The 121,935-nt window shown below is 55.0% G+C and overlaps 1 protein-coding gene and 1 pseudogene across 1 annotated transcript; one reads left to right on the top strand and one right to left on the bottom strand.

Annotated features, from left to right (window-relative positions):
- Positions 1-8,091: 8,091 nt before the first annotated feature.
- On the bottom strand, positions 8,092-67,772 carry UMODL1 (uromodulin like 1). Its single transcript, XM_072969643.1, has 22 exons — positions 67,697-67,772; positions 63,964-64,206; positions 58,376-58,537; positions 57,471-57,592; positions 55,062-55,248; positions 53,321-53,461; positions 43,851-44,105; positions 42,350-42,462; positions 40,713-40,932; positions 36,204-36,341; positions 34,526-35,122; positions 33,137-33,394; positions 31,343-31,455; positions 28,357-28,570; positions 26,105-26,242; positions 24,964-25,265; positions 17,097-17,242; positions 16,337-16,573; positions 15,901-16,060; positions 14,138-14,222; positions 12,516-12,713; positions 8,092-9,274 (listed from the first exon to the last, which is right to left on the bottom strand). The coding sequence occupies exons 1-21, from the start codon at positions 67,770-67,772 to the stop codon at positions 12,532-12,534; spliced, it is 4,089 nt and encodes a 1,362-aa protein (XP_072825744.1). The 3' UTR covers positions 8,092-9,274; positions 12,516-12,531.
- Positions 17,489-18,940, top strand: LOC140686817 (ubiquitin carboxyl-terminal hydrolase 1 pseudogene; annotated as a pseudogene).
- Positions 67,773-121,935: the final 54,163 nt, after the last annotated feature.

The following is a 121,935-nucleotide window of genomic DNA, read 5'->3' as shown; positions in this document are numbered from 1 at the left end:
CCTCACCTAGGAGACCGGGAACACACCGCTGCCACCCGGCCCTCGTGAGGACCGCGGGGCAAAACACACGTAACAGTCTGAAGAGCCCGCAGGCCCGCACGCTTCCCGTGTTCACGTGGGGCTGAGGGCTCGAGCTTTCATGTAGAACAGGCCAGGGTTCTTTCCAGAAGCAGAGATTGGCCCAGGGTGACAGCGGGACAGACGCAAAGACAGGGGAGGACCAGGCAGCCTTGTTCACCCGATGCTCACGCAGGGACCGCGGAGCCAGGCGGAGACCCGGGACCACAGAGAGACCGGCTGCGGGAGCTGTGGCCCCTCCAGACGGGACAGCTTGAAACGGATTGAGAATTGGGTCAGGGAAGAAGCAGAGAGTTGAATCTGATCATTGACGGAGCCCCCGGAGGGGAGCACAGACTGACCAGACGGGAGGATGGAAGATGATCCGGGTGAACCCAGGGCTCAGCCTGGGAGACCGGCTCCTCCGCAGGTGTCAGGGCAGCTCTTAGCAAAGGTCTCGTCAGTGGCCTGATAGAACCGTCCAAACGTCACAATCCCCGGCCTCAAATCTAGACCACCCCCCCCAATTTGAGAGGCTCCCCTGTTCTTGCTGGGGGAACTGAAGCTGTTTCTGAAGCAGAGGAGACTCTGAGCTCCAGCAATGCTCAGACTCACATGCAGATGACAGAATAAATCAGACTCACTCTATTCATCCTTCCCTGTCATGTTCAGGAAGAGTCTGTGTGCTTCCAGGTTTACAGCGTTGAAGACAGTGAGGCATATTTAAGGCTCCCACAACATAGCTTTTCCCGGTTTATCCCAAAGAATTGATGATACTGGTTTAAAACCTACTGCTCCTTCCGGACTCGCGCATCAAAGCTGAGAGGTAAGAGAAATGGACTGAGTGTGTGAACAGGATCGCAGCGTTCGTTAGACCCCGAGTCCCTCCAAGTTTCTAGACTCAGTTACCAACTGAGGTTTGAGTCACTGCTGGATAAACGGGAAAGGTCGGGGAGTAAGGCCCTGAGGTCTGTGAGCTGAGACAGGTGTCCTGTGTGGGACCTGCCCACGCGGGCAGGAATCTGGGGATGGTGGGAGGGTAGCTGGGGGGCCGCTGAGTTTTCTAAAAAAACTGGAATCTTTTTAAAGCACATGGGCCTCACGGTTGAAGCTTCCTAGAAAGAAAATCAAAATACATTCAATTTGTAAGTACAGTTTTAAATGCCCAGGGGGATTTAATGGACAGGATTGGTTACAAGAACTTCTGTCACTTGAGTTACTCAGTCTCCAGGTTCCACATGAAAGCGATTGTTAGAACTCCCCAGATAAATGCAAAATAAATTAAAAAGAGTTGTAAGTGGAATTTAGTTAGGGGAAATAATTGTCTCTAAGTAATGCAACCTCAATAAATGATAAGGTCACATTTTCAGTAGTTGTGAAGGGGCTTTCCGTGCACAGCAGCCTCCAGGACATCCGAGCCCCCAGCGGGGCATCCGTCAGCGCCAGGCGGGTACAGCGCTCAGACCCTCTGAGGACGGAGGTCCGGAAGCCCCAGGGCCAGAGCGGGACAGAGAACACGCCTGGGGCGGCCACCTGGATCCTGAGGCCGCACCCCATCCCCTCCTCAGAGCAGGAGCCAGCAGCAGGCCAGCCGGTAAGGGAGGCCACCCTGCAGGCCGGGAGCACCGCTCCTGCACCCAGCACCCGCCCACTTCCGGGCGGAGGGGGGGAGTGGGTGAGAGGTCCGTGCAGACCTGAAGAGCGGGTCACCCGGGCTCCTGGGCTGCCAGCGCGGTCCCCGCCCCGCCGCTCCGAGGAAGAATCAAGGGTCAGCTTGGTGGCAACACTGCCGTTGAGGAACGCACTGCTGCGAGGTCTCCTGGAGGACACGGCTCCTGTCTGCACCTCGGGAGCACGTGGCCAGACCTCTGTCATGAGCAGGCCAGGCCCCTGAGAGGGTAGAAACCAGATTCGGGCACAGCGAGGGCTGCGGGACAGGGACACGAAGGGAGGACGTAAGGTCGCTGTGGCCCCAAAGCAATGAAAGTGAGAACAAAGCCCGCGAGCGGCCCGAACGTGGGCCAAGAGCTGACCTGCTCCCAGCCAGGCCCGCATGCTCCGTGGGGCTGGGCTGGCCAGCCCCCTCCCCAGAGGGGTCCACTGGCTGGTCCTGGGCTGTGGGGCTCTCCCCAGCACGGGGCACAGCGGGAGACAGAGGCCACGCCAGCCTCCACGGGGATGAGGCTCCCTGGACGCTGGGCGCACTGGGGGCCCCTCCATCTGCGGCCAGGGCTCCATGGCAGGCTTCCTCCCTCGCATCCCGCCTCCTCCCCAGGGCTCCCCACTGTGGCCAGGTGACCAGGGATCCTGGAGAAACGGGGTTCCAGCAGGGATGGGCTCGGACAACCCTCTCAGAGAGAGACCTGCCCCACAGTCCCAGCTCCTGCAGGGTCATGCCGTGTGGCGACCACCCCCCGCCCCTCCCCAGGCCCCCCTGGCGGGGAGGGTCCTGGAGCAGGGCAGGCAGGGACCGAGCTTCACCCTGCCCACCTGGGGCCAGGGCTTGTGTTCCCCGCGGGGTTGTGTTTTTAATGTTCTGTTCTGCTGTCCTGAGTCATTGAAAATTCTCTCTCCAGAAACAGAGAGGAAGGTCAAGTTTACAGCTTGGCCTGGGATGGAGGCCCCGCTACCCGGTGGTCAGGGTGTGAGGTCCCATCATAAGACCCTGGAGCGGCCTTGCTTAGCAGCCTTTCTCACATTTGTTTGCACACAAACCCTCTTCTCCCCGCGGGACTCGAGTCCTGCAGCCCCCGCTGTGGAACATGGTGTGGTGGCCGTGACCAGGGACAGCCCAGGGCTGACGTCCAGGCCCTGCACTTACTGCTTCGCTGGGGGAGGTCCCTGAGGTCTCAGGGCTTCTGCTGTCCCTCTGTGGTCTGACGCTTGTCTCCCAAGACCACAGCACGAGTGGGCGATGTGTGCCTGGCCCCAGCTCTCAGGCTTTGAGGTGAGTGTTCTGCAAACAACATTGCCGCCCGACGGGCTGGGAGGATGAGCAGGGGCCTGGCCCTAAAGGATAAGTGGCTTCCTCGGCATCTCTCTCGGCGGCCAGGGCAGACTCAGGAGAGAGCTCACATAACCCGCCCCAGGCTCCGCCAGGGCCCCGGAGTGCACTCCCCTCACCACTGCCAGAGGTCCTGCCGCCCTCCCTGGGGAGGGTATCTAAGTGGGAACTGGGCCCTTCCTGTAGGAACTATCCAATCAGAAGCCATCGCTCATCCACGAAGAACATTCTGGAAGCACGGCTTGACAAGGTTGGGTTATTCCTCCTGGAACGTGTGTGTGGCTTTCCTGTGGCCGTGGACTGGCTGAAACTGACCAGCACGATGTCAGCCCCGTCCACCCATGGAAGCGGCTCTGAGCCTCAGCAGTCAGCATGGGACGTCCTCCTGGCCAGAGCTGGGGACACGATCCCAGACGTTTCAATTGAGATAACCCAAGCCCCTTTGTTCAATAGCTGGGGAGACACTGCCTTCCTTCTGCTGGACACAAATGAGGGAGCACTGCTGCTCACAGGTATCTGGGGGACTCGGGGGAGTTCTGGCATAAGCTAGAACCCTGGAAGGAGAGCAAAAGGAGGGACAAAGCCTGGGTCCCTGAGAGCTGCAGGAGAGAGCCTTGCCTGAAGGCCACCCTGCCCTGCACTTTTCATCTGCAAGGGGTCATGAATTGTCTCTATCATTAAAGCCCTTTGGAGTTGAGTTTCTATTACTTGTGGCTCCAAAATCCCTGATGCTAGTATCTTCCCACTTCACAGGTGAGAAAATTGAGGCTCAGAGACATCACATGATGTGTCCCACACAGCAGAGCCAGTGCCTTTAACCTCGACCCCACCCTGACTCCCACCATCACACGGCACAAGCTCTGAGTATACTGTGGGCGAACGAGCCCGCCCCCTCCCAGGAGCAGTCCCTACTGTGGAGTTCCTCTCACCAGAGTCTGGGATCTTGAAAAGCGAGAACCCACAGTCCCTGATGATGGAATGACCCTGCCCTGCCCACGCCAGACCGGAAGCACGTCCTCTAGGTGACACAGATGCTTCCCGCTCTGGCCACCAGATCCCCAGCTTTGCTCGAGCCCTGAGAGCCTGTGGCCAGCAGTCCCCGCTGTGCCCCACACCCCAGCCCTCGTCCAGGGAAGCTCGCTCGCTCAGCCCAGGCTCCATGACACAGAGACGCCATTTCCTGCTGTGGCCGCCCTATTCCCCCCAGGAACGGAGAGGGAGGGGAAGGAAGGCGTCCCCATCCCCTGGAAAGTCTGGGCAGGGAAGCAGAATCCACACGGGTTCGGCCCCCACCGGCCGGCGCCTCTGATACCCCTGCTTTGAAGGCACCAGTTCTCAGCACCCTGCAAGGCCAGTGATGAAGTAAAAATTCACATTTTAAGACAAGACAAAAAAAATTATACCTAAACCTTTCTCTCTGCTGTTTGGGCTGTTCCCTCCCCTCCAGTGTGCACTGTGCATCTGCACTGGGTGTGAACCAGACCTCCCCAAAGCAGAAACACCTGCTCAACCATACGATTGCTTTTTCTTCTTCTGACACCAGCCATGTAGCGCCTTAGAAGGCAGCATTCCTTTCTCCACCCTGTAAGGGGTCGCGATGACCCACCACTCGCCTGGTATGTGCAGAATCTTTGGTGAACTTTATGTGTGAGGCCAGTGTACCATTTCCCTTAAAGGCAGTGATTACAGCAGACTGGTCAGACTTCCACTTAATGGAAGCTCTTAGCTTAAATACTTACTGATGACCTTATTACTGTTACTAGCCATATTCTGTGTCTCTTACAAGAGTATTGTTCCTTGCATTACCAAATGTGTGCCTGAGATTCAGATAAAGTTAGTGATGATGAGGCAACTGGAAGTGACTGAGCATTGTCACCTTTTCTTCGCTGTGAGCTACCACTAGGTCTTGTATATATTTACACAACATTGTAAAATGACTGTAATGCAATAAAAAAAGTTTAAAAAAAGGAAAAGATTGATCAAAAATGTAGTTTTATATGAAAGAATGCTATTTGCAGCAACATGGCTGGACCTGGAGGTGATCATGCTCAGTGAAGGAAGTCAGACAGAGAAAGACAAACACCATATGACATCACTTACATGTGGAATCTAGAATATGACCCCAATGAACTTACTTATGGCACAGAAACAGATTCACAGACAGAGAAAACAAACTTATCAAAGGGGAAGGGAGGTCGGGAGGACAAACTAGGAATCTGGGATCAGCAGATGCAAACTATTATATATAGAATAAACAACCAGGTCCTAGTGTCCAGCACAGGGAACTGTATCCAATAGCTTGTAATAAATCATAGTGGAAAAGAACATGGAAAAGAATGTACACACATATACATGTACAACTGAATCACTTTTCTGTACATCAGAAACTAACACATCGTCAATCAACTTTATGTCAAACAATATGTGTATGGTTCCATAAGATCAATGGTTGTGACAGTGTGACTCTAGATACGGGCAGAGGCAACAAGAGGGAACTGCTTCCAGGACCACCACAGACCAGTAAGACAGGCGGTCCAGAGGCTGCTGGCTACTGGGCAGAGGCTCTAGTCCAGTAACAGCACGCGGAGTGTTCTACCAGTGAGATCCTCGCCTGAGCTGGGAGTGGGCATTCCTAGCGCCGTGGGACAAACTGGTCACGATATGCCTCCCAAACTTCAGTTGAAATTAAGACCGAAAGGTGTGAAATAAGGAATGTTGCCCATCTTCCCAATCTGCAAGAATCAAGCCTTTAGCCGTCGCAGTCCCCGGCCCACCAGGAACGCAGAGGGAAGATCAGGACAGACACTCTCCCTCGGGGAAAACTGACAAAACCGGCCCTCAGACAGCTAGGTGTTTTCGGGAGAAATTTTTTATGAAGCTGAATTCTTGCATCTCCCCTTACTCGGAAAAGCACTGAAACCGTAGGCTTGTTCCTGGTGAGCAGCAGCACGTGCTGGACTGCACGGGCCCCTTGGCCAAATCACACACACACCGGCCTCCCTGTTACCTCTTCAGGGCAGTTCTCAGACCTTCTGCAAGACTGGGTTGGCTGGAATAAAATGTTTTTCTTTCTTTCTTAGATTGACCGTTGATTAATATTTTCTTTGACACAGCATGGTTGTCTGAGCCCTGCCCCAGCAGACACGTGCCCAGGACCCGAAGCCCCGTGGAGTGTTCCAGCCTCGCTTAGTCTGCAGGCAAGAGGCTCAAAGCGGGTGGAAGAGAGCAAACCAGAGAAGCAGGGCTCTGGCGGCTGCGGGAGCAGCGGGACTTCCGCCCTGGTCTGCAGCGCCATCTCGTGGTGGCGCCGGGGCAGAGCGGCCTGGGCCGGGGGGTGCGAGGCTGGCACCTGTGCGTCTCCGCTCCTCCCACCTTCGGTTTCCGTCACACCCTCCACCACAGAGCAGATCACTGGACTTGACAGCCCGCAGGCCTGGTTTCAATTCCAGCTCCTCCACTGACTAGCTGTTTGACTCTGGGAAAGTTGCATAGCGTCTCCACGCCCTCCATTTCAGAGTGAGAAAAGTCACACACGGGAGGCCTGTGACGAGGACTGAGCTAGGTGACACCTGCAGGGCACGCACAGTCCCTCCCCTCGCAGGCGCGAGAGCCCACTCTGTCCGTGAACAGGCCTTCTGGGGCGTCTCCAAGGCCCCAGCGTCTGGCCTCACAGGTCTGGCCTTGCACAAGCCTGGTGGTAATAACCTCTACATCAGAGAGCAGTGAACAATGTCTACAGATGTCCAGGGCCACCCTGGGTCCCTCCTTTCCTCCTTCCGTTCCAACATGCTTTGAAATTAATTCCTGAGCCGTGGCAGCAGGAGGAGTCTGGGATTGGAGGGTTTAAGCTACAAGCAGTAGGCAGACTGAGGCTGCTCCTACACAGAAGCCTTGATAGAGCAACACTTCAGGAACCCCGGAAGGAGTAACGCGAGCACACGTGCACACACGTGCATTATTTTGTCTCCCCCTCCCCTGGCCTCCCTGATTTTCCTGTGAGCAGTATTCACAGGGGCTTTCCTTTAGATGGATTTTGAGTTCCTAAGGGCAAGAACTCTACCTCATTCTTTTTGTCTTCCTAATGTCAGCATAAGAACTGGAATAAACTAACATTCCTTAGTTAGATAGATGGATGAATGGATGAGTGGATAAATGGAGAGATACATGGGTGGATGGATGGAAGGACAGATGTGTGGATGAATGGGTGGATGGATGGGTAGATGGTTGAGTGGATGGATGGATGGGTAGATGGATGAATGGATGGATGGTTGAGTGGATGGGTGGATGAATGGATGGAAGGAAAGACAGATGGGTGGATGGATGGATGGATGGATGGATGACTGAGTGGATGGGAGGATGGGCAGGTGGACAGACAGATAGTTGTGTGGATGGGTTGATGGGTACAGAGGATAATGGGTGGATGGTTAGATGAGTGGATGGAGGGACCAGGTCAGGGCACCTCACAGCACACATGCACTTGTTCCTCTCAGCACTTACCACGACTCCCACCATCTATTGATTTCAGCATCTGTCTCTCTCCCACAAGACCACTGCTCTAGGAGGGCAGAACTAAGTCTGTCTCTCACAATTAACCGCTGCACTGAGCCCAGGGCCTGGTGCATGGTGTGCACTCAGGAAATACTTGTCAAAAAAAAATAGACTGGGGCAGCAGACGGGAAAAGGGGAGACCAGGTTTGTATTATTACAGGAAACACGAATGAATGGGCACAGTAGTTACTAAGGTTACATGAAAACTGCAGATGAAGTTTTAAATGCACATCAGCTACTTTATCTGAAATCCAAAACGCCACATGGTCATGGGACTCAAACCAGTTGACTGAATGCTTACTGTCTCCTTTTCTAGAAAACTAAGTGAGAGGCGCCGAGCTGGTGTCAGACGTGGATGCAGCTCAAGAGGAGCCACAGACGCTCCCTGGCCCCCAGGACGCGCAGCGCAGCAGCCCCTCAGGGATGCCGGGTGAGCGCATGACGTGGGTGGAACCAGACAGAGCAGACAGCACGGGCGGGTGTCAACGGCACAAGCAATTTATTCTACTCGTCCAGAGCTGCTCGTCCACAGCATTGCCTGTTGTGACTCTACAGCGACTCTTACTTGTAAATCAAAATACACCTCCCAGGTGCTCCGTACTGGTGGCTGCTGATTACGTTCAACAAAATTAATCTCATGAATTAAAAACTATGACCATGTTATGACTCAAAGTTCATCGAGGAAAAACACTATACTTTCAGGTGCTGGCTATCAAATACAATTCAGTCTGCTTTGAACAAAGTAAAACATGTTACCTGTCAGCATGGCGTAATGAAGAAAACTCTACATGAGGCTACTTAGATTCTGCACCCATTTCCTCATTAACTCACTTATTAACTCATGAGTTAACGTAAATAACTCACCCATCCTTCTCTGGTTACTCACTGTGTCACGGGTACACAGTGCCTCAGCCCTGAAAAAATTATTTATTTTAATATCTGTGAAAACTTATGGAACAATATAAAATAGTGGTTATATATAGTGTTAATTCTACTTACTATAAAGATGTTCATATTACTAGGGTGCCTTTGAGTCACTGCTGTGTAAATAAAAGCTACATCCTGGTGATGCAAGAGCAAAGTTAAAGAGCACAGACGTCTGCTCAGAAGGACGTCACAGCATGTGTGTGGCTGACCGGCTTTTAAAAGAACTTCAAGTGCACTGCCAAATATTTTTGAAGGTGTGAAATATTATGCATCTGACAGAGCGTCAAACGGATGAATGGATGGATGGATGGATGGGTGGGTGGGTGGATGCATGGAAGGATGGGCAGGTGGTCGGTGACAGATGCCAACAGTGAGCCAAGCCAGGAGGGCACCTGGACCACTTAGGACAGTGAGAGTCTGGGAGCTCTGGGGGGTGATTTGGGTGATGGCAGAGCTGCATCTAAGCCTGGCTGGAAGATCCCTGTGCCTGTGGCTCCAGGCACCCCACTCCCTGCCCACATCTCCACCCTCCTCTCCCCCGCCCGGCGGTGCTTCTTGTCTGGAACCCACACAGACGATGAGCTTCCTGCGGGTAGGCAGAGGCTGGGTTTTCACCGTCTCTGGGGCTCATCCAACCTCAGACTTGGGGTGGAGCCAGCTCGCATCAGTGCTTGAGTGAAGACTGGAGCTTGGTTCACAGCCACCTGCGAGGGGAGGGGGTCGCCTGGGTCAGTGTGCCTGCAGGAGAGGAGAGGTTCATGTGGAAAGCCCCGGAAGCATGGGCAGTGGAGGGGTACCACCACCCCAAGGGTATGACCTCTGTGCTTGCTGGATGGTGAGAGACCGGGCCCAAATCACACAGCAGCGACTCCCAGGAGGCACAGAGCAACGGGGACCGCGGGGCTGGGCTCTGGGCCTTGGTGAGTGTGGCGCCCACAGGTCAGCAGGGCGGCCGCGCCCTGGGGCCTGCTGTCCTTGCACCCACCCGGACAGGGGCTCGTCCCACGCGGGGCCAACCTTGGGGATGTTTGTTTGTTTCACGTTTTCCAAAAAGGAAAATTCTGCAGAAACTTGAGAACTAGTTCTAAATGTTCTTCACGTTGGAAAACAGAAACCTCAGGAGAAAAAGAAAAGACAAGGGGCCAGTTTTCCGTCTGATGTTTTAATTCCCAGGAGGGGGTCTTCTGGCCTGGTCACGGCGCCCGCACACCAGGTCTCCTCAGAAGGTTCGCGGGACGAGTGTTGGCCTCCCTGCTGGGACTCACATTTTAAATATTAAGTAAAACCCACTGGAAGTTCCCTGTGATTCTATGCGGGGCAGTGACTGGCCTCACGTGCTGGCCCTGGCCCAGCCCTTCCCATGCCGCCTGTGAGGGCCCCGAGGCCCCGGAACCAGGCACACGGGCGCCCTCGTGTCCTCAGGGCCAAGGGGCGGAGGCAAGGTGAAGGCACCGTGTCTCCAGGTCCACAGGACCAGCTCCTCGGGCAGCTGGCGTTTTCTCCGGTGACGACGAAATCACCCAGAAAGGGCGCTGCCGCGTGGAGAAGTGTGCTGTGACCCTGCCCTGCTGTGCGACTGGGATGGTTCACTGGAGCTCTCTGGGCCCAACTTCCTCATTTCAAGGATGAGGCCAGGGCTGACCACACTTTGTTGAGTTGTATCAAAGGTCTGTTATCTCGAGAGAATGCAGACGTGAACATGGGAGGGTGGTCTGGCTGGGGAAGCTGCCGGCCCAGGGAGGAGACGGGGACCTGGGCCAGCCGCTGCGGGCCGTGTCCACGTGACAGTGCCCCGACGGGGACAGGGCTGAACAGGGTCAGTGAGTAGAAGGGTTTTCATGACCAAACCTTGTGGGCCCCCAGCTGGACTAGAAGGCACCCCCCAGAGGCAGCTGGTAACATTACTACTAAAGTTGAACTGAAGTTACCACTGCTCGCCCCCTATTTGGAGCCCCAAGTGTGGCAGGGGACCCCAACGGTAAGCAGCACCTGCCTCCCGGGAAGGCTCTTTCCTTCCGACCCCAACAGCCACTCCCTCCGCTGCTGGATGCCTGGTGCCCCACAGAGAGATCTGTGCACCCCTTTGCTAATTATCAAAATACAAATTCTCCCGTAAACAGAAAGGCCAAGGGGCAGCGCTCCCAATACCTGCCGGTCACGCGCACACCAGCACGAGGGAGGCCCGGCAGGTGCACATGCACCAGCACGAGAGAGGCCCGGCGGTCACCTGTGCGCCAGCACGAGGGAGGCACTGTAGCTCGGCAGCTAAGAGAACAGACCCCAGATCCAAATCCCAACTCTGCCACTTCCCAGTCACATGCCCAGGGCTACATCTTCACCTCCCTGCCCAGATCCCCATCTGAGAAATAGGGACAATAAAAACATGACGTCATGGGGTTGTCGGGGCCCTGAACAAGGAAACGTTGGTGTGGTGCTTAGAGCAGGTCACGTGAGGCTAATGTTAGTAGGATCACAGTTCCTCCCCTGAGAATCGGCTTTGAGCGGGAGGCGAGGGAGACTCCAATGAGACCAAGGGGTCAGGAAGGACATGGGGAGAGATCAGCTCAAGCCTGGGGGACAAGCCACCGGAATCTGGGGGCATTCCAGCTCTTCCGAGAGAGCGGGGCTCCAGCTCTACAGGGCAGAGAAGAGCACGCAGCCTCCGGGGTCCCAGGCTCCGCACAGAGGGCTGCAGGCGCCATGTGGGGGGGGCGAGCGGGGGGCAGCCGTGGGAACGCGCCCCAGGGCCTGCCTCTCCCCACGTGGCCTGCCCGAGTCAGCTCTGCGGGGTGCTGGCCCTTTTCCATCTGGAACGGCTGTGAAGCGGGCCCTCCCGAGGATGGGCTTGTGCAGGGGGGCGAGAACAAAAGAAAGCACACACCTAAACCCAGTCGCCCACGGAGGAGACAGTCAGCAATGCGATCCTTGTTCGGCTGTGCCTCCTGAGATGATGCGGAGAAAGAACCCACAAGGTGAGGGCGCAGGTGAGGGCGCAGGTGAGGGCCAGAGCCAGTCTCAGGCTGCCGCCCACCCCCCAGCCGGCATCACCTCTGACAGCGTTGAGGCAGCATCACTAAAAGCTACCAACCGTGGTCTGTGATCTTTTCTTCTACTTTTTTAAAAATCTCAAAACCTTCTCAGAAACAAGTCTGGCACCACCCCCCCCAGTGTGGTTAGGTCTGTTCCGACAACACTGCAGCCCAAACGGACGTCATCCGTCCTCAGGGAGCTACACTCAGACCCAGAGGAAGGAGGCCCACGTGCTCCTCGACAGCTCAGAGGGTGTCCACACTCTCAAAGGCTCGAAGTGCTGCTTGGAGCCCGTGACGACGTTTGTCCCAGTCACGTCACCGGGGACACGCGGCTGGCCCCCGGCTTGCAGAGCTCGGAGGAGCATTTTACCTGCTAGGTCACCGGTTTACTGTAAAGGGATGTAACTCAGGGACTGGCAGAGAAGACGCAGAGGGCAGGTGTGGGGAGGGACCCTCTCCAGAGTCACTCTCCCCAAATCTCCAGGGGTCCACCAACGTGGACGCTCCCTGAACCCCATTTTGGGGTTTTTTTTATGGAGTTCTCATTACATAAACACAATTGATGAAATCATTGGCAATTGAACTCAGTCTCCAGCCTGTCCCCTCCCTGGCGGCTGGGGAGGGACTGAACACTCCAAGCCTCCAATCACATGGGTTGGTTCCCCCGGCCACCAGCCCCTATCCTGAGGTTTGGCCAAAGGTCACCTCATTAACATTACAGAATCACCCTTAATGCCATCATCATTTAGGAAATTCCAAGGGTTTTAAAAGCCCCTGCCAGGAACAGTGGACGAAAACCAAATACGAATTTCTTACTATAAACTACAATATCACGAGCATGAAACACCAACCCCCGCAACCCACCCTTTGCCCAAACCACCAGGACACGCTGCGCCGTGACCGTCGGGGGTGAGGGCAGGACTCAGCGTCAGACGCATCGCACCCACCTCGGGCGGGGGCGCCTTATTCACGGAACACCTGGTAGCTGAAGCTGTCGGCCTGGGTTCCGAAGCTGTACTTCCCCGTCACTCTCTGGTATCGCGTGATGAGAAGGGCAGCTGCCCCCGCCACCGCGGTGAGGACGGCCACGGCGATGAGGGCCAGGTAACCGGAGCCCAGGCCCGGCTCTGCACCCGGAGGTGGTCCTGCAGAGACAAGACAGGCACAGGTGGGAGGTCTGGTCCCTGGGGGAGCCCAGCATCACCCTTGGAGTGTGGTGGGGCTCGGGATGGAGCCCGCCGTGGGGCAAGCGCTCTCATGTCGGCCACTCTGTAAAGTTATCACAATGTGACTGTGTACCTGCAGGTTCCCAGAAGTGCGGGGGCAGGCGTCCGAAGCCCGAAGGAGCACAGGAGCCAGGACAGCTCAGCCCACCCGTGTTCTTGATGATCCAAGAGGATCTCGCTGCGCGGGAGCAGCAGGGCCTCGGTGGGGGAGGGGAGCAGGCAGCTCAGCGGACCACCGCACAGAGACACCGCACGGGGGGCCTGCCCTCCCCAGACCCAGGGGTCGAGAAAAACACTGGAGCACCTGGACCCACATTTCAGCTATTTTTGCTGAAAACAGTGACTCACATAAATACTTGGACACGCAGGCTCACAGCAGCATCCCCACAACCACAAGAGGGGGCAGCCCGAACATCCATCAAAGGATGAGGGAGAAAACCCAGTGCGGCCCACGGCGCTCGGCCATAAAAGGGGTGAGATGCCGACACACGCCACCACGCGGATCAGCCGTGAGAACGTTCACCGTGGGGCAGTCACCGAGGACCACACGTCCATCATGTGACTCTGTTTCTAGGGACAACCGAGACAGAAAGCCAATCTCGAAGATTTCAGGGACAGGGGAGGGTCTGGGGAGTCTCTCCCAGTGGGCACGGAGCTGCCTTTGGGGAGATGAACAAGTTCTGAAACCAGAGAGCGGTGGTGTTTGCACAACACTGTGAATGTGCTAAGTGCCACCCAAGTGTTGATTTTAAAACAGGGACCTTTCTATTAGGTGACTTTTATCTCAATTTTATCACAGGAGCTTATTAAAAAGTCTGGGTAGGAAAGAGCCTTCCTGGGCGACAAGGGGTAACTGAGGTTCCATTTCCCATTCCCAGGGCTGTTGCCGGGAGTGGTTGCAGCTCTGGGTCTCCCGGTCATGGCTTAGGTGTGTGCAGTCACTCGAGTGCCCAGTAATGGCCTAGAAGAGGCCCCCTCCTGACCGCCTGCTCGGTGACCCTGCTAGAACCCGGGCAACCTCCCATCCAGAGAGAGGGACACACTGGGACAGGGACACTGGTGACGGTTGCTGGAGCAGCTGCAACCTCCAAGGAGCCTGAGGCCCCCAGACTCTGGGGCATCAGCTCCCTGACAACTTTTTCCCAGATGGGCCTTAAATCTAGCCTCCAGTGGGCCCTGCCCCGTGGAAAGTCGAGCCCTCCACAAATGTTGCTGTCACTTGTATTAGTATGAATCTTTAGGAAAATCCAAAGCGTTCCATGTTCCCAAGTGGTTACTTGTTGGTGTCCATGCTGGTGAAATACATGTTTCCATTAATTGTCTAAACCAAGTCACCAACTCACCTTCGGAGCGAATGAGGGGCCCCCAGGACATCTGGTGCATCACAGATGTCTCCCCACTTCTCAGTGACCGCAAGTCATCGCAATTCTGTTGTTTTAAAAGGAGAGAAAGTTCAAATTAGTTGAACAATGTTCATGAGAAATGAACCTGCTCTCAGGAGTGATACTCTGATTCGTACTTTTTTCCTGCTGGAAAGGTCAAGTCATGATGGATGAGTTCAGGCAAGGGAGAAGGAGGCTGGGGGAGGCCGGACCACCTGGGCCGTGGGGCTGTGCCGGGCGTGGTGGCCCAGTGGGATGGGGGCAGGGCTGGGCGGCGGGAGGGTTGGAGGAAGGGAGACGCAGCCCCCAGAGCTGTCTCAGGTACTAGCTCTGGCCCCATAGGCGCAGGGGAGTCTCCTTTGTGTTCTCCACGCCTGCTGCCAACAGCTGCTCCTCTGAAGTCCTTTGCCTTACAAAAAGGTTCAGTGACATGACAGGATCTGCTTACTATAGCCCTGCTATGGGGTGCACCGTGTCCCCCGAAAGATGCTGCAGTCTTAGCCCCAGCCTGTGGAAGTGACCTTAACTGGAAACAGGGTCTTTGCCGATGATCAAGTTAAGATGAGGTCATTACAGTGGCGGTCCTTGTACAAAGAGGAAATTTGAACACAGACTCGGACACGCGCAGACAGACGACGTGTGAAGACTGCCGTCTGCCAGCCAGGAAGAGGGCCCAGGAGAGGACTGTCCCTCACAGCCTCAGAAGGGACAACCCGGCCGACGCCTTGACCTCAGACTTCCGGCCTCCGGAGCTGTGCGAGGATAAACCTCGGTGATCGAAGCCGCCCAGCCTGGGGTACTTCGCAACGGCCGCCCCAGGACGCCAAGCCAACACCACCCTAAAGGTGGTGACACGGAGAGAAATCTGTGAAGCTCATACTGTAGAGAGTCTGAGACCGGCAGCTCCCGGCCGAGGCTGCTGCGGCCTGAGCACTCTCAGGGTCCCAAAGGGGCCGCGGGACCAGGTGCAGGCTCGCAGCCCCCTCGGCTGGCAGGTATCACGGGTCCGTGTTCCTTCCCTCCTGTTGTTCCGGAAGATCTACTGTTTGCGAAAAGGAGACGATAAAATCAGGGGTCACTGGGTATCTTCTCCTGTATCCAGTTGGTCACCCAGGAAAACTGTCCCCCAAAGGAGAGAGAAACACACAGCAGCTAAACCTGAGGCCAGCAGAGCCCTCTCTGCCGTCCTCGGCCCCCGCTGGGACAGTCACCCCACACACTTGTCTGTGGAAGAATAACTCTTCAACCAAGAACGCAAAGCACATTTCAAATTCAAAGGTCTGCGGAAATGAGAATGTGAAATCATTCAGAATCCCAGCATACACGCTGAACGGGAAAGAGAGGGGAAAAAAAAACCCTGATTAAATATCGCAGTGGCTAGAATTCAGTAGTGTTCCATCGATGTTGCTAAAAGTAGCACTAAATTAAAGTCACATTTTTACTCCTAAATATGTGTTAAATCACCTCGAGGAGAAGCATTGCAGCACCATGACAAGGAAGGTCTGGTGTGCAGGCCAGTGGAGCGGTACGGTCTCAGAGGGACTCGGCGACATCAGAACCCCACCCAGGGCTACCCACCAGCGAAACCTCACTTCACGCCTTTTAAGGGCCAAGTCTGCAGGGCCAGCACCTCCTTCCCAAAGGCGGGCCCCGGAGCCGCCCAAGCCCTGGGCTCCCCTTAACAAGGAGCGTGCGTCCAGAGGTCAGAACAGCAAAGCACCTACTATTTTGCACGTGGTTCCAGGGGATTCCAGGCAGATGCGGAGTTTGCAGTGCAGGTAGACTATGGAGTTGTTGATGAAGGAAAAGATTTTCAGCTTAACCTGAGCCTTGTAGGAGTTTCCGTTCTCGATCACGATGGTGTGTGTGTTGGGGATGGGGCAGCTGGGAAGAGAGGAATGTGACTCATTAGTTCTAAACCAGCGGTCTTGTCCTCGTTCCCAGGTGAGTTTCCTTCCAATGCACCTGAGGCACATGGAGCCACCCCCATGAGGCTCTGAGAAGGCAAGGATGGCTAGCTCTCCAGTCCCCAAGTTCCCAAGTGAAGGGTCTCCTGCGGGTACTACCTAAAACCCAGGTCCGCATCCGTGTTGCCTGGAAATTCAGAGTCCAAAGCAGCCTACATTGGGGGACAGGTGCCCTGTGCCCCGGAGCTCCTACCTGTTGTTAATGAAGCCAAACATGACGGGGTCCCTGGCGTTGCTGGACGGCGTCGCCCAGCACTCGGTCAGGACTACCTTGAGGTTGCTTTTCTGTTTATAGAGCCCTACTTCGATCTTGATGTCATCGCTGGCAGACACGCTGTAATTTTGAGGAATAGGAGAGTCTCCAATAAATAACTGCATCTCAGTGACAAAGCTCCCAGAGCCGTGGAGGTCCTCGATGATGGTGTAAACCCTGCAGGAGGGAGCGTTTGCAGGGGTCAGCTTCTGCGACCCACCCTGTTCCCACTCCTCCCCCAAATGCATCTCCAAAGGAGTATGGAACTAGGGAAGCCCCCAAATGAGAGCAAGCATAGAGTGGCTATTTCTTCTGAGCTGGCTAGAGCTCGGGGCAGCCCCATCGCTGGCATTTTGTGGAGACTCAAAGGCAGGCAGAGGAGGGGTGAGCTTCTCAGGGAAATGGGGGGCTCAGGTGTGCCTGATGGGGGTGCCATCATGGGCAGCTCGCTAGGAGGGGCATCCTAGGTGACTGGCTCGGGGGACAGGTCTGGTATCTCCGGTTGGTCCTAAGCTAGAAATGGGGACAAAAATCAGGGAAACTGGCATTATCAGGTCCTGGCCACCATCCATTTTTACCTTCGGTCTCTGAGAAGGATCCTCAAGGGACTGAAACCCTAAAGACCTCCCCACTCCCGCCAGGTGATGGCACTGGGAGGAGCGTGAGCCTCAGACAGCTGCAGGGAGACCGCTGCACTCACCCCCACTCAGGGGTGTAGCCCGATGACATGAGGAGGTCGTTCTGGAAGGCACAGTGGATGGGGCTCAGGATCTTCGGGTGGTGGATGACGCCCTCTGGGGACACGTCGTTCCTCAGCACGATCCTCACCACCATATTCGTCATGTTCTGAACACACACGGGCAGTGCGTGAGGTCTTCGGCCCCAGCACAGCTCCGGGTGCAGGGGGATGTTTAACGCTCACTCCCCCAAATACAGCCCCCGCCCGCTTTCCCCAAGACGAGTCGCCAGACAGAGCACAGCATCAGGACACTTGGTTTAGCCTGTATCGTGTGACCATTTTCTTCAATGGAAGAGAACCAGTGACAAACTAGGTCAGACGAGATCCCAAAAATAAGTCAAATTCCTCCCCAGATGATCCCTAAGTACATTTCTGAAACCAGGGTGCAAAACCCTCACCAAAGAAATCAAGAGTTGGGAATGTACATTGGTGCAGCCATTACGGAGAACAGTATGGAGGTTCCTTAAAAAATTAAAAATAGATTTACCATATGATCCAGCAATCCCACTCCTGGGCATATACCCAGAGAAAACTCTAATTGAAAGGACACCTGCACCCCAATGTTCATAGCAGCACTATTTACAACAGCCAAGACATGGGAACAACCTAAATGTCCATCAGCAGATGACTGGATAAAGAAGATGTGGTACATATACATAATAGAAAATTACTCAGCCATAAAAAGAATGAAACAATGCCAATTGCAGCAACATGGATGGACCTAGAGATTATCATACTAAGTGAAGTAAGTCAGACAAATATCATATGATATCATGTACATGTGGAATCTAAAAAGATGATACAAACGAACTTATTTACAAAACAGAGGTGGATTCACAGACATAGCAAACAAACTATGGTTACCAAAGGGGAAAAGAGGAGAGGGATAAATTAGGAATTAGTATTAACAGATACACAGTACTATACATAAAACAGATAAACAGTAAGTTTATACTGTATAGCACAGGAAGCTATATTCAATATCTTATATTGAAAAGTGGAAAAGAATCTGAAAAAGAATATACCTATATCTGAATCGTTTTGCTGTACACCTGAAACTAACACGACATTGTACTCAGCTATACTGCAACAAAAAAAAAAAAAGGAAAGAAAAAAGAAATCAAGAGTTAAATTGTTTGAAAAGTCTGTGACTTAGCAACCCACATTCTTCCTAATTCTGGGGAGAATAACATAGCACAAGAGTTCAGAGGGCAACCTAAAGAAAATGAATGTGATCTGGAAGAGGACTCTGGGGACGTGAAATGATACCACAGCTCACATCTGCGGACTCTAGTCCCCAGGGAACAATGTGATGTCCATTAGCGTTAATGAGATTTAGCTCATAAATAAAACTATGGAGCAAATCGGTTTTGAGCTAGAGAAATGATCCCAAGGTCACCTGGTATTAAGGACAGATTGCTCAGAATGTGAACGTTTAGCAGAAAGAAGATTTTTCAGATAGTTGTGTACCAGCACAAGTAGATGGGCTTCCCAACATCAAAGAGAGTTCTGAAATTTCTCCAGAGCCCAAAACAGAGATGAAGACCCTGAGGTGCACCGGTTCGCCCATTTGCCCGGTGGAGAGCACTGCAGGAGAAGACACACATTTCTGTGAAAACTGCCGTCGTTATACTGATGCTGAAGTCTTTTGTTTAACAAGATGCCTGAAGCTGTGACTATCCGTCGGAAGCGCTTTACTTGCTAATGGCTTGGAGTCTGACTGTCATGGTGGCGGACTCCCCGAGATCAGCACCCCTTCCCGACGCCTCCGAAAGCACCCCTGCAAGCACAGAGCACAGGGCTGACCGAGGGCCACCGGGGTTTCCCTGCGGTTACAACGGTGTCTCACAGCTGGTAGGGGACATTGCCTGCCCCCGTTACAGTCGCTGGCCTCTACAGTTCAGAACTAGACAAGGGAAATACGTGTGAAATAGATACATCAGAATCATCACATAAAGAGGAAACGGGGGTGTGGCTGAACTTACACCAGTGAAGAAGTGTGGATTAGAGGCAGCGGAAACTCAAAGCCAAGTAAAGCAGGTGCTATTGGAATTCTTGGAGGACAGAAGAGCAGAGTATAAGCCGTATGGCAAAGGGTTCAGTTCTGACAAGGTCACCAGCACAGGGTTGGCTGAAAATAGAAATGTTGAGACTAACAATACCAATGAGGCCTGCGAATCTGACAGACGAGGAACCCGGTGGCCAGACAAGCCTCGGTGGGTCTGAGAACAAAGCATCCGCAAGGAAAGCCTGGACAGGTAGGGAGGGCGTTGTCTGCTCTCTGATGATCGGATGTGAAAGTCCCTGAAGAGGACATTTTGAGGTCCCTTTCCCTTCTGCAGCTCCTGCATCTGCTCCATACTGGCTGTTTTATAAGAAATCATAGAATGGGTGTATTTCCCTTGTGTGCATCTTAAACAGACCTGGACAAACTGATAAAGTTGCTTACATTAAAGAATCTGTAGCTCTTGAACATCATACTTAACAGTGAGAAGCTGAAAGCATTTCCTCTGAGATCAGGAACAAGATAAGGAAGCTCACTCTCACCACTTTTATTCAACATAGTTTTGGAAATCCTAGCCACAGCAACCAGGCAAGAAAAAGGAATCCAGATTGGAAAGGGAGAAGCAAAACCGTCGCTGTTCGCAGAGGACGTGGTCCCACACACAGATGCCACCAAGACACTCACCCACGAATTCAGTGAAGTTTCAGGAACAAAACTAATATACAGAAATCTGCTGCATTTCTGTACACTAAGAGCAAGCTGTCAGAAAGAGAAATTAAGAAAGCAATCTCATTCACAATCACATTAAAAAAAAACACCTAGGAATCAATTTAAGAAAGTAAAAGACCTGTATTTGGAAAACCGAATATAACACAAACAGGTGGACAGGCACAGTGTCTTCATGGATTAGAAGAACTAGTGTTGCTTAAATGGCCGTACTATCCAAAGCAGTCTCCAGATTCAATGCAATCCTTGTCAATATACCAATAGCATTTTTCATGGAACTAGAACAAATAATTCTGAAACTTATATGGAAACACAAAAGACCCTGAACAGCTCAGACAATCTTGAGAAAGGACAAAGCTGTGGTGTCACCCTGCACTACGAAGCTACAGCATTCAAAACAGCATGGCACCGGCACAAAAACAGACAGACCAATGGAACAGGACAGAGAGCCCAGGAATTAAGCTACACGCTTACAGTCAATTCATCTACGAGAAAGGAGGCAAGAATATACAACGGGGAAAAGTCAGCCTCTTCAATAAATGGTGCTGGGAAAACACCAAACTAAGTGAAACTAAAAAGCTGCTGCACAGTGAAGGAAACTTTCAACAAAACCAAAGGGCCACCTACTTAGTGGGAGACGATATAAGCAAGTGATACGTCCAATAAAGGGCCAATATCCAAAGTGTACAAAGAACTCATACAACTTAACATCAAAACAACAAACCACCTGAGCACAGGGTCTAGATAGACAGTTTCCCGAAGACATACAGATGGCCACCAGGCACACGGAGCGATGTTCAACATCAGAACCGCAGTTAGGTATCAGCTCACACCAGTCAGAACAGGCATCATCAAACGTCTGCAGATAAACGCTGGAGAGTGTGTGGGAAACAAGGAACCCTTCCACACCGCCGGTGGGAATGCAACTGGTGCAGCCACTATGGAAAACAGTATGGGTTCCTCAAAAAATTAAAAATAGAGCTACCATATGATCCAGCAATTTTATTCCTGGGTATCTATCTGAAGAAAACAAAAACATTAATTAGAAAAGATATATGCACCCCTGTGTTCATAGCATCATTATTTATAATAGCTAAGATGTGGAAGCAACCCAATGCCCATCAATAGATGAATAAATAAAGAAGATGCATGATATCTGTGTGTGTGTGTGTGTGTGTGTGTGTGTGTATTTAAAGGACTACTATTCAGCCATAAAAAAGAATGAAATTTTTCCATTTGAGACAACATAGACGGACCTGGAGGGTGCTATGCTAAGTGAAATGTCAGACAGAGAAAGACAAAGACTGTATGATTTCCCTTATATGTGGAATCTAAGAAACAAAACAAATGAGCAAACACAACAAAACAGAGTTACAGACACGGAGAACAAACAGGTGGTTGCCAGAGGGGAAGGAGGGAGGAGGAGAGAACTAGGTGAGGGAGATTAAGAGGGACAAACTTTCAGTTGCAAAATAAATGAGTCGCGGGGATGAAATGTGCAGCCTGGGGAATACAGTCGATTACTGTGCGACACCTTTGCGTGGTGACACCTCATGACTAGACTTATCCTGGTGAGCGTTTTGAAATGCAGAGAAACATGGAACGACTGTGTTGTCTAACAGGAATTAACACAGTGTTGCAGGTCAATTATACTTCAAAAAGAAATTCATAGAAAAAGAGATCAGATTTGTGGTTACCAGAGGCAGGGGTGGGCAGAGGGGGAATTGGATGAAGGTGGGTCTAAAGACATAAACTTCCGGTTGTAAGATAAATAAGTACCGGGGATGTAATGTACAACATGAGAAAAATAATTAACACTGCTACCCCTATATATGAAAAGCTGTTAAAAGAGTAAATCCTCAAGGTTCTCATCACAAGGAAAACCCATTTTTTTCTATTTCTTTAATTTTGCATCCATATGAGTTAATGGATGCTCGTTACACTTGCGATAATCATTTCATGATGCAAGTCAGTCAGACCACTTCAACTTTCCACAGTGCTGTATGTCAGTTACAGCTCAAAAAAAACTGGAAGAAAGCATTTTTAAGAAGAATCTTTAGCTCTTGAACATTACTGGTCTCTCTAGGTTTTTATGCAAATAGAGAACTTAGAATGACTGAAAGGCATAATAGTATTTAGAATTCATTTTCCTTGGTAGAGACTGTGATGCATTAGCTTCTGGGAACAAACACATACAGGTTCTTAACTGAATTATCCAACATGGAAACATTTAAACACCTGAATGGAGACCTGCCTCCTGCATCTGCTTCTTGAAGTGCTTGCGCTTCTATCTCCATGTTTTTGGAGCAATTGCCTGCGTGATGTTTACCGTTCCTGCAATTCTTCAGCTAAGAAATAGAATCCCATTCAGCACATCCGCGAAGCCACATCTGGGATGGGCTGTGCCAGAGGCACCGAGTCCAGGACGTGTGTCATCACAGGGTGCGCGCCTTGTACCCTGAATCCCTTTGAGAACTGCCTCAGACCACCTGCGCAGTCCCCTTCTGTCTTCACAAGAATTTTACACATATTTATGGACGTGATTCTGTCCTCCAGTGAATTTTGGGGGCATGGACTAATTTGTGTTTCTTACAGCCATACTTGGCACCATCTGTATACAGTACATCAAACTAAGAGGTGAGACCTTAAATTTAAATTTAAATTTTTTTTAAATTAAAAATTAAAAACAATTTGAATAAAATTTAACAACAACAATGCCGGGAAGCTCAGTCGGCTAACACACGTAATCTGCTGTGTCTGTATATAAGTCAGTCTGGGGGCATCTTAACTTTTTGACAAATTTCAAAACACAGGAGCCCCCGTGGTTTCCAGGGCCCAGATGACTCATGAGAGATGAATTTCCCTTTGCTCTGTACGGCCCTGAATCCTACTGAATTTAATTGCTAAACCAGGTGTTTGTCTAGCTCAGAAAAACAGCGAGCAGGAGAGCCCACGTCGGCGCCTCGCCCCCGGCCCACCCGCCCGTCTGCAGGAGGTGCTGACTCACCGGGGGACAGCCTGGCGCCCCCCGCGCCTGAGCGCCGCGGGCAGGAGCGGCCTTGCCTCCAGCACCTTTCACTTACAGTCTACCAGCCCCGCGTCCGTGCGGGCCTGAGAACTGCGGGGGCAGCTCTGCCCACGCCGCACCCCAGCCCGGCTTGTGCTCAGACGCCAGCTCAGAAGGGAAGCTGCCCCCTCAAGGCTGCCAGCCCCCCTCCCCGTGTGCCCACCTCCAGGTGGCAGGCTTAGAGATCGTTAAGAAAGGGAAGCAAAACCCTGATGGTTTTTTTCCAGCTGTGCTGGTTGGAGGGGTTGGAGTGGGGCCGATGAAGGCTGTGGACACTGGAAACATCCCAGTTGGTCCTTCAACCCAAGGACCGTGTCTGTGGCCTGAGGGCCCCCAAGGGGAAAGTGGATTCACGCTCGAGGGAGGCCAGCCAGGCCCACGTGTCCATCCACGCTGACCCGGTAGCCGCTTGGCCCGCTCTCGGCCCCAGGCCCGGCCTCCACCAGGGAACTCGCCGAGGGCTCCAGCCAGAGGCTCGGAGGGTGAGGGTCTCCCGCCCACCCTGCGCCAAGGAGGCCCCTGCAGAGGCAGTCACAGAGGGCACAGGGCTGCTCCTCAGAGGCAGTGTGACATTGACCTTGCTCCCCACCCCAACCTTTCTGAGCCTCCAGGTCCCATTGGCTAAATGTGGATATTAATTCCTGGTCTGGGGTGACTGGGGGTGCTCAACACCCAGCCAGCAGCTCCTGGGGTCCTCAGGGCCTGATACCCTCCCCACCCCTGTTCCTAAACAAGGTTGAAGGCCCTCGGGCCCTCCCCGCCCAGTGGCACAACATCCTTGATGAGAACAACCTGCCCGCAGCGGCCCGGACCCCCTGCTGAGACCCACCCCCAGCCCACCTCCAACCTAGGACCCCTCCTCCCAGAACCCAGCTGCCCCGCTGGCCCCACCACCTGGACACCCCCTACCTAGCAATTCCTCCCCCATGTCCAGGCTCCCACCACACATTCCCCCAGCCACACTCGCGGTCCCTGCACCGTAAGCCCCTTGGGACGTTTCAGCCTCCTTTCACAGTCGTCTTCCGAAAGCATCCCTGCCCGATGCCGGGCTGTGGGCCCAGCGCTGGCCTGGCCACACCCTGTACTGGCAGGTGATGGCACCTGCTGTCCCAGGACCGCACGTTCCTCCAGGGACAGCCCCACCCGGTGCTGCTTCTGCTGCCCCCAGGGCTGGGTGCCGGCTGAACCCTGGAAGGGGCTGCCCCGCTGCCGGGCATGGCCCTGACAACAGAGGCTTCGTGCCCAGTGGCTGAGTGTGGGGCTGAGGAGGACAGCTGGGAAGCCGGAGTGTAACCAAGGCCTAGAGACAGCCTTTGGAGGAGCAGGATGGACCACCTGTTGGATGCTGCAAATCCGAGATGCTGACAGGGGCCTGGGAGCCCTGGCCCAGAGTCACCACAGCGAGCAGGGGACAAACCAGAGCCCCTCTCTGCACGTGGGGTGTGAGTGCCCCCCCGCCAGGACAGTCCCCCTCGCACCACTGCACGGAGGAGGAAAGACCCTCGAATAAAGAGATTTCTGATGGGGCCACAACCCTGAGGCCAGGTGCTGCGGATGGCACCGCCCACATCCCCACCCCGCACGCGCACACACGGCCCTTCACACATACTTCACAGACACCCACCACATGCACACACACGCTCATACTCGTCCGCGCACGTGCACACAGACACGTTCTTATACACATACACACGTGCACACAAACGCACACTCGGACACACGCAGGCTCCCGGCTTCCCTGCCCTGTCCCCTCCCCCTCTGGCTCCCCATCCTGCCTGTGCACCACTTCTCTGGGAGGATTTTTCAAACCCTGACTTTGCACCAGAATCCCTGCAGCAGGGCAGCCTGGTTCCCGGCGAGAGCTCAGCCCTATCCTGACCCTTTGCTGGGTCCCCCACTTAGAGTCAGAGACCTCAGGGTGCTAAGTCTTCTGGGGCCCCTGGGCTGGACGCGGCCCCTCCCCATGTTGAGATGCAGGCCCCCGGATGCCGCCTCCCCGCGCCCCCACAGCGGTCCGGGCCTGGCCTCACGCTCTGCACGACGGTCCCACACTCGTTCCACGCAGCCACCAGAATCACGTGCGTGCTGTTGCGGTCGCTGACGCCGCAGGATGGGTGGCCCAGGTACAGGGAGGACTCGGGGATGGACTCCTGCTGCAGGAAGCGCTTCTGGATGGCGATGGCCACCTTCTCGATCTCACAGAGCACCTTGACCGCTCCGGTCAGGTTCAGCCGTGGGGGCAGGCCCTGGGGGGTCGGGTGGGGCCCCTGCGCAGAGACAGTCCCAGTTCCTGCCGCGGTAGGGGGCCGGGTCGTGTTGCCAGAGGGGTCGCCTGCAAGGCATGAGGAGAGAAAAGCATAGGGTGGGTCTGTGTTTTGGGACCACCAGGTGAGCCCAGCTGGGGAGGTGGGCACTGAGGGGCCGGTTGGACAGCAGACGTGCACACCTGGGGCTGCACGTGCCAGCACGGCCACACACACGCGTGTTGCATGTTCCTGCCAGCCCAGGCAGCGGGGCCTGGCGTGGCCCCCGTGGCCCCCGTGGCCCCCGTGGCCCCCGTGGGCAGGGGAACTGAGACGCCCTCCGCCCTCCCAGCCTCTCCAGCCCGACACTGGGCAGGCGCCGGACCCACTGACTTGGGATCAGCCATCTGCCCCCGGGGCCCCGAGTCTTAGCTCTAAAATGGGTTAATGAAGTTTACTCTCAGGACCCTCGAGCCTAGATGGCAGGGGTCATCTCAGGGTCAACACTGAATCCCCAAAAGCTCCAATTAATGGAAAAAGTGTGGAGTGGAAAGTGCGGCCGAGTAGAAACATTTCCATGTGTTGTCTGTCACTCGGGCAAGATCATCTTCTAGCATCTGAGAGGACACACCTGAGTTGACGTGTGTGCGTTTTCTCAGCACAGGCGTCAGGAGAAGTGCTTGCGGGCACCACCCGGAAGGCTGGAGGGGTATGGAGGGCTGGGGAGGCACAGGCACGCACAGGCACACGCACCCACATACCCACATGCATGTGAGCGTGCGCGCGCGCGCGCACACACACGCTAGGAGACTTGCCCGGGACACAAAAATATGCTGACCTCATTTGCAAGACACACTTTTGGGGTGAATATCCTTAAAAGAACAGACTACCCGACAGTATTCCGGACAAGGGGTCCTGAGACTCTTACCTTCACAGGGTCTTCCAGAATATTCTACGGGGCCGCCGGGGGCGCCTCCCCCGCAGCTGCAGGTGAACGACCCCAGGGAGTTGCGGCAGGCGGAGCCCGGTCCGCAGTCGTCCTCCCTCCTCTCGCACTCGTCGTAATCTGCGCGGCATTTAGAAAGCTAGTCCGGAGGCCCTCCGCGGCCGCCCGACGGGGCAGGCGCGCCTCGGGGAGCGAAGCTCCGGTGCCCAAACGACAGCCGGACTCCCGGGTTCGGGAGCCAGAGCGGCTCCGACTTTCTGCCGGGGGGGGGTGGGGCCGGGGCGTGGGGCAGCAGCCCCTCAGCTCCCTGGAGGCCAGCAGGCCGGAGGGACCCACCCAGCCCCGGGCTCGGGCAGAGGGACCCCAGCAGCCGCTCTCCGTTCATCTCTACGCTTGGTCACCTGACTGGTAACGCAGGTTTACTGCGGAAAACAGATGAAACCCCGGGCAGCTCAGCAGAGAGCACACGGTCCCCCGGGCGGCCGCCGCCCGGCGTGCGCGTTCGCACGCTGACACACTTCCTTCCGGTCCTTTCACAGGCCGACTGGGGGCAGGTGCCGCTCAGCGGCAGGGCGCGCCCGGCACGCACAGGTCCTGGGCGCGAGCCGCCGCGCCGCCGCCAAAGGAAAACAAGGACAATTTGAGTAAGTAAGTAAGAGGCAGGCTGCAGCGCAGCTGAAACCGCGTTCTACACACGAGCGTGAGCCCTGCGTTCTCCCCTTTCCTTGGGTCAGGAATATTTTCTGTCTCAGCAAACCTCACTTTTAAGAATTGCCTGACGGCCCGTGGCATGAACACAGCATTTAGCTAGTATCTTCCCTGCACGGGATTACGAGTCGTTTCCAGCCTCCTGCTTTTAAAGTAGCACTGACATGAATGTCCTCGTACATAAGCTATGGTCCAGACTGAGATCGGTTTCCTTAGGATGAAGTCCTAGACGCGCTGTTATTCTAAAGCCAAAGTGGACGAACAGTTTTAAAGCTCCTGACACACGCTGTCAAACTGGCTTCCAGGAAGTGCGAGCCACTCCTGTCCCCTGAGGGCGGCCTGCGGGTGCTGGCTCCCTACGCCCCCACCAGGGTCACCTTCTTAATTATTATTACTGCTCCTCGATGGGCATGCCTTGAATCTCCTGTCTTTGTTAGCGGCGTGTTTCTTCTTTCATGGACTGTCTATCCGGGTCCCCTGTGCACGTGTTTATTGGGGTCCTAGTATTTTATCCTCAATGCCTGTGATCACTCTATATTTAGGATGTAATTCTTCATCAGATTTTCGGAATGATTCTCTCTTTTGTTGCCTATGAGAGATGTAATTCATAGAGGCAAATATTCCAGCCTTTTCTCTGCAGAGTTCACCCTTCTCACTCCAAAAATCAGAAAAATATTCATCTACATTGTCTTTGATTTTATCCATACATGTAACTATAAGCCTTTCCTCATTTATTCTCAGCTGTGATGTAAGCTAGAGACTGAATCATGTCCCCTCAAAACTTGTGTGTCGAAGCCCGGACTCCCAGTGTGAGTACATTTGGAGATGGGCCCGTTAGGAGATAATTAAGGTTAAATGAGGTCATAAGGGAGGGGCCCTGACCCAAGAGGACTGACGTCTTTATAAGAAGAGATGCCAGATCCCTCTCTGTCTACACACCCAGAGGAAAAGCCAGGCGAGGACACAGCAGAAAGGGGGCTGCCTACCTGCCAGGAGGGTCCCTCACAAGCATCACCAGGACCCTGATCTTGGACTTAAAGCCTCTCAAACTGTGAGAAAATAAATGTCTGTCGTTGAAGCCGCTCAGTCCATGGTATTTTGTTGCAACAGCTCAAGGTGACTAATACAACATGAGAAAAGACTCTAAATTGCCTCTTCTCCCTGCTTCTTTTTTCACTTGTTTTCACTAGGTCTCCTTGGAAACTGTGCCTGGGAGGAGGTCCGGCTGCGGAGACGGACGTGTCTGCCCTCAACTCGCCCAGACACTGCGGGGGAAGGAGGGGCAGGATGCAGCCGCTGTGGGGATCCTCGCAGGCTCCCCCAAAGAGGTTTCCAACTCTAAAAACTATTTTTAAAAGAACCACAGTAGCAATAAGGGAGCTGAGGGTCCCTTATTTTCACATTTTCATCGAACACAGGGGAAGCCCTTAAGAGGAAGAGCACCTTTTAGAAACAAAGCCAGTGGCTAAGATTTCACTCTCTCGTCGGAACGCAGTGAGTCTCCGTGGGACCCAGCCTCCACGTACCCCAGATGGAGGTGTCCCCTCCGACCACCTCCAGCAGAGACATGTTCTGAAAGGCGGTGAGGAACGCGGCAGACACCTCCCGGACATCCACGTCTGCGACGATCAGCAGGGTAAACTCCACCACGATACTGCCATTGGCGATGCGGGTCACCTCCACCCGCACCCCACCTGTGTCCAGGAGCTGACGCATGGAGGCTGGCAAGGAATCCCGCACCTTTAGAGAAACAGGGCTGGTGAGGAGAGCCGCCCGCAAGAGGGGAAACGGGGCGCTCGTCCTGAGGGGGTCCTCCTGGGGTTCCGGCCAGCAGCCGGCTGGCCTCGGCAAAGAGGTCAAAGCCTCACGTCATCTCGGGCCCCCGCCTGTCTGCCGCATCCCCAGGCCCAGCACAAATGCAGGGGGTTCTGAGACACTGAGCCCCATTCCCCCCCAGCCAGCTGGTGGGCACGTACCCTGTGGGCTTGTAACTTGGGAGGGGGCTGAACGAGTGGTCATAGGAAGGGACACCACCTTCCCCACTGCGTTTTTTCTAGAACAGTCCTGTGAACCTCATGCTGCAGAACATCCCGCCTTCCCTTCTGCCTCCTGCTTTGCTGAGAACCGCTTCCCTGCGGACGTCCTAGGGGGACAGGTGGTTCTCACCTGTAAACGCCTTGTTTACTGCTCTACGTTTGGACAGAATCCTAATCACACACTGTATTATTCCATTCTCTCCTATCAGGGCCGAAATGCCCAGAAAGGCACCCTATCTTAGAATGAGCTGTAAGTAATCCACATAATGCAACGTGCTATGGAAGAGCCCCCCTGCACGGTTTGCCCGCACAGAGAAAACCTCGTCTTCATCTGAACCCGCATGAGGTTCAAGGCCCAGGCAGATGGGTTCCCAGCCTTGGGACAGCCAGCGTGAGCAAGTGTGCTGTCGCCCGTCGGAGGCTGCAGATGCCTGCGAGACCCCAGAGCCACCTGCAGCCACGCGGCCGCCATCATTATCCTCGGAATAGTTTGTCTTCTGTCTCCGTCTCTCTCTCTCTCTCTGGGGTTTCCAGAGTGGGATCTGTCACAGTCGGGTTAAAGTCATTTTTGTCTGCATCTCAAGCCAGTCTCAAAGCAAAGTTCCAGGCCCTTTGGTAGGAAGTGACAAAGAGCAAGGTGACACATTAACCCACAACCTCCCCGAATGTGTCTTAATGTCCTACACACGTGTTAAGGTGCACAGTTGTTTGCTGTCCTGAAATTCTAGACAGATAAAAACTTTGGCCCCATATAGGCAAAAGACGAAATGCTTTAAAAGGGCAAGATTAATCAAGGAACTGGGGTGGCAGGGACGCTGCCTCGTGTGATGCTAGAGACACAGGAACTGATTTCAGTGGTCGTTGCTTAATGTGACGTGTAACTGTGATTTACCCTAAAGAAGATGACGATACTCGTGTGAATCGAGCCATCAACAGCTCTTGAATCCACTCACTGGGCCAGGAGCCGGGACCTCAGAATAAATAGAGCAGGAGCCCAGACCCCAGGGAGCCCGAGGGGACAGTTCCTGGAGGCAGCATGCTGGCTTTATCGGGGAGGAGCGCCTGTGCGTGTGGACAGCCTCACCCAACACTGCAGCCGCCAGCATCACCGACGCGCCATCATGCTACTCCACCAGTAGGTGGCGCTGCCAAGCCCTCTCCAGCCCACGTCCTAACCTCCCAGAACTTGGAAAAGCTAAAATGTAGAGATGTCGTCTGTGCAAACAAGAGCCCTAGATTAAGACAAGTGCATTCTCTATTCGCCAAAGGGCAACCTAACCACCAGCGAAAAGAATGCTGAGGCTGCTACCCTAACTGAATAGCAACAATGGACCTTCCCAAAGAGGGCCAGTGGGACGGCAGAGGGCACTGAAAGAGAGCAGGAAAAAGAATTTTTAGGGCAGGGATCATAGCACTGTTATTCACAGTAGCCAGAAAGCGGAAGCCACCCAAATGTCCATCGAATGACTGGATAAACAGAACGTGGTCTGTCCGCACAATGGAAGCAAGCCCTAAAAGGGATGAAGTCCTGATACTGGTACGAATGGATGAAGCTTGAGGACATCACACTCAGCGAGATAAGCCAGACTCAAAGGGGCCGAACTGTATGATTTCATTTCTATGAAGCATCCAGAATAGACAAACCCATAGAGGCAGAAAGCACATGCCTGGTTCCAGGGGCGCAGAGAAGGGGCGAGGGTGAGCGACTACTGATGGGTATGGGGTTTCTTTTCTGAGACGATGAAAATGTTCTGAAATTAGGTGGTGATGAAGGTTGCACAACTTTGTAAATACAGCCCGAACCACTGAATTGTGCACTTTAAAAGTGTGAGTTTTCACGGACATCAACAACAAACTATGGTTACAGAGGGGAAAGGGGGTGGGGGGCTGCATTAGGAGTCTGGGATTAGCAGATACAAACGACTGTATACAAACTAGATAAACAACAAGGTCCTGCTACACAGCACAGGGGGCTGTATTCCGTATCCTGTAATAACCCATAATGGAAAAGAGTCTGGAAAAGAACCTATATGAAGATGTGTAGCTGAATCACTGCGCTGTACACCAGAAACTAACACAACACAGGAAGCCAAGTACACTTCAGTAATTTTTTTGAAGTGTGAGTTTTCTGGTGTGTGAAACAGATCTCAATGTTCAATTTCTTTCCTTTTAAGGCGGGGGCGGGGAGGCTTTCTGCTCCTCGGGACCCCACGTCAATAAAGAAGTCGCCCTAAGCAGGAAGCGATGCGAGGCAAGGACACAGCAAGAGGAGGAGGTGTGTCTGCCTCCTGCTGCCGTGACTAATGGCAGATCCAGGACACACAGGCACCACGCCAGAGCCAGAGGCGCCAGCTTCCTTCAGAAACGAGGAGCTTGCAGCATCTTCAGGTTTGAGTCCTGGCTGGCCGCGACTAGGATGCTACCACCTCCCTCAATCACGTCCCAAAAGAAAAGGAAGAAGATTCCGCCAACGTACCGCCCTGAAGAGCAGCCGCAGGAAGGCCTGGTACTCCCCGCTGCTCGCGTTGCGGAAGGATTCTGAATACCTGACGTTCGCTATTCTGACCTGTCCGCTGAGCTTCTGGGCCGCTGCAGGACGGAAAACAAACATGTTTGGAAGGGTACGTAACAGGTGCCAGATTATCAGCTCTATCTTAGTAATAGTGTTTCTGTGTTGGCCAGGAGCAGCATCACACTGAGGCTGAGCTGCACTGTGTAAAGAAGGAACGGCACCCGGGACACACAGACACCGCCCACCAGACTCTAGGGGGCGGCAGGACAAAGCCTGGGCACAGAGGGAGAGCCTCCTGGAGGCCACGGAGCTCAGCCACTGCAGCCCTGTCCTGCCTGCCAGGGCGGTGACCTGTGCACGGGGTGCCCACGTAACCCACCGGCCGGCTGGGGCAGCTCTGCGAGTGAAAGGAGGCCCTCTGTGGTGACGGCGCCAGGGCCACGGGCGTGCGCCGGCGGTGCGGGCCAGCACGGCGTAGGATCGCCTTGCCGAGTGCCTGCTCCCGACAGACCGCCCTGGGGTCCTGCCGCAGCCGGCTCTCCTCCCCCGCAGCCCTGCCCCTCTGCGGGTAAGGGCAGCTCCTGCTTTCACGCTGGTCTGTTCCATCTGAATCGTCTCCCTTCCAGTGGGACTTCTGAGAGTACGTGGCCCGGGAGCATCGCCCGGCCGCGTCCTGGCTTCCAGCGTGGCCGCCGTCTCCGGTCCCGCTCAGTGCCTCGCCAGGGATTTGCAAAGCACCCGCTACACGCGGGGCGTTCTGGACAGCGCAGGAGGAGGACCAGGTGGTCCTGTCGGGGGCTGAGAGTCCCTCCCCCAGAAGCTTGCTGCCCAGACGTGAGACAAACCACAAAGCCACCCCATTATGCATTCCTGGGTGAACCCCAACCCCATGTCCTCAGGTTCACGGCTCTCACTGTGCCTGGGAGCCACCGGTCCAGACTCCAGCAACTAGAGTGACTGACCTGACCTGAAATCCACCAGGTGCACAGGTGAGAGCAGGTGCGGACCCGTCTCAGGCCAGGGTCACACGCTCATGGGCAGCTCCGCCCTGTAGGCGCGGGTGAGACCTTCAGAGGCCCAACCTGCCCTGAACGCCCAGCCCCAGCTCCCAGACTCCTCTGGGGCTGCCCTGCCTGCCTGTCTGGCTAGCAGTGACCTCCCCTTCCCCAGCTCGCCACCAGCTTACGTGTGGCGTCGTCACCCACCTTCCCCGCTCTGACTTCCCAGTCCACGGCTAATTCGTACTTCAAAGCATACAAACAAGAGTTCTAAACTTTCCCAGCTGCACCCTAACAGGTCATCTTAGGCATCTCCCGGGGGTGTGCACCCCACCTTGGAGACCACCACTATCAACTCTTGGACAGCTGCCCAAGCTCGGAGGACTTCTCTGCAACATCAGGTCCACCCTGGCTGCTCAGCTAAGTCAGACATTCAGGAAAACACATGGGTGACAGTTTCCCTGCCGTGCACCCGTGAGGACGCAGGTGAGCATCTGTAACCTCTGCAGAGTCTGGAACACTTTGCAACACAGCCTCATGGCCCACCGTCTGCCCAGCACCTGTCCCTGAAATAAGCCACCTGCAGTGTGGCCTTCACACACCAGCTGAGCATACATTGAGCCCAATGTTCCGAGGCGGAGAAGGAAGCAGAAACCCAGACGCCCACAAAGAAGTCCAGCTCCTCTAAACACCCAACCACCCAGGCCCTTTCCTCCGCCCTTTGAGAATCAGTGGTGATGGCGCATCTGAAGCCCCTTACCTGTCCTCACTCTCAGGTGGGCTCTGGAACTTTCTTCCCCACATGCTTTGGCCACGATCTCAACCAGGTGCAAGACGCCAGGCTCCAGGTCGGACAGAGTCAGACTTGCGTTCTGGGTCTCCAGGTGCACTGCAGGGCTCCGAGCAGAAATCAGCGTGAGCTGGAAAGTGGGGTGCAGGGTGAGATCTGTCGCCCACGCCACGTGGAAGCCCGTGCTGGTCACATTGGAAACTGTGACCCTGCCGATGGAGACGGGAGCTGGAAAACAGAATATAAATGCTCTGATTAAAATCAATTCAAGGATCCATTCTGAGGACACAGGCAAAGAGAAGCCTCACCCCACTGCTCGGGGACACGAGTCCTCAGGGACGCCAACCCAGGGGGAGTCAAGTCCCCTGGCTGCTGGCTGCACAGGCCGGTGCACGGTCCCTGACTGCCTCCTGAGCCCTGGGCTCCCGGGGATGGCCCCCGCCCCTCAGTTTTGCCCTGTTTCCCAGCCTGAGGTCCCGGGACTTGGAGAAACCAAGTTTCCTTGAGCAGGTTCTGAGGGGTCCTCCAGAGCAGCTGTCCCCCTCAAGCCCTGGGCAGAGTCAGGAGGAGTCAGCCGGGGGGCCATCTGGCTACAGCCATTCCTACAGGGGACCCGAGGTGGTGTACATGGGCTGAAGGGTTTAGTCTAGGATCTGGCACTGTTCAGCAGAGGAAATGCATCGATGGAGTTACACTTAACAGTTGGTTCCATTTGGATGCAACCCAGGGTCAGGCTGGCTCAGTGCTCTCACACAAGGATGCCAGCACCGCCTTCTCGGTGGGGGCTGCACGGCCAGGCCCTTTCCTGCACAGAGGCTGCCTGTCTCCTGGGACATCACCCAGGGGTCTCAGTGATGGCTAAACACCCTGAAAGTAGTGAGCAATTTGGAACAGCTGGGGGCTGCATCAGGGTACGGGGTTGGTACTCCTGGGGGTCTATACTTGGATGGGGGGCTATAGATGTTGGGGGGCTGCACCAGGCTAGGGGTACAGCACTGCTAGGGAGGTGCAGAAATGTTGGGGGCCCAACACTGCTGCTGAGGGGCCACCTGCTCAATGCGCTTAATGCAACTCATGCCTGACTTCCTGCTCCAACCGCCGGCAACCAGGGAGGTTTTGGAAGGGGGAGGACAGGGTTGGAGGGAAAGTGGGGAGACCAAGGTCCGTCCTAACTAGACTGGACTCCAGCCGCTGAGGGCCGGGGCTGCTCTGCACTGGGTTTGCACAGCCATGAGGTGAGTGCTCCACTTCGGAGCTGCAGAGCAGCCTTCAACCAGACGACGGTGTGAGCTTTGCCAAGGGAAACACACACCACGTGGCTGCACTGGTCCCTCTGGGACGCACATCCCAACCACTCACCGCAGGCCGGGATCTTTGGAGATGCAGGGGCTGGGGCTGAGGGCAGGTCTGGGGAGCTGGAGGGTCCAGGGTCCGAGTTCTGAGGCCACGTGGGGTCCAGAGGTGCTGGCAGTGTGTCCCTTGTTGGGAGGCTGGCATGCCACTCAATGTGGCCCGTGGGTCCTTCAGTAGGAGTGGGCCAAAAGGGCGGCTCCGTAGTGGCGTTTGGAGGCAACCCCCCAAGGGGGTCCAGCAAGATGTCTGCAGCCCGGGGGAGGGAGCTGGGGGTTGGCCCAGGAGCCCTGGGGGAGAAGGCGGTGTTGGCCACCCTGCTGGCTGTCCACTGGCCAGTCTCCAGGCCTGGGGCCGTGCTGGCCTCCTCCTCCACGCCTTGCCCTGTGCTCTTACTACCGTAGCCGACCGTGCCACTGACCCCTCTCCTGGGTGGGGGCCCTGGGGTCCAGGCCTGGCCCACCGCAGGGGTGTCCCATGGGTGCGCGGGGCTGGGTGACCGGGCAGGGGTCTCCAGGCCAAGGGCTGTCGCTTCTGTGCTGGGAGCTGGGGCTGTTTCCCCTGTCACTGGAGTCAGCACAGCTCCCGTGGGGCTCACCACGTCACCTGCCAAGACACAGCCACTCTCAGAAGGGGCATCTGGTCCACATGAGTCTGAGCAAGAGCAACGCCCCCCACAGGTGCACCCCGAGTGGGGACACAAACTGTCCCAGGGGGTGATTAAGAACGTTTCAAGGGACCTGTGTTTGCAGTCTCCCAGGCGCTCTCTTTGGAAGGCCACGGGGCCTGTCCCTGTGGTCAGCAAGGGCGCTCGACCCTGAGAGCAGGGCCCCACTGGGGCGGCTGCAGACCCCCGACACCAGTGCAGGGCTTGGTTCTCGCAGGCCTCAGACTGATCCCTTGGGCCTTCGGGAAAGTTCCCCCAAGTGTGTGCTCTGTGTGGGGCCTGGTGCTGGCCACTCACCAGCTTGCTGGGCATGGCGTGGGTGGACGGGAGAAGGAGGCTGTGTGGCTCTGAGGAAGCAGGACAGTGCGTGTGGCAGGTAAGGACCGGAGGCTCTCTCCCCAGGGAATTGCTCTCTGCTGCTGCTCCAGATAGAGGGCCTTAGCAGGCAGGGCAGGCAGGTGGCTGAGTGCCTCTGCTGCCCACTGTGTCCAGAGCAGACACTGCCAATTGATCACAGCATTTTAAGTCTGGATGGGACCTCCCTCTGTTTCTCAACTCGGCACTCCAGGTGACCCCAGCCAGCCAGTCAGAACTGGCCCCACAAAAAACTTGGGGCCGAGGCATGCCAAGACTGGGGCTCAGGCCCCACATCAAGACCATCTCCATCTCACCTGGGCTCTTCCACCCTCGGGCTCCAGCCACCCAGGGAGGGACCTCGCTCCTGGGTTGTGTCATGACTTTCTCAGACCCTTCCATTCATAAAAATAATGAAAAATCATACTGTAAAATACTGATATGAAGACTGGGTTCATCACTGATGTTTGCTGTCATTATATAGATTTCTTTCTTTTGGTTTTAAGAGAAATTAAATCACTCTCGTGGGCCCCTAACAGTATGGTGGGCCCCGGGCACTGTGCCCACCCTGCTTGATGGAGAAGCTGTCCCTGCTCCGCCCCAGGCCCCCAGGGAGGAGGCACAGCCCGGAGCGGGGGGTGGGGGGTGGGGGGGCAGCGGGCGCACCCTCACAGGCCCGGCCCGGTCTGGAGGGGTCGGCGTCCCTGGCTGTGCGGCACCGGCAAGTGTACGAGCCCTCGAGGTTGATGCACCGGGCGGCCGGCGAGCAGTCATGCTCCAGAGTGTCCGCGCACTCGTCCCAGTCTGCCGGGCGGGAAGGAGACAGGACACAGGCAGTGAGGAGGTGGTCAGAAGCTGCCCAGAGAGCAGACGGGCCACGGAGCGGAGTTCTTCCTGTCTTTGCAGAGAACAGCTGGGGGGACGTGGCGGGGCATCAGTGAGGCCCTTGGCGCCCAGCCCCCAGGGGGAGGCCCTGCCCAGAGCCCTCCCTGGAAGCCTCTGTGTGAACCAAGCTGCCAGGCTGCATGCCTCCTGCGCCCACCTCCCCCGTGGCTGGCTGATCTGGGCAGGGGTTAGGGGCGTCAGTTCCTTTGGGGACATTAGCACCCACAAGGGTGAACACAGTCCCCTCTTGCTCATTCTTTGCTCCCAGGGTGCTTTCTCTTCTCTCTGATGTGCCAACATCCCCTAACACTTAGTGTCTCAAGAAAGAAACAAAAATCGCGGAGCCAGGAGGTGCCCAGTTAGTGGAACATGAACCTTCCGAGACACGGAGAGGAACAGCCCTGCAACTCCTCCCACCTGAGTCCGGGAGGCGACTGTCGGAGCCCGAGGGCCGTGCCCCGGGAAGCCCGGAGCCTTCTGACTGGAGCAGGGAAGTCTGTGAAGGAAGCCCCCCTGCCTGTAAGCCCTTCTTGCTCGACCTCTCATCACGCAATCCAGCCCCCAGTGGCCAATCAGCGAGCAGCCAGGACCAGCTTTAGGCCACATGGAGGCAAAACTCACCAGGAGGACCATACCTCCTCCTCCTCCCAGCCTCTCCTCTCCCACTTCTGCTCCCCCAGGTCACCGCCACCCCCACCCTCGTCCCTTCCCCAGGAAGGAATCTGACCTCCAACCTGCAGGCTGCTTGATGGGGCTGGAGCCAGGCTGGCCAGACAGCAGGGCCCCTAGAAGAGCGGAGGCCCCGGTCGAGACCTGGGCTCAAACCGCAGAACCCCGGGAGGCCACCTTGGGGTGGTGACTCCCCTGGCCTTCGCTCCCCCAGCACATGGCTCGGGAGCAAGGCTGAGTGAGATGCAGGCAGCTCCATCTGGTCTTGCAACAAAGCCCGAGGCCACATGGTTTTCTGATTCTGAAGGAAGAGGCAGGTCTGTGCACCATGAGAGCTGCCAGGTGGCCTCTGCACCTCCTGGGCCATCAGACAAGGACACAGGCAGGAGCCCGGTGCGGGTCTGGGACAGGAATGTGGCCCACCTCCCAGAGGAGTGGGGCAGCCGTGGCAGAGCTGCGCCTCCTGGCACAGGTGAGACCTCAGAACGAGTCGTGGAGGACCCAGGACAGGCCGCCCCTTCCCTGCAAAAGCAGGCTCCTCGGGGGGCCCCAAGCTGTCTCTGAGGCCTGGGCGGCCTTTGGAGGTGAAGCCTCGCCAGAGCCCTCAGCCCTTCCTGGGGCCGGCGTCAGAGTCTCAAGGAGGAAGATGGGCACAGAGAACCTGGTTCTAAGGGCACCACCCACAGAAGCTGGACCAAAGGCAGTGCCACCCAATCTGGATTAAGAAATGCCACACCAGCAGGCCAGGTGGATGGTGACAGCCCCGGGGCCAGGCTCCCCAGCTCACACCCCTTCTCCCGCCGCCCACAGAGACACAGAAAGGGCCACTGCGTCTGAAGTGCTGTTGGGAGCCAGCAGCCGCGGGGAGCTTTGGGGAGCAGTTCGGCCTGTCCTGAGCCTGCCCCCCACTGCTGTGGTGACCCAGGCGGCCTCACACAGAACGGGGCTGCGGTTAGAGCTCGTCTGGCTGGCGTCTGCGCAGACATGGAGGCACAAAGGGGCCACAGAGTGGAGGCCCAGCCGGTCAGCGCGCTTAGAGCAGATGAGCGGGGTGGCCCTTACCGAGCAGATTTCAAGGAAGGGTAGAGGCAGGGGCTGGAGACTCAGGGAGAGTGACGGGGCGGCAGGAGGGAGAGGAGCCCCTGGAGGAGGAGGAACTGCCGTCAGATGTGTGCTAGGCATCACGTCATTCGCCCCCGAGGTGGGCCGCGTCCTAACCTTCCTGCCTCCTGGATAAGCACATGGAGGCCCTTGTGCAGGGCCCAGGGTGAGCGAGCGTCAGAGCTGGGACCCCCGCCCGGCCCATGAAGTACCTGCTGAGTCAAGACTCCTGTCTTGGGGCAGCACGGGTGGGACTGGACCCGGGGTGCTGCCCGCCCTCAGGCCTCCAGCACAGGGCCCACCCCTCGGGGAAGAGCAGGACACGAGGCCACCCGGTGACCCCGGGCGCACTGACCTCCGGGAGAAGATGGGGTCAGAGCATCGTGACCCCCATGCTGCTGGGACACGTCGACCCGCGGGAGGCAAGAGCGCCCAGCTAACCCAGCATGCTCGGGGTGCAACCGCACCGTTCCCGTGGGGGCTGCGGAGGAGAGTTTTCTGTGCCGCGGTTTGTTGACTTTGAGCAGAAGGGCAACGGATGGGCTTCTCCAGTTCCCAGGCTGCGGGGCTGGGGGCTCTTGAGGGGTGGATGGGCGGGTGCGGGGAGAACAGCTTCCCCACACTCGGGTCAGGCCTGCGCGGCCTCCCCAGGTGGGGGCGGCAGCCTGGGGGCTGCTCTCGCGCTCTGGTGTCAGAAGCCAGCGGGAACCGGGTCAGGGGACTCGGAGCGGGGCGGGGTTGCCGCCTCGTCGCTGGGCGAGGACAACTCCCCGGCCCAGGGGGGGCTCCCCAAGACGCCCTCAGCTCCCAGATGTGAAGCAAACCGCCTCCTGCTTGTCAAGGGCACCGCGGTGACAGCCTGCCCAGGGCTCCCAACTTCCCAGGGCGCCTCTAGAACTACATGGGGAGGCTTAAAACGATCTGCTGAGAAGCCTGGGGTGTTAGCAACGCAAGGTACCCCTTCTTCTTTGTGTAAGTTTGCTGAGGCTGCCATGACAAACTGTCGCATGCTGTCAAGCTGGCTTAAAGCAACAGAATGCACTCTCCAGTCCTAGAGGTCAGAGTCCAAAATCAAACTGTCGGCAGGGCCCAGTGCCCTCTGGGGCTCTCAGGGGAGTCCTTCCTGCCTCTTCCAGCTTCTGGTGGCCCCTGGGCTTCCTTGGCTTGTGGCCGCATGCCTCCAGCCTCTGCCTCCATCTTCATGTGCCTCCTCCAGTGGCCCTGGGTCTCCTCCTTTTCTGTTCCTTCTAACGACACTGTCACTGGATTTAGGGCCCACCCTGATCCAGGACGATTTCAGAGCCTTACCTTAATTTCATCTGCAAAGACCTTTCTTCCAAATACGGTCACATTTAAAGTTCTGAGTGTACTGTCTTTTGGGGCCACCACTCAGCACACTGCATCGTTTGACCTACGCCCAGGTGCACGGGGACCTGGCTGGGAAGCATCGCTGGAGGCCTGGGCTGGGCCACCTGATGGCTGCTCAGCTCTGTCTCAGGTGGGCTCTGGGGGCGCACACCAAGGACACACCCACTTGGTGCCTGGTGCCTGCCTGGCTCTTAGCCCCTGAGCCCAGGCAGGCAGGGCCACCCAGGTGCCGAGGGCCACTCAGGGAGACCCCAGGCTACGCAGGCAGGTGCTTCCCAGGTGTGACTTCAGGCGTGACTTTCCCACGGCCTTCCCTGGGTTGGGTCGGGGCGGGGGCGGTTGGGACAGCAAGCCGACACACGATGGAGCTCAAAGGGCACTGCAGGGCTCACTCTGGGACCCAGCTCCACTGCGGGGTCAGAGGGACGCCCATCCCACAGACTGGGCCCCAAACAGGCTCTCTGACGTAGGGACCGCGGTGCCCTCACTGCGCGCAGGACCTGCATCCCGGAGTATGACGGCAAAGCCTTCCCGACACGACAGCGCACCGCCTCTGTCCCTGCTTCTGTCTCTCACCTCCCCTCGTCCCTTCTGCTCCCCCCACATCTCTCTCTGTCTCTCGGTGTCTCCGTCTCTGTCTTATCTCTGACCGTATCCTGCATCTCTCTCTCTGTCTCTGTCCCCTCCCCACTCTTCTGCTGACCTGTGACTTCCTGCCTCAAGGCAACTCCAAGCAGAATTACAGAACGTTCGATCTCCTGAAGTAGATCCATGTGTCAGTGCGAGGTCCAACGGCCGGGCGGTGCTTGGACTTGGACGCAGACACAGTGAGCTCCCCGCCTTCCTGCCCCTTGGGGATCCCCCAGCCCGGTTCCCTCCTCGGTTCTGGGCCCACGGCCCCAGAAGCATCATCCAAGGGAATAAGCTTCCCCGGGCTCCACGGGGTCGCTTCTCCCACCAGGAGGTGCGGGGTGCAGGCGGGCTCACTGGCGGGGGCTGTGGCCTGAGGGCCCCGTGGAGGAACCCAGGGGCAGGGCTCAGGGTTCATTTTCTTTAACTACCTTTCAGAATAAAGTGAACATTGAGCAGAAACAACACTGCCTGGACTCGAGGGCATTGCGGCGGCGCCCAGGTGAGGGGATGAGGACTCACCTTGCACACGTGTCCCCTGCGGGTCGATCCGGAACACGCTGCTCGCCCACAGTGGCGGGAGCATGGGGGCCAGCGTGGACACACCCACTGGGAACTCGGGGTCCCATGCTGTGAGTCTGAGCCTCACGACCACGCTTCCAGCCTGGAGGGACACGATCTGTACCCTCAGCTTCCCTCTTCTGTACAGATCGGAAACCGCTGGCGGGAAGGAGTTTTCAACCTGGCCCAGAAGAGGCAACAGACACTCAGACAGAGCAGACTCTCCCATCACATCTTCAGAATGGTCTAGCGGGGCCCCAGGCGAGACCATCGAAAGGGGCCCAGAGTCTATGTGTCCCCTTTATGGCCAGGAGGCCCCCCAGCTCACGGCACCCCTGGGACAGGAGGCTGGGTCTGTCTGCCTTTGTGAGAACTCAGAGACTACTGCAGTCTGGGCCCCATCATGCACAGCCTGCTCTGGGTGCTCCGGAAACTGGTAGGAAGGTAATTTGTGAGAGACAGACAGACAGTGGGATTGACCTCTAGACTGAGTGGCCAAGAGGGGAGGGGCTGCTGAGGGACAATCCTGTGGCTCTTTGGAGCTGCTCCCCCTCACTGGGCTGTATCCCCTAGGCAGCACCCAGGCACAGCCAGGGGCTTAGGGCCAGCCGTGCCCGAGCAGGGGAGACACCAGCCTTGCCCCACCTTCCTCCCACACCACTCCTGCACATGCAGGTGAACTCCTGCTAAAAAGGAGAGAGAATTCTCCAAGAAAGTTCTAAAAATGACTCCCCCTGCAGGTGCACACTGAGGGGCGACCCTCCTTCCTTCTCTCCCACGTCCATACATCTTGTAAGTAGAAGCCCTAACTGCCCTCTTGCTCCAGAATATCTTTCCAAGTCGTTTGTATGATGAACAGCTTTGGGAGAGAGAGAATGGCCCTGCCCAGAGCAAGGGCAGATCTGCTCACTGTCGGATGTCATAAAGTTCACATCTCTTTCTGGAGCACACATAGGCGAGTTGGCTTGCGGGTCCTCGGCGGTGACACTGGTCCACTGCAGGTGTGCCACCTGCCTGGTTCCCTCTGTGTCACCCCCTAGGGACCTGGCACCAAAGTTGTGCTCGTGCCTGCGGGGCTGTGAGTGATGAAGTCCTTTGTCTCTGACCCAGGCATCTCATGTCCTCTGCCAGCATCCACGGCACAGGCTAACTTACTAGTTTGCAGGAAGGACAAAGTCACAGTTCTGGACAGTTCAGCAAGTCGCTTTTCACTCCAACTCAGCATCCAGGTTCTCCCAGGCTGTGTTCTGATACCTCCCTCCAGCCCCAGGGAGGAATGGATGCCAGAATCAGTGGTAAATGCATCCTTAAAAAGCTGCCCCAGAGCAGCAGGGCAGAGGCCCCAGGTCCCCCAGAAAGCCCAGCTGAGCCACCAAGTGGCACAGCCCGTGTGAATCGGGGTGGTTTGGCCCCAGATCTAGATTAAGCGCCCCATAAAAGGGGGCACTTTGAGTAATCACTGTGGGATTTGGGCACGGCCCCTCCCCAAGCGTGGTGGCGTGTGCTTGTCCCACAAGCGCACAGGGCGTTCAGCGGCACAGGCGGGCTAGCACGGGTTTCTGGCTTGGACCCGGGGGAAGCTCCTCTCCCGGCTTTACCTCGTGCAGCAGCTGTCGGGAGAAGTTCCGGTACTCAGGGCTGCTGCGGTCCAGCAGCCTCTCCGTCACATTGTGGTTTAGGATCCTCACCGTGACTTCAAAGACCCAGGCATCTGAGACAGAAGACAATGCAAATTAGCTGCAATCCGGTGAGCACGAGTCACGTGCCTTCCTGTCAGCATTTTCCAATTTCCTCCACGCAAAGCAGCGGTGACACTACACAACACAGCAGAGGAGTTGGAGTTGGTCAATATTTTTAGGACATTACATCCCCCAAAACATAAAATACACTCTTTTCAAGTGCGCATGGAACATTCTCTAGGGTAGATCACATACTCAGGCTCGGAAGAAGCCTCAACAAATTTAAGAGGATAGAAATTATTTTAAGCATCTTTCTGACCACAATGCCATGAAACTAAAAATCAACTACAGAAAAACAAATGAGAAAAAAACGACAGCCTGGAGACTAAACAGCATGCTTCTAAAACACCAGTGGGTCAGTGATGAACTCAAAGAAGAAATCAAAACACTTTGAGACAAATGACAATGAAAAAACAACACAAAATCTACAGGACGCAGCAAAAGCAGTCCTAAGAGGGAGGCTCACGGCGGTACAGGCCTTCTTCAAAAACCAAGCACAATCTCAAACAAACAGCCTAGCCCACCACCTGAAAGAGCTAGAAAAAGAAGCGCAAGCAAAACCCGGAGGCAGCAGGAGGAAGGAAATAATAAAGACCAGGAGGCAATGAATAAAATAGAGATTAAAAAACAGTAAAAATCGATCACAACAAGAGCTGGTTTTTTGAAAGAGTAAACAGAATTGACAGACCTCTGGCCGGGCTCACCCAGAAGGAAAGAGAGGACACACATAAACAAAATAAGAAAGGAAAATGGAGAAATTACAGCCAGTGCTCCCCCTTTCCCTGCTCTTTGAAGGGGAAATTAAAAAAACAAAAAAAGATTGAGGCATGAGTCTTAGGTTTGGTCGCCAAATCGGGAGAAGGAGCACAAGGAGTGTATGTCTCAGCGCGGGGGAGAAGACCCCCCGGGCACAAACACACACTTCCAGAGCCCGAGCAGAGACACCTGCAGAGTGAGTACCAATGTCACACGCTCACACCCGCGGGAGCCGGGGCTCCCCAGCGCACGTGGCCCCTCCAGCAACTCCTCCCACATCACGACTGCTGCTCTCCTTGGCCCTTTTCACAACCACACACCCCAGCCAGTCCTCAGGCCGCACACCACCCGAGCCCCCAAAATGCGGGTAACAAATTTACCCCAATTTGCCCAAATTTTCCAGTTTTCCCACCCAAATTCCCACCTCTCAGGAGCCTCCTCTGTCCCAGGCAAAATGATAGGGTTGGTCACGCTACCCAGCTGGGCCGGGTCAGTGACCCCCAACCCAGCTCATAGGAAGCACAATGATTTGAATCATCGGCGCCAACAGAACTGAGCCAGAAACAAGCTGACAGGGAACGTGGCTTTGGACGAGCAGCCTTACCGGTCTTGACCGTCAGTGCAGCGGTGATGTTGGCCCCACACGCCTGGTAGCTGGTCTTCACCCCGTACCGCACTCCAGCCTCCAGCCCGGCCACCTCCAGGCTCGTCCCCCGGGTCCTGGAAGTCCTGAGCAGCTCCTCACCCTTGTACACCTGCACCTGGACACTGTGGTTCTGGGTGGAATTTAAACGCCAGGACACTTGAAAGCTGCTGCTGGTGACGTTGAGGGTCACGTGGTCTCTGATGGGCGGGCAATCTAGGACGTGCGGAGGGAGGAAGATGCAGAGAACGTCAGAGAGAAGCAGCGGGAGCAAAAGTCAACGAGCGGCCGACGGCAGACGGAGACGCTCCCGCACAGCGAGGGCGCCGCCCTCAGAAGGAGAAGGCCGCCTGCAGGCCGGGAGGAGGCCTGCTGGTCGTGTCGGGGAGGGCTCAGCGTCCAAAACACACGTGAGAAGCAGACCATGCAACCGCAGAAAGTATCGTCATCATAATCATCCCATTTAAAAATGGGCAAAGGATCTGAATAGACAGTTTTCCAAAGAAGACACACAGATGGTCAGCAGGTAAGCGGAAGGGAGCTCACCGCCGCTAATCCTCAGGGAGACGCACACAAAACCACGATGGGGGGGTCACCTCACACCTGTCAGAATAGCTGCTCTCCGAAGACGACAGATAACAAGTGCTGGGGAGGGTCCAGAGCAAAGGCGACCCTTGTGCCTTGTGGGCAGAGATGTAAGTTGGTGCCACCACCATGGAAAACAGTACGGAAGCTCCTCAAGAAATTAAAAGTAAAACTCCCATGTCCAGCAATTCTGCTCCTGGGCGTTTGTCTGAAGGAAATGAAATCACTGTCTCTGGGAGACACTGCTCCCCCAGGTTCACTGCTCCCCCATTTACAACAGCCAAGACACGGAAACAACTCGAGGTTCCTGTGGTAATGACCACTGTGGTGTGCCTCGGGCTGAGCTGTGCTCCCCTAAAATTCATGTGTTGGGGTCCTAACCCCCAGTACCTCAGAACAGACTGTATTTGGAGGTGGAGTCTTTGAAGAAGTTACTAAGCTAAAGCGAGGTCATTGGCGTGGGCCCTAAGCCAGTAAGGCTAGTGTCCTTACAAGGAGAGGAGACTGGGCCCCAGACTCGCAGAGGGACGACCACGTGGGGACACGGGGAGAAGCCGGCCGTCTTCAGGCCAAGAGGCCTCCAGAGGCGCCAGCTGGCCAGCACCTTGATCCTGGGCACCCAGCACCCGGACCCCGAGAGGGTCTGTTCTGCACTACGCGCCACAGCGGCCTGAGCAGGTGACCACGCGGCATGACGTTTCTGTGCTTCGTTTATAAACAGCCCCCCAGCCCAGATTCAGGGGGCCTGGTCCTCCGATGCACATGTGCCTGATCGCTTGCCCAGGGACTTCTGCTTGGATAATTCGCCGCTGAAACGGTGGCCCCTGGAGAAGCAGGACTCGGGTGTACAGCACGGCGTTTCAGCCACACACACACATACGTATATTCCTTCTCATACCCTTTTTCATTATACGTGACTACGAGATATTGAGTATAGTTCCCTGTTCCTATACAGTAGAAACTTGTTTTAACATCAGAATTTGAGTTCCATGAGAAATAAGTTAAGAAATTTTTTAAAAAAACAATCTTTTGCAAAACCATGGTTAAAAAAAAAAAAGAATTAAAATATGTGCAACATTTCCAAAGCCCTTCATGTAAGGATCTTTAGGCTAAATGCTTTCTAGTATTACCGAAAAAAAAAAGGTCTTTCTAGACAAGTGTGTATGCTTCCTTTCGGTAACAGATAAAAACTGGTACAATTCAATGCGTTTCTTTTTGTCTTGGCTGCTGGGAGACTCAGGATCAAAGTTGGTGCCCCACTCTCGTCCTGCAACTCGGTCCTGCAGTGCCCTCCTCCCCGAGCTGCCAGCATAAACCACAGTGCCCTGTGGATATGTCCCCCCCACCGCCCCCACGAGCCCCTGCAGAACCCCACAAAGCAGGGGGTATAGACTGTTGGATGCTGGAGAGGGAGGGGAACCCAGCCCTCCCTCCATCTAAACTCATGCAGTTTCCGGAAGACTCTCCTTGTGTGGGGAGGCAGTGCACTTTGAAGAAGCAGCATCTGTCCTTTCACTGAATTGTCCAGTATTTATCCACATCTTTGACTCATAAATGTTCATTCTTTATGACACTGTCCTGTGTTACAGCTGAGGACTGGCCAGCAGCTGGGGCCCTGGGACTATGGATCTTGCCCCCAACCCCCAGTCACCGGGACCCTGAAATCAGAACGCCCCTTACTGGAGGTCTAAGCTCTGCAGCCTGTCCCCAGGGACATGTCTCACCAAGAAAGTGAGGAAGGGCTACAATTTTTCTAAAAATCGGCAAAAAGCGCCGAAAATTCTATCTCGTGCAGTCAGACCACAAAACCCCGAGCATTGTTTCAGTCCCACGGTGATGACATGACACCCAGCAAACAGGACAGGGGACGGGGGTGGGCACGAGGCCTGAGGGCCGGCTCCCACTGGGGCTGCGGCCCCGCCTCTCGGTTGCCCTCTGGGCATCAGACTCCTCATGGGACTGAGAAAAAACCCACATCCTGGGCCTGTGTGGAGTAGTCCTTTACAAGCACATTCTTTAGAGAGCACCTCCAGGTCGGGGGGATTAAAACAGAAAGGGCCCCCCAGGTACCGGGAGACCCAGGGACGGTGTTTAGGGAGCGTCTGAGAGGGCATCGGGCTGGCTGGAGACATGCTCACTCTTTGAATTAAGATGCCAGTGTGTTCCTAGATCACTGGGCAGAGGAGTCGCCAACCCGGCCGTTCCGATGGCTCTGAAACCCTCAGAGGCACCTGCAGGAGCTGCCGTCCGGCAGTGGTTTCTGCAGCTGAGAGACTATGAGCATGTGGCTTCTCGTCCCAAGTAACAGACCCTCCCTGGGGAGAGTGCGACCACTGAGTATCTGTGTAGCTCTTTCTCCGTGTTACTTTTAGGGACTTGCCATTGTCCGAATTTAACCATTTTTGAGCAATTGCAGTGGCAATTTCATACAGTTCAGCATTTATTGAGCATCTGCTGTGTACCTAGCACCGTCACAGCCAGTGGTGGAAACGAGGATGGATTCTGGCCCCCAGCGATGCCAGACACACACACGGGACATCTAAGTCAGCGTGGCCCGTGTTGTAGCACCGTGGGGACTTGGGGCTGTGGGGGCACTCCCGGGGTGGTGAGCACCCCGCCCACCACACACGTCACACTGCCATCCAAGCCATCAGTGACACCCTCAGAGCCACCACCGGCTGCGGGCTGTGCGCGCTGGGCGGGTTATTCCTTGCAGTCCTTCCAACAAAACCAGGTAGTGGGTTCTACTATGTTCCCATTTTACAGAGAACGAGACTGAGGTCTAGAAAGGTCAAGCAGAGAATAAATGGCAAAGCCGTCTAATAACCAGTGACAAAGGTCCTGGGCTGCAGTCCTAAACTACCCCACCACAAAAGTAGACTGGATAGTGCCCTCCAAAGACAGCAGCTCCTAATCCCTGGAACTTGTAAATCGGACCTTATTTGGAAAAAGCATCTTTGCAAGTGTGATTAAGGATCTGAAGAAGAGATTATCATGGATTATCCAGGGTGGCCCTAAATGCAATCACACGTGTCCCTGTAAGAGAGCCAGCAGAGAGCGCGCACACACACACACACAAAGGACAAAGCCGTGTGACAAGGGAGCGAGAGAGAATTGAAGACGCTGGCCCTGAGGATGGGAGTGATGTGGCCGCAAGCCAAGGAATTCGCGCGGCCCCCAGGAAGGAGGGGAAGGCAAAGGAGGGGTTCTCCCCAGACCCCTGGAGGGAGCCTGGCCCTGCCGACACCTTGACATGGGCCCCGTGACGACGTTGGCGGGCCTCTGCCCTCCAGACGCTGAGAGGATGTGTTTCCATCATCTTCAACCCCCAAGGTCGTGGTGTTTCATCACAGCAGCCCCAGGAAGCGAATCCACCTCCCAGATCTTCTTTAAGTAGTTTTCAAGGCGGCCATGGGCGGGGCAGCATGACTCGTTGGAAAGTTCTTTGTGTTGCTACAAAATCAGCCAACTTCTGACATCCGAAGGCTCATCCCCCATCTGTAGGGCAGACCTTGAGATGCGGTCAACGGCGCAGTCCTTCTCTCCCGACCCTTCTGTCGTCCCTCTGACTTGGATTTCAGTTCACTGGCAGGACACCCTCTGCTGCTGCCCTTTGGCTTTACAGCGTCCCTCCCTTGTAAAATGTGGCCCCAGGCAATAAACCCAGTTCTCGCCCAGGCGTGATCACAGGGCACCGCTGCCCTGTGGCCTCCCCAGGCCATGGCCGTGAACCTGGATTCAGGAGTTGACATTTATCTCAGGGAGGCACACAGGATTCCCTGGGTCCACGGGTCCAGGCCCTTGTTTTTTCCAGCAGCCTGACCTGTGTCCAAGGGGGCAGGATGGGCGCTCCTGGGGACACCGCCCTTCCATCATCTCCCGTGTCCAGCTCTGATCCTCATGAACCCACGCGCCTGTCAGCAGGACACCTGAACTTTGTCAGGGTAGAAACACTGAGGATTCTAGCCAAGATTGTGAGCATTCGATTGTCGATAACCTGACTGTGGCTGCAGAATACCAGCTCAGCCAGTGTGCCTGGAGATTCTTGGCAGCCCAGGGGCCTCCCCAGCAGCAGCCCTGCCCTCGCCCAGCAGGGGACTCAGGACCCGGTTCTTTATGCAGCGGAAGAGCTCTCAGGCTCCAGCCGGGAAGGGACCATGCCGGAGGGAGCATGGATGCCCCTTGAGTACAGATCCACTCCCTCCTAATGCGTTCCTGGGCCATGAAGCACGAACCGTGGCGTATTTCTTACAGGTTTTGTTGTTTAGTGCAAGAATCTAGCTGCCCCACGTGTCGTTAATCGGGTGACTAATTTCACAAGAAAAGCATCTGAAATTCGTGCTGTATTTTCCACGGGTTTGTACCTCTAACCCGTTCCAGCAGATTGCTCATTTATGATATTAGCTTCTAAATTTAAAACATGTGCTCTTTGCCTGGAGCCATATGCGATTGGAATCCATTTGAAAGCTCTGATCTGGAAACGCTGGCATTGTGTTTTCCGCCCGTCTGGAAGTGGAGTCAAGCCGGTGCACGTCCCCTGCGGGCGCTGAGCTGTCAGGAGGCCCTGGTCTTGAGGGGAACTTGCAACTCGTGACGCCAGCGGCGTGGCAGTTCGGCTGGCAACAGTCCTCTCTGTCAGCGGAGTCTCATGTTTTTTCACATTACTGAGCGGAGTGTTTTCATAGCTGTACTCCAACCGTGCATTCTCATGGCAGGGACTGGATGCTCCCCCGGAGGCCACAGTCTAGGAGATCTGGAACCTCTGCAGGTGTTTCGTGCAAAGCTTTGTGGGCAAATCCGTGCCTGGGAGGGGAACCCAGTTCTCAGCGGACTGAGCCTTGAGACGCAGGAGGGGAGTGTTTTGTTGCCAGAGGGGGTGCTGGCTGGTGCTTTTTTAAAATCCAGAGACTTTAGGAATACCCACCACTCAACCCTCCCACTTCCTTTAAAGGGAAAAGGACATGCAGGTTACATTATTAGTTGATTGAAACTCAGTTATGACAGAATTCTCCGTAACCGTCTCACAATTCTAGTGAAAGTTCCAGTTTTCAGAGCAGGATGTCAGATTCCCCCCTCCCCCCCAGGGAAACAGCACAAGCGTGTGACACCACAGCTACAGGGCACTGCTACTGCTCAAACGCGGGACATCATAATTATGAAGATCGGGTTGCTTCTTGGAAAACTTCAGGTGATATGATGGTAAATGAAGAAAGCAGAATACAAAACTGCATGGGTTACAGAATTTAAATAAGGTTAAAAAAGAAAAACCTGGAAGGGAACAGGGAAAATAAAGACAATTTTCCGAGACACTGAGACTGGGGGCGACCACTCCTTCCACTGCTGTTAGCATGTTGTTAAAGTAATCAGTCAGACTCCGGAAGGGTAAGAGAGCGTTCTAGCAGCCAAACTGAATAAGATGTGTCTGCATCTCGGCTGGACCATCTGAGAGAAGTTACTGAGTCCATCAAAGTCCTCTCCTGCTGTCTCTTGTCCTGCCACCCCCGTCTGCAGTTTGCGGTCAGCTGTCCAGGCAAGGGCTGATGTCCACCTGCCAGATGCACCTCCCCACCAGTGCCAGCTCCCAGCATCAGCGCCGGCTCCCCCTACCAGTTGGAGGATGTTAACTGCATGATGACCATGAGCACAGAGCCCCTGTACTAGATGGAGCCTGAGGATTGATGATGTTAACCTCTGTGACCTCACCCTGTGACCTCACCATTAACCAGTCAGAGAACTGTGCATGAGCTGGTCATGTACTCTGTGACCCTCTCCCTCACTTTGTCTTTAAATCCCCTCCGTGAAACCTATCAGGGAGATCGGTCCTTTGAGCATCAGCCGCCCAGACTCCTTGCCTGGTCCTGCAATACACACTGCACTTCCCTTCACCCCAACCCCGTGTCAGGAGATCGGCTTTGCTGCACAGGGGTGAACGGATCCAAGTCCAGCTCGGTCATAGCCAGGGGTCCAAAATTCAGATGAGAAAAAAAAATCTTGATTTTCATTGACATCTAGCTAAAATGGAGACGTTCCTTCAGTTGTGGCTTTGGGACCCACAGTCATCACTCCCACGTCACCGGACGATGTGGCACTTCTCCAAGTCGCATCTGTGCTCCTCAGCCCTCATCTTCTCCCCTCTCTGCCTCCCTCATCACGTTTGCTCTCCCTGGCTCTGACCCTCCATCTCCCTCTCATAAGGCCCTGTGATGACAGCGGGTCCACCAGATCATCCAGGATAATCTCTTCATCTCAAGGTTCTTAGCCTGATCCCATCTGCAAAGTCTGCTTTGCAGTGTGAGGCAGCCCAGGCACATGCTGGGCACGTGATCCTCTTTAGGGTCATCACTCAGCCTACCACATCCCTCCTCGCCCCTCGTCGGCCTCATGGCTCCCTCCCGCACTCTGGAAAGTCACCCTGTCCAAGAGGTGGCCCCGGCCACAGCGCCTGAGACAGAGCACCCAGGCCCCATCCACCTGCGACTCTCTGACCTCATTTTTCTTCGTAGCAGAACTGTCACCCCATATTTTGTATTCATCCACATCTTTGTCACCTTCCCAATGAAATGTGAGTTCTAAGGGAGTGAGGGCTCTGGGATACTAAAGAATCCCAGTTAGAATGGTGCCTGGGACATAGCAGATGCTCATTAAAATGTGTCCATGAGTGAATGGAGCTCACCTGGCCCTCACCGCCCCATCCACGCAGGCTGAGCCTTCCACCTGCTCGCCACCTGCTCATCCCCTGCTTGCTCTCCAGAGCTCCAGGAATCAACCAGCATCTCTCCCATCACATGCAGATATGCTTTGGCATCACCGTCTTTTTAACAAGCCCCTCCTGGAGGCCTGCATCTTCAGACTCGGCCTCATCTCTCGGCCCCTTCTTAGGAAGCGTCTGTAAGGATCAGGCGCTCGTGACTCCTGGAAGCCGTCTTTCCTGCTGCTCTTCCCGCCTCACTCCGTCTCTGCGAGCCCCTCCTCCCACAATGACGTGTAAATACCGGGACTCCTTCCCTTCTCCCAGCCATGCCCATGGTTCAAGTGTCACTTGCACACCGATGCCCCAGGTTTGCCATAGCCCAGCCCCGCCTCTGAGCTCCAGCACCAGACAGCCAACTCAGCCAGCACCCTGGCGTCTCCACCTGATTTCAACTCCATCTCAATATAAACTGCTACTGTCAAAAATGATTACAATAACCCCTGTCTCCCCCCAGCTCATTCAGGAGTCACCATCTATTCATTGTTCAAGCGGGACTCACTACCTCATTCTCCTCTTTCTCTCCGGCATCTCATCCGTCAGTAAGTTCCAAAGGTTCGCGCTCCAAAATGTTCCCCTCTCACTGCTGCCTTCTATCACCCAGGTTCCAGCTCTCTGCACTTGGCAAGATACACTTATTTCCCACAAGGAGCCACTCACATATACCAAGAATGGCACACACTGGCACCTGTCACCCACTTCTGACCCTACTGGCACAGGGCTAGGTCTTCCTTTTCGGTCTGTCCACCAGCACCCAGGACACTCTGTTACCATCTAGGCTGACCACACAATGCAGGGACGGAGCAGTTTATTCCTGGAGCCCCAGTGTAAGCAGTCATCATGACCTTTCACTCCCTAAAGGGTCCCAATTTAAAAAATGACAGGCTCACAACATAGAAAATGAACTTATGGTTACCGGTGGCGGGAAGGGATAAACTGGGAGTTCGAGATTTGCAGGTACTAACTACTATATATAAATTAGAGAGACCACGTTTCTACTGTATAGCACAGGGTTTCTATTCAACATTTCGTAACTTACAGTGAAAAAGAATATGAGAACGAATACATGTGTGTTCACGTAGGACTGAAGCAGTGCGCTGTGCTCCAGAAATCGACACAACACTGTAAACTGACTTCAATAAAAAGTATATACTAAACGACAAATTACATGGGCATCCAAGTTACACACCAGCCTGGCAAGCATCTGGCTTGTTTTCTACTGAGTTTCCTGAAAGCAAAGATTATGATCTAGTCAGACGTGTTCTATGACCGGCACCTAACACAGTGAATGGCACATAAATAAACATTTGTTACCTCAAAGAACAAAGGGAAGGATAGCCCACTAGGAGCTGGGAACACTCAGAAGTGACCCTTCCCTGCCCATGGGCCCACATTTCCTCTTTGGAAGAAGAGAGGGTCCCCTCCTACACTGCTGGTAGGAGTGCAATTTGCTGCAGCCACTATGGAAAACAGTACGGAGATTCCTCAAAAAACTAAAAATAAACTTACCCTGTGATCCAGCAATCCCACTCCTGGGCATATATCTGGAAGGAACTCTAATTCAAAAATACACCTACACCCCAATGTTCATAGCAGCACTAGTTACAACAGCCAAACATGGAAACAACCTAAATGTATGTCAACAGATGACTGGCTAAAGAAGTTGTGGTATGTTTATACAATGGAATACTACTGAGCCATAAAAAAGAACAAAATAATGCCATTTGCAGCAACATGGATGGACCTGGAGATCATCATACTAGGTGAAGTAAGCTAAAAAGAGAAAGAGAAATACCATATGATGTCACACATACATCGAATCTAAAAAAAAAGAAAAAGAAAAAAGAGGACACTAATAAACTCATCTACAAGACAGAAACAGACTCACAGACACAGTAAAGAATCTTACGGTTACCAGGGGAAAGGGCATGGGAAGGGATAGATACATTTAGGAGTTTGAGATTTGCAAATGTTAACCCCTGTATATAGAAATAGATTTTAAAAAAATAAAAGGAGAGGATCCTCGTGGTCTGAGGCGCATCTGGCCTGGGAGATTCCTTAGGGCACTCCCTCCCCCTGGGAGCTCCTGGTCTCTCACCTTCACACGGGCTGTCCAGCTCCTGGGGAGATGAAGTCAGCGACGCAGGGGGACAGACACACCGGTACGAGCCCTCCACATTCACACACCATTCCCTTGCAGGGCAGGTGTGGAGTTCGTCAAAGGAACATTCGTTTACATCTATTGAAGAGAACAGGTGAGGATGCTCATCAGAGCCACTGTCCTTCTCATTAACCTCCGAGCGTGCGTCACACAAGTTGAGGACGTGGACTGGGCCTTGGTCCGGAGGGGCCTCTTGACGCCCTGCCTTAGATGGCTCGTGCAGCCCTCCGGCCCCCTTACTGGAGCAGCCGGCCACGTCTCAGGGCACAGCCTCCCAGCTGCCATCCGTGCTTAGGGGCTGCTGCTGGAGTAAATCACTCTGAGGCTGAAATAATGGGGCCCAGACATCCACCCCAAGCATCAGCCCCGCAGACAGCAGTGCTCTGGGCAGAGGCGGAGAACAGAGCAGCCGCCGACGTGCAGGGGGGCCTGGCCTCACAGCGGGAGCAGCCTTGCAGCGCACCAGCTCAGGACAGGCAGCCAGGCCGACCCACGACCAAGGGAGAGTGACACTGGCAAGGCCACATCACGACTTTATCTAAACCAGATGGGCAGAGGGCCACTGCGGCCTCACGAGGTACCAGCCCCTTCTCGGCCACAATGAGTGACTATTGGTTCATAACCAATCACAGCTCACCTTCATGCTGCCCCTCCCGTGGGTGAGACTTACCCAGGTACCCAGTCGCAGAATCGCCTCCTCTTTCCAACAGCATCCAACCCAGAACCCCACTCCCCCACCCAGCCCGCAACCATCCAATTCAAGCCCATATCCTATAATGGGTTCTCTAGACCCTCCCACAGAGATGCCTGCGGTGCCCGCCATGTGCCATCTCTCTCGCCACCTCGTGTGTAACCGTGTTCACCTACAGGGGCGTCCCCGTATCTGGGTGGAGGACTAGTCAGAACAGACAGGGCAGGCACTTTGCTGACCGGCACGTCTCGGTTTGGTTTTCAAGAACATTTGCAGAGTCTGAAGAGAGCTAATGCCTTCCCTGGAGCTATCCCCGGGCCCCAGACCCTGGCACCCTTATGTGTGACTTCAGCGTCACAGGAGGCCCGGCCTCTGCAGAGCAGCCGCCCTTCCAGGGCTGCGGCAGGAAAGAAAGTTCTACTGGGGCCCAGCCATCTGCTCACACACACTGTCCACAGCTACCTTCATGCCACTTGGCCCCAGCCAAAAACATTCACTGTCTGGCCTTTTTCAGAAAGTCCGCCGACCCCTGACATAGGCTAAAATAAACAAACACAAAAGGACGAGGTAATTTTCTCTAGAAATGCATCCATGAGCATCACCAAACACAGCTTTTCGCAAATTCGGCTGAGAGCCTCCTAGATCCAAGGGTGTCCCTGGCGAGGGAGGGAAAGAGGCGAGAGGGAACTTTGGGAACCCAAGAACCAAGGAAGCGAGTTATTCGGGGGCTTTTCCGGAATCTGTTCTCCGGCCCCATCTGGACGGAAGGAGAAGCCTGGGCCTGAGAGGCAGCGGGGGAGACACAGGGAGGGAAGGGAAAAGCAGCGTCAGGGCAGGACCAGTTCTCAAACCTTGGGCTGCAGAACTTGGAGTTTACCTCTGGCCCCAGATGAGCTAAAAAGGAGTAGAATGCCCCCCATGACCCCCTCCCCCAACCCCCCCCCCGGCTGGAGGCCGTCTCCGCTCCTGCGGCCCCGCCCCACCCACCTTGCACCTGGACAGCCATCACTTCGTAGATGCGCTGCACCATGCCGTCCAGGGCTGAGGACACGCGGGCCGGCGGCGCCGGCCGTGGCAAGCCCAGCAGCAGCCAGGACACCGTGGTCGACGTGGCCCCGCCGGCCGAGCGCAGGTGGTGGACCGTGGTGTCCAGCGGCTGCAGGGCACCGGTGACCTGTGAAACCAGCCAGAGTGTCACGCGGTGGAAGGGCGCCCCCATCAGACGGACAGGGAGATGGCAGCCCAGAGATGTTAAAATTACACACACACACACACACACACACACACACACACACACACACACACCCTTTCTCCTGTGCAGGGGGGGAAAAATCTCTACAATATTTTTATTTCTGTAATCATTCTGCAAACGAGGTTGTTACAGATTGAATGGTGTCCCCCTCCCTAGCAAAAATCCCCAATTCAGAGCCCTAACCCCCCCGGGAACCTCAGAATGTGACCTTATTTGGAGAGACGGCCGTGGCAAATGTAATTAGTTAAGATGAGCTCATTAGGGTGGGCCTGTGTCCAGTATGACTGGTGTCCTTACACAAAGAAAGTTGGACACAGACGCTGGCAGAAGGAAGTGAGGGGAGGACACAGGGAGACGCCAAGGAGAGGCCTGGGGGGCACCTCCGTCTGTGTGCTTTGTTACAGCCGCCCAGGGAGAGACATCGGTCAACCCCAGGACACCCCAGTCCCCACCCTGGCAGCTGATGACGGCATCGGGACGGAATTAGGGACTAGACTTCAAGCTCACGTGGTGCACATCTGACATTTTCTGAAGTTTAATGACCCCTTTCTCACTTCACATGAATTCTTTTTACTCCAACCTAATACCTCGAAATCTCAAGATAGTATTTGCCTTGGGAAGCCAGGCAAAGCGGCGTGGCCACTCAGGCACAGAACATCACTGGAGGGGACTTTGCCAACAAACCCCCAAGCCTCCACGGGAGCCAGGAAGGCCTGTGGTGGCGTCTGGGCACTGGGGTCCCTGCTCCCCTCGGCAGACCTGGAACCCTTCACGGGGGCAGGCAGAACAGAAGGCCAACGCTAGCCTCGTGCAAATCCCTCAGTCAGGGGCCAGCACCTGCTGCAGTCAGGAGCCCGTGCGGACAGGCCCCTCCTGCAGGGAGGGACAAAACCTACCACCTGAGGAGACAATGGGTGACACGGGGCAGCAATATTCAAATACCAACAGCTGCAGCAGCTCAGAAATGATACGCAGCAGGATCCTTTTACGCTCTTTACATGTACTGTTTAAACCCCACAGCCACTGCTCAAGTGAGACTCTGCTCATTCCTGTTTCCTGGAGGAGGCATTGAAGGCACAGAGAGGTTAAGTAACTTGCTCAAGGTCACACAGCTGATGAGTGGCAGCGTGAGGATCTGAATCAAGGTAGTCTCGCTCCAGAGCCACAGCCTCACTGGCCAAGCAGGCAGCCCCAGCCCTCCAATGAGCTAAGGAGACAGAAGCCCCCTCCCACCGGGGCACTTAGGAGGCTCTCGGGTCACAGGGACATTTGGGAACATCTCTCAAACCATCTGACTGGACAGCCCACGGCAAGGTGAGGGGCGGGCCGTCTGTTCTTGCCACGACACGTGGGACACATCTGTGGGACCCGACGATCAGGCGGGACCAGCCACGTGGTGTGTGGGCTCTTCTGAGTGTGGGGTGACTGTGCGGGCCGCTCGACCTTGAAGCGGGCCCTGAGGCCAGACCCCCACTCTGGGAAGGCACCGCGTGGTGAAGACAAGCCAGGCCTGCCCACGACTGGGTTGCCAGGACCAGGGTGCACCCGGCACGTGACAGCCCTCCTGGTTGGAAGTCACCAAGGCACAAGCTGTGTCTCCAGCAGGGGCTCTCCACCAGGAGCGGCACTGCCCCTCGGGGGACAGTTCTGGTTGTCACAGCTGTGGAACCCCGTGGGGACAGGCAGCCCCACGACACAGAGCCATCCAGCCCCAAACGTCAGTGGTGCCGAGGTGGAGGAGCCCGGTCCAGAGGGCCCAGCCCGGCACCTTCCAGGACATTCCCTCGTGCGGGAGCTAGACCTCGGGATCTGTGAGGGAGGTGCGCGAGGACACGGCTCCGGGGCCTAGGCCGTCTGCACCGGGGCACCTTTGTTTAAGCCGCAGACCGCGAGGAGGAGGGGCTCCGTGCTCTGCAGCACGGTGGGGCAGGGCCTGCACGCTGTGTACCTCAAAACACACCAAACTGCACGCTTCCAAGGGTGCATTTTACCGCACGGATACCCACCCTTTCAAAGCGGCTTTCAGCTGAGACTTCTCACTTGGTCAGAGTCAGTCGTTTGGGGATCGCTCGTGGAACCTCTCCCCAAACCCCAGTTCCCACCTGGGTCTCCCGTGCAGCCCACAGGCTCCCTGCCCCACCTACCATGGAGTGCAGGAGCCGCATGTGATCCCGGAGCCCGGGGTCCACCTGCCGGAGCTCCTTGAAGTCCATCTTCACCAGGACGGTCACGTTGTACCAGAAACCTGCCAGGGTCCCCTCCGGAGCTGCATGAGGACACATCGCTGAGCCCCAGGCCAGGACAGCGCGGGACACCCCCCCGCCCCCTCCTCTTGCGTATAATCCTGTATACACTGTACATTGTTGTACACAGCACGCCCTAGGTAGCGCGGTGTGCCATTGATACTGCGCGCACTACGACGCGCACAGCGCGAGTACCGTTGTGCGTTGTTTGTGTCGTAGTATTGCATAAATATTGTAATGCCCTGCTTTACGTTATTTGTGCTATCACTTCGTACTGCGCTAATAAGGCACACACTGCACTAACACACAACATGTAACGGATGTTGTATATTGTAAGGCTTTTTGTATCTGTCTCCCCAGCTCTGAACCTTTCCAGCCCGTTCTCCGGGGGGCGGGCCCTGAGGGCCAGGCCGCCCACCTGCCGGAAGGGGGCCACGGGGAGGACCTCGGGGCCCCATGGAGCTTCTCCAGCAGACAGCCTTACCCCTTCCCCCTCTGACACAGCTCAGCTTCCAGGAAGCTCCGCCGGGAGCTCGGGGGCTTCGTCAGGCAAACTTGGGAAACTGGGGTCACTGCTCTTCCTGGAACGCCCTGCCTCCTCAGGGCACCTGCAAGCCCGCGGCCCGCCCTGAGGGGCCAGTGGCCGGTTTGGATGAGTACAGGGGGCCTGGGCACAGGCTTCCTGTAAAACCCGAGCCGCTGCTTCTGGAAGCTCACTCCCCATCACCCCATCACCCAGTGCCTGGGCCCCCAGCCCCGCTCCACTCCCTAACTGGAGACCTCCTCTGCTCAGGCGCCAGCCCCACCTCGGGGAGCGGGAGCCGCACAGCGCAGGCCCCCCGGCCAGGGGCAGCACTTCTGAAGGCCGGGGCAGTCGGTGTCCAGGGCACATGGCGAGGTGGATGCTTCCGGCCCCACTGTCGGGCAGGTCCCAGGTCTGGACGCAAACTCCGCCGACCGATTCAGGGCTGGGGGGACAAGCGATTAGCAGTTAGTGACGCTGGCAACAGAGCCCCTGATGGGCCGTGCAGGCGCTGCGTCTGGGTGCCTCCTAGCACGGGAACCCGTCCGCAGCTCCCAGGCCCACAGTGCGGCCCGCTCCCGGGCCATGTCCGGGCCTGGCGGCACCTCACCACATCCTGCGGAGCAGCTGCTGAGGGCCAGGGCTCTGAGTCTAATGTAGCCTGACCGTCTGTCCTGGAAGGAAGGCAGCCTCAGCTGGGAGCCCAGGTGTCCCCCTTCCTCTAGGCCTCAGGGGTCCAGACACAGGAGCCTCCACCACCCCATAGAGGCCCCCTTGCTGCTCTGTGTCCTGACAGCTCCCTCCCTCCCTCACTTGTTCAGTATTTACTGAGCACCTGCCATATACTAGACATGGTACAAGGTGCCCGGGACCCAGCAATCGGCCAGAGGCAAATCCTGCCTCAGGACACAGATTCCAGGGGACAGAGGTCAATATACAAGCAGACCTATGGAAGTTCAGTTGGAGGATTGCTGTGGGGAAGAAAACAGGGCCCGGGCAGCCGGGCAGGGAAGGCAGCCCTGGTGAGTCTGCCAGACACTCGGTGGCTGACCGCCCGGGAGAGCCTGCGGGTCTGCACGTGCCCAGCAGTGGGGCTCAGGGCAGTGAGGGACGGTCGGAAGCTGGGAAGCTGGGAGCAGCGGGCTGAGGGCAGCAGGGAGAGAGGTGCCGGGAGGGTGAGACTCCAGCATAGCGTGTGTGCTCACAAGCTTCCTGCCACCCATCCTGAGACGAGGGCTCCATGCAGCTTGGGTGCCCCTCAAGCCCATCTGGTTCCCACCCAGATCCATTTAAAGCTCTGTGTCCTACATGACTTTGAGAGGTGCAGTTCCAGGCCCCTCAAAGTCCAGGAAAGTCAAAAGAGGCTGCTGACAACCGCAGTCTGGAAAAGTGCCCACAGAGCTGGGAGCATCAGCCTCTTGGGGGGACTTGAGGGGTCACCAGGTAGAAGAGAATCCCCGAGGGACTGCAGTCCCAGGGACAAACCTTTGGGGTCCCCCAGGGTCTCTGCAGGATGCTTCAAAGCCAGACCTGCTGGGAACACTTCACCAAGGGCGGCTGCGTCAGCCAAGGACGAGAAGAGAAAGACAAAGTGGCTGAAACACACATAGAGCGGCCCCATGGCCACTCTCCTCCTGGGGCCCAGGCTGCCGGCTCGCTGTCTGTTCACACCGCTGAGCCCGGACTTGGAGGTCACTCTCAAGGGCATTCTCCTTTCCACGCCCTCCTCGGCTCCCCCTTCACTTCCCAGCTGTCCCAGTGGCGATTCTAGTGCCTAAAGTCCTGGAGGCGCGGCCATTCAGGGACTGGCTTTGGGGGCACGAAGAATAGGCGTGCGGCGCAGCCAGAGAGGCCGTGTGAGCTCCTTGTCTTCAAATCAAAAATATTTCAACCCAGAGGTTTACCTACATGAGAGGAAAATATAGGCCCCCAGGAAAAACTGACTTTCAAAAATGATTGCCTGATCACAGCAGAAGGGTTTCAAGTTAAAGTTCGTCTTAATTTGGATGCAGCTGGGAATCTCCCTGCATCCGTCAGGGCTGGCAGCTTACAGAGAGCGGCCAGCAGTTCCAACTTGGTACAAAGTCAAAAACCTGCTTCTCCTTCCAAACAGTGACACAGGGCGGCCCCGGGCCCGGCAACCCCAGGTGAGTCACAGCTCAGTGAGACAAGGCAGAGGCTTCTGTCTGAGCCACAGCCCTGAAGGCTTCCTAGGGCTGGGGAATCTGATCTCTGGGATGATTATTCCCACCTCTGCCTCCTTCCTCAGGGTCCTCTCCCCCGAAGGGGCCCTGCCGTCAGCCCGGGAGGAGATGGGAAGTTTGGGGTAGGCTCCTGGTGCAGGGGCATCCTGGGCTTGCCATGGAGAAGGGTCTGCGGAGGAGACGGGCCAGGGAGGGAGGAACCAGGGGCATCACTGCAGGTGCCCAGTGTTTACCGAGGTGCTCGGATCCATTCCGAGGAATCCGTCCTGAGTAGCCATTCCAGCTTGTGCACGACTGTGTTTGCGCCATATGGTACTCACCGCAGCCTTATTTACAATCGTGAAAAATTGGAAGCAACTAGATGTTAAGTGGTGAGAGATTGCTTAATGCTGATACATCCATGTGAGGTAATGCCTTGTGGCCATTAAATCATGCTGAGAAACACTATTTATTGACATGAAAGATGTTCCAGATAAATTGCCAAGTGGTAAAAGTGCACTACAAACCATCCTGAGCAGGCTGACCGAGCATTTGTTAAGCATCTGGCCTAAGAGACTAGAAGGAAACGTTAACGGTGGTTATTCTTGGTGGCGGGATCGGGGAGGACTTAACACGCAGTCTCCCTTTGTTCTTTTTGCTCTTTCCAAATTTTCCACATGGCTGGTGCATTCATTTTTGTAATTGTACTTTAAAAGAGATTAAAATGCAATCTCGTACAACTTACTGCATTCCAATGTTGGACTTAAAAAAATGGAAAAAGGCATCTAGACCGAAAGAAATAGCACATGTTCTCAGAAGGCCCTTCCCTTGTTAGACAACGGTCGTTGAGTGGGAGGAGGAAGAAGAAAGCAAGGCTGAGGTTTTGCTGCCACCGAGGATGAGACCTCTAGCTGAAGCTGCCAAGACACAAGTCACCCCTTATCCGGGCAACCCGGAGGTCCTGCCCCGAGGACAGAGTGCCTGCCCCCGTCCCGGCCCCCGGCCCATCACGCATCAGAATCCCAGGCTCTTCCCGTGGCTACCAGCTCCAGGCCTCTGCCTCTTTCTGCGCAGAGCCCCCGCAGGTCTCCGTGGGCCACTTACAGAGCCTTCTCACTTCCTGTTCCACAAGGCCAGGCTGTCATGAAGCATCTCTGAACCAAGTCTGATCAAATATTCAAGCTTTGATTGGGGGCCAGGAAGGCGTGGAGAAAGCTGAGCTGCCGGTGTCCCTGGTGTAAATGCCTCTAACCCAGGCACTTTGCAGCTGCTCACGTGGCGTCCCTGAACACAGAGGTGGGGGAGCGTTGCAGCCCCCACCAGGGGTCACAGCCCAGACCCCCCAGCCACCGCAGGGCCAGCCAGCCAGGACCTTCCTGAGTCCACTGTGCTCTGTGCCCAACCTCCCTCATCACCATTCCCTTCTTGCCCCCACCCCTGACAGTCCCCGTCCTCAGATGCTACAGATGCTCCCAGTCTGAATCCGACTGGGATCAGGGAGACCCAGGCCCAAGTCTGTGGGATCTTGGTCAAGTCACCCGCCTCCCCCCGGTCTGTGTCCCTGGCACTCGCTCAAAGCCCCCTTTCCTCTCTCTTCTCCCTCCTCCTGGGCTCCTGTCTCTCCTGTCCACACTGCCTCTAGAGAGACCCTTCTAAGGCCCGGCGTTGGGGTGGGGAGACCCCACCACCCCAGCTCAGCCCCCTCTGCAGGGCCTGGGGGCTTCAGGGTGAGTCCTCCCTCCCTCATTCCCAACGCGCCCCCACCCCGTCCCCACCCTCCCTACACCTGCCGCACCAAGACCTGTGGTTCCCCAGAGCAGACCTGCCTGCGGGACTCTTTCTAGAACGTTCTGGCCCTCTCCCGCCTGGTCAGCTCCTATTTAAAGGTGCTGACACCTTAAACGTGGAGCTGAGCCCCCCGAGAGGCGGTCTTGGTGGCTGGCTTGTTGGGAGAGAGATGAGCCGCAGGTGCCTCCCCCCTTCTCTCTGGGGGGGGCTCACTTGTGAGCGCAGCAGGACCGCACCTGCACAGAAAGGTGACCTCGGGGCTCAGCCTCTTCCAGGGGCGCCTCTGGACGTGTGACCTCACCGGCCCCACGACAGCCGGCAGGTGGGGAGAGTGTGGTCCTCGCAGGTGAAGGTGGATGGGGCAGGGCGGACGCCTCATTCTACCTGCCGCCCCCACCCAAGGGGACCCCGACCCTCAGGTGCAGGGCGCTCCCAGGCCAAGGCAGCTCCCTCTGTGCACGCGGCCCTCCGAGACAAGGACAGCAGGGAGGGGACTGCGGTCAGCACAGAAAGGGGCGCCTTTGACCCAGCACCTGGACAGGACCGCCAGGGGACAGAGACCCAGTGGGAACCCACCACAGGCTCCCCCTGCAGACCTGAGGCCAGCTGGCCCTCCATGTTTCTATGCATGGTGGCGGCACTGGTGGCAGTGGTGTCATTGTACCACTCCCGGAAGCGGTGTACCCCTGTGAACTGCTCAACCCTGAGCTGTCTGGTCATCTCTGAGCCTGGTCCTCTGCATGGGGTCAGGGCAAAGTGTCACCATCCTTGTCCTCTGTGAGATGGCTCTGGAGGACTAAGGGCAGCACGATCAGGACGGCTCGGCGTGCCCAGCCCATGCACCCTTCTGCAGGGTCCGGCTGACCCAAGACTCCGCATCTGGGAGCCCCTGGTGCTGGGAAGCTGTTCCCCCGGGGCGCAGCACCCACGCCCTAGCCCACAGCTGTCCCGGGGCCCCTCCCTGCACCCCCTGAGCTGGTGCTTTCTGGAATCTGAAGGCAGCAGCCCTCACGTCTCAGAGTGTCACCCTGACACCCCACGAAGCCACACCCTTCTCACTTCGCCTACACCACGGGTTTGGGGACTGACTGTTCAGAGACTCATCTTAGCTCTGGTATTGACTCAGATTTAACAATCACCACCTCCCACACACATTCACACACGCACACGCCTGCATCCTTTCCCCTGGAAGAAGTCTTCTGGAAAGTTCCCTGTGTGTCAGGGACTGAGCCCTGAACCCCCCTCCAGCTCAGCCCACTTGGCCTCAGACACTGTCCGGCAGAGCCGCACCGGTGCTGGCAGCCGCCCCGGGCATGTTCTGAACCGCACTGAGGAAGTCGGGGGGCTCGGGGGCTTCTGGGCCATGGAGAGGGGCACAGAGGGCCCCCTTTCCAACTCTTCTACAGACTGGAGCTCAGACCAGGATTTCATAGCTTTCTGAATAAAAGCACTGGCTGTCAGTATAGCAGAGATGACAGTGCTGGCTCCCAAACTCAGCTGCAGGTTAGAACTGCTCGCAGAGCCTAAACAACCTGCCCCGAAGATCTGCCCCAGACCTAGTCCATCCCAGTCTCCGAGAGGGGACCCAGGGATCAGAGTTTTGAAAGCTGCCCCGGGGACACTGTCACTGTGCAGTCAGGTCCGAGAGCCAGCCCATCACAGACGTTCTTAGAGTGTAGCCTCGGGCGGCATCAGCACAACTGGGGCCCTGTGCTCCACCCCTGACCCCCTGGATCTGAAATCTGGGTGGGGCCAGTCACCTGTGCTTGGATGGCCCTGGTGCACACACAAGGCTGAAACCAGGGTTCCAGAAGGATCTGCTGGTTCTGGGTTAAGGGATGTGGACAGAGACCATCCCGAGAGTGGGCGGGGCCCGGGGGGGCACCGCCCCTGAACTCACGCAGGACGCAGTAGAGGCCCAGCTGCTCGTAGCCCTCGCAGCAGTCGGTCACATTCCTCCACTCGGGAACCTCCACCACCTGGAAGCGGGTCCTGTAGACCGTCTTGGGGCAGCGCCGCCAGGGGATCCAGCGGCCGCAGGGCACGTGGGTCAGGAGGGACGTCTGCACGGCCTCCACACGCGGCACGCTCCGGGCCACGCTCTGGTTGCACAGCTGGTAACTCAGCAAAGAGAGGCCTTTTTCTACCGGAGGAAGTGGAGGGGGTTGATGGAGGAAACAAGAAGTGGAAAATGGCACAGTCAAATCCATCCGAGGGGCTCTCTGTCAGAGCCGGTGAGACAGGACCCCCAGCGTGGCGGACCCTCGGAATCTGCCGCCCAGCCCAGACCCGAGAAGGAGACGCCAAGGCGTGGACTTGAAGGACTAAAGCAGGAGCGGGCCCCCGTGGGCCGAGAAAGCCTCCTCTACATGGCGGGGGACACCGCCCCCGCCTGGCGCCTGCCCGGGGGTCTGACGTGACATGGAAGGGGACACGGAGGAACCGAGCATCTGGGGCTGCCGTCCCAGGCTCCGTGCTCTCTGACTCCATGGGCTGGGGAGCCTTGTGCGCACCTTTTCTCTGTGAGAGCCCCAGGGTCGTCCCAGGTGAGCTGAACACAAACTATTCCCGTAATGAATGCATGACGTCCTGGGCACGCTGGCACTGGCACCCTCTTTTGGAACGAGACACAAGGTGGATGATCACATCCAGCCCATGTGAGAAGTTCATAGGTGGGAAAGGTCAGTCCTCCATCACTGTCACCAGCAGCAGGACGACAGGAGCTGGCCTGATCAGGCCCTCTGCGTCTCCCACTTGGAGCCTGGTTCCTGTGCACAGACACCTGTGGCCATTCATTAGCACTGTCACTTGGTTCTCGAGGCCCCGTGGCACACACTGCCATCACCAGCCCTACGCCCCTTTGTCATGGACCATCTCCCACGGGGTCCTCAGGTGTCCCATCTGCCCAAGGAGCCTCTGTGGCCTCCTGAAACAGGGACTGTCATGGGCTGAAATGTGTCCCACCCCTCATTCATGTCCTGAACCCCAGGACCTCAGCGTGTGACTGTATTTGGAAACAGGGCCTTTGCAGATATAATTAGTTTAGCTGAAGGGATACTGGAGGAGGGTGGCCCTGGTCCAATATGACTGGTGTCCTTATAAAAGGAGACATTTAGACCCGGAGACAGGAATGCACCCAGACGGCCACGTTAAGATGGAGGCAGAAATCAGGGAGATGCTTCTAAAAGTCAAGGAGTGACAAAGATTTTCAGCAAACCCCCAGAAGTTGGAGGAGAGCCTGGGACAGATTCTCCATCACAGCCTCAGGGGGAGCCAACCCTGCCCGCACCTTGACCTCAGACTTCTGGTCTCCAGACTGTGAAGAAATAAACCCCTCCTGTTAAGCCCCCAGCCTGTGGTGCTTGCCCAGTGGCCCCGGAGAACTGACACAGGAGCCAGGGGTGCCCCCACCTCCGCAGCCAGGACAGGGCCCACCGCAGCGCGGGACCTCCGTGTGGGATGGATGAACGGCTTGAATATCTTTGCAGTTTCAGATACTCAGCCTCGAGCCCTAAGCTTCCCGACACTGTGCAGCCGTTGGGTGGGTTCCCACAGAGTAGTGCACTCCCCTCAGGGCAGAGCTGGGTTTCTGGGGAGGAGCTCAAAGATGGCAGAAGAAATAATCTTCACCCTCAACCCCAGGACAGCACCAGAAGTTTCCCTCCTATGGCCTCATAGTCACTCACAAGCACACAGAAAGCAAGACGTGGGGGCTGGTGACCCCGGGAGGAAGTGGGGCTGAGCCAGCCCTCCAGCAGGGCTGGTGGGAGAGCAGCCCACTCCCCAGCCACGTGGTGGCCTTCCCCGCAGTGTCAGGGCCTTGGGGGTACACACAGCCTGTGCTCACCACAGGGTGGGTTCCAGTAGGCTTCAGGGTCAGGAGGCCCCTCGCCGTGTGGGGTGGGGCAGGAGAGGCAGCATCTGAGGCCAGAACTTAGAGGTGACTGGGATGGGACGTGGGGCCTGCAGAAAATGACCACCGTGAACATGGTCACTGGTTGATGGACGGGGCCAAACAAGGCAAGGCCTCCTGCACAGAGAGGTCGGCGAGGCAGATTTAGATGTTGTTTTTCATCTTCACACAAGACCAGATGACAACAGTAATGAAGGTTACACTTCTCTGCCTCTAGAGAGCCTCTGGGCTCCGCCTGGTCACGACAAGGTCCCAGCTGATCATCAGCAGAGCCTTACACACACACACACACACACACACACACACACACACACACATACATACATACACATACACACCCCTCCTTCCAAGGAAACTGCACTTGCATCTACTTGTTTTGTTTTTCACCTTCTACTGGAAGCCACTGGGTCCTCTGAGGGCCTGGCTTCTTGGCAGAGCCCGGAATAAAAACCTTTCAGCAGACCCTGCCGTTCAACAAATTCTTTCAGGAGCTCTCAGCACAGGAGTCAGGGGCCCAGGGTTCTGGTCCCAGAGGCTGAAAATCTTAATGCCCTGGCAGGTCCTGGGGTCAGAACACCTGCGTTCACACCAGCTTTGCAAATACCAGCCATGTGATTCTGAGTACGTCCGTGCCCTCTTAGTGCCCCAGTCTTGTCACTTGTAAAATCACCGCTACTCCCGGGGTTTTAGAAGGATTCGGTGAAATCCTGCCTGGGGCCGGCGGGCCAGCTCATGGGAGCAGACAACCGAGCAGCCCCAATGGACCCCCGAGTGGCGCTGCCCTGTCCTCACCGGTGCACGAACTTCCTCCCGAGAGTTCCCTGCTCCCAGACTTTCCCCTTTGCTCTGCCACTGAGCTGTAGGGTTTGCACATTATTCATATTCCAAAGGAAAAATCAAGTAGAAAAAAATCACAATTACTTTTAAAAAATCACAAAATCCTATTTATGGGTGAAAAAAAAAGTTAAACTAGGACAAAATTGAAGTTGCTTGCAGGCACAGAATGGATCTGTTTGAATTTCCAACTGCAGAAGTCAGATTTCAAGAGGAAAATGATTTGAAAGATTTGCAACCTCAATGCTCAGAAATCTGGTGCTTCAGAAATCTGATGTGTTTTTAGCAGCTGACACGTGCCTCTCAGAGGCCTTGGACGTGTACTGGCCCCTCTGCCCCCGTGGAAATGTGAGGAAGCAGGGCTAGGCGTGAGAGCCCACTTCGGGATTCCACCTCCCGGGCAGGCGAAAGGCGGACTTAGCCAGGGTCAACGGCAGGGGCCACCCCGGGGGAATCTGCCCTCTGCCAGCCGCGTGGCCTTGGGCGAGTCCCTGACCACTCTGGGCCTCCCTCCGCTTATCTGGAAGCTGGAGAGTAATACACCAAGGCTGCAGAGACCTCGACTCTGGGTCTCCAGGAATTCGCCACTCACTGCACTGCCCGAGGCCTGCAGCGTCTGCAACACCGGCAGAAATGCAGAGTCCTAGGCCACCCCAGCCCTGCTGATTCAGGATCTGCATTCTCACCCCACCGACCCCCAGGGGATTCGGAGACGGTCCCACCACCTCTTTGCTGGATACGAGCAAGTTTGGCCCAGATCCTGGCTCTCAAAGCAGATGCATCTTTGCCAGCCCAGCTCTCGGCAGGGCCTCTGTCCCCAGGAGACCTGCTCCCCGGGAGCCCCTTGCTCCTCCAGCATCCCACACCCTGAGCTCGGACTCCTCACCTGTGAAGCCGCTGGCCAGGGTGGGGCCCACGGCGCTGACCATGGCCAGCAGGGCCAGCCCGAGGGTCCTGAGCATGGCTGGGCAGTGGCAGTGGCTCTGGGCCTCTCCTGAGCAGCAGCACAAAAGTACCTGGGCCGCCTGGGCCCAGAGACAAGGTCCTGATTTTCCCCTGCGTCGCCGACCGTGGCAGTGGCCTCAGAAGGTGTGCTCACCGGGAGCAGTCCCTTATGCCCGCTCATAAACACCTGCCACCGCCGGGGCCTGTCCCTTGGGGCACCTGCGTGTCACAGCCCATTCTCCCTCCAGGCAGATGGCATCTCTTAGGAAAGGTGAGTACCCCACCGCCCGACTGCATCGCTGGTTCACATCTCACTGTTACGTAGGAAACACATTTCAGCCCTGAATCTGACTCCTTCCATCAAGTACAAAGCATCCTTTAACTTTATAGTCACGAGCTGGCAGGAGAAAACAGCATGGCATCAAAGAGGCTCATCGGATTCAGAAAAGCGTCCTTCACACAATTGGACAGGCCAGATCAAAAGCCAGAGACAACGTCCCTGCGACCCAGCGATCTCTTCCCCAGCCTGGTCTGGGGACCACGGAGCTGCCGTCTCAGAGATGTCTGTCATTGGCCAGCATTTAAAGCAGCAGAGCGTAGAAGTGAGCCTTTGCGGGAGGAGGGGAGGGGAGGTTGTTGCAGAGCCCCTGGACGTGACCGCACCCCGGCATGAAGACCGTGAAGACTTTGGGCAGCGAGGAAACGATATCTCCCGACACGGAGTCAAAGCTGTGCCTGGCGCCGCGCTGCCTCCAGAAGGACGGCAAGTCTGCAGTTGTGGGCTCAGCCCAGAACAGGCCGCAGGACTGAAAGGAAACACTGTGAGGGGCGGCAGGCTGATGGCTGGGTCGTGGTGTGTTTCAGGAGCTGTCACGCGGTGTGAAACGGGTTTTTAAATTTCATAGCGAAGACCTGCCTGTTGACGAAGCCTTCTCGTTCCTCCGTCGGGGGGTCTTTTATCGCCTGGTACAATCTTTAACATTTGATGAGGCACAGTTAGTAGCATTAGACGAGGGTCTCTTTAGTCCTCCGAGAAAACTTTCAAACAGGGCCACAAAGACCCGTCTTGGTCCAGAAGTGTGATTCCCTCGTGTCCGAGATACAGAGCAGGTCTGCCACACGGGTGCGTCTTCCACCCCCAGGAGATTAAGCGCTGAGATACGCAACTGCTGCGCTTGCGCGGTTAGTGCCCATGTGGCAGGTGCCGGGACAAGAAGACTGAAAAAAAAGGAGCTGGAAATAATCCCACAGTTAAGGGGCTCAGCGCGAGTCTCCCAGGAGACAGCAGCGCCCTTCAGAGCTCGGCTCATAAACTCTACTGCTGTCACAGAGGCGTGAAAAAGAGTTCCAACAAGAAAAGACAGACTTTTAAAGCTATAGTATAATATTCAAGAAAAGAAAATGTAATCAGCACGCACAGAATAAACAGCAAGGGTGTTTTGTTGAAGGCAAACCTGAGCATTTACAAGTGGGAGCTGAATCTGTATTACAGTATTCGGATCTATCATCTCTTAGAACTTTGGCTACAATCGCGTACGAACGCTTCTAGAAAACACCAAGGTGGGATCTGGGACAATATTATATTTAAAAACTTGAAATTGGCCTTGTGCACCTTCTTTCTCATCTTCAGGCCCACCCTATGAAGTAGGTCCCTTACCCACCTCACACACATAAAGAAGCTGCAGGTCCAAGAGGCCACACGGCTAGCGAGGAGGACTCCGCTCCAAACCCGGCTTCACAGCTCGCTCCCTGGCTGGCCCCGGGGCCGGCCCGGAGGACACCCGCCACAGACCCCAAGAAGAGGAGCGAAGTCAGGACTTCCTGCCCGCTGCACACGTCACGCTAACTTGGAATTGTCCGTAAGACGTTGTCGCAGGGCTTTCTCTTTATATCAAAACTCATACAATTAAAAAAAAGCCCCCAGATTGTCTGTCTGCTTCTAGCGCCGCGCTGCCTCCCTCCCCCCCAGTCATGCACGGGAAGGGTAAGCGTGCGTGTTGTTTCTTTTCCATCCACAGGGAGGGGATCCCCTCCTGGTGCTCACGCATATTTTACTGCGTGACGGCCACAGGGATTTTCCACTTTTGACTTTTCCATGTAAACGGTCTACTTGAGGAGAAGTAACCATGCGCTAACCAGAGGGAGAGGGCTGTCCCTCCAGGGCACCGTGTCCAGGTGAGTCTGGCCACAGGTCCATCCAGCAAAGAGCCCTCCGGTCCACGCTCCTGGGGAGAAAATCCAACATCCTGTCAACGTGGTGACCAGAAACTGGGGAACTAGGGGAGGCCCTCAGGCTGCAGTTCTAGATCTAAGGACACACACACACACACACACACACATTCACTGTCACATATGCACACTTGCTCACACGTCCACACTCTTACCCCTCCATGTGCGGGTTTACTGCAGACACACCCTGGGACGCTCACACACACGCACGGACACACGGGATGCGGGTGAGCTCCCGACCCTGCAAACAGCGTCTCCGTGGAGGGACCTGTGCTCTCTGCTGCTGGTGACAGAGCCTGGGCTGAGCGCCGCCCGCCCCCACCGTCAGCAGGAGGAGGGGGTTGAATCAGGTTACCTCCAAACGGCCCTTCTCCTCTCGGGTTCTGAGTTCCGTGGTCCTAAGCACAGAGTTCCAACAACTCCAAGACAAAATCACATCTGTCATGACCCCACAGGCCAAAATATATACGCCCCCAGCGCTATCCTGGGTTGTGGCTATCATGTCCCAAGGGAGAGATACGCGTAGCCGTGGTCTGGGGCGGGGATGGCAGGACAGCTCCGCTCCCAGCCTTCTTCCGACCCCTGCTCCATCGGCAGCCCCGGGGACCACCATGCGCCAGGCCAGTGGGCAGGGAGGGGCGGGCAGGGACCCGGTGCTCTCCTGCCCTGCCTGGCCTGGGGTGGGGGGCAGCCTCCAGGGTGTGGAGGCTGCGGTGCAAAGTGACATGGGGCACGAGGGAACTGGGGGGCTCAGGAGGAGCAGCGTGGGGTCTGGCGACGGCTCTGCTTAGTGAGGACGGAGCTGGAGGTGGGGCGGGGAGGCATCCTCTCCCTAAGGGGCTATTTCCAGGGAACACTGGCTGTGATGGACGGTCAAGACAGAGAGCTAGAGAGGAGCTTTATGAAGCTGTAGAAATGTTGGGTTTGGAAGTCACCTTGAGCAATCTGGCCCAGCTTCTGACCCCAGTCCGGACTGCTCTCTGACGCTGCAGAATCAGGGGGGCAGGCTCACTGGAAATTCAGGTGCCCCAAACTTCTCAGGCTGTTAGGGTGGGTCCGCAGGGGCTCAGGTCCTTCAGGTGCGCAGAAGCTTGAAGACACTGACAAATCCTTGTAAATTCGCAGGGACGCGGCCCTGGGTAGAGCAGCCCCTCCCCGGGCAGTGCTCTGCTGAAACATTCCTCCTGATGGGGGGTCAAATTGACCTCCGCTGGCACCACCAGGAGCGCGGCCGTGGTCCTTCAACTAGACTAAGGAATCGCATCGCCTTCCACCTGACAGCCCTGCAGACTCTTCTGGGGAGTTCTCCTGGCACCCTTGTTTCTGGTGTGGTTGCTCTTCCTGGTCCCTCCCCATACTTGTCTCCCCCACTGCACACGCAGACACACTGACACACACACAGAGATATACAGGCACACACACAGACATGCAGACACACAGACACACACAGAGACACACAGACACACACACACACACATCCTTTTTATCCCTGTCTTTTTCTTCTGTGTTTGGTTTTGCAAATCCTTGACGTTATAAAATCACAGAGTGGACGCTGTTTCTCACCCTCTCTTCCCATCCCAGCCTGGAGACCATTGCCCTCTGAGCAGAGTTGAATGGAAAGCGGGGGTCCAGCACGTGGTCACCAAGCCCCAGGGAGCGTGCTGGACACTCTGCTTCCAGCCAGGGTGGGTTGGACGGTGAGGAGAAGCAGGTCTGCCTGCGCAGGTGCCCGGGTGGCCAAAGCAGCTGGGGCTGGAGCTGGGGGCCCAGGCCTCTGCTCTGCAAAGCTGCACGGGAGGCTGGGAAGGCAGGCGACCCTGCACAGCCCCCTTTTCATAGACTCGCGGGAAAAGCCCTGGCCTAGGAGCCGGACATCCTGGTCTACCCTAGTTTTGCCAACAACCAGAGGGGTTACCAGGGGCAACGCTGCATCTCTCTGCACCTCCCAATCTACAGAATGGGGACCCATGTGCCTCCAAACTTAGCAGTGTGGGGTAACGCCTCCCGATTTTGTGAAAAACAAGCCAGGCCGCGTGTGGGAACTGCTCTAGAACTTGAAAGCGCTTTAAGACATCCGTCCTCTAGTGTCATTAAATGTAGGTAAAGTGTTATTGGGGGAATTTCATTAAAAGCAAGTTCTGCTCCCACCCCAGGGAACCTCTCCACAAAGTTAAAGGAGAAAGAAGATTCTTTCACTGCTGAACGAACATTAGACCAGATGGCAAGGCGAGCCGCGGGCAGCCCGATGCGAGACTGCACAGGCACGAAATCCCACCTTCCCTGCGATCGAGCAGACGCGCCCACCAGGTCAGGCTCGCAAGGCAAACAATGACCAGTCCCCAGGTAAGAGGGCTTGCCAGCACCGCTGGTCACACACATCTCATGCTCACCTCGGCCTGCGACTGGGGCGACCTTCTGTCCTAGCCAAACGGCTTCATCCAGAGGGAAAAGAAACTTCTGTCTTTAGCACAGGAGGCTGTTTGGCAAAGTAGAGCAAGGAGCCCACAGAGTTAGGGCCCCACCCACCTCACAGAGACTGGGGGGAGACGGGGTGACAGCGCTCTTGACGTTTCCAAGGCAAAGAGATGTTCCCAGGGTCTTGAGAGTGATGTTCTTGGGCCACAGAGCCCAGGAAATGCTAACCTAGTCTTCAAAAGGGGACACATGCGTTTCAGAGAGGGGACGGTGCTTACACGTTTTCTAAAGTACGTGCTCAAAGAAAAGAGGGGAGGGAAATCTCTTCCCTTACTTTTCACGGAAAGAATTAGACCTTTTATTATTTTTAATTTGTATTTGTCTTTACAGCATGAATGCCCCAAAGCACTCTGCCAGGTGTGGGGGTTAGGACGACAGAGCCAGGGAGACTGGGCCGCGTGCCCTCCGAGGCCCCTGCCAGGAGGGCTGAGCATCTGAGCGCCCCACTTGAGTTCTAGAATCTAGTAGTAAGAGCCCACGTGCTACAATCAGGATAACCGTGGGCTGAACAATCTTATGATCAGTGTTCTCGCAGAGAGGTAACACCAGCCCAGAAACAGAAGGCCACCCCTCTGAGGGCCCCAGGACTCCGGAGTGGAGGGCAGCGTGTTAGCACAAGGGCACTCGGATGAGAAGGGTGTCCCGGGCTCAGGCCGGGCTGTGTGCGGTGGGGCACCTCGGGCCTCGGGACTTCAGTCTCTGGCCCCACATGGAGGGCAGGGGACAAGCTTGGTCCCAGTGAGCACCAACATTTCACAACGTCGCATCGTCCCTCTCAGGACAGACTGAAACCCAACACTTGACCCCCCAGGACTGTTCGAGCATGAACGTCAGCATGTGGATTTGAAATAACGAAGAAGATGGATCCCATGGGGACTAAGGAGCACGCCTCCGCCTGACGCTTCGGGATCCTCCTGATGACGGAGCCGAGCAGGCGACGCCTGAAGCAGGGGCTATTCCAGACCCGTCCCCATCTGCACCTGTGATGGGCTGCAGTCGCCCCTGGAAAACACCTTTATTTACTCCCCAGGAGGGAGTCTTCCCGCAGAGTTAAAAGCAAATTGCCGAAGTCCTTTCCTGCTAACCTGAGTCAGGCTGTTAAGAGGAAGAGAGAAAACACTGACAGCCCCTCCCCTCCGAGGATTTTAGAGGTTAAGGACAGGAAGCAGCAGATTCAATCAGCACAGTAAGCTGTTCCAGAGTCTCAGATGGGCCGTGTTTAGAGGGTTCTTGAGAGAAACGGAGCCCAGAGGCGTGTGGCCTCCGTCACTCTCTGGAGGGCTCTTGGGGGCTTCCCGGGTCCCCTTCGCAGCCCCTGCCTGGGTGACAGCTCGCCCGCCCTCTCCCTCCCCTCCTCCGGGGGTGGGCACTGGGGGAGGGGGCCCAGAAGCCCCGCCGCGCCAGCTCGATGGGCCGTGGCCTCCAGGAGCTCGGTGAGCACAGTCTGACTCACCCCCTCCGAGCATTCGGGAAAGGGGGTGCAGGAAGGGGCCCAGAAACTCGGGAGGCGAGGAGGTGCGGGAGAAGGGGCGGCCGAGGGAGCTGGTGTCCTGAGCCCGAGGCACCTTCTGCTCCAGCCAGGCTGCTTCTGAAAGGACATCCAGCATCAACTGCGGTGCCCCACCCTCTACTTTGGGCAAAGCCACCCCGGGGGACAGAGGGAGGGAGCCAGCAAGGGGCAGGCAGGGCGACATTCCTGGTGGGGGCCTCAGTGCCCCTACTTGGAGGCAGAGGGGCCTGTCCAGGGGGTCAAGTCTGGGGGATTTCACCCCTGCCCGCCCTAAAGATGGAGTGACCAGCCATCCTGGTTTGCTGGGGCTGAGGCACCTCAGGATGTGGGACTTTCACTCCAAATCCCAGGAAAGCCCCATGAAGGCTGAGACGGGAGCGATGTGCCGACAAGGGTTGGCGGCCACACCAGAAACTAGAAGAGGTGAAGGAGACCCATCTGGTTATCCAGAAGGAACCAGCACTGCTGCCTCTGGGTTCAGACATTTGGCCTCCAGGACTGTGAGAGAACGGTTTCAGGTGTTTTAAGGCGCCCCGTCTATGGGACTGAGTCATGGCCCCCCAGGACACTCACACACCCCATCGGTCAGAAATGGAGGCTCATTCAGTTTTCACTGGACCCCCGCTGGCCCTTCCCACCACCCCTGCCCTCTGCCCACCTCCCCCGTCTGCCCCCAACAAGCCCCACCCCAGACCCCATAGAGGCTGTTCGAGGTGAACAATGAGAGACCCTCAATACACGTGACACCTGTAGGTGACATGTACACTCGTCCTTTCGGGTCATCAATCTAAAGGAACACGGCCAAGCTGCAGGCCTCCCAGGCTTGGGGGTTTGCAGGGCCCAAGGTCAGCCTTGGGGAAATGTCTCCTGACGTGACTGGTAGTCCCATCCCGGGCATCCCCCGTGGATGGCCCAGTGCACTTCTCTCGCTGTCCCCACCCACCACCGTGCCTAGGACGGTCCCGCCCTTCGATCTGAACTGTAACGCTTTCATCCCACTAGGAAAGCACCTCTGCCCTCCCCTGGTGCGAGGGAGCTGTGCTGGGGGCTTGGCCACATTGTCTCAGCCACATCTGGGCGATTGTCCCGCAGGGGGACTCGCTAGCGTCCCGCACTCGGCTCTGGCCCTGCCCGGCCTTGCACAGCCCCGCGCGACCCTGCCCGGCTTCTTCGCACACTTTTCTTCCCTTTCCCTTGGAAATTCTCTCACGTTCTGTCTCTCGTGCTGCCGAGGGTGTGCGCTTTCAGAGACAGCTGTCCTTGTCCTGAGGCTTTTATCTTGGCTGGGAGGCCCTGCAGTTCAGCACAGCCGCCTGAGAGGGGCTGGTGCAGAAGGTGTCAGGGCACCCAGCACCCAGCATCCAGGCGTCCAGGGGTCCAGGGCCCCCACCCAGACTCTGCCCTCTCTGTCCATCTGCCCCTCAGGGCCTCAGCCAGAAGCACGCAGTGGTGTTTCTTTTTCTGTTTCACTAGGGATGAGGAGGTGTGTATGTTGTGAACTGACTGTTTGTCCCCTCATGATTCTTAGGTTGAAGCCCTAAGGAGGGTGGCTGTACTGGAGCAAGGAAGTAATTAAGGTTTAACGAGGTCTTGGGGTGGGGCCCTAATCGGGTGGGATTAGTGCCCTTGTCACAGGAGACACCATAGCCTGCTCTCTCTTGTCCTCACTCCCTCTGCCACCAGAGGACACAGCCAGAAGGTAGCCGTCTGCAAGCTAAGAAGGCTCCTCACAGGACACCAGTCTTGCTGGACCTTAATGGTGGATGCCCAGCCTCCAGAACCGTGAGAAAGCAAACGTCCGTTGTTTAAGTCCTGTGGTCTGTGGCATTTGGTATGGCAGCCCCAGCCGACTACGTGTCATCACGAATCCGAGAAGCTCGCCAAGACGTTGGTGACAGTAGCCACCTTGCACGAGGGGTCTTGTTTGTTTCCTTGACACAGAGTCAAGGTCAGAGAAGTGCTCAGAGCCACCCGGGGGGAGAAGAAAGTACCCGAGATCACTGCCTGACCCGGCCTCTCCGGGCCCTAGGTGGGAACAACAGGGCACAGAGGGGCTGCCTGGCCTCCAAGGGAGTGAGCCAGGTCAGCATCACATCCAGGAGCTGTCAGTGCCAGCTGTTCCAAGGGTGACACAGGAAGACACAGGGGACAAGCACGGAGCCCAGGAGGAAGCACTGTCACAGGCCCTGCTCTCACGGGCACGTCCAGCCCCGACTCGAGAAACAGCCTCAAAGAGGGGCAGAAAACAGGAAGGGGGATAGTTGGAGTGGGGAGGGGGCGACCTTGGTACAGAGAAGACCCCAAGGGAGAAGGAAGGAGAGGAAGAGAGCTCGCCCACCCAGATCAGGCTCCACTGGGATGTCCGTCCTCTCATCCACAAGCTGCTGGCAGTCACCGCCCTGCCTGTCCATTCATTCAGCCCACAGATGTCCCCACCTGCCCTCGGGGCCCCCTTGGGACTCGGCCGTGGGCAAGGCTAACCCCGACCCAGAAAGCCCTCAGGTCGGCTGTGGGTTAAATCGTGTCTCCAAAAAGATGTGTTCAGGCCCTATCCAGTCTTGGCAGGTGCGATTTAGTTACAACAGGGTTATCCTCGTTTAGGGCGGACCCTGAATCCGATACACCCAGTGTTCTCCCAGAAGGGAAGCTGGGTTAGACACACAGAGAGAGGTCGTGTCATGGCAGAGGTGGGGGTTGGGGGACGACAGCTGCAGTCCACCACAGTACGGGGTGCAGCCCTGCCCACCCCTCCATTTGGGGCTTCTGGCCCCAGGGCTGTGGGAGAATGCATTTCTGTGGTTTTTAGCCCCCCGGTTTGTGATGCTTTGTTGTGGCAGCCCTAGAAATCCAACATGGAGTGTGATGGAGAAGACTGACATCCAACGTACTGGCCTCATAACTAAGTCCTGACAATACAGCCCTTGGATGAAAGCCAGGACCCAGAGGGAGAGGCACAGCCTGCAAAGGCCCTGGGACACCGAATGCTTGGTTCCTCCAAGGGACGGGAGGAGGGGAAGGGCCTGGGGGCTCAGAGAGACCAGGCGCAGCCCCAGCCCGCCCGCCATCCTTCCAGCCACTCTTCTGCCCAGGACGGCGAGGCACCCGGGGGCCGTGCCTCTCTGTATGTGGGTGCTGAAGCGGAGCACTGGGGAGCGTGGCCCCAGGTCACTTCTCGCTCCTGTGGACAAGGGGCTGACTCCACAGGGTATGTGTCGGGGCATTGGAGTCACTCAGGGCCGAGTCACAGGAGGCCGACTGCAGTTTCAGCAGGAGGTATGTGGGTCAGATAACAGCGCTGTTAAGCCCTGGAAGGCAGTACCTGGAGCTCAGTGACGAGGAAACACTGGCGCTGGCGTACCTGCCAGAGGCACTGGGTCCCCGTCCACCCCATCCGCACCCCATCCTCCCCACCAGGGGCACCCATGAGCCCCACCTCTGAGCCCCAGCCTCTGTGTCTGAGATTAAGTTTCCCTTACAAGAGGGTGGCTTCAGCTGGGAGCAAAAGGCACTCCGCTCCAGGGGGCAGGATGCAGAGCTACTGGGACCCAATGGCCCCCCAGGAAGAAGAGGAGAAAACCTACTGTGGTCCTTGGGTCTCATGGATCTGGCTCTGTCCCTCCATCACTGCTCGCTTTCTGAGCAGCGTTGGAAAGCACCCGGGCTATGCCCTCGTCTGCAAACAGGGACATTTCACCTCGGAGGTGGCCCTGGCACGTGACTGGTGCTCCATTAAGCCTGGAGTCCCTGCTCCCGCCTCATGAAGATGGACTGCAGGAGTGACCAGGGGATGGCCTCGTGCAGGAAGGGCTATGAAATGCCCATGTCCACACGTGGGACCCGCTGGACATGCAGACCCGTTGCTACTGGTGGTCTGGGGACAGACAGGCAGGCAGCGAGGGAGGTGGGCCCACTGGGAGCTGGCGAGTTGCTGTCCCCACCAGCGGTCAGGTTGAGTGGGCCCTGCTGGGCCTTAGTAGCTGGTCACGTTTGGCACAAGCAGGTGACACTGTGGCAGCTGGGAGCACGTGGACCACGGGCACACGGATGCCACAGGCAGGGAGCCAGAGCAGGGGTCACCTGGTCAGCCTCAAGGAGGTCCCCCAGGGGTGGTAAGGCTGGCCCTGGTCCAGAAGCTCCAGACCATAGAGGGCAATGCCCAGGGCTGTCACGGGACGGGGAGGGCCCCTGAGCAGAGCCCAGGACCAGGGCACAAACAGAGGCAGAGCTGGGTGGCAGGAACTGGGTCCAGGGTCCAAGCCAGCCTAAGGTCAAAGGCCAAGGTCAGGCATCACCACAGGGGCCCGGCCTGAGAGGCGAGTGCTCGGGAAGGACACCAGGGCCACCAGGTCAGGATCGGGCCAAGAAGGAAACAAATTTTGGCCCAATCAGCAGCCGCTCAAATACTCAATCCTTCCTGTGGTTTCCTGGCCCGCCGCCCTCTCTCCTCCCTCTGACGTTTTGGCCCCTTTATCCCTGATGTCTCTTCCCCTGATGGACAGTTGGCAACGCAGCAGGAGGGACCGTGGCTAAGCCCACTCCTCCTGCAGGCGGTGCTCCGTACATTCTTGTTAGAATGGCCTTGGGTCAGCCTGCACGCACATTAGGGGACCACCAAGACGAGCGCATGCAAGACAGGTCCCCGAGGCCGGCTTCCCCCAGCCTCCTCCTGGACAGACCCACAGCCCTGCCTCCCAGGGTACTCAAGACGGCTCCGGGGCCCAGCCCGTCGGGAACAGGCCTCATTCCGGTGATCGAGGCTCTGGCTGGCCGCGTCCCTTTCCCACGGAGCTCACCGACGGGGAAAGGCACTTTTCAGCAGCTCCAGAGTGAGAGGAAGACATTCCCAGATAAGGAACTGCTGTTCAATAATGTGCTTGGTCTTAGAAATGAATCTGAATTTAATATTATCACGTATTTAAAACTCTTATGGGGCGGTGGTTCCTTCTAAATTGGACCCCGTTATACAACTCACTGACCAAGAAAAGACTGGGTATTGCACAAGACAGAGAAGACCCTCTGGAAAATCGTGGCCAGGATTTGAACCTGGAACAGCCGCACAACGTGATGCAGAAATCTCCGCTGGACACTCAACCCTGAGGCGGGAGGCGCCTTCCGAGGGGCTGGACCGTCAGGCCACCACAGTCATCCTGGAGGGCTTGGAAGGGAGTTCTTAAAACTGGGAACTTCCTTCCAGATGAGTAACTTCTTTTCTATTTTCCAAAGGTTAGGAGGTGTTTTGTTAAGAAATACATTGGAAGTGATGTTAGGAAAAACATACCCTTTCAGAAAAACCTCAGAGTATGTGAAGAAAGTCCATCAGTGTCCCAGCACTTGGCCGAGGCTCTTCCGGGGAAGGGGGTGCCTGGAATTCCGAGCCCAGCACTTACAGAGTAAATGAATGAGTGTTTACCACGCGGTGCTCGGTGGTTTGGGCCTTGTGTAAATAAAAGACAGACAGATGAGAAAGTCCAAATGGAAAGATCGGCCTGGAATGTCTCGCTGACTGGTGGCCCGTGGAGAACAGTTTTCCATCCCAGATACTGCAGTGTCGCCTGCACGACTTTGAGGGGTCCTGCTGAGTGAGTTAGGGAGAAATAAAAGACGCAGCGTTTGGGCGCAGCCATCTCCTGTGAATATCTCACAGCGTTTGAAGAGGAGAGGAGCAAGTAGGGGGACCGAGAAGGAGAAGGCGACAACCGAGGGTGGTGACCCGGTGACTGAGCAGTGTCCCCTCCCCCCAAGTCTGTGTCCACTCAGAGCCTTGGAACGTGACTCTGCGAGGGCAGGCCGACAGCTAGATGTGAGCAGAGAAAGGGGGGCGTGGGCCAAAGGGCAGGAATTGGACAGAAAGGAGGGGCACCGGCCGAACGCAGGAAGCCCTCCATCATGTAAACAGCAGGGGTCCCTGGGCAGAGAGAACAATAGGAACCTCTGTGCTGATAAGTGGTCACAACTTTTGGGGTGACAAGCGGCCTGGAGGATAACAAAGAACAGTGGGAGAAGGCGGGAACCTCCAGTGTCCAAATGTAACCTTCTCTTCATGCCCTCATTTCAGTGAAATCAGCCTTGCAGGTTAGAAGGACCTGTCAAGCACAGGTGCCAGGACACTCCCGATCCAGACTAAATGAGGACGAAAATCCCTCCTCCCCTCGGGAGGGTGGAGCTGGGGCGAAAATCAGGGAATCTGACCCCAAACCCTTCCCTCCCCAGTGAATATTCTGCCCACTCATTTTTACACCCTGTGTGACCAACTTGCCAAAGAAACTCAGGGCAGCCGCTCACCTGAGCCTGCCCGCTCTCCCCTGAGAGTGTACTGTCCATCCCTTAATAAATCCACACTTTACTTTCTTAACCTCCACGTCTCATCTCTGAGTTCTTTCTGCGATGAGACAAGAACCTCGTCACTGGCTACAACTCTTTCGGAAATCGGGTCTCTGCAGGTGTAATGAAGGTAAGGACAGAGGGTGAGGTCGCCTGGCTCAGGGTGGGCCCTGTACCCAGGGAGCCTGTCCTTCTAAGAGGCAGAAGAGGACACAGAGGACATGGAGACCGGAGTGATGCCTTTCCAGGCGGAGGACCGCCAAGGACGCCGGCCACACCGGAGCTGGAAGAAGGAGGTGCATTCTCCCCAGGAGCGCGGCCCTGCAGGCCCCTTGATCTCAGACCTCTGGCCTCTGCCTTGCACAACAAATTTCTGTTGTCTGAAGCCCCAGATTGTCAGTAATTTGTTGCTGCGGCCCCAGGACACAATTACAAATGAAAGGGAAGAGAGGATCCCACAGGACCCAGGTGGGCCCCACCCCGAGCCTTTGCTTGCTCTTGTCTGCAGACATCTTAATACGGTCGCCTGCTGCAATGCTCACGCAGAGGCGACCCACAAAGAGGGGAATTATTCTCCTGCTGGGATACGTCTGCTCACTGAAGATGATGCCTCTGGACATGAGAACTGCTATGTGTTTAAGTGGCTTGTCCTTGAGACTTCCCAAATGATTCTGAGAAAATGAGATGAGGAAGCTGTTGGGCCGGCAGTGGTGGGAGCAGAGGATGGGGCGAGGAATTCTGAAATCAGCTCACTCTGCTTCCAGGCCGAGGCCTCCCCTCTCCCCTGGCCTACGAGCCCAAGGAAGGCGCGGCATCGTGTCTCTAAGCACCTGGAGGAAGGCAGCGCGGCCAGGGGGCAGGACCAGCTGGGCTAGGTCCGGCCGTGCACAGCAGGAGGGGCTGAAACCAGCAACACAACCTCACAGGACCTTCGTGTCCACCTGTCCCCCTGAGGGATTCCGCCCCACCCCCTGGGGCCTGCCAGAGCTGAAACTCCGTGGTGCACGATATTTTCGATTTTCCTTCTCTCAACTTTTATAAAACAGAAATAAAATGGCCTTTAGATCACCCAGTTTATCCTCTTGGAAATAGTCCTTAGAAGAATGGAAGGAAAGAAAGAAGAAAGGATGGGAGGGAAGGAGGGAGAAGGGGATAATCCCAGAGAGACGGCCGTGGCCCTCGGGTCAGGGCCACCTTCCTGGTGCTGGCTCTGTCCCCCCAGTGCCACCCCCACTGCCCTCAGTCAGTGAGTCCGACCCTGGCCTTGGACTTGCCATGGCGTGCTTAGAGTTGCAGCAGAGACGGCTGTGACTTTGCCCTCAGGCCTTATCTCTGTCTGTGAGGAGGAACCAGAAGGAGACCTGCCCCCCGCCTGGTGGCCCGAAACCCCAGAGGCTCAGGAGAGGTGGGGTAGGGTAGGGGGCGGGGCCCCTCCAGGGCACCTCTCTCCCTGTGGTGACCTCCTGGGCCCTGTGCCCAGTGTTCCCCACTCAGAAGGTCCCCAGTAGGGAGACTTCCTGCCCCAGGTATGTTCTAGATTGCTCTCCCCTGTGCCAGGGCAGCTCCGGGATGCCCAGGGCAAGGCTGTGAGGCGGGCGCTGAGGTCCCCCTCTAGCTTTCTCAGGGTCCTCCCCCAGTTCTGAGCTCTCAGGCCTCCTGCCAGCCCAGGCTCACAACCGCCACCTGCCCCACCCCACTCACTCCACCCACGTGGTGTGGAGCGAGGCCATGGCAAGGCTGCCCCACCCCCAGCATGTCACACTGTTCTCACTTCACCCGGGCTGCCCACTCCTGGCCTGTCTTCCCCTCAGGCTAACACCAGCAGAATCCACATCCTCCGGGGTCCGTGGGGCCCCACTGCTAACTGACTGACATCTATGCAGGAGGAGAAAATATTGGTGGAACATGGACTCGCTGGGGGGGGGGGGTGGGCAGGACAGGTGTGGTGTCCACCTGTGGGAATAGTTCCCCCGGAGAAGACCAGAGGCAGGCGTGTCAAGTGTCTGAACATGCCGTGGAGAAGAAGCACGTACTTGTTCGGAAAGACAGCCAAAAATTGGAACAAGGGATGGTGGCTGGAGGTTGTCTCCAGGCGGGTTTTGGCTCAGTTCAGGAAGAGGTCTCTCATAGCTGGAGCCGGGCAGACGGCGGCTGGGTTCGGTGACGAGCTCCCCGACCCTGAAAGTATTCAAGCAGACCGGAGGCCCAGGTAGGGTCCTGTGAGCTGGAGCATTGTGGGCGGGCCCGGGGCTGCGGGAAGGCTGAGCCCTTGCTCGGGGCAGCAGTGTGGGGCGCTGGTTCACAGGGACGTCCCTGAAGGGAGAAGCGGGGGGAAGCTTCCGGGAAAGAGAACAGCAACAGAAGCCCTGACTGAACACGGGGCACCGGAGAGCACTCAGCGGCCAGAGACGGCCTCTGGGCCACCCTGGCTTTCGGGAGGGGGCTCCGCTCTGGGCTGGGGAGAGGGGTCATGCTGGGGGCATCACAGGCCTCCACTCTTGCTGGGAATGGCCCTGCTGGGTTGAGATACTCGCAGACTCTGTCCCCACAGCCCCATTGCATTCAGGCCAGAGCTACAAAGAATGAGACGGGGCCGGGGGCCAGCGGGGGCCGGAGTGAACCCAGAGAGCTCCCCCCGGGCAGGTGTAGAGGATCCTGCGCCCGCCAGCCGCGTGGGTGCTGCACCCGGACATCACGTGCCAGGGCAAGACTGGCACCTCCCTGACACCTTCTGAAGGAGGCTATCACTCTGCCTAGAGTGTTTCTGAGGGCTGAGTGAGACGTAGAGACAGCCGTCTCCATAACAGCGCCAGCCCCTGGGGGCCCCAAGGCGGGGGACCAAGAGGGGGAACAGCCCGTAGAGGGCACGGAGGCTGCGGAGTCAGCTTGGGCCAAGCTTCCCGGGGCCGCCCGGCGGCCCGGCCACCCAGGCCTCAGTGTCCTTCTAAGGAAAAGGAGAGCTGACACCATGCTGCCCAGAGCGCTGGCGGCCCCCCCTGAGAGAAGTAAGTGAAAGACAGGCTCATTCACATGGCGATGTGACACGTGGGCCCTGACCCATTCCCGGAGACCCTGGGAGAGGTGACAAGCCGACCCCAGCCACCCAATGCCTAATGGCAGAGCGGTGCCAGCTGGGGGGCTCGGCCGCAGAAAAGACAAATTTTAGATTCTTTGCTATTTTGGAGAACTGGCTCCCGATCTGTTGATCTGCATAAAATTTAACGGGCCTTCAAAGGTGGATGGAAACCAAACAGAATATGACATTGGGGTTTTTGAAAGGTTACAGTTTATTGAAGTTGCCCGCTGGAGCGGCTCATGTTTCAAAAGATAACACAAAACACTGACAAGGATGTGAAGGGACTGGAGCTCACAAACACATGTGGCTGGTGGAAGGAAAAGGACTGGAAGTTTCTTATAAAACTAAACACACTCCTACCCTAAACCCAGCAATTCCATCTGAGACACTTACCCAAGATACATGAAAGACCAAAACACCACACGGAAATGTGTTCTTGAATGTTCACGGCAGCTGAATTCCTAATAGCCACGCACTGGAAACCGCCCCCGGGTTTACTAACAAGGGGGCGGACGGGCACACTGTAGTGCGTTCGTACGGTGGGGCGCCGCTCAGCACTACGGAGGAATGAGCTTTTGATGAATCACAAACAGCACAGGCGCATCGCCGAAGCCCCGTGCTGGGTGGAAGGAACCAGGCACAACTGACTTCACATGTGATGATGCCATGTTCACACGGTTCTGGCACAAGCTAGACATGGCCCCGGGGGGAAACGCCTGAGCAGTGGTTGCTTCTGATGGGTGAGCATGGGGACTGCCTAGCGGGGAGCATCAGGGAACGTTCTGGAGTACGGGAGGTGTTCCGGGCCTTGATGGAGGTTTACGCATTCATCAAAATTCAGTGGATGTACAGGTAAAATTTGTGCATTTCAATGTTTCTAAATTTTACTTCAGAAACAAAACAAAAAAAACCCCTGTAAACAAGTGTTGGAGTCTAATGTCGCCCGCAGGGAACCGAGATTTAGGGTGAAATGTCTGAACTCTGCAAGTCGCTCTGCATTAAAGCAAGACAGCACAGGCTGCAGGATGGAGGGTGAAGGGCGGACCTGGGAGAAGGCGGGAGCAGCGAGTGGTGGGTTTTTTTACATTTTTCCTCTTCCTTTTTTTTAAATTGAAGCATAGCTGATTTACAACGTATTCATTTCCGGTGCACAGCAAGGTGACTCAGCCATGCATGTATATGTGTTCTCTTTCAGAGTCTTTTCCGTCCCAGGTTATTACAGATACCGACTATAGCGCCCTGTGCTGTGCAGTAGGACCTTGTTGTTTACCCGTTTTATACACAGTAGTGGAGCCAGAGTTGATTGTAGAATGTGGGATTTTCACCTTTACGATTTGTTACAACCTTTCCGTACGTCTGAAAATGTTCCGAATAAAATGTTTAGAATTTTAAAAAGCTTCTCCTGGGAAGTCCGCACCCTTGATCCGTGGCAAGGTGCGGAGGAGCCTGGCCAGGTCTCCAGTGTGTATTGAGTGTGTTGTTGAGATCCAGGCAGCGGGACTGCAGCTCTCATGCATGTGACCTCGTGGATTCCTGGAAATGACCGTCTGAGAGGATAGGAAATGTGTTCCTGCACTCGTCTCCCGACAGAAGATGGGGAGTTAAACTCAGGTCACCTGATTCCACACCCTCTTCCTGTCTCACCAGGGAATCGGGTGCCTTTTACAGAATAGTAGATTCCGGGGAGTGTCCTTCGAAATCTGTCAGCAGTTAATCATCAAAGGAGCAGCACGCGCCTGGAAGATCAGGGCGGGGACGGGCTCTCCGAGTGCAGGGGCTGTGCTCCGCTCCTCGCTGCCCGGATCACCTGCCGGGTACCTCTGGGTCGTGCCAGGGTTACCTCCGAGCTGGTGACCTCTGGGATGATGAGCTCTGACATAGTGACCTCAAAAGCACTCACCTCTGAACTGGTGCCTCTGAGGTATCTCTAAACAGCCTGGCTCTGCCCCTCACCAGCTGGGTCACCCTGGACAAACTTCCCACACACTGTGAGCCCCATCCTCCACCCGCAAGGGAGAGCAGGTGTTATAGAAACGCTTGTTTCTGCGCCACAATGAAAGCACATTTAGGGAGGCAAAACAACCTCAACACCTGGGTCGAAAAACCAAGAATGTTACCCAAGCCAGGTTTAGCTGCCCTTTAAGTATCCTCTGTCCACCCAGAAAGCTTCCTGGACATTTTGCTGTTGGGCAAAACGTTTAATATGTTTAAAAAGATTTTTTTTTTAGATGAAAGGCAGGCTAAAAACATCCCTTCATTTTGTCTGTGGTTCTTCCTAGTCTCACCTGCTGGACGCTGGGATGCAGGCGGTCCCAGCCCGAGGTCAGTTAGAGGCTCTGGTCCAAATTGCGCCCCAGCTTGGAGCCTGAAGAGTGTGGCCACCAGCCCCCTCCTCATCGCCTCTCTTGCCCCTTACCTGCACCACACAGGCCCTCAGAGGTAACGCCTCTCCACAAAAGGGCATGGAGGTTGAGAGGGACCCACATCACTCTGGACAAAGAACTGTTATTCCATTATGGAAAGACGGGCTGATCCAGTTGAACCCTGGTGACTCACGGCTTTGATTTGGCTGGGAAGCCTTCATTCCGTCACAGCTAGGGCAAAACTTGTAGTTAAATTCATGATCGAAGAGCATGGACAAGAAACCTGCCTTTTAACACAAGAGCAGTGTCTGAAACCAGATTCAGGAGTGGAGAACCAGGCACTGCCGTCTGAAGAACAGGCTCAGGATGGCCCGGGGCAGGACGGCCGACTGGGCTCCACAGCCTGAAACCTGAAGCCAGGCCTTCGCCCCCCGCTGCCCGGCGTCAGCCCCGTGAGGTCTGCCCAGGGCCAGTCGTTACAGATTTTGTGTGCTGATTGATGGACAGGATCTGTGGGTTCTGAGTCTTTAAATAAAAGCAACGTTTATGCCATTCACTCTAGTTTTATGCTTTACTAAAGAAAATGAAGATAGTATTTCCCCTCAATATCATCATGATCACGACAACTAATGTGCCATGTGATTCTGGAGAGGATCCTGGACCAGAAAAAAGTAGCTGTAAAGGGCGTCTGTATTTTACAAACTATGAAGAGGGTCAGCCCATTTGCAGGGCTTCTTTATTCTCCCTCTTCATCAGCAGCTATACCTCGCCCCGAAGAAATGTCCCTCAGTTCCCCAAAAGAAGTCACCTCTGGACAAGTAATTATTTGAACGTTTTTCAAGCCTTCCAGGCCCTTTTCAAGGGAACAGAAACAGGCAGAGAAAGCCTCCCTTATTCGTCCCGGGGAAGGAGCTTGTGAGGACGATGACGAAGGGCCAACCGACCAGCAGCTCTGACCCACCAGAAAGAGGCGGCGGGGGCACCGCTCCACTTTGCGCCACCCTGTTCCCGGGGCTACCGCCATCGTTTTGATTTGCTCTAATGTACCGATGGTGAAGTGGTAACCGAATGGTCATGCTAAATGTTAACCAGATCGATGTTTTTTAACTTAGAAAGGGGGAATTATGTTTGAATATGGATGGTAGATTAGAGACTAGGATGTAGCTATGTTAAGTCTCCTGATTTTGACAGATTACTATGGTGATGGAAGAGAAATATATATATATATATTATATATAAATATATAATATATATATATATTTCATATATATATATATATATATATATGAAATCTTCCCTTTAACCCAAGAGCAGTTCAAGAGAACTAGTTGCTTTTTAGAAAAGAAAAGCATATATCAATATGCATATATGAAAACACAGGGAAGAGACAGAGAAATAATGTGTATATATGAAAAGATGTATGCACAGAAAGCAACTATAACACATATGAAAAGATACATATATACACACATATGGACAGAGTGTCCGAGTCCGTTTAGGCTGCTGTGATAGAACGCTGCACACCAGGTGGCTTAGACACAATGAAAATTTATTTCTCACGGTTCTGGATGCTGGGAAGTCCACATCGAGGCTCCGGCAGATTCAGAGTCTGACGAGGACCTTCTTCTCACTGTGTCCTCATCATGTGGAGGGAGAGGGAGCTCTGTGGGGCTGTTATAGAAGGACACTGACTTCATTCACAGGGGCTCCTCCCTCATGACCTAAGCACCTCCCAAAGGCCCCCGCCTCCTAACACCATCACATCGAGGATTAAATTTCAGCATGTGAATTGTGGAAGGACAAAAACATTCAGACCATAGCACAGAGATTATAGTATATATATTTGTATGAAAAGATACACAGCTTATACTATATATAAAGAATATAGATAAACAGACTTCTATATGTATATATAAAAGGAAATAGAGACAGATTATGTCTCAGAAAAGGGATCCATGCATAGATGGAGCTTATCCCATTTACATACGCAAGGATCTAGACCAAGAGACATTATACTGTACAAGTATAAGAAAAGGGATTTACACAGAGATTGCACTAGAGGTAAAAAATGCAGCAAATCTACTACTTGAAAGCACAGGAATTTTTTGTACGATTGTTGCAACTCTTTTCAAAGGCTGGAACTATATATACGTCACAATGAGAAGTTTAAATCAGTATGGCGGGAACACACTGCCCTCTCCCCTTAGGGCTGACCTGGGGAAGCACAAAGGCGGTCTCTCAGCGGGCAGGACCTGTCCACGCCGTCTGCCCTGAGGACTTCCCCAAGCTGAGGCAGCTGCCCCGGGCCCACGGGCACGAGGGGTTTAAGAGCGCTTACAAAGTCAGACACCTAACACAAGGCTTCCTGGGCTGCCGCTCGCTGGGTTTTGTGGGGACCTCAGTGACCGTGATGAGCAGGGACGTGCAGGACCCCCACCCGGGAGTGGAGGGTCCTGGGCCAGGGAGGCCAGGGCGAGTTTGTCCAGGGCTCTCTTAGGGCCCTCAGGCCTGGCCTTGCTCCCCAGCCTCACGCAGGCACTCTCTGTGATGGGGACACCCAGTCCCCAAGTCGACAAGAGGCTCCAGGAGAGGCAGTGCCCTGGCCCATCCAAGGGGCTGCTCCCCACCACCTGTCCCCCACCTCGAGGATGTGCGGGGATAACCAGCTGGGCTGCCTCCTGGTTCCGAGCCCACTTCAGTCTGAGCCCCCAGAGCCGAGTTAGGTCCGCTTGACCCCACAGCTGATAACCCCAGGGCCTTACCAGGCCCCACGATTTCCCCTGGGGAGACTCAGACTCTAGCACGCATCTTCCGCGATCCTTCTCCCTCCGGCAGCCACCCCGCTCCTCTGGGGGACAGAGTGCAGCAGAAGGCCACCGCGTAACACAGGCCGCCACCCGCCTCCCCGGCAGTCTGAGCCTGCTTCCTGCACCCATCAGGCCGCTCGTTTCATTCCTGCCCTGTTTTCACTCTATCTGCTCAAGAGGCACTGACCGAGAACCTGCCGTGTGCCACCCGCCCGTCCCAGGCCCTGGAGTGTGCTGGTGACAGTCCAGTTTGCAGCTCCTTGGGACTCCAAGGAAGCAGGGTCATCTCTGCCTAGTTCCCAGGGCCCAGCCTTGAGTTCGGCCTGTATCCATCCCCAAGCTGCAGTTGATACTCCAACGGGGAGCCCCTGGCTGCCCACTCACAGCGCCCCCTCCCGGCCCGGAGGTCTCTTTTGCAGGAGTCCAGGCGGCACTCGCTCCGTGCGCGGTACTCACTCTTCCCTTGCGCTCCACTCTCCATGCAAGAGCCCCTCTGTCTTTTGAGGCTCAGGCTCTGCGTGGCTTTCACTTCTCCCCGGCCTCGCGGCCGCCTACCCACGCCTTCCTCGCTGACGGGCATTTCGGCCTTTCCCTCATGTCTCATAAGTGGGAACTCACCATCCACCACGTTCAGGCCATTACCGCGCCGCAGAGGTTATCAGGATTGCGGACACGTGTCTCCCAGCACCGGATGTGCGCGCGGCACGGTGCTGTTGACTGAAGTAAAAAGCACAGCCTAAAAGCTGAGAATTACGTTTTATTCAGTAGATTTTCTTAGGACTCAAGCTGGAACACAGCCTCTGAGATGGCTCTAAGAAGCTGTTTCAAAGAGGCAAGGTAGAAGCCAGGATACAGGAGTTTTTGCAACAAAGACCAGGTAGTCGGAACATCAAAAGATCACTGTTAATTAATGGAAACCAAATATCTCAAGTTAAGGAATTTAGTGCTTTTCTATGTACGGGAAGGTGCAAAGGTCTGGGCTCACTGAAATCACTCCCCTGATGTGCACCTGAGCTATCCAGGACCCGTGTCCTGTGCATCCACATCCTGAGTCCACTCAGGGGCACCGCTGGGGGTGGCAGCAGGGCAGGGTTGCCTGCTTGTCTGCATCCTGAGTTCCCTCCCCTCACTGTCCGTTGGTAGTAGTGGCTGATGACTTGATGGCCGCACCGTCCTTTGTTAATTGATATGGCTGCAATATTTCTCATTCACAGGGCTGTGAGGAGCCAGTTCTAGAAGTCTCCTGGGGTCAAAGGAGATTTCAGGCCTGGCTACTCAAAGTGTGGTCCCCAGACCAGGGCAGCAGTATCACAGGGAGCTTGTTGGTCACGCTGACTCCCAGGCTGGCCTCTGGGACCGATTGCATCAGAATCTGCAAGACCTCCAGGTGACTCCTGTGCTTGTCGATCTTAGAGAAGCAAAGCGTTCAGAGCATGCTTGCTATGGGGAGAAAAGGGGAAAAGAAAAAGAAAACAGAAAAGCAGCAATGAAGTTTTAATCAAGGACATCAGTCCAGGAGCAGTGAATTTAGCTGCAGGTCTGAATGCCGAAGTTCCGGCACAGACTCCCACTGCTTCCCGCTGGTCTGTCCCTGGCGTGGGACAAGCAGCTCACAGGCAGTTACAGAAGAGGTCAGCTGGATGCCCTCAAGCAACTTGCCCCAGCAACCTGACTCCCCCCACCCCCCAGCCCTCTGTTACTCTGGAAGAAGGAAAACCATTCGGTAGCTTTCCTGAGCGGGACGGGAGCTGCGTGCCTGTGCATCCCTGTTCCCCGGGACCTCGCTGCCTCACAGCCCAGCACCTCCGCTGCAGAAGCGCATCTGCTGGAATCAACCAGCGCAAGAATGCAGCGGGGGTGGCAGCCCTGCCACTAAGTGGTCCCCAGCTTGGCTATAAACCTGGCCCTGGCAGCAGCCAGGTGACCTCACGCTGGCTTTCGTCTGGGCATTGTGGTAATGACCTAACACTGGAGTGAGCCGTCTTCACCTCCAAGACAGGGCACATTGCTCAGAAAATAAAGTGCCAAGGTGGATGACTTCAGAATCTTAAAATAAATTCCATTTGGCCACCGTAAGATTTCTAAGGACTAGAATTACCGCTTGACATTGCTTTCCTTACCTTCTGTCTGCGACTCGTCTCCTCCCTAGAGATAAGCAGTGGTGAGGGTTTCCCCTCCAATTACAGTGCGTCCTGCTGCTCACGCAGGCTGGATTCAGCACCATGAGGTCATCCGGTTCCGCGACAGACGTGGAAACCAATGGCTCCCCAAATGTTTGGACTAGAGACGCTGAAACCCAATTTTGGTTTCCCAGAATTCTTCCTCCCCCCAACCCCTGGCACAGCCTCTGTTAAACCAAATTTTTTTTTTCACTGAGACAGGTTTTGAAAAAATACAGCCATAAATGATTTCATCATGCTTCAAATAAACATAGAATAGTCAGTTGCCAATTTCTAAATCCTGCCGTATTGTTTTAAAAACAGCTTTTAAAGGCTGTGATTCCCCGACCCCCACCTCGCCCCAGGAGTCTGCTGAAATGACCCATCTTTTTCCTTTGCACTTTGGGGCCCAGAGCAAGGACGAGTCACTTAAAATGGTGCTGAATGGAGGAAGCAGAGGCTTCTCCCCAAGCCACCTGAGCCGTCTCAGGCGGGGAGATGGAGTGGGTGCTGAGCGGAGGTCAGCCCCATTCCAGGAGAAACAGCAGAAAACTCTTGAAGCTCCCAGACCTGCTTTACAGCCAGCATCAGACCTGCGGGGCGGCCAGCACCAGGCCTGCCGGACGGCCAGCTCCAGACCTGCCTGCCAGCACCAGACCTGCCTGCCAGCCAGCTCCAGACCTGCCAGGCAGCCAGCTCCAGACCTGCCTGCCAGCATCAGACCTGCCGGGCGGCCAGCTCCAGACCTGCCGAGTGGCCAGCACCAGACCTGCTGGACCGACAGTGTCCGTCCGACCTGCTGGACAGCCAGCATCCGTGCAGTTTAGGCAATGGTGGACATGGAGGCTGCAGTTGTGTAGAATAGAAGGGTCCTCACGTCTGCTGAAGTCAGCCGGCAGGTCTGGTGCCCCCTCTGCACCCCTTGGGAGGCTGGGGCAGGAACGGGGAATATTACCTAAACACAATCAAGTTCCACATAGAAAACCAACGCCTCCAATTCTCCTTGACGGTTTTCAGCTTGTTTATCCATCATCTTCCCCACGTCCCTTGTGGAAAGGGCCACTTGCGATGCTCACGGAAACCAGTGGCTCCTGTATTCATTCATCCACAGCTCTGCTGGAGGTGAGTCTCCTCCGGCCGCTTACTCCGCGCCTCAAGCTGAGCAGAACACCTCCCCCGCTTTCACCTCCCTTTGGGGGTGTTCCAGGACAGATAAGGGCTATTTTAGCCCAGGTCCACATGGTTAGAGATGGAGACCCACTGGGGGATGGACTTCATTCAAACACAAATCATTATTTTGCCTGTGCTGTACTCTCTGCCATGAATCCCAATAATGAGAAGAGCTGTCTGTGAATTCCATTTCCATTCTTTTCGGGGGAGTGAGGGGGCGGTAATTAGGTTCACTTATTTATTTATTACTGGCGGCACTGGGGATTGAACCAGGACCTCGCGCACGCTAAGCACGCATCTACCACTGAGCTCTACCCTCCCCGGATTCCATTTTCTACGCCAACAAATCAGACTTGAATTCTCCATCCTTCCACCTGTCCAGGCCTGTGCGCCTGTGAGGCCCCAAGGTTCATCCTGCACACTGACAGATGCCAGCTCATCAGTGGACTCTAGGGACCACGAGGACTTCATCATCCTGAGACAAACAGGCAGGGAAGGGGAATATACCAAGGTGGGCATGGGGTAGGGGGAGGATTGGGAGGGTGGGAAACTAGGACCCTTGGGGTCCAGGGGTCTTGAAAGTCTTCAGGTGGGAAAATTCATAGTAATGCCAGACACACACACAGACACAGACACAGACACACACAGCATTTCAGTGCATCAGTGCAGTCTCCCTGTGAGACTTCACTACAGGGGCTAAATGCAGCTGGCATGTGCCTGCCTGGCCAGTCCCCGGGCCTGGAGGACTGAGAGGTCAAGGCTGAAGCTCTGCTTCTGGAAGCATTTCCTTCATCCCATCCACAGCCCCCTCCCACCGCCCCTGCCCAGCCAGCCGTCAAGGGTGCCTCTGCACCCACAGACCCTGAAACAGGCCGGACCAAGACCTCAGATGGCCCTGGGAAGCCCCGAGTAGACAGGAGAGGGGCTGTGGGGCTCAGTCCCCTCCCGCCCCGCGGTCACCCAGCTAAATGGAAGCAGAGGAGCTGGTGGGGCTGAGGCTGGGGAGGAGGGCTCACCAGGGCAGGGAAGCCAGTGCTGAGCCAGAGGGAGGCTGGGCGCACGTGTTTACCCAGACGTCAGGCCTCGTAACCAAGGAGAGCCCTGTACAGTCAGAAAGAGCAGTAGACTGTCAGCTCATGAAATCCATGTCCTCCTCCCCCGGCCACCAAGCAGGAGGGGGCCCAGGCTGAAAACATACATGAGCGCCATCTCAGTCAGCTCAGGCTACTAAAACGAAATGCCAGAGACCAGGTAGATAATTAACAACAGACATTCAGAGGCTGGAAGTCTGAGATCAAGGCACCGGCAGATTCGGTGTCTGGTGAGGGCCCACTTCTGGTTCGTGGACGGTGTCCCTCACGTGGTGGGAGGGACAAGGAGCTCTCCAGAGTCCCTTCCATGAGGGCACTAACCCCATTGATGGGGCTCCCCCCTCAGGACCTCATCACCTAGCGGAGGCCCCACTTCCTAACACCATCACATCAAGCATTCAGATGTCAACATACGAATTTTGGGGGAGACACAAACATTCAGACAGCAGTTGTGTAGAATCCGTGTGATGATGGAATTTCAGGGTCCAGTTTCTTCTTGAACATCTCCAATGCAGGGGACTGCTGGACCTTGAAGTATATTCCAGGGGTCAAAGCCACAGCCCAGGGGTGTCTGGGGTGAGCCGAGGCTGGAACTAGATACCAGGAAGACCCTCCAAGCTGAGGCAGACTGGGTGGGGAGGGGGACGGAACGGGTTGTGAAAGGGGAGCTACAGTGCCTGCCAAAAGGAATGAGTTCTACGAGGCTTATATTTTTAAATCTTTAATGAAATGGCAGTGGGGTCCCAAGGCTGTCAGTCTTCTGACAAGTGGTACCCTTGGTTCTTAGGGACAGGACAAGAGCTCGTGGATGGAGCTGTGGGGCCAGCCCGCACACCTGCCTCCCCGTGCGTGCACAGCCTCCCTAAGGACAGCCGTTGTCAGAACGGAGCCAGAATCAGGCCTTGAGGCTCGCAGGCCCAGCTCCATCATTTGTCACCTGTTGGCCGCACCTGACCTCCCCGAGGCTCAGCTTCCTTGTGGGTAGGATGAGGATGAGGCCAACGCCTGGCCCCCAAGGCCTCGTCGGGGTCAAAGGAAAGCACAGGCGGAAGAAGACGTTGTAAATGCAGAGTGCTTTTCTTCACCATTGTCACTGTTGGCGCTGCTGGCAACACTGATCATGGTATTAAAGTAGACACCGCGCAACAGCCGACGGCCAGAGGTTAGAACGCTCGCCTGTGCTCCTCGCCCGGAGCCTGGCGGGCGTCCTTGCGCTCGCTCGTGCCCCCAAAGGGACCCCGCGGCCCACGGGTTCTAGCACGTGGCAGTGATGACCCTGGTCTTCTGACCCCTTAGACCACACAAGTCGGGAGCGCCTGATGGGAGGGAATCTGTCCTGGAGGGAGCCAGGGCACGGCCGTTCCTAACAAAAGGGTAAACAGATGCTCTGAAATACGATGTCGGTTTTTAGATCCTGTGGTCCCCTGGCTCCACTGCCACCCAACGCTGCCCACCTGGGACTCCTCATGAGGGGAGCGCCTGCCTCAGGCAACATAGATGACCGTGAGGGGCCATCTGGGACCGGCGTGCCACCCACCAGGGCCGGCCAGGCCGGCCTGCCCCCATGAACGACTGCAGCAGGAGAAGCGTGACTCAGCTTCTTTCTACTTTGGGTTGCAGTGACCTCACGACCTGGAGCATGAGGAGGAAGGCTGACCAGGACTAGAGACCCCTCCTGACCTTGGCTCTGGTCTGGGTCCCAGCAAAGCATCCACATTCTTGACTCACCACTGCTGTTTAAAAAACCTTGAGGCTCATCACGTCTGAATTCCCAGCCGTAGGCTCAAGGGTACAGGATGCCTGTGGGCATCTGAAGCTCCGGACGTGTTTTGATCTGTTTCAGACCCCACCTTGCAGGAGAGACCAGCGGGAGGTAATTGAGGGAAGATGCAGGAAGATCTGCCTCTGGCGGCCGGCGCGGCCGACCCGACCCGGCGGGCCCTCCACGGTGAGATTCAAAACTCATTAGGAAGGTCACACCTGGCCCCAGACACATCCCCGCTGGGCTGAACGGCTCCTCCCCCTCACGCTTAATCAGACTAGGACGGCAGTTGGCAGCCATGCGACTATTTTGTAGGACAAATTCATTTAGAAACAAGTTTCAAAATGTCAGAGAAGCCTGGCTCCCGCTGCTTTGTTGTGATCCAGAGATCACAGTGGATAAATGGGACTCACGAAGGGCATCACAGAGCATTCCTCCGAGAATAGCTCCTCATCCTCAAACAGCATGTGCCCTTATTAGCGTTTCAGTCAGATGGACATAACGCACCCTTATAACTGTCCAAGTAAACGCCCGTAATTGACCACAAGGAGTGAGTGACCATAGGACGAAAGCAGAACTTTCACTGATGCCTGAGTTTCACTTCTTTCATAACAAACCCTAAGATGAGGCTCTGCATACAAGCAGCTGGTTTGGATGGTGGTCCCGGGAAACACAGGAGAGGGGGGAGGTTGGGCACTTTAACCAGAGAGCTGGTCCCTCTGGGGCTGCGTGGAGGCACCAGGCGGAATAGGATTGTTCAAGGAAGAAAGAAAGAACATTTCTCCAAGTTCCGTTCTGGTTGCTTGGGGGTCACTCCTGGACCTTGCCTCCCCGTCCTCCAGCCCATCCAATGAGCTGGACAGACTCACACCTGAGGCCAGAGAACATCCTTGACCCAGCAGACGCCGTTCCCACAGAGCAGCCAGGGATTTCTGGGGGAGGGGACCCTGCAGCATGGCCGGGGTGCTAACAGACCCTACTGGAGGAACGACACTTGGCTCTATCCTCTGAGGACTGCAGAGCCTTCATGTACGTGTGGGTTTAGAGAATCTGGGTGCTTCGCGGAAAGACCCAGCTCTCTATTGCATCCCCTCTTCCCCACCCGCATCCCAGCTCTGCTGGCCGTGCCCACGACAGGTGTGCGTGCGTCCACAGTGGAGTATGTTCCCCGGACCCACGGCCTGCCTCTTCTCCCCACCGCTCCCCTCCTTAAAGGACCCCACAACCCACCCATTGTTCATGCCGGGGACAGGGTCACCGTGACCTTCCCTGGGTCCTCATCACCCACTTTTCATCAGCCTCCAGTTCAGGGAAATTCAGCCTCCTGAATCCTCTTCTCATCCAGCCTCTCCTCCCCCTGCCGTCACTCTGGCCCTAACTACTACCTTCCCTCCACTCGACGTCAGCAGCCACTTCCAGCGTGGTCCACACCGCACGCGGCTGCTCCAGGCACAGACTGCTCTGTCCGCCAGCCCAGCAGCCGGTGCTCTGTAGGAGGTCCCCAGTGAATAACCAGATGAGTGAAGGAACCAGCTCCTTTCAGACCGATTTGGAATCCACTACCTGCCACCAGTGTGAGCAGGCACATGCACACATGCACGCGTACACACACACACACACACACACACACTCCCCTTCGCCCTTCCCTGCCACCCAACTTTCCACCCTGAGCCTAAATGTTGCTTACGGATGCTTTGTCTGGCTCTGAAGCCAGGTGAGGTCCAGTTGTCACAACCCGGCCTTTTTCATCACACCCCTTATCACAACGGAATTAAAGATTTGTAGAAGTTCATATTTGGTTATCATCTGTCTTCTCCACGCATCTCTAAACTCCCTGATGGCCAGAATAACCTCCGACCTCACCCCCAGCCCCTAGCACCAAGTGGGCAGTCAACACAGTATCTGGTGAATGATGCAAGAGAGAGTCAAAAAGGATTTAAGGAGGTAGATGCTGCCAGTGCTCAGAGCTGGGGAAGGGGGGGGCCTGCATTAGACTTGGGGTGTTTAAATGAGCTGAGAACGCAAAGCCACCATCAAGTGGAAGCAAGAACTTAGATTGTTGGCTGAAGCAAGAGGTGGGGGCCTGGAGGAAGCTTGAGGGCAGCTGGATCCAGGAAGTGTGGCTTCTGCTCCGTAACCTGTGCGCCCGGGGGAAAGACTTTGTCAGGACATCAGCTTAGGAGAGAGATGACGAAGCTGAGCCTTAGCTGAGCACGTGGCTTCTTTGTCCAGCCAATGAGCGTTGTCCCAGCAAACTGAGGTCAGCTGAGGCTCAGGACAGGTGAGGACGAGTCTGAGAGCCCCATCAGAAGGGCTGTGAGGCCACCCGATCCAAGCTGCCCTGTGGTCAAGTTCCGGTCATCTGACCCAAGCTCCAGCGTGGCCAGGGTTGGGCAAGACTGGCCCCTCTGCAAGCAGTGGGAGACCCCTGGGATAAGCTTCAGCAGGGGAGTCAGAGAAGAAGTGTGGGGACGCGGACGTGGGCCTGGTCGCCCCAGGGGAGGCCGGCCTCCGCCAGCACTGGTGACTTTTAGGATTTCTAACAGCTCCCTGTCTTGCTCAGTCTTGCCTGCGTCCCAGCCTCAGCCAGTAGTAAAACTCAAGCATCAGTTTCCTGTGGCTGCAGTCACAGTGACCACCAACAGTGCTTAAAACAGCACACGTGCATGACCTTCATGTTCTGGAGGTCAGAAGTTTAAAATCAAGCTATTGGTGGGGCTGCATTCCATTCAGGAGATTCTTCTCAAGGAGAGAACTCATTTCCTGGCCTTTGCCAGCTTCAAGAGTCCACCTGCATCCTCGGCTGATGGTCCCTCCTCCACGTCCAAGGCCAGAACACCGCATCCTCTCTCCTCTCTCCTCTGATCTCTGCTCTATCCCATCTTCTCTGACCCCCTTGCCTCCCTCTTTCCCTTGTTAAGACCCCTGTAATCACACTTAGGCCCTGCCTGGATTATCCAGAACAATCTTTCTCTCTGAAGATCCTTAGCTTAACTGTATCTGCAAAGTCCCTTTTGCCCATAAGGAAACATTCACAGGTTCTGAGGGTTAGGACGTGAGTCTCTTTGAGGGGCCATTATTCTGTCTCCTGCAGCCCTTAGGAATGAAAAATGGTTTGTGTTCTTGTCCTCAAGAAAGCAGAATAGAGAAAACAGTGGGAAGCTTGCATCCGGCTCCGATATTGAGGGCTGAGAAGTGGTGCGGCAGGCGAACCCCAGGGGAGGTGAGTCATTACAGCCAGCGCAGAACCTCCAGGAGCGGGGAGCCCAGACCAGGGGGAAGGAGCCGTGCAGCACGGAGAAACAGCTCTATAGGTTGGCCAGCAAGCTGCCTGGGCTTTCCAAGTTGGATAGAGCAGGATTCTGTGGACAGATTCTGGAAGGTCATCTCAACCTCCTCGGCCATCGTCTCTCCAATGCTGCTGTGAAAAGGGTAACATCCCATCTGAGGAGGCCTTGAGGACCCTCCTGGCACGCAGCCCTCTCTCACCTGTTTCCATCCTCCAGGATCTCGAACGTGTGACTCCAAATGGAAAGAATGAGACTCATGCCAAGAATCACGGTGACCGACAAACTTGATGTCAGTTCGAGATGACCCTTGCTGGCATGTTGATTTGTGTTCCTAACCAACCTGGATGCTGAAATGTTGCATCTGTTTACACTCCTGTCACTCATTTATTCTGTTGTGCAATCCCCAGGTACCTGGCAGTAACTCTGCTCGCAGACCTTTGACCTGCTCCCAGGGATTCGGACCTCTCTTCTCACCACTTCCACTAGGAAGAGCCACCGCAGTTGGGCATCCTGTCTGACTCCCTAGAGACCAAACGACAGCCCAAGAATTTACCCAGGAAGGCCGTGCTCCAAAATAGACCGAGGCGGGGAGGGAGGGCCCTGGTGGCAGGTCCAAGAAGCAAGAGGGCTCCAAAGTCAGCCTTGGTGCCAGCTGGCCCGTCCACACCTGCTGGCCCACTTTTGTTGGTTTCTTTTTTCTGCTTCTTGTAACAGCTTTATTGGGATACAATTCATACGCCATACAATTCACCTATTCAGAGTGTAAAGTTCAGTCATTTTTTAGTATATTCACAGAACTGTGCAATCATCACCACAGTCGCTTGCAGAACAGGTCCATCACCCCAGAAAGGAGCCCTTCAGCTGTCACCTCCCCATCCTCCCAGCTCCCCCTGACCCCTGGCCTGGGCAACCACTAATCTGCTCTCTGTCTCTGTAGATCTGCCTGTTCAGGACATTTCATATGAACAGGACAATACAAAATGTGGCTTCGTGTGTCTGGCTTCTTTTACTTAATAGAACGGTTTCAGGGGTGGGTGGGTGTAGCTCAGTGATAGAGCACATGCTTAGCACGCACGAGGTCCCGGGTTCAATTCCTGGTACCTCCATTAAAGAAAAAAATAAATTTAAAAATAGAACGTTTTCAAGTTTCATCCATGTCGTTGCAGGTATCGGTTCTCCGTTCCCGTTTATGGCTGAGTAATATCCCACCACGTGGACAGAGCACATCTTGTTTTCCCCGTCGTCTGTTGATGTGGGTTGTTTCCACCTGTTGTGAAGAGTGCTACGGCCCCATTTCTCAAGTTCTTTCTCATAAAAGACTTGTGTGTGTTTGCAGCGGGGAAGGGACCATCGCCCCACCCAGAACCTGTCTGGGCTGGCATTGTTGGTGCCCCCTTCTCTGTCCTCAGATCAAACCCTGTGTAAGGGTTTTCAGCCGCTCCACTCTTCCTGGGGGGCCTCACCGTGAACCCTGAGGCCCTGGAGCGAGTCCATCCAGCCCACTCGCCGCCAGCCACAGCCCGGGGGCCTGCAGGAGGCTGGGGGAGGACGGCTGTGGTGCTGGCCCCACAGGAGCACGCCCGCTCACCTAAACCGCGGTTCTTAGGCTCCTGTCACATAGCGCGCTGGGACTCGGCCGTTCTTAGGTGCTAGTGGCTGTAAACTCAAAAATCAGTTTCCATAGCCCCGGCCGGAACATCGTGAGACGGGGTGCTGCCCGCACCCGAACGCTGTCGTTACACAGTTCTCGGAGCAAAGCCTTTCCCTGCAGAGTAATGTGAGCTTCTCACCTGTGCTTTCTTCACTTGGACCAAATCCCACCAAAATCCACGCGTCACTTCTGTCCTTGCTGGGAAATCAACGGGACTCTTACTGAAAACTGTGGCCCCCAGGAATGAAACTGGCAGGGGAAAGTGGAAAAGCAGATCGCCGCGTGCGCGTCAGACCCCAGCACACACGTGCACACACACGTGCGGTGCTGACTCGGGTGTCTGGGCCCCAAAGGTCCCCGTCAGGTCACAGAGAAAGGAAGGGACCGTGGGCAATGGGTCCTGAGGACCGTTTGCTGAACTGACCCAAACAGGGCACAACCACGTGGTGGGTATTTGGGCCCCACAGACGGAAACACACGGGGAGACCAAAGTCAAATTAGCCAGAGGCTTAGACCTGGGGGGAGAAAGGCGACGAGAGAGCACCGTGGAAGGAAGTGGCGAAGAAACAGGGGCAATTGAAAGGAGCCAGCAACGTCACCTGGACAGACTGGGGGAAGCACGGACTGAAGGAAGGCCAGAAAGTTCAGGAGAGGTGAAGTGTCGGCGGGGGAGGAAAGGCCGGGAAGGAGAGCGCTGCCGGCGCGTGCTGCGGAGGCCCCGGCCTGCGGGAGGCCGCGGGCGGCTCCTAGAGGAGAACATGCAGTGCGGGGGGAGCCCGCAGGGCCTCGGGAACCTCGAGTCTGTGGGCGGAGGGGAGACTCGCTCTCCGACGGTGTCTGCTTTTCACCTGGAAGTGAGGTCGGGTGACAACAGAAGCAGCGGCCGTGCCTCTCTTGGCAGGTGCGCCCAGCTGCCCTCACACCTGGTCTTCACAGGAAGCTCCTGCCACCCCGGGTAGAGGTGAGGACAAGGACTCGCCTGAGCTTGCACACGTGACCCCCCCCCCCGCCCAGGTCTCCTGGCTGCAGACCCCGGCCCCCAAGGGGAGCGCTCTGCGAGCTGATGGCAGGGCAGCTGCCCCAGTGCCCGCCTTCCCCAGCTGTGCACGGGGCCACTTCAGCCCACCTTGAAGACTGGTCTGGGATGTGGCTCGGGCATCAGGCTTTTGGAAAGACCCTGGGTGAATCTAATCACTGCCAAAATGAGGCTGAACACTGCTGCCAGGGGCCCCCTTCCGTGGGGCAGGGGAGCTTCTGGGCTTCATCCACATTTGAGAGTCTGCCAGGCGGGCCAGCCACCGGCTGTGCACAAATTTAACGAATTTTTAGTCAGCAAACAGTGACATCTGGTCATTCATGGGACTCCATGTTTTAAAATGAGCTTTGAACCAAAGGCCCAGCAGGGTGGGTCAGCACCCAGGAGCAAGGACAAAACTGGGTGAGGCTGGGTGAGGGTGGTTCCACCCCAGCAGCCCTCTAGAGGGGCAGGTTCAAGGTGAGCCACTCCCGTGAGGGCACAGCACCTGCCTATCAGGTTAGGCCAGTCCTGCAATCACCCGACAGCCAGAGAGCTTCTCGCCTGGATCAGCGCTTGGCATGCTGTGGGATCTACTCATCATGGGCTGGGTGGAACAGCCCCAGGGGGGCAGCCCCCCCAGGGTTGAGCCTCAGCTGCACAAGGACCCTTCCCAAAAGAAAGCCCAAGGCCAGGGACTACCTCCAAGGCACAGGCCTTTTAAACCCTCCTCCCTGGATCATGGCTAGCTCTCCCTCTGGCTAACTCAGCCCCAGGCCCCCAGCGCCTCTGTGAGAGTCCTAACCAGCCCCTCAGAGCGCCTCTGAGCGCAAAGCCCACACACCTGCTCGGGGAGCTGTTCTGAAGCAGGTCCTCCAGTTCAACCACGGGTGCCTTTCGTCCCCTGGCAGAAGTTACTGAGTGCCCACTGGGTTCGTTGCTCTGGCCCTGCCTGAATTTGTGATCCAGTCGTACTCTCCTCCTAGCTGTGCCAGAGTCTCATTTTTGCCTGTGGTGAGCCCCTGCACTGTGGCCAAAGGGAACTTGGTCCTCTGTGCTGACCCTCCGGCACCCTCTGGGGTCCCTCCTACACCCCCACCCCCACCCCGGCTTGCACCGGCCTGGGGACAGGCAGTGGGCGCTGAGGGCCCAGAACCGAGGCCACTCCCTGGGCTGGTCTGACCCAGTTCTCACCCTTCCTTCACCCCACTTATTTTTCCAATCTGCAAAGCTCCAACCGACTTCCAAAGTCACTCATTTTACGGAGGAAACACATGGAAATGCTAATAGGGATTAAGATCGAGTGAAAGCCAAGAAAAGAAAACAAAAGAAAGGAAAAAGCTACTCATGACTTTGCCAGCAGCAGCTCTCTGTCCTCACTGCCTCGTGTGTGGCGGCCTGGGTTTCAAGGGGCTTCCTCTGTGGGGCAAATGCGGCTTTGGGGTTGCTGATGCAGGCATTTCCCCGGGGCTTCCATTTCCATCGTGGACGGAGAGAAGGCAAAGTGGTAAATGTGGGGACCTGAAAGACACCCCATTTTCCTGAGTTCACCAGCCCCATTTAACGCAACAGTCCTCAGCACCCCCACCCCAGGCAGCAGAAAAGAGGCAGAATTTCTAGTCATCAAACGTATGCTCATGCACTTTTTAAACATCTTTGTTGCAAGGAGTCTTCATTTGATCTTGATCCATGGAAAATATTAGGATTCAGTTCAGCTGACTATGGCAAAATCTGACTTAAATGCAATAGTGGCTTAAGTGGCTTAAATGCAGAAGGCTTTAGTTCTCACACAGAAAAGAAATCTGAAAGCAAATATTCCAGGGCAGATATGGTGGCTTCATGAAGTCACCCGAACCCCATGCTGCTTCTGTTTTTCTGTTCTGCCACATGTGGTTTCTAGTCTCAGAGTCAACTCATGGCACAAGATGGCTGCTGGACCTCCAGCCATGGCAACTACATTCCAGGCAGTGGAAAGAAAGAAGCAGGGGGATTTGCAAGAAGTGCCTCCTCCCTTTGAAGGAGATTTATGAGAATTCCCACACTTCCATGGACAGCTCTTTGGCAGAACACCACATGAGGACCAAGAGGCTGGGAAAGGCAGTCCTTTAGCTGGGCACACTGCTAGCTCAAATAAAATTGGTGTTCTGTTATTCAGAAGGAAGAGAAGGGCAGATGTTGGGGAGGGTACCAGAAACCTCTGACGGGTGCTCATTACCCTGTCGGAAAGATGTAAAGGTGACGGTCACCGCCGGTCTCCTCCTGTGTGTCCATAGTTAACATGTGAAGAGGATCAAAGTTGTAGTTGGTGATGGCACAGGTTCCCAGGTGTATGAGGAGGTTGATAAAAGCACGAGCAGATGAGGAGATGTGGGGCAAGGTTTAACTCACCTTTCGTTTTTGTTTTTTTGGGTTTTTTTGCATTGATGCAATTTCTGCATCCGTGACCCCATCTGTTGACCAATCAGTGGTGATCAGGTGTTTATCAGCAGTTACTCTGTGCAGGTAACCCGGGGCTTGGAGCCTGCAGCATTCGTAGGACTCTTAATTGAAGCCAAACGCTCTTCTGACTGTCCTCCCCGACCCCGTTAGTCAGCTCAGGCTGCCATTGCAAAACACTGCAGATCAAGTAGCTCAAACGAGAGAAGTTTATTCTCTTTGTGATTCTGGAGGTTGGAAATCCCAGATCAAGGTGCCAGCAGGGCTGATCCTCTGAGGCCTCTCCTTGGCTTGTAGATGGTCATCTTCTCCCCGTGTCCTCATGACGTCATCCCCCTATGTCCTAATCTCCTCTTCTTATAAGGACACCAGACAGACTGAACTAGGGCCCACACTGATGAGCTCGTTTCAATGTAATCACCTCTTTAAAGACCTCATCTCCAATAGGGTTACGTTCTAAGGTACTGCGGGTTAGGACATGCAAAATCTGATTTTTCAGGGGACACGATTCAGCCCATAACACCCTTCAAAGCATGACTACTGTCACTATGGTCTATTTCAATGCTGCTAATGATTTAATAAAACTACACATCAGTATTTCTGCAGAGCATTTCTCCTGCTTATCTGTGTTCCCCCAGAGCAGAGGTACTTTAGCATCTGCCTCAGATGTCTGGTTCCTGGAAGTTGTACTAAACGGAGCTTCAGTGACTCGAGAGGTGACTCTGTCCCACTACCAGCCATTTGGCATTTCTGGAAAAACAAGTGGACCAGTTTTAGGGAACCTATCATTTTCCCTTGTAAGTGCAGGAGCTCCCATTTGGACCATTTATCCTGAAAGAAGTTCGCTACTAATCCTGAGTGTCTTGAGTCCACTGAAGACTCTCAGGTCAGCCCAGCTCTGGGTCGGCTACAACGTGAGTGCAAAAGCCAGCCCTGTAGGTGGACGCTAAGTCTGCAGGAGTAGGGACATCACTCACCTGTGCGGGCTCTGGGGAACTGACATCAAAGGTGGGCGACAGACTCACGCTTCTGTTCCATGTGCTGCAAATGCCGGGAAGGAAGTGGGCGGAAGCTGTATTGGAGGGTGAGGGAGAATGCGCCACGCTGTGAACTTGGGGCCGCAGGGCCCCAGCACCAGTGTCTATGAGACGTCCAGAGCTGGGGAAGGAAGAGCCAAGTGCAGGACCAAGCGAGCCCACTCCTGGAGCCCAGCCTGTGGCCTCCTCCATCGAGTCCACCTTCCCACGAGTCTCCCTGCTTTAACCTGTCATCCACGTTTCATTGTGGATGGAAGAGGACTTTTCCCGGAAGGCTGGCGACAGGCAGAGACCCCCTGCCGCCTTTCCACCCTCGGAGAAAGAACCCTGGGGCCGAGGTCTGAGTTCTGGTTCTGGCGCTGCCCTGGGCTGGGTGCACTGTGCTCCGCATCTAAAAGGCGCGCGGGTGGAGTTAGGAGACCTCCAGGCTCCTGTCCATCGGCTTTTTCTTGGGAACCAAGAGGAACTGATTTGCAAACCAGCCTTGCCGGGTGTGACGGCGCCCTTCTAGTCCAGGAGTCCAAACGCGCTGACTCTCCTCACAACCCCCGTCTCCGCCCCGCCCGCGGGGGAGCCAAGACACGCGCTGCAGCCTGCGTGCTGCCAGGCACAGCTCAGCTTCCGTCCTCCTCAGCCATCTGCAAACTGCTCCTTATTCAGCGCGAGCTGTGAGGGACACGGGGCCGGCCCTCTGTCCGCGGGTGCAGGCCCAGGCTCCGGGGCCAGCCACCGGGACTTGGGCACCGCGGGGCTGGTGTCGGAGGAGGGCCCTGGAACCAGTTCCCTGTGGGTACCCAGGGAAGCCTGCGTGAGAAGCAAGCTCCTTTCCTTCCTCTTCTTAAGATATACATTTATACATGCTTTTAAAAGAATCTCCCTTTATCTTAGTTTGAAAGAGACTGAGTGGTACCTGTGTCCTGCACTTTCTGGTTGACTAAAGAACAGCATGACCCGATAAACGGACGTTTTAAGGCGCTTACAGGGCCTGGAATGAGACGCAGAAGCCAATTTGAGCTCAGAATAAAAATACCATCTGGGTTTCGGTGACAATGAGTAACACTGTTGGCTCCTCTGAGCTCAGACAGTTATTATATGAAAAAGGATGTTTTTTAAGCCTGCACAGTTAACATGGTAAAAGATGTTTAATGGTGAAAGAGACAGAAAGAACCCCTGTTGTGGTGCATCGCACAGCCTGGTCCACAGGGCGGGCGTGCTTCGCATCTGGAAACAGAGGTGGAGCACTGAGAGTGTCATCAGGGACACCTCCAACATCAGGGAGCCGGAGATGCCGCCGTCCATGTGTTCAGAGTTTGTGGTCGCCCCGAACTCCCCGTAACTGACGGGGTGAGGGTTGGGTGGAGACAGGGAGGAAGTCCAGGAGCCCGTACTTTCCGCGCTTGCTCAACATCTTTGGACCCTTAACTGACATCCAATGAGGAGGCGCCACTGCCTCCCGCGCCCCGCATCTCAGTCTTCCCGGGAGACTCCGCTCTGTCCTCAGACCAGGACCAGCAGTCACTCCTGGCATTCGGCATCTCAGCCTGCCCGTCAGCCTGCCTGTCCACCCTCTTCCGCCGGTTCTGGGTTCTCTGCCTCCCTCAACCCATGCCTCGGCCAGCCCTGGAAGAACAACGACTTCTCTCTTCAAAGCTAAAAGCCATCTCCCTGGCTGCGGGCGAAGGGAGACTGCCCACCCCACCCGCTGTGAAGGAGCAGAGAGGGGTGTTGAAGGCGGGAGATGTGGCTTGTGAGCAAGGAGGAAGCCGCAGACAGTTCTGCCAGGCTGGTTACAGCAGTGAGAGCTCACATGAGTTGCCCACAGGCCTACGTGCTTTCTCTTTAAAAAGTGTATTGTTTCATTTAAAAATTATCACCCAACAGTTCGACTCTTTCCCATATGTAAAACCACAAAATCGTTGACCTTCACGTACTGTCTGGATACCATGCGGCTTCCTCTATTCCCAGCCCTGCCCAGCACACACACACAAACACACACTCTCACACATGCGCTCACACACATACACACTCTTGCTGCCCTAATTCCTCTCTCTGCACTCTTTTTTTTTTTAATGGAGGTACTGGGGATTGAACCCAGGACCTCGCGCAGCACACGCTCTACCACTGAGCTATACCCACACCCCTTTCCTGGCATCTTGAGCCAACTTTAATCAGGCTGTCACCTCCACCACACACCCCCAAGCAAATCTCAAGGTCATCAGTGATGACCCTGTTGCTCAACGCAGAGCTCAATTCTCAGTCAACCTCTATCCTTTTTTTTTAATTAAAAAATTATATACAATTTTTAAAGATTATTTTCCAGTTACAGTTATCACAAAATATTGGCTATATTCCCCGTGTTGTACAACATATCCTCGAGCCTGTCTTACACCCAGTAGTTTGTCCCACCCACTACCCCCCCTCACCTTGCCCCCTCCCCACTGGTAACCTCTAGTTTGTTCTCTGTATCTGTGGGCCTGCTTCTTTTTTGTTATATTCAGTAGTTTGTTGTATTCTTTACATTCCACATGTAAGTGACGACATGCATTTTTGTCTTTCTCTGCCTGACTTATTTCACTTAGCATAACACCCTCCAGGTCCATCCATGTTGCTGCAAATGGCAAATTTTCATTCTTTTTCATGGATGAGTAGTCTTTTATTATATATGTATATATATGTATATGTATATACCGTGTGTGTGTGTGTGTGTGTATAATCACAACTTCTTTATCCATTCATCTGTTGATGGACACTTAGTTTGCTTCCATATTCTGGCAACTGTAAATAATGCTGCTATAAACATTGGTGTGCATGTATCTTTTTGAATTTGTGTTTTTGCTTTTTTTACGTGTACACCCAGGAGTGGGACTGCTGACTCATATTCTAGTTCTATTTTTAGTTTTTTGAGAAACCTCCAAGCTGTTTTCCAGTCAGCCTCTTTCTTGACTCTTCATGCAACATTGGACCCTGTAGATCACTCCCACCTTCTAGAACACTTTTGTTTACCCACCATTCCTGGCCTACATGATATCTTTGTGTGGATTAAAGAAAGTCACCCTCCTGGGCAGATGCAGCTCCATGGGCATCCAGCCCACGAGCCGAGTGAAGCCGGCCCCTTTGTGCAGTGCACAGACTGTACAACAGTACAGGGCAGTTCTGTGGGGCTACAGGTTGAGGCTGGACAATCTGATAGTGAGAGGCCAGAGGTACAGAACAGAGATCTCAAGCAGAAAAGGTAGGAGGGGACAGGGCAAGGTTTCTGGAAGAAAGGCAGACTGGAGAAGGAGAGGGTATGTTCTCCGGTGGAGTAGGAAATTTTCATGATCTCTCACCAAGAATCTGACTTGGTGTTTGTGTGACAGCATATTCTGATTTGGGGAAAACGCACACTGAAGCACTTTGGAGTCAGGCTCATGATGTGTGTAACTTGGTCTCAAATGATTCAGCTCCACATCTGAGCACATATGTCAAGGGGGACCCAGCCGCCAGCAGGTGGAGCGCACCTGACGACAGGTTGACAGGGTCAAAGGTCTGTGGGCCTTCTCTGTGCTCTTCCTGTGCTTGCAGCTTTTCTGTAAATTTCAATTGATTTCCATCTAAAACACTCTCTTAGAAGGGAAATAGAGGCAAAACTAGGGAGACAGGTAGAGAATCAGTGGTTACCAGGGGCTGGGGAGGAGAGAGGGACAAGCAGGTGGAGGTCAGAGGGACTTCAGGGCACACTACTCAGTGTGACAGTGCAAGGGAGGGCACAGGTCGTCACACAACCGTTCTGACCCGTGGGACATTCGGCCCTGACGGCTCTAGTACAAACTTTGGATGATAGTGACATGTCAGTGCAGGCTCATCGACTGTGAGAAGTGCACCCTCGGGTGGGGTGTCAGCAGCGGGGGAGGCTGTGCCTGTGTTGGGACGGAGGATGTGTGGGACGCCTCTCAGTATTGCTGTGAACCTAAAACCGTCCTAGAAAAGTAAAGTCTTTAAAATGAAAAAAAGTATGCAGATACTAACTACTTTATATAAAACAGATAAACAAGTTCCTCTTGTAGAGCACAGCGAGCTATATTAAATATCTTGTAGTAACTTATGGTGAAAAAGAATATGAAAATGAATTTATGTATGTATGTATATAGCTGAAGCATTATGCTGTACGCCAGAAAATGACACAACATTGTAAACTGATTGCACGTCAATTAAAAAGAAAAAAAGGAAAACAAAAGAAAAGCAAAGTAAAAAAAGCTCACAACCTTAGCTCCACCCAGGATGGGCTCAAGGCTCCCAGACTGGCCTTCAGAGCCCAGTGCCCTGTCCTCTCCCAAGCCGTGCCAGGGACCCAAGGGATGGACCATTCTTCTCCCAAGGAAGAAGGGCCCAGCCCCGCCCCATCACACCCATCTGGCTTTTCCCCCATTCTGAGGCTCAGGGTTGAATGTAGGTTCCTAATGGATGTCATTCTTCCAACTAATAGTTCAAGGTATATAAACATCATAGCATTGGTGAACGTTTTGACCCTTCACTTCCAAAATAGTCACCAAAATGAGCAACAGATCTCATCTTTCACATTTCTGCGTATAGAAGTATCTAGAGAGAATGGGTCTCCACAAGCAATGATCGCCAGAAATATTGTTTCCTAACATCCCTGTTTATGGAAAAATTAAGTGTCTCGACTGAAGGTTCAGCAGATCCTTGTATGACAGAAGCCAGCCCGGGCCCAGCAAGCTTTCCCGCCTCTTATATTTACACAGGTCAGGTGACTCACGCCCCAAACCCAAAACACAGAAACGGAAAGATTCAGGAGGGATTGCTCCGAACTTTGTCCTTCGTGGGGCTTCTCAGGGGAGCATCGTGCAGGACAAGGAAGTCCTCCCTCCTGCCCTTCTAGGTTCTCTGGCTGGTCTGATCATTAAATCCATATAAAACGGATTCATGGGAGAAACAAGTAAATAAAATGACTTACATAGGAGAGCCCCCAAAAGGCAGAAGGCTCCAAAGGCAGCGAGGTAACTGAAGCCGACACAGCATCTGAGCTGAGGAAAGGGGGAGGGTCTGGGGGCTCCAGGGAGGAGCACCCTTCCCGGGAAAGCAGAGAGGTTTGGAAAACAAAGGTTGCCCTGTTACGCAGGTAACTTTCCCAGACAGAAAGGTGTCCCTGGCGAGAGCTCTCTTCCTGCAGGTCCCCCTCCAGGGGAAGTAGTTGAGGTGGGGGACGGAACTTTTCCTGAATCTGCTGGGGGTTTGTTGAGTTTAGCTCAAAATAAGCCTCACAAGGCAGTGGCGAATTTGGGGGTGGCAAAGCGCGCTCCCTTTCAATAGCAAGATTTCAGAAGGATCAGGCCCGTGCGACCGTGAGTCTTGACATCCTTTTTTTAACATTACATTCACCATCTCTTTTTTTTTATTGGAGTATAGTCGGTTTGCAATGTTGTATTAGTTTCTGGTGTACAGAATGGTGATTCAGTTATACATATACATATGTATGTTCCCTTTCATATTCTTTTTCATTATAAGCTATTACAAGGCATTGAATATCAGTCCCTGTGCTATACAGTGTGTATTTTATACATAGCAGTTAGCATCTGCAGATACCCCACCTTCTCCCTCCCCGGTAACCGTAAGTTTGTTTCTATATCTGTCAGTCTGTTTCTGTTTCATAAATAAGCTCAACTGTGTCATTTTTTAAGATTCCATGTAGAAATGATATCATATGGTATTTTTCTTTCTTTTTCTGGCTTCACAAGTCTTCACACCTTTGGAAGGAGAGCTTGCTTTGTATTCTTCGTGTTTTTCTCTTCAGGATGAATTTATTGATACATTGTACAGACGATAAAATTCACTCATTTTGCAGTATATGCATATATCCAATATTATGTTATCTACCTGAAACCAACACGGTGATAAACGTCAGTTATTACACCTGAAACTAATATGATGTGCTATGTCAACTATATCTCAATAAAAACGTTCATCCTTTTCCAGCGTGCCACTCGTAAGTGTTGACAACACAGCCAGCCACGTTACCACCACCACGGTCAAGGCAGAGAGCCTTCCCGTCGCCCCAGAGTTCCCTCACATCCCCCCACCCTCAGCACCCCCGAGTTATGTGCCTATATTTTTGCCTTTTCCAGAAAGTCATATAAATAGACTCATACAGGATGTAGCTTTCACTGTCTGGCTTCTTTCATGAGCATAATGCTTTTGAGGTCATCGTGTCCTGGGGTTGGTGACTGTTTACTGCTCAGTCGTGTTCCATTGTATGATGTGCCACTGCTTCTTTACCCAATGCCAGCTAATGGCCATTTGGGTTGTCCCCAGGTGAGAAGATAAGGTGCTAGATGTTTCCTTTTCCCTTGGGTAAACACCTGGGAATGGCATGGATGGGTCCCTGAGGAAAGCAAATGCTTAACTGCAGAAGAAAGTGCCAAATTGTTTTCCAAGGTGGCAGGACCACTCCACATCCCCACTAGCTCTGTGTGAGTCCCAGTTGCTCTGCATCCTGCTGACGCTGATCCTGTCACTGTTTTTCATCTCAGCCATTCTAATGGTGTGAGGTGGTATCTCATCACCTTACTGTTCATTTCTCTAATGACTAAAGATGTTGAGCATCTTTTCATGCGTTTATTTGGGACCTATATCTCTTCTTTGTTGTCTGCTCAGCCCATTTTTAGAAATGGAAGCTCTGTGTTTTCTGATTCCAGTTGCTAATGTGTGGCGGGGTGGGGCTCACGTGGGAGGCATTTCAATCTGTCATTTCTAGTCATTTTCCTTCATGTCACCTCTGTGATTCCCAGAGCAGCCCTGAGACTCTAGAGGACACGTGTAGTCATCCCGGGAAGGCTCCTCAGGATAAAGATCCCAGTGCCCAGGCAGGTGGACCACTTGTGAGTAAGTGAAGTCCTCCCCTGGACGCTGGGGACAGCCCAGTGGAGTGCTCTCAGCCCTTTATTCTCATGCTTTCTTGAGTGGGGAGGGAAGTCTGGAGACCACGGGGTTGGTGCATTTAGAATCCCTGGAACCTTCACCTGCCTGGCGCTGAGCCCTCGGGGTAGCCGGATTTGGGCTGGTCTTAACCAAGTTCCTGAGGCAATGAAGCCACAGGGGCCCTGTGGCAAGGCCACCCTGAGGCTCTGGATGGGAAGGGCAGGGCTGGACCCATAATGGACCACTACAGGCCCCTGGAACCACATACAGGCTCCCAGAATGAAAGCCGCATGCCCTGCTGCATCTGGGCTCTCATCCACATTTGCCACGGCTGCTGCCCTCCACCAATGTCATTGTCTCCCCTGTGCTCAGTCTGTGCGGCCTCCTAGCTTCAGCCTGCAGTGACCCCCAGGCTCCTCCTGCTCCCGCCCACCACCATGCAGCCTGGCTCCTGTTGTCCCCACCTGATGCTCTGGGGCCCTCTGCAGCCAGGGGACATTGGGCAACATCTGGAGATGTTTTGGTGGTCAGAACTGGAAGAGTTGCTCCTGACATCTCATGGGTGCAGGACCAGAGATGCTGTTCAACTTCCTACAATGCACAGGACAGCCCCCACACCCAGGAATGACTCAACAGCCCCCTAGCACGTTCCTGCTCAGATCTATCAGGCATCCAGCCTGTTACAGATGTGTCCAGTGCACTGGCCCGTCATTGGCACATGTGGCCCCTTAGACCACCGTAGGGCTTAGGAACTACCATGTTATCGTTAATTATCTTTAATTCCATTGTATTTTCATCCTCATCAGGGAAAAAACAATAAGGAAAAAGACAAAGAAAATGAAGAGGCATGAGTAATGTCCACACCCGGTCATTTGGACTCGAACGTGGAGGGGACTGAAGACATGACGCTCCTTGATAACACAGCGTTACAGCCGCCGCATCCGTCTTGCAGAGTCATCACGTCCGAGGTCTGGAAACCAACGTGTCATCATCTCCAACGGTGTAGCTTGTTTATTCTCATTCTCGCTTGGTTCGTTTTAATTGCGAAGCTTACAAAAACTTAACTCGTCTTTAAAAAGAAAACTCAGTTAAAAACTAGCTGAGTCATACGTGATGGTCCATTTTATGCGTCAGCTTGGTGAGGCTCTGGTACCCAGATGTTCCATCAACCATTATTCTAGATGTTTCTGAGAAGGTATTTCTGAGAAATGAGCTTAACATTTACCCAGAAGAGTTTTGAATAAAGCAGCTTGCCTTCTGTATTTGGGGAAGGGGCGGGGCGTGTCTCATCCAATCAGTTGAAGACGAAACAGACCGACTCCGCCCCAAGGAAGAGAATTTTGACTTGGACTCACACTGCAGCTCTTTCCTGAGTCCCTGGTCTGCCAGTTCATCCTGCAGATTTGGGGTTTGCCAGCACCCATAACTGTGTAAGATAGTTGCTCAGAACGAGTATTTCTCTCTCAAACACACACAGTCACCCTGTTGGTTGGTGGTACCAGTAATGTTTCTCTGGAGAACCCTCACAGACTGTATTTACTGTTTCCCTTGTAAAACGGCACTCGTTTGGGATTTGTAAATGGCTGGCACCCCTTATTCACACGACCTCGGCCAGTTTCCCCTGCACAGAGATGCCGAACGGCATCGCGCCCTGGGAGACCGCGCCGGTTGGCCGCCGGAGCAGCGGCGCTGGGAACCGCCGGCCGGGCCCCCCGGCGCGGGGACAACGCGCTCGCGGCTCCGCCAGACCCGGCCGCCGGCAAGACACCAGCGGGAGCTCAGGCGGCGGGCGCCTGCCGCCCGCGTGCGGGGTGGGGAGCCACCTGGATCTGATGCGGGAAGTGGGAGGGTGAGAGGAGAAAGGAGCTCGGGACAAGTTCACGCCGGAAAAGCCGGCCCAGAGTTAGGGGACACGTGCGGTGGCGCTCAGGCGCGCGGCTCCCGCCACCTGCTCCTGACCCGTGCGTCTGAGGAGGTGATGGGGGCGAGGACCAGGTCCTTATACTCCGTTTTATCTTTCAGAGATCGTAGAATGCAGAGGAATGCAATGAATATTTGAAGAATGAACAAAAGAGTGAATCCCATAAAGTCAAAATACAGGAAGCTTCTGTGCACGTACAGGCGGCTTAATTTCTGTGCTCCGCGGCACTGTTAATGAAGCTTCACACGGGAGCAGCCGGCCCGCAGCATCCGCTCTAACACACGCTTCAGGGGTTGCCCAAGGCTCACTTGTGAAATACATTTTTAAAAACCTGTTATTTCAAGTGCCTGAAGAGAAAATATTCCCCACACTTTTTAGACGTTTTCACAAGAGGCAGTGTTGGGGGCTGAATTGTGTCCCCATCTCCCAAAGATATGTTGAAGTCCTGACCCCAGTACCCGTGAATGTGACCTTATTTGGAAGCAGGGTCTTTGCAGATGTCATCAAGTTAAGATGAGGTCATCGTGGAGCAAGGCGGTCTCTAATCTAATGACTGGCAACATAGGACAGAGAGAGACAGAGATGAAGACACAGAGGGGACACAGGGAGAAGGATGTGTGACATGAGGGGCAGAGATGGGAGTGTTGTGTCAATAAGCCAAGGAGAGCCCAGAATGGTGGCCACCCCAGAGCCGGGAGACTCCCCTAGTCTTCAGAGGGGCATGGCCCTGCGGCCTCCTTGATTCTGGGCCTCTGGCCCCGAACTGTGAGAGTAGAAAGTCCTCTTGTTTAGGCCGCCCGCTCTGCGGCACTATAGAACGTGTACAGGGAAAACGGCACAGAACAGGGCTATGCCCTGAGAGCAAGTACCAGTGCTGAACTGAACAGGAAATGTAAATTCTGAAACACGTAACTCGTCCTCTGAGGAGCTTACGTCAGGCTGGGCACCTGTTCACTGTCTAACACTTGAGTCTTGTTAACTCAACCCTTCAACAACTTGGGGGAGACCAAGGAACAGAGAGGTTAAGTATCTCACTCATGGTCACACAGCTCATCCTTGGCAGGGTTGGAATTTGACTCAGTTAGAACCCAGAGCCTCATTTTCCAGCACTACTGGTTCTTCCTGTATTTGTTTCCTGGGGTCGCTCTAACAAGCTCAAACTGCATGGCTTAAAACCACAGAAAGGTATTCTCTCACAGTTCTGGAGGCCAGAAGTCCAAAAATCAAGGTGTTGGCAGGACTGTGCCCTCTGAAGACTCTAGGGAAGTCTCCCTCCGTGTCTCTCGCCGCTCCTGCCAGCAGGCCTCGGCTCTCCTTGGCTCGTGGCTGCCTCCCTAATTTCTGCCTGTGTCTTCCCACGGCTCCTCCCCCTGCATCTGTATGTCTCCAAATTGCTCTCATCTCATAAAGACACCAGTCATTGGACTGAGGGCCCACCCTGCTCCAAGATGATCTCGACTTAACTTGATTACATCTGCAAAGACCCCATTTCCAAATAAGGTCACGTTCACAAGTTCAGAGGTTAGGAATATCTGGGGACACAGTTCCACTCACTCCCTGCTCAAAGCTGCTCCTGGGGATGTGGTGTCCTCTGGGCCAGCGTGAAGGAGGCAGGAAGCAGAGCAGGACCCCAGAACCCCCCAGGGCCAAGCCCTGGCCGCTCTCTGGGGACCTGAGAAATCACCTGTACACACGTGCGGGGGAAACAGAGGTCTCAAAAGACAGGCCACTCGCCTCTGCACAGCTCTGGGTAGAGCTCTCCCGTTTCTGCATCTGAGCCCCTGGATCTGGAAGCATCCTCTCCGCAGGGCTATGGTTTCCAAGGTTATTCCCCGCAAGACATCTTGCAGCCATCACAATGCCAGGACTTGAAAGTGAGTCAGCCGTGTCACGGGGGTGTGAATTCACGCACCTGGCTACTATTCAGTGAACAGCTACTACGTCCAGTCACCACGCAGGACCATGAAAGACTCCAGGTTGGACCTGACAGCACACACTCTGCCCTTCTTTTCCATCCTGGCCCCCACCCAATCCCCGCCTTCCCAGCCCCGCCTCCCGCACCTTCAACCCACCACCCCCAACCCTCGAGAGCTTCCTACTCTGTCCAGTCCCTGCTCCACTCCTGCCTGCTCTTGGCTACCCCTGGACATGGGACCAGACTGCCCTCTACATCTGTGACCATGGGACCCAGGCTTGCCTGGTCCTGCCCACAGCCATCAGAACTTATGACCATCTCCCAAGCTCCATCCACGTCCCCCAGGCCAATCTACCCTTGGCCCCATCTTCCTCTCCACCTTCATCTCCCACCACTCCTCCTTGCTCTTCATCCCTCATCTGGTCTCAGAGACCAAGGAGCTCCTCTACCTGCCAGGCATGGCACTAAACCCTGGGGCTGCAGGCAGGAAGAAAATGTGCGGGGACAGGTGAGAAGATACCTGTGATTGCCTCCAAGCGATACGAGTTGTGCCGGGTATGCTGATGAATCCCAAATGGAACAACAATGGAAAACTACTTAGTTCTGTGCAGAAATCAAGGAGGGCTCCCCAGAGGAGGTGACACCAGATTGAGTCTGGGAGGATGAGGAAGAGCCAACTAAGCATTAAGAGGGAGAAGGACATTGCAGGGGGAAGGAAGGAAGAGACACTAGCTGTGTGAGCTACCTGAGTGGCCGTTAGCTCTACCTGGTGACAACTCAACCTGCCTGCGGGCCTCAGAGCCCAGAGAGACAGGCCTGGGCTGCGAAAGTCCAGAGACGGCAGGACGTTCCTAACTCCCCCTGTTGAAGCCCCACCCCACCTTGAGGTTCTTCTCGTGGGCTGCTTGTTCCTGGTCCTCTCCTCCCAGACGCCACCGCCCCTCCCTGCTTTGGACCCAGAGATCCCGTAGCTCGGGGCTACTCTCTGGGATCAGCCTCCCAGCGCCCTTGTGGGCTCACTGCAAGCCGGGCTGGGACCTTAGGCCCACCGTGGCAGTCCCACGCGGTGCCAGGCCCCCAGCTCAGGCTTGTGTCAATGCGTGGGACCCAACTTGGGGATGGAGAGGCGGGGGACACAGGGGCTCGTTGTCTGGCAACAACACCCCGCCCTTCCCCAGCCCAGCCAGACCTGGTGGTACCTATTATGACCTAGCATTCCTCCAGCTACCTACAGGCGCCTGCACTTTGTCCTTGTAATCCATCCTGTGTAAAATGCTGGGGTGGGGTCTACACCCTGCACTGTCCCGGGGGCCCCTTCATCTCAGTGACTGATGACCCTGGAGGACGTTCTCCCCCAGTTGATGAACCAGTCCCAATCCCAGGGTTCCAGAACCTGCCCGTTCACCTGTCCCCAAGGCCCTGAGACTGTCTGCAGACCCGGGTGCATCCACCCACGTTGTCAGGTGAACACTGGCATCTGCCACATGCCCCTGATTTCCCAGGGCACTCACGACTTCACTAGTCCCTCTCCATTGTAAAAAGTCACACTTCCCATCCATTGCTGCTTTTTTGCATTCAAACAGCATGGCCTGGACTTCCGCGTGCCCTGGGAAGCCGCCCACCCAGACCATGGCGGGACTTGTGCCTCAAGAACAGGTTTAAAATCACCATCGACAGACAACTAAGCCCTTCTTAGCATGTGTGTAACACAGCTGAGCCCTCCCCATCTGAGACAAAAGCTCCTCCCTGGATGGACTGTGCCACAGAGCGTTAACTCCGGGACTGATAAATGCAGCCATAGCCAAGACTCGACAGGCAGGGACGGTGGGCTGCGGGGCAGCGTCAAGTGGAGCTAAAAGTTTGCAGGAGGGCGTGAAGAAGGAAAGTGAAGGAAGGGGAGCAGCGATCGTGGGCTGGGCCCTAGGGAACACCCGGTCCCGAGCCTGAAACCAGGCCAGGCTCCACCCTTCCTCCCCAACCGGCAAAGCCGGTGAGTCACCGTGCCCTAGAATCTCCCTTCTGGAACCTGGCATCAGTTACCACTGCTGCCGTCTTCTTCCGTCTTCTTTCCATTTCTCATGGCAAACACTGCAGAAGAGCCCCAGCTTCTTGCCTCTTCCCTCACCTCCCATCCTCCGCAGAACACCCAGGCTCACAAGCTGGATGTGTCTCTCCCGATGGTAAAACCTCACCATGGGTCCTTGTCGCCCGAGGGAAGACCAGGCCCCTGGGCACGTGCTCACAGAGCCCCTATGCCGACCAGCTCAGCCCTCCCACTCCTGGGCCCTGCTGGGTCCACACAGGCGCTGTGTAGACCATGTGACGGCAGGAGCTTTGCTTACTGATAGGGCCTGAGGGTTAGAGCAGCGCCCAGATGTAGGAGGCACAGAAGAATGAATGAATGAAGACAAGTGACCGCTGGGCTTGGTCACACGGAGGTGACCTTGGCGAGTGGTGGAGACTCAGGAAGACTGGAGCAGACTGAGGAGTGCCCGGAGGGGAGGGGTGTGAAACAGAGATGGGAGTACAGACACCTTTCAAAGGTCGCTATCACACTATTTTGGGCTGATGACCTCAGGTATGCCACTGACCAGTTGAGCTCCTCTAGGGCAGGGCCTGAGCCTTGCAGATCTCTGCACCCCACCAGCCAGCAGGGTGCACCCCATGAGCAATACACTGCAACCCCCCAGCAGCACAGAGCACCCCCACCACTTGGCACATGGTCGCTAAACACTCATCGAGCACCTGAATAAAGCTGTTGAACAATCAGGTGACAAACGTCACCTTCACTCATAACCCGCCAGCCGTAGCTGGTCACGTGGTCCTCCCCACTGGCGGGGCAGGACATGTAATTACCATGAGTGCCCTGGGGTGGAGGGGAAGAGACTCCGAAGCACAGGAAGTCCCTGCTCCCCTCTGAAAGGAGAATCCCATTCCATCCACTGCTGATGGAGGTCCCCTGGGGCCAGGCACCCACCAGCCTGGCAACTTCAAGCTGAGAAGTAAAGGAATCAGTGAAGATGTGGGCTCTGCCCTTGCAGAGCTCACAACGTCTGAGCGTAAACCCACATTTCTTTAGGAGAGGAGTGTCCTAGGTCACTTGGAAGGATCAGAGAAGCAACCCCCAGTGGTGGCCTTTGACGAAAGGACTGGAGTTTTCCGGCTCATCTGCCTTGGAGCGAGAGCACGCTGCACTCACACACCTTGTGCCCAAACTGAGGAACACGGAGGGTCCGCTGCAGGTGCTGTAAGAGCCTTCTCAGAGTTCCCGCTATTCTGTGTAAAACCATCGGGGTCATTACTGTATTGCAGAACCAGGAAAGCAATTTCCTGATTGTCCACGAGTCTCCATTTCCCCTGTCATTACAACTCTGTGCTCAAATTCATAATTACTATAATTCAGGAACAAGTTTCACTACCAAATGTAATATTGAGCTCCTAGGGTGAGCCAGAATCAGGGTCACTTCAGTCAAGCATCAGAGGAGTGGCTCTTCCCAGTTTGAGGGATCAGACCCACCCCACCTGGCGTGAGTCGCGTTACTCTGAGATCTACCCGGGAGCCAGGCACCACCGCTTGGCCGGTAACTACCTCTTCAGATCCGGCAACCCTCGTCGAGCACATCCAGAAACCTTCTATCTCACCCAAGTTTAGTATCTCTCTACTTAGCAACATCTCCTAATGTCCTATTTTTAGATTTGTGTGGAATTTCCTTGCATTTTTCTATATGTACCAATTTATAGTTTCCCTGGCTTTTGTATTCCCACAATTATTTTCAAACGTGAATACATGTGATTTTGAGCAAATTACTTCTATCAGTTTATCGTCACACAGGTCTTATCACATCAGGAATTCTGCCTTTATTTCATGACCTTTTTTGTTCGTCTGCATCACTGTTTTTTATCTCACACTCAGGACCATCCCAGACAGCACCTTCTTAGCCTGATTCTGTTTCACGCTGTGCATACTAGCCGCCCTCAGCATGCTCTCCAGGAACAGTTCCATCTGCACCCTTCCAGATCTGATGATTTTTGTCTGGAATGGCTTTAAGCAGTTGTCTAAGTGAGGAGTAGAAATAATAACAACAATACCTAATTCTCGTTGAATGCCTGCTATATGCCAGGCAGTGCTGAGCATTTGACCTTTATTATCTCATTCCACCCTCATCCATGACCTGCAGAGGTGCTGATCATCACCGCTCCTGTTTCATGGATGCAGGTGGCAGAGGTGATGTAACTTGCCCAGGGCCACCCAGCTATTAAACGGAAGAGCTGACTCTTGCACCCAGGACTGATGGTCTCATCACCACACCTTCAGCCTCTCCTATCCTGCCTCTCAGTGCCCACCTCCATAAGAAGAAAAGGATCAACACCCCATGCATGTGTGTGGCTCTGTCTCAGCCAGACCAGCCATGCCTAACAAAAGCACTGCAGCTCAAATTTTCTTTTATTGTAATCGGTGACACTTGGCTCATCGTTCCCAATTTCGGAATTAAACCCTGGTTTCTCAGCCAAAGGAAGGTTCTCATTTCCCTTCATTTATCATCCAATTGATGGAAGTCTCAGACCTGGAGGTGTGTCGATTTCAGTAACATTCTCCACACCAGCTCAGCTGCGCTTGGTGACATTTTGTGTTTATAATAAATCTGGTGAGGAATCATTGGCATAGTTTTACCTTCTTGTTTCTTTACATTCTTGTACATATTTGGCCCCACTTAAAATATTATCTGACATAGAGAACAAACTTATGGTTACCAGTGGGTAAAGGGGGTGGGAAGGGATAAATTGGGCGCCTGAGATTTGCAGCTCTTGGGGAGTGATGGAAATGTTCACTATCTTGACTGTGGTGGTGGTTTCATGGGTGTGGACATCTATCAAAATTCATCAAATTGTACACCTGAAATATGTGTAGTTTATTGTACAGAAATCTTGCCACAATTAAATTGTTTAAAAGAAAATTTTAAAAATTATCTGAGCAGTGAATGCTTTCCTGAAAGTTAGTTTATACCTGCTAAAACAATTGATGGTTTCTACTTTAGTGCAATTATCTTGGCCACTTAGATTTTTTTGGTACCTGAGCCCAAAATAGGCCACTCACTCTACTGGAAAGTAAAAGGCAACAACAAAAAAAGCGAGGCCCCGTTTCTTGCAGCACTGAGAGGGGATTTCAGTTTTAATTCAAAATTCTGATGAGCTGACTTCAAGCCCAGGAGAAAGAGCGCAGCACTTTTGGAATAATTATTACACTGCTGATGGCAGATCACCGTATTTTGATAAGCATGTCATGATGATGAAATCAACCACTCCAGCCCACTGATTGCAAGGGGAGAACTGAATCCGAAAAGGAAACCAGATTTCAGAGAGGTGCCCAAGCGTTTTTCGCCCTTACCTCCCTATCCCATATTCCAAATATCTTATTTTTTTATTTAGTTGATTTTTGTAAGTCAAAACTTGGGAATACTTCCAAGCGTCCTTTGAGAATTCTGGAGTTATCACAGCCAACGATACATCGAATGAGTTACATGTGCAGTCTTGGGAACACCTCAGATGGCCTCACTGTGGTTCTCGGTCATTGCTCAGTACCACCTGTCAACTTTCAAAGTGTTGAAACGTGGACAGTAATTTGCCTACCTGATGAAGAAAGTAAGGAAGCACAAAAGGAACACGGCATCTATTATCAGAAATAATAATGTCACAGATACCAGGGAAGCAGACAGTGTACCAAATCAACTGAGTCACATGTTGGGAGGAGGGGCTCCCCAACGGAGAAAACAGATTTAATCATTTGACCCAATTTTCATGAGACTGCTTCATAAGCACACTTCACGTTCTATAATGCCTTTATCAAGTCTAGTTCTACCACCGCTTTTTCCCTATCAGTGGTGGGGGGAACTACTAAAGATGTTTAAATGTGTCAAACTTACAGCATAAAACATGCCAAATATCAAAATGATCCTGGGAAGTAAGATGAAGTACAGTGAGCACTTACAATCAAATTTAAATGCACGTTCATATTTCTGTTTTCAGTTGGGTGAATCACATTCTGGACCAGGGTCAACAAGACTGACTCTCACCAGAAGGAAAGCAGTAAAGCTCTAACGTCTCCAAGATTTAAAAAAAAAAAAAAAAGGAAAAGGAAACAAAAACCAGTGACATCTTTGATCTTTTGAAAAATGGCTTCGGGGCCAGATCAATGCAGTCAGCACTTTTAACCCTCTATTCACTGTGTGCACAGAAACGCACGAAGCTTGAGTTCCAAATTGGACAAGCGTGCTCAGCCATTTGGAGTGCTTTGGTGAGAAACAGCACCATTCCACGGGCAGCTCCACGAAATAAACTGCTGTTTGGAAAGGGCCACCCGACCAATGCCCTGTGCTGAGTTCGTCCTTCTCCCACAACTTTGTGTCACGGTCTAGAAATCCCCAATGATGGTCTGCCCCCGCCAGCCTGTCCTGGACCCAGCACAAGCTACGTCAGGGGTGAAGCTGGAGGTCCCATCTTTTTTTAATTGAAATATAGTCAGTTTACAGTGTTGTGTCCATTTCTGGTGCACAGCATCATGTTTCAGTCATGTACATACATACATATATTCCTTTTCATATTCTTTTTCATTATAGGTCATTACAAGGTAGTGAATACAGTTCCCTGTGCTGCACAGTAGGCTTGCTCTTTATCTGTTTTATATACAGTAGTTAGTACTTGCAAATCTCAAACTCCCAATTTATCCCTTCCCTCCCACTTCCTCTCCCCCTCAATAACCGTAAGTTTGTTTTCTGTGTCTGTGAGTCTGTTTCTGTTTTGTAGATAAGTTCATTTGTGTCATTTTTTTAACATTCTACATAAAGTGATATCATATGGTATTTTTCTTTCTCTTTCTGGCTGACTTCACTTAGAATGATGATCTCCAGGTCCATCCATGTTGCAGCAAATGGCATTACTTTATTCTTTTTATGTCTGAGTAGTATTCCATTGCATAAATATACCACAACTTCTTTAGCCAGTCATCTGCTGATGGACACTTAGGTTGCTTCCATGTTTGG

This window comes from Vicugna pacos, chromosome 1 (genome assembly GCF_048564905.1).
Source record: "Vicugna pacos chromosome 1, VicPac4, whole genome shotgun sequence".
Taxonomy (NCBI): Eukaryota; Metazoa; Chordata; class Mammalia; order Artiodactyla; family Camelidae; genus Vicugna; species Vicugna pacos.
The sequence above is the reverse complement of the archived record's forward strand: the minus strand, read 5'-3'. Positions and strand labels throughout refer to the sequence as shown.

What these genes read in the sequence shown, in the direction of transcription:
- UMODL1 (XM_072969643.1), bottom strand. Translation starts at nt 67,772, where the DNA reads ATGCTCAGGACCCTCGGGCTGGCCCTGCTGGCCATGGTCAGCGCCGTG. An exon ending in TTCTGGAAGACCCTGTGAAG is followed by an intron (nt 25,266 to 26,104) that starts GTAAGAGTCTCA and finishes CATGCCTTGCAG; the next exon opens with GCGACCCCTCTGGCAACACG. An exon ending in TTTGGCTTCATTAACAACAG is followed by an intron (nt 16,061 to 16,336) that starts GTAGGAGCTCCG and finishes CTCTCTTCCCAG; the next exon opens with CTGCCCCATCCCCAACACAC.